The 119,110-nt window shown below is 36.4% G+C and overlaps 1 protein-coding gene across 2 annotated transcripts; it reads right to left on the minus strand.

Annotated features, from left to right (window-relative positions):
* Positions 1-44,946: 44,946 nt before the first annotated feature.
* Positions 44,947-95,772, minus strand: mdfic (MyoD family inhibitor domain containing). 2 transcript variants are annotated; one of them, XR_007827658.1, is made up of 8 exons: positions 95,528-95,772; positions 95,103-95,262; positions 93,048-93,179; positions 82,497-82,790; positions 56,496-56,531; positions 53,834-53,949; positions 51,085-51,242; positions 44,947-45,344 (listed from the first exon to the last, which is right to left on the minus strand). XR_007827658.1 is itself a non-coding variant. In XM_051108459.1 (5 exons), the coding sequence occupies exons 2-5, from the start codon at positions 95,194-95,196 to the stop codon at positions 76,493-76,495; spliced, it is 771 nt and encodes a 256-aa protein (XP_050964416.1). In that variant the 5' UTR covers positions 95,197-95,262; positions 95,528-95,772; the 3' UTR covers positions 74,663-76,492. The 2 variants fall into 2 exon arrangements, 1 of the variants encoding a protein (XP_050964416.1); XM_051108459.1 differs by lacking the exons at positions 44,947-45,344; positions 51,085-51,242; positions 53,834-53,949; positions 56,496-56,531 and adding an exon at positions 74,663-76,743.
* Between the last annotated feature and the right edge of the window lie 23,338 nt (positions 95,773-119,110).

The following is a 119,110-nucleotide window of genomic DNA, read 5'->3' on the forward strand; positions in this document are numbered from 1 at the left end:
GCTCATTATCATTTAAAGAGACATGCACCAAAACAGGTCGCTGTGAACAGAGCTGTTTTTGACAAGGTAAAAAGGGTGTTGTTTTACATGACCATTGAGGAAATTTAAGTACGTTGCAGACATTTCATGAAGACCCTATAGAATCATACCAACTTCTGGAAAATGTGCATCTGATGTCCCTTTTAAATAAAAAGAAACTCCCACAAACACTCTGTCTTAAAAGTATAAAGGTGCAGTCACATTTAGGCCCGGTTTCACAGACAGGGCTTAGACTAAGCCAGGATTAGGCCATAGCTCAGTTAGGACATTTAAGTAATTTTTATAAATGTGCTTAGGAAAAAACAGACAAAACATAGGCACTGATATATTTTGAGATCAGTCATTACAAGTCTCTTTCAGCTGAAACAGCTCAGACTTGTCTGTGAAATCAAGGGTTAGTGTTGTTTGATGAATTTCCAGTCATAGACAAAATCCAGTAATTTCAATGGGAATCAATAGTGAATTTCTCATGAGAGCTAAAGATTTCCGCATGTAGATTTCGCAATGGGTTTAGTTTGGACATGCAGATTCACTGCTTGGTTTGCAAGTGATTTCTGGATGAGCTTTGTTTTATGTTCTGTGGAACATATTTAAAGATCGTTGGTAACCAAACACAATGGTTCCAAATTCCAAGTCAATGGGAACCAAAAATTGGTTCTTCACAATTCTCTTTTTTGTGCGTGTTTGTTCCTAAGAAAGTAATGCATACAAGACTGGAACAACATGAGGGTGAGTAAACGACGGCAGAATTGTCATTTTTATGTGGCTGATTGAAAATATAACAAACATCAGCTTTAAATAAAGAGAGACTCCCACTAGTTACTGCACGTATGAGCGAATACACTAGCTTAAAACTCTGTAGTTATGTGAGGACGAGCCAAAAGAGAGGGAATCGATTTCATCCCTCTTGACCCGGCGACCCCGTTTGCCGGAGCTGCCTCTGAGGGTGGCGTGGTGGTGTGTCGCGGTGGTCCCCGCCACCGACTTTGATGTTGGGGGTGGAGTAGGTGGGTAAATGGCGAGAACGCGGTGTCCTCACATAAAACGGAGACAGTTGCCGGCACTTGGCATTTCCAGTGCTGACAGGCTGGCTTGTTTGTTCACTCTAACGAGCACTCGGACTCCATTAATGAGCGGACTGAATCCATTATCATCATCATTTCAAAAGGCAGCCCTGCACTAAACAGCTCCCCGCATTAGCTGCCGTTGCCCTTGTTGTTTCATTTGATCAGCGGTGGCAGCAGGGACTCGCCCCTCTCTAGCCTTCTCCGCAAACACACACATACACACGCGCTCCTTTTATTGCCCCCTTGCAATGGCTGTGAATTTATGGGGAGAGAATTAAGCACGGAGTGGAAGTTACAGATGCTACGACCCTGACAGGAGTTAAAATGCGAGCTAACGGCGTAATGACTTTGGAAGTAGAGATGTGGAAAAACTACATTAACTACGGCTAGTCGATGGGTTGCATGAAGCAGTCTACTGGTCAGTCTTAAGGAAACACTGCATAATTATGCAGATTCAGAGTCCATTATGCAGATCTGACATGTTTTTGGGACATATACATTGTGCAAAAACACTGCTTTAATGTATTTACCAACGCAACTGGAGCATGAAAATCCCCTTTCTGAGAAGTTGTTTCTCAATAGTATTCCCAAATAATGTTTGTTAGAAAATATAACAACAACAACAACAAAAATATTATTATTAAGGATGTTTTAGCAAATAATAATAAGAACAATAATAATATCTTTATTATTAATATTTAATATCAATATATAATATATATTAAAGCTACAAATATGAAGTAGCGTTTTGATAAAAAATGCAACAATAATAATAATAATAATAATAATAATAATGATAACAACAATTATTATCTGTTGTAGCATTTAAATATATAATGTCTATTTAATATTTCAACTATTATTGTTTTTGTTAAATTTAGGAATAATGTTTTAATTAAAATATTAAGGGATGAAATAGCATTTTTACAAAAATATAATAACAACAACAATAATAATAATAATAATAATAATAATATTTCTTGTAAAAACTGAAAAAAATTATATATATTTAATTTTATATTTAATATATAATTAATCATTTTATATATAATTAATATTTTATCTAAAAATATTAAGGGATGAAATAGTGCTTTGATAAAAAGAACTAATAATAATAATTATTATTATAATTATTATTATTACAATTTATTATGAATATATAATATATTATTAACATTTTAGCGAAACAAAGGGATAAAACAGCATTTTTACAAAAATGTAATAATAATAATAAATATAAAACAATAACAAATATATCTTGTAACATTTAAAAATATAGTATTTATTATTATAATCTTTGATATATTCAGCAATAACGTTTTAGCTAAAAAAAATAAAAAATAAGAAAAATATATTTTTTAAAAATAAATATAAAAAAATAATATCATAATAATAATAAATGATCTCTCGTAACATTTAAAGAATCTTACATCTACTTATTATTTTGACTATTATTATTATTATTATTATTATTATTACAAATGATATCTCTTGTATATTTCTATAAATGTAAAAATATAATAACTATGTATTGTGATTACTACTGTTGTTATATTTAGCAATCATGTTTTACTTTAAAATATAGCGCTGCTTCTAACACAAAGGGAGTAAAAACAGCTAAACTCACTTGTTGACCTCACTAATCGACCACCCTGACCCATCCCTATTACAAAGACAGAAAGAGGTGGAAGAAAAAAGACAGCGAGCAGGAGAATCACATCTTTTGTAAATCATAAACAATCTAAGCTGGTAGGCAGTATGAAAGTGGGCGACGATAACATTTCCATCTCTCTGCCACCTTTCTAAGGGACATCAAAGACCCAATTAAGGCCCTCTGAGCAAATGGCGTATGTGGTAGCTGCTCTGGAGAGCTGTCACAGAGTCTGTGTGTGGCTGTCGACGCCCCAACTCACTGACAGCCTCCTTTACAATCCGAGCCCAGCTCGATGTGCCCCTCTCTTTCTCTCTCTGTTAAAGGATTTTAATTAGGCCTTGCCTGCTCAGGCTCACACAGCCCTTTTGTATGTGCTGAATGGTACAAGGACTGTGATTTGGAAGCCCTTCACAGGCAGTCACTGATGTGAGAGAGAGAGAATGAGAGAGCGATTGAGAGGGAGAGAGAGAGAAAGAGAAAGGGCTCTTTCATTTTGATATGTGCTACTTCACTACACCGAGCCCTTTCCCCCCCACCCTATTGTACGATCTCCCCTTATGAAGAACTGGAAAATATTCAAATGTTAACGTGCCCGTGTTGGCTTTGATATTTAAGACAAAAGGGTACAGCGTGAGACTTACAGTGACACTTCACAAACTGGAAACGGGACATTTCATCTGACGTGTCATGATCCACCAATACGCTTTCAGAGCGCGTGTTTGAGCGGCTCATTTCTTCACTGTGTATGTGCATGTCAGAATCTCTTCCAAAAACAGCTATTTTATTGTGATTCTCTTCTATAATAACACATTTGTCACAAGGTTTCGCCAGAACATTATAAATGTGCACACCAATATGCTTAATAACGTGTCTGTGTCACATTCTGTTTCGAATAAATGCAATCTCTGTAATATTTTGTTTTTTCTACATTTAAAAACATTTGGTGCAGAAAACAATTTTCAGAAATTTCAAGTACACTCTAAAAAATGCTGGGTTAAAAACAAATTTGGAAAAAACCCAGTGACTGGGTTGTTTTGACCCAGCAGTTGGGTTAAATGTATTTTTTTAAATGATTATATGGCTAGCTTAAAATGAAGCCAAACTATACTGTAAATTTAAAATCAGATGCATAATTACTAGGGCCATCAGCAATTATCAAAAGGTGAACATTTATTAATAATAAAAAAATCTATATATTATTTAATTTTTATTTATTTTATTTATTCAACTTTAATAGATGTTCATTTATTGAACATATTAATAAATGTTAATTTTCAACCTATTGTGGGTTTTTTTTAAGCACAAAATATAGTAATATTTAAGCAATAGTTGAGTTAAATAAAACTACCCAGAAGGCTGGGTTAAACATTGAATCCATTGGGTCTGTCCAAGTAAAATTTTTTAAAGCGTAAAATAAAATAAAATAAAATAAAATAAAATAAAATAACAAATAAAATGTAAAATAAAATTAAATATTAAAATAAAATTATTTACTTGTGAAACTCCAATTATGTTTTACTAACAACTTAAAAAAAAAAAAAAAATAATAATAATGTAAAAATAAATCAAATAAAGTAAAATAAGATAAAAATAAATCAAATAAAGTAAAATAAAAAAAAATAAAAAAATATTTTCAATATTATTTACTTGTGAAACTCCACTTATGTTTTATTGACAACTTTTATAAAACATTTTTTAAAGTTTATTCAGCAATGAGATAAGTTACCACTGAGTCCCTCCTGCCACTTTTTTTCCCTCTTGAGAACAGAAACCCCAGTAATTTTATAATTAATGACATATTTTGTTATTTTTACATTTTTATTTATTTGCTAAAATAAATAAATAAATATTTGTACAAATATTTAAACTTTTTAAAAAATAAATCCTAAAGAGTATCAAACAAAATCTGAGCTGTACCATCCAAATACATTTTTTTCAGCTATTAATTTTACTGTATGTCAATAACTGTGTCAAGTTATATTTCTCTTGATGATAGTGTGAAAAAAAATCTCCCAGAGCTTAAGAATAAGTTGAATTGAACTTCCAGTTAATTTCCCTCTCTCTGACTAGACAGTATACAGCAATTTTTAATCAAACATTTGCCAAAAGAACACTATTTTGCATGGGATTGCATACTAAACATCTATTAACAGTAACAGGATGAAGAAAATCATAACCTAGTGTGTGTTTCCTGTGCCACAAGCAGCAAGTGCATCTATACGGAGTGCTCAATATCGCCAACTCTCAGATCTCACATGCCGATGGCACGCTGCCAGCCGCCCTCCTCCTCTTCCATCACCCCGCCATCCTCCCCTTTGTATCCTTCCAGCGCAGAGGCCTCCGTTTACCAAGCGTGCCCGAAGCATGGAGTTAGGCAGCCAGGCATCGTAACCCTCCCCAGCCAAGACGCGCCGTGCAGGGACGGTGTCCCCCCTCTCACTCCCTGACATTCCTCTCTGACAGCCCTTTACATCTGCCTGCGCCGCACTCCGTCGGCAGACAAAGAAATTAATACCCCAAGTGACTGTGTTTTAATTAAGCAATTTCATGCAAATTACACATTTTAGATTGTCAAATAATATACTGCGCAAAATGGAAGGCTGGCTGATCTGATATGCATGGAGCGTTTTTCTTCCAGGGCACTGTGCATACATGGAAAATGAACAAAAATGCTAATTTCTAATCTATTATGCAAACAGTATGATACTTACATAGATTTGCACGCCTTTCTCGGTATGGCTGAGCAATGCCTTTGTATTGTGTATTTAAGGTGCTCGAGTGTTTAAAAGTCTTGCTTTTGTAACCTTTTGGATGCTTCGGTTTGATGACGAGTTTTTTTTTTTTGTTTGTTTGTGTTGGTCTGTTACATCGAACACAAATTAGCATAATGAATCACATGCATAATGAACAAATTATACACAAAGTAAACATACTGTAAATAAAGAAATATAGCCATAATTTTAATGCTAATTATACTGAGGGAAAAAGAAATAAGCAAAATAAAATAACTAAAAAATAAAAAAAATAAGTAAAACTAAATAACATAAAATCAAATCAAATCATGTAAAATAAAATAAAATACAACAAAATAAAATAAAATAAAATAAATGATATGCATGGAGAGTTTTTCTTTCAGGGCACTGTGCATACATGGAAAATGAACAAAAATGCTCATTTCTAATCTATTATGCAAACAGTATGATACATAGATTTGCATGCCTTTCTTGGTATGGCTGAGTAATGCTTTTGCATTGTGTATTTACGGTGCTCGAGCGTTTAAAATCTTGTTTTTGTAACCTTTTGGATGCTTCGGTTTGACGACATCAACCGAAAAAATCAAGTTTGTTTTTGTTTGTTTGTGTTGGTCCGTTATATCGAACACAAATTAGCATAATGAATCACATGCATAATGAACAAATTATACACAAAGTAAACATACTGTAAATAAAGAAATACAGCCATACTTTTAATGCTAATTATACTGAGGGAAAAAGAAATAAACAAAATAAAATAACTAAAAATAAAAATAAAATTAAATAAAATAACATCAAATCAAATCAAATCAAATCAAATCAAATCAAATCAAAGACATGCATGGAGCGTTTTTCTTTCAGGGCACTGTGCATACATGGAAAATGAACAAAAATGCTCATTTCTAATCTTTTATGCAAACAGTATGCAAACAGTGGATTTGCATGCCTTTCTTGGTATGGCTGAGCAATGCTTTTGTATTGTGCATTTAAGGTGCTCGAGTGCTTAAAAGTCTTGTTTTCATAACCTTTCAGACGCTTCAGTTTGGCAACACGTACAAATCAAATTTGTTTTTGTTTGTTTGTGTTGGTCTGTTTAAATTACATCGAACACAAATTAGCATAATGAATCACATGCATAATGAACAAATTATACACAAAGTAAACATACTGTAAATAAAAAAATATAGCCATAATTTTATGCTAATTATACTGAGGGGGAAAAAAAATAAACAAAATAAAATAACTAAAAATAAAAATAAAATAAAATAAAATAAAATAAAATAAAATAAAATAAAATAAAATAAAATAAAATAAAATAAAATAAATGATATGCATGGAGCGTTTTTCTTTCAGGGCACTGTGCATACATGGAAAATTAACAAAAATGCTCATTTCTAATCTATTATGTAAACAGTATGATACATAGATCTGCATGTCTTTCTTGGTATGGCTGAGCAACGCTTTTGTATTGCACATTTAAGGTGCTCGAGTGTTTAAAAGTCTTGTTTTCGCAACCTTTCGGACGCTTCGCTTCGGCAACGTACGTAAAAATCAAGTTTGTTTTTGTTTGTTTGTGTTGGTGTGTTTAAATTACATCGAACACAAATTAGCATAATGAATCACATGAATAATGAACAAATTATACACAAAGTAAACATATTGTAAATAAAAAATATAGCCATAATCTTAATGCTAATTATACTGAGGGAAAAACAACGTCCTTTCCTGCCTTACACTGTTACGAGATCAGCCAATATAACTAACAATATGTACAAATTATTCAAATGTGAACAAAAGGCTTTTTTTCTCTCCCCAAGTTGATTTGATTTAATATTAGAGTAGAAGTGCGAAAAAAAGGCCTCTTGAAACCACAGGCACAAAAGTCGGTGAGCACAGGTAGCACAATGAGGCCCTCATTAACAAAGGCAAGGGAGGATTCTTGCTGTTTCTTTGTGATTCAAATACATTTAATCAAAGGTTTGTTTCAATATACTGGTACTTAATAGTGTACATTACCACATACAATACGTCTGAATGAATTGCAGTCCTTCTAGTAGGCTTTTTTAATGGGAACAAATAGCAGGATAGGAGTAGGGAACCGAAGCGGTAATGGCAGGGTACGACATGGCTGTTGACGCGGTTTCTTCATCTTCAGCGCCGAGTTGTTCTTTAAATGGACCCTCATACCGTAATCGTGCCCCATGCGCATTAAAATCAGGAAACAATAAAGGAACGGGGCTCCGCACCAGCTCTAAAAGATCCTTTCCCAATTACGCAGCTTTGAAATCAGACTTATGAGCCCCTCCTGTGTTTGCGTGCAAGTGCGTGTGTGCGTCAAGGTTTTGAAGCGATCCCACTCACCTTAATCAAGTCAACAAGGGGGTGGAGGTGGGTGCCTGGATGGTGCTCGTGTGTGATTGAATTTTGATGTGCGTCGTTGAGGCGTGATTTCCAAGAACCGAACCGGCGGCCGCGCGGCGTGACTTCTCCTCAGGTGGCAAACGCACTTAATGGGAAGGTCACGTGCATCTGCGGGGTCCGGTACGCTGAGGTCAGAGCTGTTTGATGTGAAGTAATGTTTGAGTCAGTAACAAACAGGTGAGAAACTAATCGTCAATTTATCAGGAGATACGCTTTGGAAACATGGTTCTAAAACAACCCAGAACAGCAGACAACAAATGCAAAATAATGCTAAATCCAATAATAAAATGCATCTTTCCATCTAACCATTTACTTCTGCTGCTTTGCCTGCATTTTTGCATATTGTTGGGCTTTTACTGCTCAAACAGCACTTTACAATAAGGTTTCATGTGTTAACATTAGAAATTACAAGGAATCTTAGTTCATTTCATGAACAAGCAATGAACAATTATATTTTTGCTAACTAATATGCTTTAAAAATAGCTCATTATTACTTGATGCATTAACTAAGGTTAACTAATTGATTAATGTAATTTTGTCAAATTTAAAACAACTTCTTTATGTATTTCTATTTTAGGTGTTTATTATTATTTTGGATAAAAACATGCTGTGCAAAAAAAGTAAAAAAAAAATTAGTGCTGTCAAACGATTAATCATGATTAATTGTATCCAAAATATTTTTGTTTGCATAATATATGTGTGTGTGCTGTATATATTTATTATGTATATATAAATACACACACATGCATTTATATATTTAAGAAAAATATGTTGTTTATACATTAAATATAAATATACAATATAAATTATATAAGTATAAATATATATGTAAATACATGAAAATATATTTTCAAAATATACACTGTACATAGTATTTTTTTTTTTAATGGGATTAATTGCAATTAATCATTTGACAGGACTTAAAAATCCATTTCAATTTACTTCAGGTTCTGTACCTTCATTTTATTTTATTTTTTATTTTTATTATTTCATTGTTTTACACACATATACATATATATACATATACATATACATATACATATATGTATATATATATATATATATATATATATATATATATATATATATATATATATATATATATATATATATATACACACACACACACACACACACACATATATATATATATATATATATATATATAATTATTTATTTATTTATCTATTTTTTAACTGCTGAAGAGTCCTTTCTTCTCCTGTGTTCTACTGTACAGATGTGAATTTACTTTTCCTTTAGCCTGAGGCTTATTCATTTCACTTTTGGTGTGAAGGGTTTTCATGCTTGCTAAAAACAGAACTCATCATATTAAAAAACAAACAACCAAGGCCTGCCCAGATTTAAAACGTAACGCAAAAGTAATGCATTACGTAATTATGTAACAGGTGAGAAACTAATGGTCAACTTAATAGGAGATTTGATTTGTAAACATGAATCCAAAACAATCCAGAAAAGCAGATAGCAAAGGAAAAATAATGCTAAATGCCAATAATAAAATCCAGCTAACCATCTAACCATTTCATATTTACTTTTGCTGTTGTTTATGCATGTAAAATATTGTTAGTTTTCCATGTACTTTAGCATATTGTTGGGCTTTCACAGCTCAAACAGCACTTTACAGTACAAAAAAGTAACATAATTTGATACTTTTGAAGTAACTTTCCCCACATAAACATACAACATGTGCACACAATTTTGGTGGTTTGTGCCCAAAAGAGGGGTGCAATTCAAGGGATTAATACAGTTTAATGTTTGTTTTTAAGGACATTCAAGTTTATTTTGAATACCAACCAATCAGGTACTACTGCGTAGCCATATACTTAAAAATAAAGGTTCTTTATTGGTGTTAACATTCATGGTTAACATCCAAGGTTCTTTATAATGAATATTTCTTATATCACTGTTACCATCATAGTATATGTTCAAAAAATTCTGATATTATCTACCTTTAAAACCCTTCCAAAGAAGCAAATTAATCTTCGCTTTAAGACGTGCACTTCCACTAGGCCTCGTTTCGCTACGCTTCCCTCCTTACACTCTTTCGTTCCATCTAAACGTTCCCAAATTTCCCTCTATGATCTAAACAAGGAATCTGATCTAAATTTGAGGGCCACTCCGTGTCCAACTTGAAGACATCGGCTGTCGAGTGAACCGGTGGCGTCAGGCGGCCCGTGGGAGTGCCTGCCATCCTGCGGTCAGCCTCACAGATATAAACACCGCTCCAATGACAGAGTGGGGAATCATGAGCTGGCAGACAAGCGTTCTCCCTCTGTTCACTGTAACAGGATATTAAACAGTAATTATATGATCCTGAGGCAATCTGATTAGCACAGAGAAAAAGCCTTATTGATCCCAGGTGCGGATCAGCAGCCGAGGATAAATATTTATCCTGCATCTCTCTGTGATGGTATAGAGCCACTCAAAACATGCTTGTCAAACAGAGAGTTTATGCCAGTATCAAGATGAACCCAGTCTGTGAGAGTTGACAGCTAAACGAGCTAGAAATGGAAAGCTGGCAGAGAAACGAAAAATGGGATAATGACGTACGAGGCTGGGCATTACATCACTTACAAAATTAACTCTAAGTATAAATATAGATCAGTTTAACTCACTGCAGACCTGGCACAGAACCGGAGAAGTTCACTTACAAGATTATACCAAGGCATGGTGATGTATCAGATATTGAAGGTTACACGGTACTTTTATAGATACTATTGTACTGAATGATTACTGTATTTCTTACACCACGGTATTTACAATGTACACTTGCAAAAAAGTACCAAACAAACAAAAAACACACATGGTACAATGTTTTATGGATATATGGAAACAAAGTACCAACCGATACCACCAATGTACCATGGTATTACCACTATACTTTTTTGGAAGCTCCAAAATATACCAACAAATACCATGGTAGTCCCACATCGCAGAAGCCAAGGCATTTCAGAGAACACCATGGTATATGTCCAAAAAAATTTACTCTTAAGTATTTCAAAGAATACTATGGTAATACCATGTTACATGTCCCAAAAATGTGTAACAGCCATTGTACTCAAAGGATTTTTAATTAATACCGTGGTAGTACTATGGAACATGTCCAAAAAAATATTCAATTACAAATGCAACTTGGAAGTTTTTTTAAAGAATACTATAGTAACACTATGCTGCATCTCCAAAAAACATGAAATAACCATAATACTCCAAAGTATTTCAATAAATACTATGGTACGTGTTGAATAACCATAAGTATGGTAATTCTCCAATTACACTCCAATGCATTTACAGTAATAGAATACCATAGTAACACTATGGTACATGTCTGAAAACCATGGCATTATTATCGCACCCTGTTAAAGAACGTAATGTGGTACTCCAAAGTATATCATAGAATACCATAGTATTTTTTCTCAGGTTTCAAAGTCTTTCACAAAGTTTGCGCTATTGTTATGACCGCCGCTCAAGACGTCATTTGCTAGAAAGCGTTCCCAGAGAATGACGAGTCTCTCTTGCTGAGATGACGGGGGGCACAAACATCCTTTGCGGTGTGCAGCTCATTAAATCTGCCTCTGGGTAATCCAATTGATCTGCAATTCGTTTTAAGTAGCATTAAATCAATGCGCACAGACATGAAAAGCCGGGCTCCTCGTTGACTTCAGTGGAGCTACCTGCAACACTTTGTAATATTGATAATACGCCACTCTCTCCATTTGAGCTTCCTTTTTTTCTCATGCAAATGATAGCTGTTTGTAACCGGGCCTGATCAGCGGGGTAAGAAAAGGGAGTTGAATGCCGCGGGGAATTGATTTAACTCTAGAACAATGCCAGGAAACGCAACGCTTTTCTCTAAGACTGCCTGTGTGCAGAGATAGTGTTTATCTTGAGTGTAATCCCAGCTTCTCTGCGTCTTTAGTGGAGACCGTAGACCTAAAGCAAGACAGACGCTGTAAATAAGGCTTTCCACCTGGCGTTTTACACAGCGCACATGCTAAGTGAAGGACTTTACTGTCTAAACACAAGGGGAGAGGGATGAGATGTGTCAATGCAATGCAAAAACTGTTATTCTTAATGAGAATTATCTGATTTTGCATTTAAAAATACCTAAAAATTCTTGAAAAATCGCATGAAAAGCAACACTGTTTATTATGCATTTTTAATAAAAAGTGTAAATTGTCTTTTTTTATGTTCAGTAAGACAAATATTTGAAATATTATCTATGAAAACAAGTCTTAATATATTATCCAGTGTTGCTTCTTAAGTACATGCATCTTGTTTTTAGACGTTTAGATATTTTTACTGGAAAACAAACAAAAGAAAGTAAAAAGTCATTAATAAATCATTTTTTGGTCAACTAAGCATCCTTCCCAAAATAAGATGCATGGGTTAAAGTGTGTCAGATGCTTTGGGGTAAGCTGTGCCACTCAAATGCAGAAAATACCATCACAAATACTATTAATATTACATACACAATTTCAAAATTCTGACAACTGTTGCACTCAGGGATAATACAGTAAAATGAAATAAAATAAAATAAATAAAACCTTTTAAATTAAACTTGATGTACTAAAGCAACTAAAATCGGAAATTAATTAATTAATTAATTAATTTAAAAAACAAATCAAAAACTAATAAAAATGACAAGACACAAACCTACTGAAATTTTTACAAAAATTAAAATACAAAAAGAAACGATTATTATTCACGAAAACATGAAAAATTACTCAACAAAACAAGTCTTTAAGACTTTAAGACTGCATTAGTAAATTGTTGAATAATCATAGCATTCCAAAGTATTTCAATAAATACTATGGTAGTACCATAGTACATGTCCAACAAGTGCTGAATAATCATAGTATTCCAAAGTATTTCAATAAATACTCTGGCAGTACCATGGTACATGTCCAAAAAGCATTAAATAATTACAATACTCTTAAGTATTTTAAAGAATACTATAGCAACACCATGGTACATGTCCATGAAACATGAAATAACCATAGTACTCCAAAGTATTTCAATTAATACTATGGTAGTACCATAGTATATGTCCAAACATATCAAATAACCATAGTACCCTGAATGTTTACCCTGATGTTTATATTTTTAGCTCATAACTGAACTTATTTCAGCTTATAGCAGATGTCTTGAAATATAATTAGGCATATTAGTGTCCTCTTAGTGAACAACTTGAGAAAAAGTGGCACAGTTTACCCCGCTCTTCACGGATAAATCACAATAACAGCATAAACGATGACCTGGGGAAAAGCATTTGCATATTAATAGTATATAGTACAGAGGTGAAGGAATGAACAAACAATGTAATTCCGCAATTAAAGCACTGCATCGCGTCAGGCATTACAATTCCTGCTATTGACGAATCAAACTAAATAAAATTAGAAATGGATTCCAAAAGCAAGCTCCCGGTGTGATGTGCAGCCCTTCATCTGAATATTACAGCGTAATTAGGTCAGGCTGTTGAATTTTTAATGCTCTCTGAAATCATATTCGTGCTCGCTGTGTGTCAGGTAGAGCCCGGCTCCGACGATACATCATCATGCAGTGACACCAACATAATGGCCATCCCTTCAAATGTGTGACCTTTTCCAAGCGTGCACAGCCCAGCGCGACATATCCAGCCACCGCGTTTGGCAGGAACCCCCTCACGTGTCATACACACCGGAGGGAATGAATGCTCAATACTAAACTACGAAATCAGCCTTTGATTCATAAATATTACACACAATTCAAGACAAGTGTGGTGTACAGTACTGTACCAAACAGGAAACTTACTTCTGTTACTAATCAAGCAATATTTATGATATGAATGATACCTCAAATCCTAGGATCTGAGGAAAGGTGTGCAACAGCTTTTTTTGACTGCAGACTTACAATTCATAACTGATTAAAAAAGGCAGTAATATCTAAGACCAAAATACCATTTTGATAAGAGTCATTCTTAAATTGGACCAGTAAGAAACCATCAAGTAACCACATATTAAAACCACCTTGAACACCTTAATTGCACAGCAATTCACAGCAATGCTCTTGAATCTCAACACTTGGTTTTGAGATTTTATTAAAACACATTTTAATTTGTATTAAAATGATTTTAGGTATAAATTGCATTGTTTTACCTTTAAACCACTATATAAAAAAAAATCAAATGCCACTCAAATGCAAGAAACATTATCACAAACTGCATTTTGAATTTAAAATATTACCTAAATATTAAAATGATTTAAATAATTTTTAGTAATAATTTTATTTTATTTATTTTTTTACTGTATTTTTGCTAGCTTTCCAGTTGTTTTTATGTATAATGTAGCATGGTTTTACCATTAAAACACTATTTTAAAAAATCCAGTACTACTTTGGGGTAAGCTGTGCCACTTAAATACAAGAAATATGATCACAAACTGCATTTTACATTGAAAAATATTACCTTGTCCTGGCTTATTTATGAAAATGTGAAAATTATGCACCAAAACAAGACTTTTAAATGGCAATTGTCTAAAATATATTTTAAAAATCTTAACATTTTTGTTAAAATGGTTTAAATGAAGTAAAAAATGTTGCCATTTTTCACTATATTTTTGCTACTTTTCCAATGGCTATTAGGTATAAATTGCATCGTTTTACATGTACTTTGTCCTTCCTTATTAATAAAAATGTGAAAACTGTGCAGCAAAATAAGACTTCTAAAGGGCATTTGTGCATTAATAAATAGTTTATTATATATATGAAATATAACATTTTGTTATTACAATGATTTAAATAATAAAGTAACAGATTTAAAAATATCTTTTTTATACTTTTCCAGTGGCTTTTAGTTACAAATTTCATTGTTTTACCTCGTCCTGGCTTATTTATAAAAATGTGAAAATTGTGCAGCAAAATAAGACTTTTAAATAGCAATTGTGCATTAATAATTAATTTAGTAAAATATATTTTTTAATATTTGCATATTTGTTGATTGAATGATTTAAATAAAGTAAAAGATTTCGTCATTTTTTCCACTATATGTTTGCTACTTTTCCAGTGGCTATAAAGTATAAATTGCACTAGTTTACCTTTTAACCACTATAAAGTACAGATTGCAACATTTTACCCTTAAACTATACCATTTTTAGGCACCATTTTATTTTAACATGACATGTAATTACTATAGTAAGAGCAGTAAATTATACATAATTACAACCCTAAATCAAACCCTAAGCCTAACCTTAACCCTATATTAAGTGCATAATTAATATTACTCAATACTTTTGTGTGATTACACTGTAACAACATAATTTTAAATTTTCATATGAATGAATACATTTAAAATTGATGATTTAAACAAAATAAGCCTTTGGAGAGCATTCAAGACCATTTTGCTTTGCATTGGGGTCCTGATCATCCTGCTGGAGTTTATTTGTTGTGAACATTGTCAATGAACTACAAAGAACACCTAGATGTAAAAACACAAACCACATGCATTTGCAAAAACCATTCATTTTCATTGCCTCCTAACAATTATTAATTTATGCTCTCTTCATTAAAATCTCACTAAAAATTAACCATCTACTCCATGGATGCCCTAACCTCCCTCTGTTGTACATGAGGAGAGCGGATACTCCAGTCTGGAGTGGAGGTGGCCACCGTAAGGCCGTAACAAAGAGCCCTTTCTCATGACGGGGTCTTTAATATGAACAGCTCTGTGAAAAAGGTTAAAGGTCAATGGTACCCACTTTCCTGACACTTTTAACCCCCTAATAGACAAGAAGAGACAAAGCATACAATTATCACTGCTCTCCGCCGGGTCAGACAGACCCGTTGCTATTAAAACAGATGGAGGAAGAAAGGTGCGGATCAGGAGAGAACTCTAGCTGACACTTTGCTCACCCTCAGTGTGTAAAATCCTTCATTAAAGAGTGATAGCTCATCCCACGCCAGCTTTTCAACCCAAACCTCACTCCTGATCCCATAATTATCCCAAGATGGAAATGATTGCATCTGGAGTTTCCAAACTGACAACTCTATTCGCACCAAAATAATCCTCTTTTTTGGCTCCTGATACCTGAGAATAATCTACCCAGCAGAGCGGGAAGGAATCGCATCCCTCTGCTCGCGCTCTGACGCAGCCGCTCGGTAATTTAGCCATCCAGCGTGGGTTTTTTGAAGCATGCCGTATTCTAAGTGGAGCTTTTAGCTTAGCCTGTTATGCTGTAATTTAGACCGGGCTCGGAGGCTGACAGCTTACATATGTGCTGGGTGTGTTGTGGGGATCCAAAGATTACAGCACCTGCCAATAAAATGCATGACGGAGCGCTGAGACGCTAGTAAGGAACAAGGTTGCGAGCTCTGCATAGATACGGTGTGAAACTGACCCTACAATCCTCCATGGTATCCGCGTTAACACCCTCAACTATAACTGGGTAAAAGGTGAAAAGCTTGGGCCTGAAGGCAGAGCTAAGGTTTGACTCACACATTTGTGTAGCCCTATTAAAATTATTCAAAGAAATAACAAGGACAAACAAGGTAAAAAAAACAAAAGATATAAAAAGCACACATTCAGTTGCAAAATTGAGTGGTGCTCATGTGGGTGATAAGGGTTTGAGTCTGGCTTGCATAACTTACAATTCTTGTTATGCCATCTTTTAATAATTTCCTGTCCAAAAAGGCTAAAAATGAAATATAAAAATATGAAAAAACTCCAATGTTTAAAAAATGAATTAAAATATAAATAAATATAAAAATATAAAAAAAATAAATATAAAATGCAATTAGTTAAAAATAAACTAAAAAGGTAAAATAAAAAGCTAATGATTAAAATATAAAAATATGACAATATTTACTTTTAAAATTAAAATCTTTCCTAATCATACAAATGTCCAAAAGTGTGTGCGCATGTGTACATAATACAAACTGCAAAAGAAGAAGAAGAAAAAAAAAAAAAAGTGTTGAATAAGAGAAAATGTGAGTCACGCTGGCTAGAAAATTAATAGAAATTGCACCTTAAAACAGCATTAACAACTTATGAGGCCCATTCATTAACCGGCCGGGTGTTAATCCATCACTGAGAGAGAACCATGAAGGACGTCCTCTTACAGGGCCCTGGCAGGAATAATCACACATTTCTGAAATTAAAATTCAGAGGAGGGTCCATGTATCACCGGCTACTGAGAAGCAATGAGATAATAAAGGCAACGTAGGTAATAATAAATAGAAGACAGAGAATGAGAGTCATAAATACCCTAGCGAGCGCTACAGAGGCATGTTTGACAGTATCGTGGCGATGGGTAAATACACGCTGTTTATCCATTTGACCTGACACTTTCGATGAAGACAAGGAAGAAAAAGTGTGTGTGGGATAAAGAAAGACTCCCATCACAGATAAAGATTAAAAGCAACTATAACAACTATTACAAACGATTTGTTTTTCTATGTGACTGACTTAAAAGGTCAATTCAAGTTCAGTTCGTTCATTTCCAAGTATAGACTTTAGTCAAAGCAGACGCCATATTCAATTAGACACAAATGAAAATGAAAGTTTCCAGGACAGAATTCTGTCTCAATGATCAAACAAGCAGGTTTTCACTTCACAAGAAGTCAACTGATGCACTGGAGTGTGGATTACTTGTGGATTATTGTGATTGTTTAATCAGACACTCATTCTAACGGCACCCATTCACTGCAAAAGATTCATTGGCGAGCAAGTGATATAATGCTAAATTTCTCCAAATCTGTTCAGATGAAGAAACAACCTCATCTACATTTTCAGCAAATTGTAATTTTTGGGTAAACTTTTCCTTTAAGACAGTCGTAAAAAATCTCTCTTGGCCTTGTTTTCATTTGCTTAAATGTAGGACCATGAGCCATGTTAAAATGTTACACTGAATGTCTATACACTTTCAAAACATGGTATATTTTCATAAAGCAGCACCGTAACCAAATAGCATGACACCACACTATTGAGGCAACCGTTATAACAATGTTAATTGGGATCGGTTTCACAGACATGATGTTTCTTTCATGATGTTAACGTCTTTAGCCACTGAATAATAATTACTAGAGCCGTTCTTCTCTGGCTTCAGAGGTTAAGTATAAATCAATAAACATATAACCACAGATCAGCATGTTTCAATACTTCTTGTAAAACTGATTCTGATCTGTCAATATACGGTTTCAGTCATGCTTAATACTTGATATAGCAAGAGTTATAAAACAAAATATACACTGGCTTTCAAAGGTTTGAGGTCAGAATGATTTTGCGAAGTTTATGATGCATTTATTTGCATATTATTATTACAATTTTAAAATAACTGTTTTCTATTTGAATATATACTAAAATGTAATTTATTCCTGTGATGCAATGCCAAATTTTCAATATCATTAACTCAGTCGTTAGTGTCACATGACCCTTCAGAAATCATTTTAATATGCTGATTTGGTGCTCAAACATTTCTCATTATTATAAATGTTGCTTTTTAATTTTGTGGAAACTGATACATTTTTAAGGATTCTTAGATGAACAGAAAGTTAAAAAGAATATAATTTGAAAACAGAACTCTTTCGTAACATTCTAAATGTCTTTACTGTCACATTTTATGTGTCCTTTCTGAATAAAAACTATTTATTTCTGTCCCAAAACAAAAAAAGGGACTCCAAACCTTTCACTTACTGCCGTTCAAAGGTTTGGGATCAGTACGATTTTTAATGTTTTTTTTGTCTCTTATGCTCATCAAGGTTGCATTTATTTGATCAAAATCACCAAAAAAATTAGTAATAATGTGAAGTATTATTCCAATTTAAAATAACAGTTTTGCAATGTAATATAATTTGAAATATAATTTAATCCTGTGATGCAATGCTACATTTTTATCAGCCATTATTCCAGTCTTTAGTGTCACATGATCCTTCAGAAATCATTCTAATATGCTGATTAATTATCAATGTTGGTTTTTTGTCATGACTATATTCACAACACTGCACAAACTCTCTGACCTTATTGCTTAATTGTTCACAGATATAATTCACCTGTAGACACCGGAAGACACATCTATAGAGGTTATGATGGTGAAGACTGACCTCTGACATCTGAGCTCTCAGCAGGGCATGGATGAGCCAAAGCGGAGGCTGGTGAGAGTCGTTGTGACTGCGTGTGTGTGGCTGCAGAATCTCCCTGGGCATCTAGGGTCACTAATAAGGAGATGTTTATGCAGAGTGTGTCAGAATCTTGGTGTCTTTTCCCCCCTTTCCTTCCCTTCCCTTCTCTTGTTTTCAATTATTTACAATTTTTGAGAAGGAGAGAGGAAGAGGGGAAAAAAATAAGGAGAAATAAGTAGTCAAGCTTTTGGACGTTTCTCGATGCCGAACTGCACTTTTCTCAGAAACATCATGCATATTTAAAGTTAATAAAGCCTATTCCTTACCTTTTATCCAGACTTTTTAATGTTGTGTGAGAGAGGAAGAACTGGGAACATCAGAGTGCTACTCAGAGGCATCGGCTGTGTCCTCAGGTTCAGTGTGACGAACCAGACCACATCCCTGAGGAACCATACACATTCATTATTACACTAATGACACAAAAACAGCACCAAATAATACAGCATTGCTACTCTACAGATGCTTTTTGCCTCAGAGTAGTAGCTGATAACAGGCATCATTGTCTGAGCTTTGGTGTCAATTAAGTTTTTGTGCTGCTTTTTGGTTTTCATACAGTATTCATGGAAGAGCAGATTGACAAAGAAGAAAAACATGAACAGTTTTTTCATGTTCAAACTTTAAGATTTAAGAAAGTTCTGTCAAAGCTGTGGTGCAATCACAATTTTTTGTCACTCTCCGCTATCTGTCTAAAAAAAAGCATACCAATAATTACCAGCAAAATCATTTATTTGAAAATGTATCATTGAAAATGTATTTAAGGGCCTTAATGTATTTTTTCGTAAAATAAAATAAAATAAAATAAAATAATCTGCTAGGAAATTTAGTACATAGCTTTAAAATTATACATTACTTTATTAATTTATCAAAATCAATAAATTAATTCACCCATGGCAAGGGTTTATCTTTTAGTTATACTGAAGCAGAAATATTCCTGAAGATAAAATTGACAGTGTTACCAGTCCTGTGAACAATTTGTCTTTACTTTGTGTGTATGTGAACTTCAGTTGTACTATCGGCTCAAACATGGGCATCTCCACTGAGCAAAAAAGATAGCAGGTGGATTTGGTAGGGAGCCTGACTGAGATGGCCATAAATCAAGGCCGGCATGGCAGGATTCCGACAGGCTGCTATGGCTTTATCTGCTGAACAGCTTTCATCCTCCTCAACCCGTTTATGCATATCCACTGGATATCCCACCTCCACGGTGTCCAAAGCTCGGGCTCAAGGCCTCTCCAAACCTGCAGTCTTCCCAGAGATCCCTTCTCTTCCCTGCTTAATTGATTCTGCTGGGGTGTCAAAAAAAGAGAAATATATATCTCATCATTTATTTAGGAAAGCTTTGATATTGGTGATATTTAAAAAGGGTTAATACATACAGTATAAGGCTTAATCTCGTGAGTGGGTTTAAAATTTCATGAACAACTATCCGAAAAATAAAAAGAAACAGTTGCAAGTTTTGAAAAATGCTGCTCTTTAGATTCTTAACTTGATTATGAACTGACAGTAGGAATTCAGATTACTATAGAGAGCACTGCTCTACAAAAGAAAACAAGAATTTAAAGTAACATTTTAATTTAAATTTAAATGTAACGCTTTGCAACTCATTTGATCTTTATTCATTCAACTGAAAAGGAAAATTGTTTATGACATGGAGCAAGTAAGGTTTTGACCACCCATCCATCTTTCTACCGACCCACCTACTTCTATCCATCTATTTATCCCTCTACCAACCTATGTACTTCTATCTATGCATCTGTCTGTCCATCTATCCCTCTACCAACACATCAACTTCTCTCCATCCTTTTACCAACCCATCTTCTATCCATCCTTCCACCCCTTTGCCAACCCATCTACTTCTATCCATCCATCTATCCTTCTATCAACCCATCTACTATCTATCATCCATCCATCCCTCTACCAACCCATTTACTTCTATCCATCCATCCAATCCCTTTACCAACCCATCTTCTGTCTATCCATCCATCCTCCTACCCATCTACTTCCATCCATCAATCCACCAACCCATCTTCTATCCATCCATCCACCAACCCATCTAATTCTATCCATCCATCCACCAACCCATCTACTTCTATCCATCCATCCAATCCCTCTACCAACCCATCTTCTATCATCCATCCACCTACCCATCTACTTCCATCCATCCCTCCTACAACCCATCTTCTATCCATCCATCCCTCTACCAACCCATCTACTTCTATCCCATTCATCAATCCATCCATCCACCAACCCATCTACTTACATCCATCCCTCTACCAACCCATCTAATTCTATCCATCCATCCCTCTACCAGCCCATCTACTTGCATCCCATCTATCCATCCATATACCCACCAACCTATCTTCTATCTGCTGTATCCATCCATCCCTCTACTTCTATCCCATCCATCCATCAACCCATCTACTTACATCCATCCCTCTACCAACCCATCTTAATTCTATCCATCCATCCCTCTAACAACCTATCCACTTCTATCCAACATCCATCCCTCTACCAACCCATCTACATCTATACCATCCATCCATCAACCCATCTATTTCTATCCATCCCTCTACTAAACCATCTACTTCTATCCATCAATCCATCCCTCTACCAAACCATCTGCTTCCATTCATCAATCCATCCAAGCCTGTATCAACCCATCTACTTCTAATCATCCATATTAAGGAATCTATCTATCTATCTATCTATCTATCTATCTATCTATCTATCTATCTATCTACTTCAACTCATTCATCCATCTCTACTGATGATACATCTACCTACTTATCTACTTCTATTCATATATCTATCCATCCATCCATTAATAAATCCATCTCTACCCTTTAACACTATTTACCTACTCATCTACTTCTATTCATATATGTATCCATCTCTTCACCCATCTATCCATATATTTATCCATCCATCCATTCTATGTATGGTTTTCTTTTTCATCTAAACACAAATAGAGGAAATGTGTTTATTTTTTGGTCTCAACGGACAACTGCCACTGATTTCAGATCTCAGACTCTCAGATCGGCCTAGAGTCTCCTGACGTAACACGCCTGTAATCACTAGCACAGAAAGGGGAAAAGGAGAGGAGAGGAAGGTGTAAGCGCAGGGACGGTGGCGGCCCAGGATGCCGGCGGAGCAGTGGAGAGCGAGCAGGGAAAGGCAGCAGGCTTCAGCCCCCAGCATATTCATAAATCAGCTCTTTCAGGAGCTGTCAGCCACTCCATAATGAGGGTTATTATTCAGCTCGGGTGTCAAAGTTACTATCAAAGGACCGTCTCTGGAAGGCCCTCTCACTCTGCTCCTTGTTAAATAAACAGCGGCGTACACAAAATGGCAAACAAGACGTGGGTCAACCTGATACAGAGCAGGGCCACGCGGGCCTCTGGAGTAATTTACCCTTCGGGAATAGCCGACTGGGGAGATGGATGATATCAGGCCTTTCAGAAAGATTAATGGAGAGAGAGGACAACAGAAAAGAAGAAGTGAAAGGAACTGAGATGTTGGAGAGGTAGAAGGAATGATGGCATCACATCTATCTAGAGTTTGTGTTCAATACAGTACATTTTGACCTAGTATGCATCCTTAATGCATCTGTTTATCCATTTAAACAGTGCAAACTCTTCACAAATTGGTGGTAAAGATAACTACCAACCATAAAAAAGCTCATTGCAAAAAAGACAGCTCACCTATACTCCTTATATTAAGGCACATAAAATAAAGTTAAATGAATAACGACTAAGCTATCAAAATTGCAGAGCTCCTACAACTGACAGCAAAATTCCCCACATCACTTGACCTCTCATTGATAACAGTCTAATATTAACCCTCTAAGAATATATGCTTTAAAAAATTCATTCTCTTTATTACTTTGTTAATATCAGACAGTGGCCTCGGAGCTGAGGGTAGTATTAATTTTGAATACTTGAAGGGGGCAGAGGAGACGAGGGGGCGAGAACTGAGCTGTATGGCAAATGAAAGGGCTAATCTCTGTTTAACATTAACAAGGGCTCCACACATCCAGAGAGGCGCAAGATTATAGCTCTCAACGTGGGACTCTGGGTTATGGCTGCACTGAAATACTTGACTGAATATTAAAAAACGAACTGCGTCTTCATACACAGCAGGTTATGAAGTAACTTACCATGAAATACTTTGGTAACACTTTAGAATATTATTTAATAGCTTTTGATTAGTCAATTATATCATTTTGTGGCCAAATACATTTGCAAAAATATCACAAAACTGTGTAACTAACTAGTTCTAGTTGTATGTCTCTCATATCATTTATTGATTCTTTTTAGATTAAATAATTTCAGAAATAAATAAACAATAAAATACTTCTCAATAAAGTGTATACATTAAAAAAAATGATACTTACGATATTGAACTGCAAATATATACTCTATATAATAATAATAACAATAATAAGATGTCACAATACTGAAAACAGTAAAAACATTAAAGACAAAGAAAAACAACAACAAAAAACAATTAATAATTATACGAAAAATATGATTATTATTCTTATTACTCAAATTTAATAAGCTTTATATTCTATAATTAGGATTTAAATTTTCATTGGAAGAAATAAGTTTCTTATTTATAATCTCAACAAATCAATTTGACATTAATTACATAAGGTTTAATTTAATCATTAATAAATTGTTTACTTAAAGTGTCACAATACTAAAAACAGCAAAATCATTAAAAACAAACAAAAAACAACAAAAACAATTAACCATAATACATAAAAAATGATTATTACTATTATTACTCAAATTCAATAAGCTTTGTATTCTATAATTAGTATTTAAATATTAATTGGAAGAAAAAAGATTCATATTTTTATGAAGCAGATCTGACACTAATTACATAATATTGAATTACTTATCAATAAATTATTTATTTGATAAAAGTGTAACAATACTAAAAACAGCTAGTCAGATTTAATAAGCTTTAAATTCTATAATTAGCATTTAAATATGAACGTTAAGACTTTTCCCAAAGATTCATATTTAAAATCTCATGAAACACAGATCTGACACTAATTACATAATATTGAATTACTTAATAAAATTATTTACTTGAAAAAACAACAACAATTAATAGTTTTAGAGCAGCAAAATGCAAGTCAATGTAGTGGTGCACAAAAACCTCTTTCTGCACAGAGAAAGAGTTTATAATATGATTATATTTAGTTGGCTTCTTGGGTGGTAAAATCAATTAAATCCCACGTTGAGTAAATGAGAGGAAAGCACTGATAGTTGCAGGCCATTCCTCAAATTGTCATAATTACCACAGCCAGAGGGGTCACCATCACAGAGACCATTCAAGGACAAAAAAAGAGACTTCCCCAGGAGGAAGAGGAAGTGCTTTCCTGTTTAAAGAGGAGAGCAACTCCAAACAGTCAGGAGTCGTCATCACGGGCATTGATTTTCATCTCACCTACCTGAAGGCAACAGATTAATCTTTTACATCTGCGAGTTTCAGACAGGCCTTCACGCTGTGCGAAAAATCACCAACGTACCCGATACCAATTAATGATTTTGTCATTTCGGTGCCGGGACACCGCGTGTTTGTCAAAGTATCTCTGCGACAGTAATTTGCGCCATCTGTTCTCGTAGTAGCGAAGAAAGCTGAAATATGTGATGCGTTTAAGCCCAATAATGTGTCATGTGACTGGTGGGGCCATGTCTGGTGGACATGAAGAGAACATATGTTGTCTTCCAGCCCGCAGGCTGACATTGAAGATGAGAAAAGACAGTACTTCAAGGCAAATGCCGTCCCTGTAGAAAGCCTGCCAGAACCTATATGGCTCAGTGTATTGACAAATCTCTTGTGGACGCCACAGACATGGAGGTTTACGCTGCTAGTCTCTTTCACTCCCCGTCGCTGTGATGGGAAGGACTGAAGTCTTCAAAACAGGACACCGTCCCGGGGCGGCTCGGGGGGAAAGCCCGATGACACGTTGACGGACACCTTATGGGGCCAAAGGTAAAAAGCACATGGAGGCTCATCTTTGAATTGAATTAAACAGCTGAAGATGTGATTGCACTTGATCCGGTTTAACATGGCCTACTTGTTTATTACGCACAAGAGGTTGAGGTTTAATTGCAGTGCTGAGGTGAGACTTTGGCCTGAAGATGGATGAGATGGAGATAGACTCCTGCCATTGGAGACTGCAAAACAGACCAGAACCAACGGTGATGAATGACGAGTCAGAAGCTCTCTTTTCCCAAAGGAAACCATCCCGTATAAAAGGTAGAAAAGATGACAGCCAACCTCTATAGCTTCCTAACTCCTCATCTACACTCTCAAAAATCTTCTAAAACGGGAACTGTTTTTGATGAGAACCATTTTGGGCTCCCCGAAGAACCTTTCAAACAGCAGTTCTTAAAAGAACCATTGATTTTCAAAGATTCCAAGGACGTTCTTCAAAGTTCTTCATGGAACCACAGATTCCAAAAAAGAACCTTTATTTTTAAACAGTGGAAGATACAATTCACTCATTAATACTTTAACGGTGGCACAGGATAAGTCAACGTTTAGTGTCAAAACATCTCGGCGGACAGACAAGAAAAGGAATGGGGTATCGGGGGAAGTAAGACAAAAAATAACAAGTGGCACGTCTGCAAATTAGCTTTGACTGCTCAACAAGGAGCTTGTGTTGACAAGGGAGCGAGCTGATCTGATTTGCTGACACCAGCAAAGAAAAAAAAAAAAGAGAGACAAAACAAATCTAATCATCCCTTCCCATCAAGAGGAAATCGCTGCCTTCTTCTTTCCACAAAGACCCCCCTGGCTTAAATCAATTTCTAACAAACTTGATTTTGAGGCGGTAACGGGGGGAATCAACAGTACCTTTCAATTTAATTCAGTGCCGCGCTCTGGGAGAGAGCAACTTTCATCCATCACCATCATGTGCCGGGAGCACAGCTGTAACTCTAAACACACGCGCTCATACACAACACAAGACCCGGCGGAGGGAAAACCCCTGTAAATACATCTCAACATCAGTTTACATGCCCAAACCACTCAATATCGGCAGGCTGTGGTGGGAATCACCAGCTATTACTAGAATTCCTAGAGTTTTTGAATTACATAGTAAACTATACTGTATTTACAATTAATTAAAATGTAAAAAAGAAAAGAAAAAAAAGAAAAAAAATCAAGAATGTTTGACCGCTTTAGAGCCTGTTATTTTATAAAAGATGAACAAAGTTATTTTAATGAATCAAACAAGTCAAACTCCAGAGCTTTCAATTTGCTAATGAACTGTTCAGTGAATTTGAGTGTCTGGACCTATTTGAAAACATCTAAAGATATCAAAATTTACAAAGAGAGTTAGTTGGCAGAGTCAAGTTATTCAAGTAGAAATATATGTGTTAATGTATTTATTGTCTTTTTATTAAAGTATTTTGTGGAAATCAGAGGCAAAACCATGATTCAGAAAGATTCAGAAACATTCATACCTCCCTAAAAAGTCACCTCCTGAGATTATAAAGCTGATGTGGTGAAGTTTGCACTTGGTAAAAAGCAAGATGAATTTAAAGAGATGAGAAAGAGACAAGAATATGCATTTCATAAACATTTTGAAATTCCAGAATGATAAGTCTGAACAAAAAAAAAAAGCAATAATGTGTGACTGCTTTATAGCCTGTGTTATTTTAATTAATTGGCCAAAAAGATTAACAATGTTACGAGTTTGCAAATGAGTTCAGAACAAATGACTCTGAGTCAGTTATTTTAATGAATCAAAAGATTCAAACGCCAGTTTGCTAACAAACTGGTCGCTGGATTTGTCAGAGCAGTTACTGAATTAACATCTGATTAACTGACTGTCTGGATATATTTGAAAACATGTAAAGATGTCAACATTTACAAAGCAGAGTCAATTTAGTAGAAATATGTGTTATATGTGTTCATGTACTTATTGCATTATGACAGTATTTTGTGGTAATCACTAGCAAAACCATGATTCAGAAACACTCATATCTCCCTAAAAAGTCACCTGCTCCTCCTGAGATTACAAAGCTCAGTCAAAAGCAAGTTGAATCTAAAGAGACAAAAAAAGAGAAAGAATCAAGAACATGCATTTCATAAACAAGAATGTGTAACTATTTTATAGCCAGTGTTATTTTAATTAATCGGTCAAAAAGATTAACAAAGTTCAGAACAAATGAATTTGAGTCAATGAATCGAAGATTCAATCTCCAGAGCTATCATTTTGCTAATGAACTGTTCACTGAATTTGTCAGAGCAGCTACTGAATCTGACTGACTGTCTGGATATATTTGAAAACATGTCAACATTCACAATGAGATTTTGTTGGCAATTCAGTAGAAATGTGTGTTAATGTATTTATTGTCTATTAATTACAGTATTTTGTAGCAATCAGTGGCTAAACCATAACCTCTCAAACATTCAAAAAGGATGCATTTTTTTAGCAACCTTTCTGCATTTATGGTGATTCAGAAACATTTGTCACCGTCACCTGAAACAAGTCACCAGTTTCTCCCGAGATTATAAAGCTGATGCGGGGAAGTTTGCACTCGGTGATGCAAGATGAATCTAAAGAAACGGGCAAGAGACAAAAAGTCAAAAACGTGCTTCATAATCATTTCGTTGTTGTATTTAATTTGCTTGCAACAAATGTGTCAATGTGTAAAAATGTTTCTTTACCAGTTGACCTGACAGGGAAAATGGACTATAGAAGGACAGATTAAGCTAACGCACGCTCCAGCGCCCCTAGTGGTGCACTGAGAATGCAATGCATTCTTGCTTGCGTAGCTATAAGCGCCTGCGTCCGCTTACTCACATAGAGAGTGCGTTTCGGCCCAAGACTGGCAGCTTGCACAGGTGAACATGCCTCGATGATTTGCGGATGGAAGCGAAGACCCTTCTGAATCGTTTCCCTTCTTACTTCACTCTGGCCACATCCTCCGTTCCCTCCACCCCCCGCCACTTCCTGTCATTAAGCCTCTCACTGCCTGTCCCTAAAATAATCCCAGCAGTTTTTTGTCAATCCACTAATAATTCAATTTAGCAGGCCCGGCACAGAGCTCCGCCATTAGTTTTGAGGACGTGATTTAAGATTGATGACTTGTGCCCCTTGGGAGTCTGTTTCATGAGGTGCTGGGGGGTGGCGGGGGGCGCCGCGGCCAAGGTGCGGAGGGAGAACAGGCATGGGAGTCGAGCGAATTAAACTTTGGAATTGATTTTCTTAAAATTTGAGTTGACTAATGTGACAAGTCGCAGCTGTGAACGGCGGAGCGCCGGGTTAAAAAACCCGCGGCCTGTCTCCTCCAGGCTTCTCACAATGACACGGCAGCGAGAGAGAGAAAATGTGTGTTAGGAGGCCTCGTGCACACACACACAAACATATGCTGCCGCTCAGTCGTCAACCTGCTGTCACCGACACAAATTACAGCCAGGAGAGAGAGAGAGAGAGAGAGAGAGAGAAAGCAAAGAAGAGAGACAGACCTCACATCACCACAGCCTCAGAGTTGCAGGTACTGCAGGTAGTGCTGACAAGGGACAGGTCACTGCTGTGACATTGTTGAATAATTCAAGAAAAGAAAGAAGGAATGAGGGGGGGAAAGAGAGAGGGAGTAGATAAGTCAATGACAAAAAGTATAGAACATGTATGGGTGGATACTCTCGGCTTGTCGTAACACTCTGCTGTGCCATCAAAAGCAACATATTGCAGTGTCTACAAGTTACATCACCGCAATACAATACTTCTGGTCTGGGAGGCCACATCTGCTAACATTTGCATCCGTCTGCTCGTCTGAGTGCAAATCACGGCTTCTCAATCCCGCCGAAATTAAAGTTGACCCTAAAATTACGATTCTTAAAGGTATATCTGCTAATTTTTTCCTTATGATGAAATGTTTACGAAAAATTCTACTTTGAAAAATGTGGTGAATGTGGAAAGAATTGAGTGTCAGTAGCTCAATAAAAGCAGTTATAAGATCACATGATCAATCACTCCCATATTTAACATTTTTACTCAAAAAAATAAATGAATCATGGCCGAATAGTGCATTTCTACAATGACACTGGAAAAATTACACACATTTATATACACTGCCAGTCAAAAGTTTTTGAATAGTAAGATTTTAAATGTTTTTAAAGACCTTTCTGCTTACCAAGCCTGCATATATTTGGTCCAAAATACAGCAAAAGCAGTAAAATTTTGAAATATTTTTACCATTTAAAAAAAACTGTTTTCTATTTGAATATATTTTAAAATGTAATTTATTCCTGTGATTTCAAAGCAGAATTTTTTGCATCATTACTCCAGTCACATGATCCTTAAACAATTGTTTTTATATTCTGATTTGCTGCTTAAAAAAACACATATTATTATTATTACTATTAACATCATCATCATATTAAAAATAGCTGAACTTTCTACAATTTCTATAATGAAGACTGAAGTAATGATGCTGAAAATGTAGGTTTGTTCAAAGGAATTCAAATAGAAAGAAGTTATTTTAAATAGTAAAAATATTTCACAATAATACTGCTTTTCCTGTATTTTGGATCAAATAAATGCAGGCTTGTTAAGCAGAAGAGAACTTTTCAAAAAAAAAATTAAATTAAATTAAAACTACTGCAACATTTTAGAAAATGTTTTTGGCTTTCATCAACATATAATTGAAAACTACTTTTACTTTTTGATTGATGTTTGACTGACAGCAAGTGTATTTTTTTCACTGATTCCTTCCAACTAACTGGCTCCATTTAGATGTTTCACACCCCCTTTTTATGTCTCTCCCAACATTGTTTCCTCACTGAAATCACAAATACATCACACTGACACAGTAAAATAGGTTGTGAATGCTGTTTTGTTGAATTGTGGTCTAGATATTAGGCCCTTTCAACCCTCACAATAAAACATAGCACGTTTGCGCTCAAAATTACCACCTACTAGACCACCAAACAGACTGAATTATTTTCTTCATTAACAGCAGCGTGGTTGCAATTCCCCGGCCAATGCGAGTCACAAAGCGGTCCCGTTTGATCCAATGGTGCAATTCAGAAACGACTTAAAGAAGCGGTAAGCAAACAGAGCCGAGCGACGTGGCCCCTGATGAGTGAACGCTGGAATTGGTTTCACGCTCGAGCGCAGCCTTTAAGACAAAGTACCTCAGGAGATAATTATAGTGTCAAGCATCCGCCAGGCCGGCCGTTGACGATTGGCCAATATTTAGCTTTAATTAAATCAAAGCAGAAATGTAATTTCTCCTGAGTGATCTTTACACAGAAAGTCGACTTTAGAAAAACACAACATAAGTCTTAACGTGTCTCCTTCCGTCCCCTTTGTCGCCGCTGAAGTTTATTTTACCACTAAACACATCGGCCAGCATATGTGAATCCTCAAAACTAATGAAATAATGAACTTTGAGAAGTGTTCATTCACCTGAGAGGCAGATTTAAAGGGACAGTTCACCCAAAAATGTAAATTCTGTCATTAATTACGCATTCTCATGTTGTTCCAAACCTGTAAGACCTTCAGAACACAAATTAAGATATTTCTGACCTTGCATACACAGCAATGCAACTGATACATTCAAGGCCCAGAAAGGTAGTAAAGACATTATTAAAATAGTCCAATTTTCGTTTTCTTTGCACACAAAAATATTCTCGTAGCTTCATAAAATGATGGTTGAACCACTGATGTCACATGGACTATTTTAATGATGTCCTTACTACCTAATTCATAAAAAAATCTTAATTTGTTTCCCGAAGATGAATGGTCTTACTGGTTTGGAACAACATAAGGGTGAGTAAATAATGACAGAATGTTCATTTTTGGGTGAACTACATTATAATATGTTGATTTCAGACTTTCTCAACTTTGACGGTCAACTTTAGTCAAACTTTTCTGTGATTAATTGTGATTTCTTATACATGATTTGTAATCAAATAAACATTATTTACACAATGAACCCTTCCAAAATAAAGAAAGTGTCCATCTCAAGGTTGGACGAATTGCATTAGCATGAATAATCATGCATGACAAGGCAAACTTAAAAATATAACAGAGATGCTGAAGAGTTTAGGTAATACTTTTATATGGGTTGCAAAAATTTTGGAGCCTCAAAAATTAGTAACGGACCAAAAAAAGTGTTGAGATTCCCTACTGTAGAAATATATGTATGATGCTACAGTAAAATGACCCATTGGACCATAAAAAGCTAAGAAACACACATCAACCACAGGCTTTCTGAATATTGCTGAGAATGGCATAAATACAGCGAATTGTGCACATATCTGCAGTAAAAGTATCCTAAAATAGACATCCTCCACAAAACGCTCACCAGAGAATCACAAATATTTAAAACCTATTACTTTCAGTGTCTGAGCTTAAAGTCGTGCTATTGATTTCATTTGCTGGCATCCAACAGAAAGGGCTGTGCTCTTCCCTGCCTGCTGTTTGGGAATATGGGAATGTTTGGCTATAATCATAGAGTGGACTATTGATCTTGCTATTTTAATATGTTGTGTGAGCAGCTCTGTTTGACTGCCTTTTTTCATTAGCCGAAGGCTCTCTGCCTTCAAGCCGGGGAATTAAAACTGCCTCTTTCTCTGTTTGGACTGCCGGATGAGACCGGCCAGGAAAGGTCAATACAAAATTAATATGGGCATTAATATTCTTAATGCAAACCTGACGCGTGCAAAGTCTTAGTTTTGACTGAGGTCCGCACAAAGTTAGATATGATTCTCCCGAGGCGGCCTGAGGCGCAGAACACCTGCGAGCGCGGGGCGCGCATTAATTGCGACTGTCTTGCGCACATCATAAACTCGCAGCTGATGCTGATCAGAGCGCTTCGGCGATGACTGCGAATCTCCTTCATTTTAATTGATTGTAAAACAGCGGGGGAAAAAGTGCTTCAGCAGCGAAAACATTCAGAGGTTGCCTCTGTGTTAAGAGATTTAATTACATTTATAATACGAGAAGGGATTTGACTATGCAAATTCCTTTAAACTGAAGAGTGTTGTATGTAAACACGCCAGTTGATCGGCGCCCGGGAGGGGAGCGAAGGGATGATCTGTCTGAAGCCGAGACCCTACACAGATGCCGAAGAAATAACGAAGAAAACGTACCGGGGGCTTCCCACTGGCGTCTATTGTTCTTAAATTAAGCGAATTATAATTACTACAGACTAACTAAACCAAAGCTCAACTCCACTCCTAAGTTTTGGTATTTTTAGATGTGGAAAGGCATTTAGCTCCATTATGAAGCTTGTGATTTTACTCATTTCTTTACATGGACATCTGGAAACATCTGGAGACATTCAGTCCTCATAAAGAAAGGAAAACCTGACAAAAGTACACACATTGTCCTTGAAATCCAATCAGAAGAGGCCACAGGAGACACTTTAAGACTTTAAGACGTCTGCATTACATACTAAGTGTAAACAGTGATTTGTCTCAGCTGACCACTTGTGATCAGATCACCAGAGACAAATATTAATACCAGGATAAATAGGCTCAGGCTATGGGTAAACAACCAGAAAGTATTACGATTCTAGGCCAAAGACTCTGTCTTACCTAACAAGAAGTACAGCGGTAGCATGTTTTCCATGTAAACTGAGGACTGCGCTGGAGAATTCCCATCTGTGTAGATGTACCTGCTGTTATTTATGAGGGCTCTTGTTTAGGCATGCACACCACAGATGCTTGTAATTAATCCAGCATGCAATTAGATATTGTTTCAATTCACAGCTGAGTGTAATTAACTTCTGGGGTCCTTCCTCTCCGAGCGAGCTGGCACTGGTTTGAATTAGATAGTATAAGCACGATTTCTAATCTCTAACCTAAGGCAAGAAGTGCAGGACTAATTTCATGTTTTCTTTCAGAAATAATCAATTTCCTTTGAAAGTGTTTCTGAGGCTGATTAGTTCAGAGACCATTTAATTGGCATGTTGTTCAGATCATACGAGGACAGAGGTCACACTTGCGAACGATCTTGAAACTTTGGATGCCACATCCAGGTAGTGATGGGATGTGCTTGTTTCCCCAGTCTGGGCCAGATTTCTATTTTTTTTTAAATTAAATAATTATATGTTAATACAGCCAAACTGTTCAAGGCTTTAGGTTTGAATCCTCTTCTCTGGTTGAAAGAAATTCTGGTTCTCCCAAGTCTTTATCCTCTGACTTTCAGCTTTTGAGTAACTCTATGGCTGCCTTCCATAAGACCTCCCTTTGGTTTGTGTTAATGTGGGCCGTTAAGGTCTTTCCAGAGTGTAGACGAGTGGAGCAAAGCTCCATTTATGTTGCTTATGAGGCTTTGGGCGAGCTGGGAAGCGGACCACCTTTCTCTCTGGCTCTGCTGGGCCGTTCTGCCATATCCTTCACCGGGGTGACGCTTCACGGGTTCGCCTTGACCTCCCCACCATTTCCAGCCATCAATCTGAGGCCAAGCTGCCTTCTGCCTTTGTAGATGGGCACATCTTTTTATTCTAAATCCGCTCTCATTACGGTTCCTCTCAGCCGGTCCGTAAGAAGACCTCAGCTGAAAGTTGGGGAGGTAATTGAGCGGATCTTTCAGACCCGAAGCGAAGGCTGCCTGCCTGGCTCCTATTTGCCTAGATTCAGGATGTAGTGGCCATGGCTGGGCTGTCGGCCGGACCTCATCTGAGCGTTCACGTCTGGGCAGCGGGTTCGTCGCCTCATTATCAGCCGGTAGAACTGTCAGAAGTGGGGAAAAACAAGGTTGTAATGTAATCTGGTCACTGGACTTTTTCCTCTTCTTAATGACGGCCTTTCTCGCTCTCTCTGCCCTTCTGCTCTTCCTAGTCACGTCTGATAGACTCGCACGGTAAGGAGAACAGGCCGATTGCATAATATGATATTGATCTTCGCCCGCGGGTGAGCGCCATTATCGCTGTTAAGCACGTAGATGAGACAAACAATCTAAAATTAGGAAAAAAATAGAAGGAGAGAACGCATTAATTCGCCGTGCAAACCTCCGAACATCTGTTAACTAGTTAGGCTTGGTTAATAAGCAAAATAATTAGGGTTTCATCTTGTTTGATTCCCTCAGCTTCTTCTTCTGTATTCATATCTGGAGAGCAACGAGCGCTGCTACCCTCAGGCAGAGGAAGCAATAATATGAGCCCAGGAGAGCCATTCACTGGCAGGGAGAGAGGAGGCATCCAGAGGAGGCTCCCCGGCTCTCCACCTGGGCGTCTGGGAGGCTAAACGGCGCAGATATCGCTTATTAAACCATCTGCCTCATGCTAATTAGATTATCGCAGATAAAGAGAAGGAGTTTTCTTTGTACATTTTAATGAGATAATGTGTCAACCAATTGCACTGGGAAGATGGATGCAATTCGGGGACTCCGACTTGCAGGATTTCAGGTGAAGGTGTGCAGAGGAACAGATGCGGGTTTGAGGGTGATTAATCGCGTGTATCCGAAAAAAACAGCTAAGGGGAATGAAAATAAAAACAGAGTGCAGAACCTCAAGGATAGAACTTTTTATCCGAAAGCTCTTGGATCGACTTCATGGATCGAGGACAGCCGAATCGGCAATTCACAAGCATTACTGGCTGATTCTCCAACTCATAATCTATCATAGAAATATTATTTTAAATGATTAAATATGATTAACTTATTTTCTGTCAAATTAAAAATCCATTTAAATATTTGTGTGAAAAAAGTAAACTACAACTGACGTGCAAGCATCAAGTCAACCACAACAAACTATTTTACAATTATTACTTTTTTCATCAAAGGAAAAATGAGTGAGACAAAAGCCTCAGCAAAGGACATGCATGAGATAAAACGAGAAAAAGTAAATACAATTTTATTACTACTATTACTGTGTCATTTCCAGTCTAGATGTAATTTTGTCAAATGATGCATGTATGATTTAATATGTGTTTATGATATAAGAAATGCTATAAATCATGTTAAATAAATAAAATAAAATAATATATTTTCATCAGTGTAATTTGTAGTAGAAATTAATGGATCAATAAAAATTTGAATAAAATAGATATGGTAGAAATAAAATTAGTTTAAAAAAAAAAAAGGTGTACTTTAAGATATTTTCTAAAAATAAATGTGTGACCCTGGACCACAAAACCAGTCATAAGGGTATTTTTTTTAAATTGAGATATATACATAATCTGAAAGCTAAATAAATGTAAAAAATCTGGAATGTGAGGGTGCAAAAAAATCTAAATATTGAGAAAATCACCTTTAAAGTTGTCCAAATAAAGTTCTTAGCAATGCATATTACTAATCAAAAATTAAGTTTTGATATATTTATGGTAGGAAATTTACAAAATATAAAAATCGATAATTTTGATCTATACAGTGTATTGTTGGCTATCGCTACAAATATACCTGTGCTACTTAAGACTGGTTTTGTGATCCAGGGTCACATATAGTCCAAAAAAGCCCCAAGTTTTAGAAACACCTTATTATTATTCATACTAAATATAATCATAAATCTAATGCCAAACAAGACCAGTATTGATTTAGTATTGTACGCCGGTAACAGGACCGACATAAAACACCTGGTCTAACAAGCACCTGGTTTCCCTTTTCGCCATACGTAGATAAATTTCAGCTTTGAAGGAAGGAAAACTGAGAGCTCTGCTAACTAATGAAGCAAAGGGTATCGATTAGGCCCGTCACAAGAGGAAGGCATAAAAGTACACATTCAATAAGGGACTTCATATCCCGTCCAGCTAGTGTAAAGGTTAAGTGCTAAGGAATATTACCAGGATCAATACCCGACTGCAACTTCACATATAGCACGGCATGTCTCCTCACCCTCTCACAGGACAACTTGACGTACACAGAACGGAAAGGAAGTCCCATTTCCGTGAAAAAGCTAGGAATCTGGCATCACGTGGTTAAAAACCCCAGTTCATTGCTCGCCGGTGGTTAGCGGCATCCCGTAATAAAGCCTTCGCTGTCATCAACAACTCAGCAGTGTAAACTGGAGCTTATTAAAATTTAATAACCGTCACTTTGTCTCTGTTCACAATAAATAACAAACTCAATTTCCTCGCCGTTACGGCAAGAGAGGCTCCTTAAGCAAGACAAATGAATGGTTTGCAGCACAGACTAACAACATTAACTGGCTAATTAAACAACAATAGAGGATGCTGGGGCTTCTTGCGATAATTATGCAATGGAGTTTAATGAAAAGGTTAACTGTGCATGAGGAATACGATGTCTTTGTCTCAGTGCCAGACCAGTTAGGGAGCAGAAAAACACATTTCTGGATTTTCCTCACTAAACAAGGCAAATCAAATGTGTTGCACGGCTTCTACTTGGTGTTTTCCGCAGACGCCAGCCATTTGTGTCCCAGGCAGCACCAACCTTAAATGAGGTGTAAGCATATCCTTCGATGGCTCTGTGATGATCTATTCTTGACTCTGCTCAGTGGGGCCATGGCCTTATGGTTAGCACATAGAGCACGTAGTGCTCATGTGGGAGATGCAGGTTCAAATCAGGTTTTTGCATCAGTTCCCAACTCCATCAATTCCTGTCAAATATACATTTTCACCAAATAAAAGCTTTTTTTATTGATCAAGCATTTTTTAAAAATAAAGTAATCATTTTATTTAATAAAGATGCATTAAACTGAAATAAAAAGTGGCAGTAACGACATATGTTAAAAGATTTCTATATAAACACTGTTTGTATTCATTTTGAATTAAAGGATTAGTTCACTTCCAGAATAAAAATTTCCTGGTATCTCACCCCATGCCATCCAAGATGTTAATGTCTTTAGAAAGAAATTAGTTTTTTGAAGAAAACATTCCAGGACTTTTCTCCATATAGTGGACTTTAATGGAAACCAATCGTTTGAAGATCCAAATTGCAGTTTCACTGCAGTTACAAATTACTCTACATGATCCCAGCCGAGGAAAAAGGGTCTTATGTAGCAAAATGCCTGGTCATTATCTGAAAAAATAAAAATGTACATTCTTTTTGATTTTGAAGTTGGAAAAGTAAATGAGTTTTTCTCAGTACACAGATGAAGAACTAACAGTGTGTGACTTTTCCAATGCCTGAAGTTGCGGACATGCATTGCAGAGCTAGTGCAAGATGACCATTTGTGGTTAAAAAGTATATCAGTTGTGATAGAAAATGACATTGTTTTGCATCGTTTTACACAAGACCCCCAAGATCTTATTCCTCGGCTGGGATCGTGTAGAGACCTTTGAAACTGCAATTTGCACCTTCAACCCGTTGATCCCCATTGAAATCCACTATATGGAGAAAACCCCTGGAATGTTCTCCTCAAAAATCTTAATTTGTTAAGATTTAACTCATTTACCATTGGTTTTATCAAAAAAATTAATGCAATAGTTTTTCATAATGTCTATTTCCACAAAGATCTAAAAGATTCACCACACCACAATCTAAGAACAGCTTTAAGATCAGGATCATCTGATATCATCACACAAAGGCCGACTCGCTGTGCAGCATATACCTGTATGCCTTTAGAAGCTGGTGACGGCCGTATTATACAGTTGTGAGCTCCAGTGTGGCTTCCTGGGGTTAGTCAGGTGATGTACCGAGAGCTCTCCTCCACTGGCCTCCTCTCACTGAAACGCTCTGAAAATGTAATTACAGCCCCTGCTGAGAGGTATGGATAGCCATTTCAGTCAGCCACATTTCCATAAGCTAAGCCTTTAAATATTCCATTAATTGATAATGTAAATGCCCTTGAGACGCAGACTTTAAGCTGGTAAATCACTAGTGAGGCCTCCTTTCCATTGCAACACCACCGTCTCAGCGACAAAAGCTCTTCTAAAACCTTCCAACGGAGACCTAACGACCCTACTGTTTCTACATTTACACAACAAGCTGCTTTTTACATCTGTATCCCAGAACAAGTTTACTAGTGTGAAGATTTTAGGTGTGTTGGTGGCTCAGCTTAAACAGGTGGGACTCTCCTTGAATATTCCTGGTTCCACTATGAGCTAAACACAAGTAGTCCCTTGGCCTTGTTTGATACTCTTCAGATGATATTGTTGAATGTCACGCTAGTTTTGTGTGGATTTGAAATATAGTAAAAAAATTACAGGAAGTTAGAGATCATGAATGCGATTAGAAGAACTCAAACCTGTATCATCACATGCCTGGAAAATGCACCAAGGCTCCTCCTAATGCTCTGAGCCATTCTACAAAAATGAAAGAAAAAGTAAAGTTGATTAAAAAATGAATATATATGCATGCACAGTATTATTTAAAACCTAGCAAACCATGCTGCTTAGAAATGTGTGCTTATTCCAACCACAGAGTGTTTATTAATTGAAATAAAAACCCTCTAGAGGAGTCAAAAACAACCAAGGTATCAATAATGTATGGCTGCGCATTGTGCACGCGATGCGGCTGTTAATTATTCAGTAAACGAACTGACATACAAGTCCATTAGTGGTTTTTTAAATGCAAAATTACTGTGCAGAAGAGCAGCTAGCTTTCATTTTTTCATGGCTTACGAGCTTAAAGAATTTATGATAGAAAAATATTTATCTCGTTTTGAAAGCGTAGGATGCAAATCTCCAACGATGAACCATAATGGATGATGTCTTTTCAAAAATAAATGCGCTGTACGGAGCATTCCCACTGCAGGCATTTGAGAGGCTTTTGTCATGAATTTGTGATGAACTGTTGGTTGACAAATAGAAAAACATGAATATTGTAAGCATTTACACCGTTTTACTTACAAGTTGACACATTTAATATGCTCACTAAAAGCTAACAGGTTTAAATGACTTTTTCTCTTGCTGAGTGCAGAAATGCATTTTGCATGCAGGAGTGATTCTGAAAACAGTCTCGTTAAAGAGATGCATGCATGTTCTTGTATAACATGGCACCTGTGCATAACGTTTATATAAAAAAAGGCAGAATATTTCCTTGTTCAGCACATGGTCACGCACTAAAAGAAGCATGCAAAATCATGCACATACAGCGACATAAATGCCACTGTTAACAAAAATCATTTTACCATGATTTTATATTCAGACTGTTTAAAAAAAAAGAAGTTTAAAAATAAAAAATAAAATAAAATAAAATCACATAATATGCTGATTAGCTGATCATAATATTTATAACAAATACACATATGCAAACTAACATGCCATGCCATGAAGCCGCTGTAAAATACTTCAACGTGCAATGTTATTACATTGTATATGTGTTTTATAATATACATTACAAATGTTTGTCTGAATTGCAAATCTAAGGGTCTTACTATAGGGCCCAAAAGATATCCATCACATCCGTTTGCTACTAGTAAACGCCACTGCCTTTGATCACTGGTTAGCTGTGTATACATTAATGATTTATTTTTCATACACCCCTGGAGGTATGCTTAAAGTATTTTCGAACCCTTTCTTTCCAGCGCCTCATCTACCCCACAAACATGTCACCTCGTTACACAAACTGACAGGAGTCAAAAAAAAAAGCAGAGACGGTAAACAGCTACACGACTGCGGGACCGAGCATTGCTTTCAGAAGATCACAGAGCTGAAATTGCACCTGACATTTCAAAAGACAAAAAAGTTACGCGTGCACACGCTCCGCTGACAGAGTTTCTCCCCCCGTTGCCCTCTCTGGGGTGTTTCTTTATTAATGAGCAGCACACATAAAAAGCAACAGTATGACTGAGGGTGTCACTCATCAAAAAAACTCCATTCACAGCCGTCTCCTCGCATGGAGAGGAACCATTCTTTTTTATAAGGACCAGAGACAATCGCTGATTGCCCGGTCTTTCAGATGACCAGACCTTCAAGCCTCATTTTTCAGACACGGTATGAATATTGTATGCAAAGTGAAGCTAGTTTCTGGCAGCACAGGGAGGCTAGGAAGGAGCCGTGGATATATAGAGGAAGGCTTTTCCTCAAAGACGGCTTTACACTGTGGAGATGTGTGTGCGTTTGTGTGTTTTTTTTAGTGTGAAGGAAAAAGTGAAACCAAGAAAATGCTTGAGTGAGTGACACTTTTTTTTTTTTTTTTTACCCAAGCAAGAACTGTTATTTTATTCTTCTAACGCAACACGCCAACCTCTGGATGTTGTTTTTTTGTTTTTTCTCTTCAAGATGCGAAGCAATAATGCGCTAATTTCTTTTCCTAGTGAGAAAACAAGACCAAAACATTCCCAAAATAGGATCAAGTCTGCGTTTAATTGTCTGTATAATCAAAGAAGCTGAGCACAACAGAAGTTTTGGTGTGCACAGCAGAGGCGGCCGCTGTAACTCATAGCTGTGGGGCTAATAGGGTGGGGGGGGGGGGGGGGAGTCTGGCAGGGACAGGTTTGATGTGGAGCTGTCACTGATGGAGAAGGTAGCTGAGCATGTCCAAAACACCAAACACAGACCTCTGCTCCTCCTCTGCTCCAAAAAACAGAATACAGGAACACAGTTGTTTGAATAATAAATACTTGTGGCACTCGAGTGGCAGGGTGCCTGCAGAGACGCGCGCCCAGAAAACGATGTTGATGTGTGGGGAAAGCCGGGCCCGACATATGTTGCCATGAATAAGGTATATGGGAGACATCAATGCAGCTTCCGGATTTCCAGGTGCAGGAGTTTCTCTCTGGCGTAAATTGACACATCCTGAGAGGGAATAAACTTTTGGAGGAAAAGCAGCGTCCTTCGCAAAAATTTGCCACAATTCATTTCCCGAGTTGCTGACCAAGTCTGTGGAAGTTTCTCTACTGGATTTCTTGGGAGATGCTATCTTATTACCGGCATAAAACCCCACCGGAGAGAGAGAAAAAAAATTGTCTCTAGCTGGTCATTAGCTGGACTGCTAGCTGATATGGCCGAGGTGACCTGGTAGAGCTAGTTGCAGTTGACAACTGAACAATAGATATTAAAATTCTATACTGTTTTCTCCAAATAAAAGACTAAGTTAAAATTAACAGTTTCCTAGTCTAGCTTTATAATAAAATGAATATTGTGGGCTGTGATAAATTCTAAGTCGTTTTGAATAAAAGCATCTGTTAAGTACATGAATGCAAATGTAAATGTTTCAAAGTCTACACGTGAATTTAAAAATTCAAATTTAATATTTGTACATGATGTGTTATTACATTATTATAATTTAAACATTTAAAAATTAACTTTGCAAAGGTGATCTAAATGTAAAAACTGAGGAAATTAATACATATTGTTATTTACTGACATTAATAAAATTGAATTAATTTATAACTGGTCTTATAATAGACCCATTCCATATGTGTCCCTGGACCACAAAACCAGGCATAAGTAGCACGGGTATATCTGTAGCAATAGCCAACATTTTATATGAAACATGATATACGAATCTCAAATTTAAAAAATGTAAGTTATGACTGGTTTTGTGGTCCAGTTTTATTAAGTTTTATTAATTGCCATCATGTCTGTTGTCTAGTAGTTGTCTGTTGATGTATTACTATTGCATTTTGTGTGTGTTTGTTTTGTGTGATTGTGGTGCATGAAATGATATATAAAAACGAGATGATGCATATCAATGGGTTTATAAATTCAAATAAATTCAAATAAATTCAAAATCTGGAATCTGAGGGTGCAAAAAAAAAAATCTAAATATTGAGAAAAACACCTTTAAAGTTGTTCAAATGAAGTTCATAGCAATGCATGTTACTACGCAAAAATTAAGTTTTGATATATTTATGGTAGGAAATTTACAAAATATCTTAATGTCCTAATGATTTTTGGCATAAAAGAAAAATTGATCATTTTGACCCATACAGTGTATTTTTGGCTATTGCTGCAAATATACCCATGCTACTTAAGACTGGTTTTGTGGTCCAGGGTCACATATACTATGCATCCTTAATCTTGGTCAACATGGTTAGAGCTAGAAGAGGCAAACTTACATTCAGTAACTCTGTTCACAAAACTCTGTTCACATTGGAAACTGTCAATCTGGTTAGTGCTGGCTAGTTAACATGACAGCAAATGGCCACACTTACTTTCTAAAAACACATTCACACCTGGTCTGTCCAACTCATCGGTGTACGGAGAAATATATGGCTTTTGACCTTCCTTTCTGGAATATGTCACTAAGGCTGCAAAGATGGAACAAATAAAGTTAGCTAATAGTCAAATAGTTATTGTTTTAGGCTACTATTGTATGCAATGCAGCATTTCTTGCCTGTAGTTAAAGCAGTAGAGCAAACACAAATTAAACAAGAATTATCATAGTTGAGATGCTCATGAGGGCAAACTTTACCTTCAGCCTCCACATCCCAGACAAAAAAAGGTGGCATCCGGTGGCACTTCAGAATGGGACATTGTGAACTCACATTCAGGTCTGGCTCCATTCTGGCATGGAACGCTTTTCACATCGAATATTCTGTTTTACTCTGAAATATGACACATGACGGAAGCAAAATGGGTGGCAAATGTCATTTCTGACTTTAACTATGTTCCAACACACAGTTTGACCACCTTAACTTAGTATAACTTAGTTTTTCCACCAGGGAGTCCACTTTTCATGTGAAAACAGGTTTAAAAGTTTAAAAAAGCTCTTCGCTCATGCTTTGAAAAAAAGCTCACAGGGCAGGTGACTAATAAAAATCAAACCGTACGCACACAGGTACTAGCAGCAGAATATTTCATCCACTTTGGGACAGCTGTGTCTTTTGATGGCCCTGGGAATGGAGCCATTTTAGTAGTTGATGTGTCCATCCGTCGCCGATATCTAATACGCGCTTACGCCGCGTGCCGAACATGACAGAAAATCATTAGCCACCATTGGCTGCTAACTGTCACATGAATGATTGAAGAAGCAGTGAAGCGTTCAGTTTTGCGTGGCAGTTAAACGTCCGCCTGAAAGAGCGAGAGCCCGGCGAGACCCATGATGAAGCATCTTGGGGGAAAGCCACCGTCACCCTCCTGCAGGAGGCGAGCGGGAGGGGAAAGAGCACCTGTGTTACAAGCAGCTAAGATCTGACACCGGGTCAGTCGAGCCATATGGTGTCTGTTCTATACCAAAGCACTCTAAATGCCAGCTGATAGTGCAGTGAGTGGCTTTGCACAGCTAGTCGGACACAAAGAGGGAGTCAACACTTGGAGGGCACAAAGGGGAATGGTACCTTCTCAAAATCTCAGTAATCCTGGTCCCAAGGTGGTTTGAAGGGAGAGGATTTGCCTAGCAGACCAGTGGACGGGTGTGATGCCTGCAGACTGGAGGAAAGAGTCATTCTGACATCGCTCCCCCATGTGTGAGCCTCTATACTGTAATGAAAGGCCGTTTCCTGTCTTCTCCCCATACTGGGCCGTGTAGAGATTCTCCACAGAGTTCCCCTGAGCCCTATCAGCTCCTCCTGAGAGAGAAAGAGAGAGAAAGACACACACACATACGCACACTGAGACGGAGACTCCTCAAGGGATTGACCAGTCTGTCTGTGTTCACTGACTGTTATTCCGGCTCCCTCTCGTCTCAGCAGTCCGTGTTCATTAAGGTCATTACTGTAAAATGTTTTTTCTTGGTTTCAAAGTGGGAAACACGTGAATTAAAAAGGTAGAAAATCGTCAAATTACAAATTGAGCCAGCACCTCAATTATTTGCTTCATTTGATAATAACGTGTGGTTAATTATTCAAAGAGGTTAATTAAAACGAGGTTGATGAAACCGGAATAATGCGAGGGCTGCTAATATTTCCCCGTTTGTCCAACTTGCATGTCTGAGCTAAATATTTTTGACAATTAAACCCTAATTAATATAAACATCAAGAAATATTAAATCAACACTCATATGTTCACTCAATCATACGTCTCGGCGCTTAATGGGTTTACCATAAAATGTATAGGAATATTGTGTTACTCTCATTCATTTTACCATACAAGTCAAAACCATGAATAGCTTAAGACCTTGTTCTTTCGTTAAAATTTGGATATTTTAACAAAATGTAACGACTGTGCTCACAAACTAAGACTCAAATCCCCAAAACCCCATATTTAATAAATAATTACATTTCATTATTATTATTATCATTATACATTCTCACAAATATTTGTGAATTTTAATACAACGACTGTGCTCACAGACTATTATCTAGTAAAGAAATAAGCAAAAACAGGCAGAACATTACGGTAATTTTACCACAGTTAACTGATGCAGTTATGCACCATGAAGCAGAGAGCCTAAAACTCTCTTAACCTGGTAAAATCACTGTTATAAATATGACAAAATACCTAATGCCAAGTACTAGTAAATACCCAAAACTACTACTAATAAACTAATTTTGTTTGTTAAACATGAGGTCATTTGGGTTCTATTATTATTATTATTATCATCATCAATAATATTAAAACCCCCAAAACCCCATGTTTAATAAATAATTACATTTCATTATTTTATTATTATTATCCATTCTTACAGATTTTTGTGAATTTTAATACGACTACGCTCACAAACTATCCTCTAGTAAAGAAATAAGCAAAAACAGGCAGAACATTACAGTGATTTTACCACAGTTAACAGGCGTATGCCCAGTACTACTAAATACCCAAAACTACTACTGATCTATTATTATTATTATTGTTATCAATAATATTAAGACCCCATGTTTAATAAATAATTTAATTTCATTATTTATTATTATTAAACATTTTAGACAATTTTATTGGTTTATTAACTGCACTGAATTTAATTAATTGAACTGATAGGCAATCAATGATCCAGTTATATTGAAAAGCATATATTCAAAAACGTCTCAATTTTTTTAATCTAGATTTAAATTATCCATTTTATAAATGTGTCTCATACAAGCAAGCAGTACTATAAAAAAAAGCAAATGTTGTGTTTTTATTGGTGTGTCAGTGTGAATACTAGCTTAAGTTGGTAAGCGACAAACAGGGAGGTGAAAGCACTTGCTCAGTCCCACTGGAGAGTCTTGACGTGAGCCCTACGGGGCATTATTATGGGACCCGGAGCGATGTTTCAGCTCCCAGCCTAAGCGCCCCGCCAGTCAGCTTGTTTTATTTACTCTGAACGCTGTGTCCGTCTCACTGATGTGTCTGCAAGGGCTGGGGAAATAAAGCTGTTCGTCTTTTTATGGCTGCCGGTACTGTTTACGGCTGATGTGTCCTAACCGCCAGCCGATGCTATTTATCTGCCTCCAGACGTCCAGCTCACTCGCTACGATTCCCCCGTGCAATATTTCACCTCGAAGTCCATTCCTCAACTGAAGTGTGTTCACATGTGTTTGGGGTTCGCGGGGTGAATATCTACACAGTCAAATAGACATTAACAGTTGGTTAACAGCTTAAAGATGGTTAATAAAAAGGTTCAAAATCTTTCTAGCAGTGCTTGTGTTAACCTTAAAAGGATAGTTCACCCAAAAATAAACAAGTAAAATTATTTCGTTTACACACCCTCAAGTTATTTCAAACTTGTATAAACTTCTTTCAGCTGAGGAGATATTATAAAGAATGTTTGTAATCAAACAGTTGACGGTAGCCACTGGCTTCCAAAGTATGGAACAAAAATACTACAGAAGTCAACGGCTACCGTCAGCTGCTTGGTTACCAACATTCTTCAAAATTAAATATTTGTGTTTAGCAGAAGAAACAAACTCTGTTTGGAACAAGTGGAGGGTGAGTAAATGATGACAGTCATTAAAGATAAAAATCTAAAATAATAAATTTAAAAATAACTTTTTCTTAATAAAGCTTTCTCACTATATGAAAATAAATTTGTTTCCACCAAAAGCATCATGAAAGAGTCTGCTGTTTTTCCATTTCCCCTCCCGTCTCCAGTCAGTAGGAACTGACCGGGCTTTTTGACTAAAATATTTTCATCATGGGCTGGCAGCACCCTTTCATGCTTTCTCCTGCGGAGTTCATATAGACATGCTTGGTTTAAACCACCTTATTAAAGAAAAGAAAAAAAATAAAAAGCGGATTGCAGGAGGAGGGTGTGCGTGCGGGGGAGAGAAAGAGAGAAAACGAGAAAGGGAAAAAAAAAAAAAAAAAAAAAAAAAAAAAAGATGCCGGGGCCTGTAGTAAATCCTGACACTTCCACGCACACTTGAATTTCGTTTCAAACACTTGTCTTTCCGTACCATAATAGATGTCAGCTCCTCTGATGTCGCACTAGCAGGAGGCTGAATAAGGTCTCACTCTTGTGCGTTTTGAAGCTATCAGTCGACGCGACTCTGTGTTGTGCCACATCAAAAAGGGGAGACACCGCGTCACCTGCCGTGCTCTGAGCGAAGTATCTTCAAATCAGTTGTCCAAGACATTTCCCCCTATTAGTGCTCCACTCCCACACAGGCTTAAAGACGCAGACGGGCCCCTTTTGGATGTGCTAAGCGGGCCTCTGTGTTACAGCTGATAGATCATACAGCCTAGCTGCTTTTATTACGCCGCGTGGTGACATGTCCGTCAAAAGCTCTGCGTGAAGAAGCGAGAAAAGAGGCTGGGGATGTAACGCAGCGATGGAGACGCAAGCTGGTACACAACTAATAAACAAAAGCGCAGTTGTGTTCACCCAGCCGCTGCTGAGTGTCTGAAAATGCCATGTTTACCACAGAGCTGCTAAAAGGGCTGAACAAGTACACAGCAGAACGCATTACCATTACAGCTAATAAGCAGGCGGCTGGTCGGAAATTCAATATATTTTTTTAATTCCCATTTTTGTGGGAAACTAAATCAGATAAAGGAGTTTCAGATAGACAATACATACATATTATAAATACAGCACAACCTATTGTAACCTAACGCTTAATTATGATGTTTAACATCTATTCAAATACGGTCAATTTACAGTTTCACTGTTCTGAAAGACAAAATGTGTCCGGTCACATGCATGCTTTCAAAATGTTGTAGCTCTGGTAGTCACATGGGCGACACAGGTTTGAGTCAGGCATGTGATGTTTCCTCATCTATTTTCTCTATTAGAGAAGAGTCTCCTCTACATGGTATCTCTCTAAATGTGTACCTTAAAAGCCCTAAAAAAGAGAGAGAGAGAAATTGATCAAATGTAATTAAAAGTAAAATTAAATATTAAAAAAAAAAAAAAAAATTATAAAATAAAGCAAAATAAATTATATTTAAAAATATTAAATATTATTTACAAACTTAAAATTAAAAACTGAAGACAAAATAGAATAAATAAAATAAAATAAAATCTAAAAATAAAATAAAATAAAAAAAAAAAGACGGTTTGATGTGATGTTCTTGATTTCAGGAAAGCCTGAAATACATGAATACATAAATGTGACCCTGGACCACAAAACCAGTCTTAAGTAGCCTGGGAATATTTGTAGCAACAGCCAAGAATATGGGTCAAAATTATTGATTTTTATTTTATGCCAAAAATCATTAGGATGTTAAAGTAAAGAAGATATTTAGCAAATTTCCTACCGTAAATATATCAAATCTTAATTTCTGATTAGTAATATGCATTGCTAAGAACTTCATTTGGACAACTTTAAAGGCGATTTTCTCAATATTTTGATTTTTTTGCACTCTCAGATTCCAGATTTTCAAATAGTTCTCAGCCAAATGTTGTCCTATTACAACAACCAATACATCAATAGATTATACATCAATGTAAAGCTTATTTATTCAGCTTTCAGATGATGTATAAATCTTAATTTTGAAGAATGGACCCCCCTGATGGACCCCCTGTTTTTTTGGTCCAGGGCCCAAATAAAATAGGCAAAATATATACATAAATAACTATTATTATTATTATAACTATTGAGTATGTGATTGACCGCAGTGGAAGTGGTGTTTGGCGACTTTGAAATACACTATAGATACATATATACTATAGGTATGTACACAGATGCAAGGCCCAGGGGTGTATGTTTGCCTCTGTGTGTGTGTGTGTGTGTGTGTGTATTTCCTGAAAGCACGTGGGTACTGGAGGTGTGTGTTTTGGGGGTGAGTGTAATCTGAGTAGATCATGTTTTCCAGACCTCAGATGAAGAAAAACAGCTCTGGCAGTCTGCCGTTTCATCTCCTGCACTGGGGTCCAAAACAAAGAGAAGATGATTGATTGGATGATGAATAATTTAGAGGCGGAGAGCTGTGGGACGAGCAGCACAAGCGTGAGGCTGCCCCGCTCCTGGTCTCTCCTTAAAGATCGCATTACAAGAAAAAGTTGCCCCTGATTATACTAATGCGTGTCACTGTTCATTTGCCAAACTGATGTATGGAAAACGAAAGAAGCCAAAACAGAGTGTCACTTTGGGAGGAAAGAAAACGGAGGATCCCTTTGCAGTCCAACATGAACTTCTACAGCGGACTGGATACCTGCTCGTACTCAAACAGAATCCGTTCCTACAGATCTTTAGGCTGAGGTGGGCTCCTCATTACACGTCTCTGTAATGTTTGAACATATTTAATGAACATGCGATACAGCACACAGAATGAGCGTAAATGTAAATGAGCACTTCCTTAAAATACAGCACCTCTCCTCTCGGTTAAAAACAGTTACAGAGATGCTGGTTCAACACCATCCCCCCGCTGCAGTTACAGGACTGACCACAGGGGGCGCTGATGTGATGCATTTGCAGCCGCACGAAATGAAGAGGAGATACACACAGGGCTTTTTTCCAATATCAACTCTCATGAAATTTCATTTGGATTGTAAATGTACAGTAATTTACTGTCATAAATGTGTAATGGGCCCCTGAATCCACCGACATTGTGCTGGCTAATCAACTCATTTGAAAATGAATAGAGATCTATTAAGAAAGAACTCAGCATTTCGCATGGTTAAAAATTGACTTTTCCGTCAAAAGCCAGGAACTTTTTGGGGGAGCGTTTTCGTGCGGGTCTCATTTTGTATAATTTCCTCTAACATCCTAAACTTGGTTCAAATTTATCATAGCCATTTCAAAACAAATAGTTTCAAAAATCCCATTTCTGATGTGCTTTGAATTAGATTCTCACACATGAAAACAAAACAGCATTAGCAATGATATATGAAAATGTAGAAAAAAAAAGTTAATTTTTACATTTTTTAAGTACATATTTAATGCAATATATCATGAAATATATTTATATAAAAAAAACGATTACGAATTAAAATAAAAAAAACTATATATAGATACAGATATATATTATTTGCATTTACTTCAGTTATTGAATAAAAGACAAGTCTAAGAAAAAAAAAAGAAAGGAAAAAAAAAAAAAAACAAGGAAAACGATATAACTTCACAACACATTGATGAAAAACCACTATGCTAATATCCCAAGAGGCAATCCACTGTAAAAACATGTAATCAAATTGAATTTCAATTTTGTGACCAAGTGGTGTGTAATGGAAAGATTGCTGGATGCAAATCACCTGCGCTCCTAGTCAGAAATCAAGTGGCGTATGCACGCGTGAGTGTGTGAGAGCGAGAGTATAATTCACCCCCCCGGTAAGAGTAAATTCAGAACGGTGAGGGTGAATCAGTGTCGAGGCGAATGATTGAGCCCTCTTCCTCAGATCCCGCCATCAACGTACAAATGAACAGCTTGGAGGTGAGATACCCGGTGAGGAAGAGGCGCTATCACACCAGTCGTCATTATTCGTCTCCTCTAGTCCCTGAGAATACTGACGGCGAGGGTCCGGGAGGGGGTGGGCCGAGATGGTGTCCTGTTCGAGGCTTATAATGGCCTCCAGGACAGAGAGAGATGGAGGACTGACAGACTGAGGCGGTGTGACAGGGCGCTGCTGCACTCTTTTAATTCTTGCACTGTCTCTAGCCCGTCGCTCCTGCGGTACGGCGGACGGCGCTGGGAGGGCAACGGTGTGTGATATGAAGCGGATGAGCATCCACACACCCACATGTGCTAGAAAAAAATGACTGAAGGCTCATCTATCACTGGAAAAGTGCTGCTGTGTTTTTGGTTGTGGGGCGGTGAGATTTGTAAGGTCATAGTAATTAAGAAAGACCTGCCTTTAAGGTTAGGATATCACTGGCCACCTTTAAAAGTCCTTTCAAACTACATTTACAGTGCATTTTGTGCTTAAAGCAAGCTTGGGTTTATCATTGAAATGTTTAGATTCTGTTTAACTTTGAAGCTTCTGCAGTGAAAAAAAATCAAAATAGTTACCTGTAAATGAAAACTATGAACATTTACGCACTCGCCTATGACCTTTTTTCTTCCGTTAAATACAAAACTGATTGCTTAGAGTTTCTCAAAATCATTAAAAAGCCTCTAAACAACAAAATGTGTCTTGAGAAACCTTTATTTGAGGAAAGAAAAAAAAATTCAAATTATTTGCTAAAATGAACATCGAATTTTGGTACAGTTAGATGATTATAGCAATAGAAAAAAAATAGGCAAAAATTTGTGTTTGTAGCAGTAGCCAAAAATACATTGTATGGGTCAAAATGATCAATTTTCATTTATGCCAAAAATCATTAGGATATTAAGTAAAGATCATGTTCCATGAAGATATTTTGTAAATTTGCTACCGTAAATATATCGAAACTTAATTTTTGTATACTAATATGCATTACTAAAAACTTTATTTGGACAACTTTAGAGGCGATGTTCTCAGTATTTTGATTTTTTTGCACTCTCAGATTCCAGATTTTCAAATAGTTGTATCACAGCCAAATATTGTCCTCTCACTGAAAAGCTTATTTATTCAGATTTATAAATCTCAATTTTCAAAAAAAATTGACCCTTATGACTGGTTTCGTGTTCCAGGGTCACAATTGTGTTTGTAATCATTTACAGCAAACTTGCTATAATGTGTCTCCATTCACTATATTTGAATTTCCACAAACAAATGAGATTTAAATAGAAGTTTTTAGGCAAATAATGCCTTAAATGTTGGCCTACTGCTCATAACTATCCAATGGGCCACTTTCATGCTAAATGCACACTTGGAAAGACATGAAGGCGAGTAAATAGTGACAGAACTTTTATTTTTGGATGATGTAACCCAAAAAAGCTGTTGTTTCTTATCATACAATACTGTGCCTTTACAAAAACACAGTGATTTGAACCTTACCGTTACAATGAAGCGCTGTTCATGACACAAAATGAAGTTTCCAGCGCAGCCGACTCTCTGAACAATCCCAGCTGCTGCTCTGTGTCACTGAACTCTCAGGTAATTTTGAGGTGAGGTCATTTTAACCTCTGAACACACACAGGTTACAGCTGAAGTCTCTGGAAAAGAAATGGAGGATGATGGGTAAGCAGTAAATACCAGCACCTGTGAGGTACAGTGTTATTTCCTTCTGAAAGCAAAGATTAAAAAAAAAACAAAAAAAAAAAACACACACCTGCTGACAACAATCTGATTAATGACACATACAACTTTTGCCCATTTAAATCGCAAATGAGCATTCTAAAGTTTTAACTAATTTAAATTAGTTTAGCTATATTACCGTATCTTGTTTCTTTGAAATAAGGCTGTCTGTTGAATTAAGTGCTTAATTTTGTGCTAAATGATTGACAACTGTTTGTAGTAATTGATTCCATAATGAGATGTATTTTACAAAAGAAGTGTCTGCATTTGATTATACATATTGCATTATTGTATCTTCATGCAGCTAGTGAGTTTACTTTAAATAGCACAAGAAAAAGCAATTATCTCTAAACCATTTCACACTAGTCTTGTTAATTTACCACAATTATATTTTCAAAACAGTGTTTTTTAAAATGTTCCTATTTTTTTATATTTTTTTGTTGTTTATTTTTTAAAGCTAGATTACTCAAAATCATTTTCAAATGGTAAATGACAGCAGGCTTCAGAATTAAAAACAACGTCTTCTTATATCTTTCATATGCCACTTCAAGTAAAAAGTGCCTAAAATGTGTTTACCCAAATTATCCTGCTTAGATGCTTATCCTTTGTTCCTGATATTGTGTCTTTCACAAGCATTAATTGTTATTTGTAGCCTGCTGTGACAGTTGTACTCAATTCTCTCAGTCATTCTGAGTGGCAAAGCCTGATTTCAACTTCATTGAGCCGATGAGGGAAGAAACTCATATGTGCAGAGCATGCTGGGAAACCGAAGAGCGTTTGGGATCCAGATGATTTTTAAGAATCGCATGAGGCTTTACTGTTACAAAACAGTCACTGATTCTCAAAGAGGCCATGCACACTACCATGTATCATCAATACATAACATTTAGGATAGTTTGTGTAAATTCAGTGTAAATTCATCAGGACGTATTGTAGATCTTGTAAGGTTTATGATCTTGATGTGATTAATTTTGAACAAAATAATGCAATATTAGGAAACTCGAATACCTACTTCAGATGACTTTGTGCGCAACACACCCAGCGACTCCAAACGCCATCAGAGCAGTACTTTAACCGTCTTCTCCTCAGTACTTTACTGGTCAAAGAGAATGCAAATGACATGCCAGTCAAATCACCTCAGAGGCATGGGATGCGTTTGGAGCCTGTTTAAAAGGCCAGACACATAACTATGGTTTACAACAATGTATGAGTAGACAGAGAGAGAGAAGGAGACAAAAACACTGCCGATATTTTTGAAGCCGGCAGACGCTCCACATGGGGATTGCGAGCGCTCATCATCTTGTTTAGAGTGCATTAGCAGGCAGCGCCTCAGCCTCCTTTGCTCTAGTTTTCTTGTTGTCGGGGTGGAGTGTCCTGAGGCGATAACAGGAGCTATCCCTCCCTCTCTTTTCATTCGCCAATACGCAGGGGCCTAATTTTCCATCAGCAAAGCATGAAATCAACTGAGAATGCCACACAACAAGAGTCGCTGCGGTTTTGCCACGTGAATTTTGGCCTCTAAATAAAGTTAAACTCCTGGGTGGAAGTAAAGTGGCCGTGCCTGCGGACTGTAGACTTGGTTCGGGTGAGTGAAAACAACACATGCCAAGTATCCAGAAGCAGAATTAATTTATAATACTAGGATTAGGGAATTGAACAAACCTCAAGTTACAAATGTGACTGGCACCTCAAATCAAGTTATTACTTTTCTAAGTGATCAGACTTGCAATTTTTACCCGGCAGATAATACAATTGGTGAAAAAAGCCATATCTAGGTACTGGAACATCAAAAAGACTTGGATGTAATCATCTATAACATCCCCAAAGCATCACAGCAAACCACTCCAAGCAACTCATTCACTTTTTTTTTTTTTATGCCAACCAAGGCTGCCTTTATGTGTTTAAAATTACAATAATCAAAATAAGTGTTTTCCATTTTAATATACTTTAAAATGTAATTTATTCCTGTGATGCAAAGCTGAATTTTTAGCATTATTATGTCAGTCTTCAATGTCACATGATCCTTCAGAAATCATTTTAATAAGCTGATTTAATGCTCAAGACAATTGTGACTGCTTAATTTTTTTTGCATTCTTTAATGTATAGAAAGTGCAAAATAACAGTATTTATTTGAAAAGGCAATATTTTTATAAACTTTTAAACGTCTTTAAAAGTCACTCTAAATTTAATGCATCCTCAAGAATAATAAAAAAGTAGTGCTGTCAAATGATTAATCTCGATTAATCGCAGCCAAAATAAGTTTTTGTTTACATTTTTGTTTACACACACGTGCATGTATACATTTAAGAAAAATATGTTGTGTTTATATATGATATATATACGTAAGCAAAGACTTTTATTTTGGATGCGATTATTTGTTTGACATCTCTAATAAAAAAACTATTTTACAATAAACATTTGCCCATAGAATGTGAGGAACGTTTAAGTTTTGAAGTTGTTCAGAAAGTGCAAACTTTTAGAGAACAAATATGAGTCAAACTGAACTCACAGATGTGGTACTTTGCACTCCAGCAGCTCAGACTCCAATGGCAACTTCTTTCTCTCGTTGCACTACACAAAACAACTTCCTTCATCAGAGGACGGTTACTCCAACAAACACGCACCCTAAGAGAGCAGAAACACTAGAGCTATTTCTCTGTACTGATTGACAAAAAACCATGCAAAATAGATGACAAGAACACAAAAAAGGGCACATAACAAACCGGAGCTCAGTTACGATGGTTTTCCCTCTCAATAATGAATCGCCATCAGCGTAGCATCAACATGCAGAGAAGAGCAAAATAAGCTTGGCTCTCTCCGAGAACAAAACTTCTATATTTAATCTGCGCAGAGAGCGTCTTGTGTGCAAAGTACAAAAAAACAAAATGGATCACAAGTTCTGTGGCATGCAAATTGCATCCCGGATACACTCTGAGCTTATCTGGCCTTGTCTTTGTGATTGACAGGATTTTTTTTTTAAATGTGCAGATTATAAATATTTATAATTGGGTTGATATCAGCGCCGCTGAGTTGCCAACTGCATCTATTGAACTAAGGGAGGCAAGGAGACAGCGCTGTAAATCTTAGAGCACAATATGGCATGCAGATGGCATGGCACGCTGATAAATAAGCCTAGCTTTTGAGCGCTGCCACTTTTTTCCCCGAGTTAATGAGTGGAGCTATTTCAGTTTGGAGCTGTCAGCGCTGACGTGCGGTGCGGTCCTCTGCGGACTGCGCACGGCTCCTTGGGTTCAGGGCGAAGTCAACGGGAGCTCGCCGGTTCTCGCGTAATGGGAGGTGACAGTGAAACGAAGGGGGGAGATGGCGGGGAAAATTTGGAACCGGATATCCAAGCGCAAAAGAACCTGATCCAGAACCCGGGAACGTCACCCAAAAGCGTTTGAGAGCGCAGGAAGCGGCACCGCATCCGCTTCTGCACGCCTGTCGTGCACGTTTTACCCCAGACTGCATCTGTCTTACATAAGACGTATGCTATATATTGCTTGACAGGGGAGACTCCCTCGTTCTTCCCCACCGTACAACCTCGACAGAGCCATCCAACATCAACATCTCCTCTCCAAATAGGAGCTCCGAGCCTCCTCCGGTCCTCGGAGTATTGCGGCTGAGTAAATCTCCACACAGTGGGCACTATTCTTCTAGAAAGGGCTTCAGGGTGAGGAATTTGGACACAGCCACAATGGCTTCATTATTCTTCTGTTGCCTGGCCCGCTGAGAGTCTAAAACAGCTCTCTCTGGACCGCTGTCAGCCTTCCCTGTTTGCCCCGACAGACACGGAGCGAGCAAGAGAGAAAAAAGGGAGGGAAAGAGAGCAAGCAGACTGATATGACGGCATGTTTTTTCCAAGGCACAAACATTTTGCCTTGGAAAAAAAAGAGAATCAAATCGGGAAATCTCAGCAGAGGGCTAGTGTTTGACAACTAGGTCACCTAAAGGTTCGCTTGCACATCTCCGCTTAGTGTTTTCCATTAATAAAAGCACAGAATATTAAAGCTTGGACTGAAAACTACAGCAAGAACCATCTTGGAGTTTTTCGGCTCTGTGGGAATTGCTTCGGTTGAGGAGCTACGGTTGTGATTTCAGCGATACGGTCATGTGTGGCCACGGTGGTTGTATTGAATTCGAATCTACTGAACCTCGCCGAATCTGAAATAGCCGCCCGTCTTTGATTGCTTTGCGGCGCGTGGGCTCATATCTCAAAGTATCGTGAGCTCCTTCAGCCTCGGATCAAATGGGAAACACCAGGCTAGGCCACAAACTGAGTACTGCATAAACTCCAATCGTCAGCATCGAGGGCAGGCTTGCACACTTTTCTCAGTGAAAAAAAACGGCATGACTTTGGGTCCAACTTTGACAATCAGCCAGTGATTTGATAAATGCATGTTAATGTGCGGCAACAATTTGCAAACAAACAAAACGAATCACATTTCTTCCCTTCGTCCTCTCATTCTATGCTATATTAAATCCCAAGGGGTGTTTGAATTTAAAGCAAGCATGAAATCCAAACCCTTCAAGCAGATTAAACTCAAAATCAAGCAGCCCATGTAAATGCTGTGACAACAGGGGGCCCTGTGCAATTAGCATGCTGGCTACTGCTAGTGCAATTAGGCAAACCAGACAGCAAGAGCTGGGAGCCGGGGACATTGAGGAAGGGCCCGTATTTCCATTTTTTCCAGAGGACAAAAGTGTGCGTATCAGAATGAAAGAAATAAATGTTCTGAATTTAACATTCTTAACTTCATACATGGTAAAAAAAACAAACAAAAAAAAAAAACAAGAAAATGAAATTTACTGTTGCTATGGGGACATTTGTCAGTAAACAAGCCCAGAGCAAAGAGGCTGTTAAAAAAAAAGACCTATTTAGAAGAATCTCTCAGGTGGATTCATCAAAGTGGCAAGCTGAGGAACACAATAGAGGACCACCTAGAGGAATAAAACGCTCTCATTTGAGGGTACATTACATAAACAAGCATGACAGGCAAATTCTCTCTGAGCGTCCCACTGGAAATGCATGCAAACACTTTAGACTTAAACAAAAGGTAAAATTAACATCAGTAAACAAAACCTGAATCCAGTGGGATACAGAGTGTAAGATGAAAATCATTTAGAGCACTTGAACTACTAAAAGAAAATGAAATTCATCATTTACTCACCCTCATGTTGTTCCAAACCCGAAGAGCTTTCTTCTTCTGTGGAAACAAAAAAAAAAAAGATTAGGGTTTATTCAGCACGGGAGAGTAAATACACTATCAGTCTTTTTTTTAAGAAATCACTTCTGCTCACCAAGCCTGCATTTATTTGACCTAGAGTACAGAAAAAACAGTATAATTTTGAAATATTTTTATCATTTAAAATAACTGTTTTCTATTTTAATATATTTTAAAATGTAATTTTTTCCTTTTTGATTTTTTAGCAAATTTACTCCAGTCACATGATCCTTCAGAAATTATACTTTATCCTTGCTAAATAAAAGTATTTATTTCTATAAAATAAAAAATAAAAACAATTATACTGACTCCAAGCTTTTGAATGGTATAGTGTTTAATGTTACAAAAGCTTTTTATTTCAGATAAATGTTGATCTTTGGATCTTTCTATTCAAAGTTCATTCATTCATCGTCAACTGTTTTAAATACTGATAATAACAATATACAAATGTTTCTTAAGCAACAAATCAGAATATCAGAATGACACTGAAGCCTAAAGTAATTATACTAAAAAAAAGCTTTGAAATAAGAATAAATTACATTTAAAAATATATTCAAATAGAAAAAAAGTTATTTTAAATAGTAAAAATATTTCAAAATGTTACTGTTTTTGCTGTACTTTGGATCAAATAAATGCAGGCTTGGTGAGCAGAAGAGACTTCTTTAAAGAAAAACATTGAAAATCTTACTGTTCGAAAACTTTTAACTGGTAGTGTACATTTATAAGGTCATAAACATTTCTATTTCAAATAAATGCTGATATTTTAAACTTTCTATTCATCTCACATTTCTCTCACATAGAGATCACAACTTCAGAAAGCTTGAAATATAGTGTGTTTCACTAAACATCTCCAAAATAATAATAAAAAACAGTCAAACTTTGGCATGAGAGTGTGTGAAGGCAATTTTAATTTTAAGGGTGAACTCATCCTTTGAAAACATACTGTCAACAGACAAAGAATGAGACTTTTTTTCCCAGTTTGTTGGCTGATGGATCCCTGATAGGTCAAAACTCTTGGCTCCATTTTGTTATCACATTCATGCATCTTTCCAGTGTGTTTACGTGTCATATTGATGTGGACAGCTGCCACGAGCGATAGTTCCAGTGCGATATGCCATTCCCAGACTGCTGATTTTGGAGAGCCCTGTGATCTCCCATTGGGTTGAGTGTCTTTAGCCCAAGGGCTTAAACTCATCTCACACTCCCAAAGCCCAACTCTGGACACATGACTACCTGTCAGGGGAGAGGCAATTGGGCTGCTCGACTGCAGCTGGGGTCCAGTACACACACACACATACACACAGTCATTTAATGGAGCATGCCAAGGTGATGGCAGACTTCTCCTGCATGTCTAACCCTTGCTGCTCATTTTTCCCCCCAGTCAGTCTGGTGGGTCTTATTTGACATCTATTATAATGTGGTATAGACTCCATAGCACTCACAGCACGGTGAGACCGGAGATTCAAACACTGTGGTGAATATTACGCTTTACTTATGTAGACTTACTCAGACCAGATGCCATATTCAATTCGACAAACGAAAACGAGGCTTTGGGATAAAAGCACAGCCTGTTCAATATGCCGTCCCTTTCAGCCAAAAAACACTGAAAACGTCTTTTCACAAATTTCCAGTAGTCATAAACTCTGGAAAATGAGTTGTGGAAATTAAACAGGACCTAAGACCTTAAGGCAGTATGACATAATGAACAGATCATACATCTGACCATCACAACCTCGTTTTCTATTGTAAATTGAATATGGCATCTATTGGAGCAGAATCAAATATTACACATACAGTTTGGAATTTATTTTATTTCATTTTATTTTATTTTATTTTATTTATTATATTATATTATATTATATTTCAGACCAATTCTTAAAAGAACTAAGATGGTTTAATGAGATGTATCTTATTTTTAGCTCTCTTAGTTAAATAAATGTGGGAATTCAAGTCTCTCCTTTAGTGCAAATATAAACTGTGCATATATATTTTACAAAACTAATTTTTCATATTACTTTTAATTTTTAATATTAATATTTTTAATAATTTTATTTTTTATATTTATTTTATTTTATTTTATTTTATTTTAAATTGAATTTTATTTAATTTTATTTTATTGACATGCTGGGTCCAATTGGGAAGGAAAAATAATCAAGAAATGTTGAGCATGCATGGTAACACCTTCAGTAGTACTCAGAAGCATCCCAGCATAATGAGAGTTTTGGTTTGTCTAATATTTTTTGCTGCTTCATAATTTGTATTCAACCATTTACTTTACTATTACGTAATATAAACTGCAAATATAAACTCTTACTGCAAATATAAACTGTGCATATCTATTTTACAATACTATTTATTTTTTAATATTAATTTCAATGTATATATTTTTATAATTAATTAATATTTTTATTGGTAATATATTTATATATATATATATATATATATATATATATATATATATATATATATATATATATATATATATATATATATATTTTTTTTTTTTTTTTTTTTTTTTCCATTCTATAAATCAATTATTTATTTATTTATTTATTTTCCCTGGACAAGTTGGGTCAAAATGGGAAGGAAAATAATTAAGAAATGGTGAGCATGCATAGGAGCTCCTTCAATAGCACTTAGAAAGCATCTCACGATGATGAGTTTTGTCTAATATTTTTGGTTACTTCATAATTTGTATTCGACCATTCAGTTTACTATTATGTAATATAAACTGCAGATATAAACCTTTTAATGCAAATATAAACTGTGCATATCTATTTTACAAAATTTATATTAATTTCAATTATATTTTTATATATTTTTTAATTAACATTTTTATTTGTAATATATTTTGCTAATTCATACAATTTTTCACTCTTTAAATCATTTATTTATGTATTTATTTATACAGATAAGGAAATTTATACATTTATACAACATTTAAAAAGCATCCCAGGATGATGACTTTTTAAGAAACTAAAACAAGTTTTGATGTGTCTAATATTTTTGGTTATTTCATAATTTCTATTCTACCATTTACTTTACTACTATTTAAAAATATGAACAATAGCAATAGTGTGTGGATGTGGTCATTTAAAAAAAAAATGTTGCTTGACTAAATTGAAATATTTCTCCTTGTAAAGCGCAAGCACATCCACAGTTCCTCTATAAAAAGCCGTTGCAGGAAGCAAAAGAAAAGCAGGCACTATGTCAGAGATGCACAGAAAGAGGATGAGCGTGGTTCTCTCTTCCCCTTTAGGCTAGCAGCACTTCCTCTAGCTTAAGAAGACTTTAGCTGACCTGAGCAACCACAAAACACAACTTCTTGTGCAGCAAACCACAAAAACGGCATTTATGATCTAGAAGCATTTATATCAAATGCTGGTACAAAAGACATCTTATTAACAGTAACGGCATCAGAAAACACTTCTGGTATCACTATGGTGCTTTTTAAACAAGGTAGTACAGTACACACATCTACAATCATTTCTCTGTAAAAACAGTGCTATGTTAACAGATGCTCAATGACTCATGTGGCTCATAATCATGTTTTTCTTGGCAGTTATTCTAGGTTACTCCAAATGTACTGATCACAAATTGGAAAAATACTGGAAGCACTGGAACGGGTTCAATTTGCACACATGTGACTGCAAAGAGTGAGTCGGTCTACAGAAATCTTAGGGTGAAGGAGTCTGACCTTAAACAGGACAAACGTCTGATCCCTGATCATACAGACGTAAAAAGACATTTAATACAGCATGTGTCCTTATGAGCTGGGTGATGCTATTATTCTCAGACGGTGGTTTGACAAAGATGGGACTTCAAGACTGTATAATAATGCTTCACTTAAGAACAAGTGACGTTAAAGACATGATTATTGTGAAGTGACTCATTCTATAGCAGCACAGATGAGAGCCACCACTCTTCAAGACACATTGCAATTTAGAAATACTTCAGAAAAATAGTTGGGAATGAATTATGCTTTTAAACTGAAAATCGACAGATTTGTGTGAAAAATATATTAATAAATTGCAAATTATATAAATGACTAGGTTATATTTCACTCCAAAATCATTTTGATTTAAGTATGCTTTTATTAATTGTTTTTTATTATATTTATTTTTATTTTATTTATTGAGAATTGTGAGAACTCATTTTTCTTTACTGTAATAAAAAATACAATAAAGACAATGCTACAAATTGTATTATTATAAATAGAAAACAATATATATATATATATATATATATATATATATATATATATTTTACTTTACTTTGTAATACTTTTACTTTATTGTTTTTTTTTTTTTTTTTTTTTTTTTTTTATTATTATTTTATTGATTACTTAATAGTCAGTATGGTAATAAAATATACAAATACAAATTTTATTTTATTTTTCATGTAATTTTATTTGAGAATTTTGAGAACTCAATTTTCATTACTGTAATAAAATATACAAACAAGACTGCTACAATTTTTATTAAAAATATTACTATTACTATTATTAGAACTGTGTTTTTAAATTTGATATATAAAATTAAAATCATTAATTTATTGAATTGAATATATATATATATATATATATATATATATATATATATATATATATATTTTACCATTTACTTCAGCATCACACTAATTATAAAGGTTTCACCTTATGAAAAAGGAAGAAAGAATTTATTCCTTTGTTTTGTATGAGGTGAAATATGACTGGGTCATTTGTTCAGTACCATGGAGCTAAATATAATAATACATTATTATGATATTCCATTATCTGATACAATCCATGATGCTTCCTTGACATTTTTCTCAACTGCAAATCATTCAAAGTTTCACAAGAGATACACAACAGATATAGAAGAAGAAAATAAAACAGATGAATGAACACAGAAAGAAAGAGAGGTAGATATCGGGCTTGTGCCATGAAACTCTCCTGTGGGTACATAAACATTAAGGCAGAGGAATGGAAAAGAGCATATTTGAGTGTAAGCTGATGATCATATTAAAGCGCTGTGGGTTCGCTCTGTGGCCTGTTACTGCTTTAAAACACGGACTTCCACTTTTTACAGAAGGGGGTTTTCTACTCAAGGTTTGGCTGCACGGAGTGGTCTTTGGACAACGGCCCCTCGTTGGCACGGACAGCCACTCGGCACAGACCAGGATGTTTCAATTACGGTCCACGTGAGCGAGGGAATTCAAAAGCGCTGCCAAAAATGACAGAACAGATGCAAAAGCGAAGCAAAGCACGCAGCAAACTGCAAAACCGGTAGGCATATTGCTCGAAAGCAACGAGGCGAAAGCCATTTTCATCTGCAAAATCACAGAAAGCAGTGAAACAAAAGGTTTCACTAACAAAGCTTTCCACAGAGACTTGACACTGGTGTTAGTATCTATTTACATACCGAGAATGCGCTCGCAGCAATTTGCATAATGTTTTTCTGTAGCCGCGTGCTCTGGGGAGCTGCATTGTAACATATTGGTGCTTAATGAACTCTGAAAAAATTGATTTTCCACAGAGTAAATTAAGAAATGCATTATAGCTGTTAAAGCAATCTTGGGGGAAATCTGAGACTTCCACGGCGAAAGTATGCTTAGAAAGTAATAAATTACACGTTACACTTATTTGCTTTAATTCATGCTAATTTCACCCAATTAATGTATCACAGAAGCTTTGTGCGCTGTCACAAGAGATTTAATTATTTATCCAGGGATTTTGTTTTTCCTCTTGTATGTTTGCCGCATACGTGCGATAGCGTCTACCTCAAAGCACGTATATTGGTTGAAGTGTTTATGCTAATAAACGTCTGATGTATTTGCACTGCTGTCTTAATGACTCTGTGTGTTTACTTTATACACTGATTCTCTGTTACATTTATTGCAGCTAATGAGCGTGGCTGTGTTCCAAATCACACTAATAGTATGTACAACGCTGATGATGAAGTACATACTTTTGAATATGTCATAAGACAATGAACCAGTCTCCCTCAACAAATGCAAGCATAATGCAGCTAATCCAAGTCATTTAACCTGTAGCTTTATATATTTTAAGTCAGCACTAAAGCAGCTTCCACTTTGCAACCATAATCTCACATTTCAGATACAAAACAGGGCGCTCAAAGAGAAAGAATCAGTCAAAACAAAGCAATTATACCACAACTTCCTCTTTTAGGGCACAAAGACAGAATGCACTCTTTAAAAATGTACCAGAAAAACTACACAATCTGTTTATCTTTAACATACTATGGTTTGAGATGCACTAACTCTTACTTCACATAACGGATAGTAGGTCAACTGGCTAGGGCTATATGCTATATGGCCTAAAATATGATGAAAAAGTGGGCATCACGTGTGTTTTGACAAAACTGTGCCATTTATTCACACAGAGACATATAGTACATTCAGACTTATTAGAGACATGCACTGACTGGCTATTGTCGCGTTTATTTCTGATAGCCTTAGATTAGTCCACATCGAGTAACAAAGTCCAGAGCTTATCATTGTTAAACATTATTATATCAAGACTGCAACAAAATGTATCACCCAGCTCTAATGCATCACATGCACTGCAAAAAAGTATCTTTGTCCTGAAAAAGAGAGAAAGAGACGTGTAGGAAAACCCCTTCTGTGTATTACACGGCATTGCCGGCCTATGGGCGGATTGAATCTCTGATTTGCAAGACTAAAACAGAGGCCTGATTGTGTCTGTGTCTAGGCCGCAATGTTCTTCCTGTGAGCAACAAGGACAGGAGATCTGCCTTCCTTCCTTTTCGCTCTGGCACATGGCGATGAGTCATTGTTTACAGTCTTTGCAGATCTGCTGCCCTCAAAGCAACGTTCCTGACAGGACTTTTCCATTCACTCAGAATCCACGCATGTCGAAGCCTGACACTGTGAAGCCCAACAAACCCATTTTTTTTACGATCTAAGGTTAAACATGTTGCCATGAAATCAAAGCTAGTTGTCCAAAAACACGGTCTCTCACACGCACATAAGCTGTTGCATCTCACCAGAAGTCTAACGTAAGGCATCTGTAGACCGTTTCAAACATTTGCACTCTGTGCAACAGTTACATTGAGAATACAAGCCAGTTTTGATGTCTGAAAGGCATTGATACACCATTAAATCCCACAGATTCTGTCGTACATGCTGGAATCATTTCTCTTGAATTAGAGCTTTGTTTACCAGCTATAGTGAACAAAAACCTTTAGCTACCACCCAGCACTTTTTACAGCCTGTATTTATGCTATTTAGGAGTCCTGCGTGTGTTTGATTTTGGCTGTATTTTTGACTCTGAGTTAAGAAATATTTGAACTATTAAGTACTGAATCTTTTTGTTGTTGTTGTTTTCCCTCAAACACAAGGGATATAAATGCTTCACAGTTTTTGCAATAGTTAATTAAAAATATATATTTGGAACTTTTTTTCTAAACACATAATATGGAAAAGCTGCTTTATTCAAAAATAGTTTAAAATTACTTTTTGAACATGGGATTTTTATATTTAATTTTTTAAATTTTATTTTATTTTGCTATTTTTTCCAATTACAAACACAATCAAAATTGAGCTTTATTTATTTGATAATATTATCATATTTTGCATGAAATACCTTGTGGAAATAGTTTTTTTTTTTATATCATTTTTATTTATTTTTTTTTTTTTTTTACTCAAAGTATTTATTTTATATGTTTTTTTTATATTTTGCATTAAAATACCTTTTGGAAATGGGGATATATGGTGTTATATGGGATAGAAATGCTGCTTTATTCAGAAATTGTTTTTATGGCATTTAGATTTTTTTTTTTTTTATTTATTTTTTTTTTTATAAATGACCTTTTAAATATGGGAATGTTTTTTGTTTGTGTTTTGACAATGAGAGTTTTGTTTTCTTGAACACATGGTTCTTTATTCAGAAATAGCTTTATTAATATTTAGATTTTATTATATTTTAGGTTATGTGACCCTGGACCACAAAACAAGTCATTGCGGTACATTTTTGTGAAATTGAGATTTTTACATCTTCTGAAAGCTGATTAAACTTTCAAAGTTTCCACTGATGTATGGTTTGTTAGAATAAGACAACATTTGGCCGGGATGCAACTTTTTTAAAATCTGGAATGAGGGTGCCAAAAAAAAAAAAAATCTAAATACTAAGAAAAAAATTACCTTTAAAGTTGTCCAAATGAAGTTCTTAGCAATGCATATTACTAATCAAAAATTAAGTTTTGATACATATTTACGGTAGGAAATGTACGAAATATTTTCATAGAACATGATCTTTACTTAACATCCTAACAATTTGTGGCATAATTTTGATGTATGAAATGTATTTTTGGCTATTTCTACAAATATAGCCGTGCTACTTAAGACGGTTAAGTTTTGTGGTCCAGGGTCACATATTCTAAATTATATCTAGAACATGGAAACAAAGCTAACTTCTGATGGATAAAATCAAGTATGTTCCTACTTTTTTTGTCATGGCATATTTTCGCTCTGAATTGTCACATTATAGAAGTAAAATGGCTTACGAAGGCAGTTTCATGACAAACAAAGAAATCTGCCCACAACTGACACACTGTAGCGCTGTCAAAGAGTTTTAGTTGCATACTAAACCAAAGATAAAAAGACGCCCTGCCCAACATCCCCCTTCCCTAGCGACACCTTCAATTTCTGCGGCAGCTGTGACTGTCCCATTCTGTTGATATTAAAAAGCTTATGTGCTGCTGGTTTTTCCAGTAAATTAGAGAAAACAAAATCTCCTGATTAGTCAATTAAGTTCCACATTAGTCTGGGACTTAATTAAAAGATAGGGCAGCCTCTTTAAGGATATGCTACGATGTGTACGGAATGTTTAAACAGGAGATTGAACAAATGGAGCTTGTTAAAACTCGCTGTGAGTCACTTGACATCTTACACGACTGCAACTAGGGCTTCACAAATAGAATGTCAGGCTGCGGCGCTCCACAGATCTTGCTATGCTAATCTGGGACGGGGCGAGAGAAAGTGCTACGCAACACCAGCTGGCACAACAGGATGTAAACACTCACAAAATCCAAGCTAAGCGGTCCAAAGAGCTGATGCAAACACGCTCATGCACGGTCAGACGCGTAGGTAACCCTGCTTAGATTGCATTTTGGAAAATGGAGGATACCTGAAGGGACAATACAGAGAAGAAAAATCATAAATGAGATCGCTTTAAAAATTCATCTTTTTTTCTCATAGACAGCAATGGAGAGCAAATGGTAAGTTTTGTCTCTCAAAGTTCCTGTTTCTCAGATGTTTCTCCTCTCACCAATGTATCAAATTGTGCTGACAAGTAAATCAAAAGTCAACGATCTCAATTTAAACTCAAATATCTTCAAAATAAATGCTATAGGCATTCACTCCTTACTGTATGTTAATAACTGTCTCATATATTTCTGTTTTAATATTTTTAGGAGAAACATCTGAGGAGACTTACAGTAACAAAGTCTCAATTTGCTCTTTATTTACTCTTAGTGCTTTCTAGGAGAAATAAGTAACATTAAAGTTGTTGCTGCAAAGAAAACGGACAACTTTGGTAGTTTGGAGCTACACACTGCCGTTCATAAGTGTGGGATCAGCAAAAAAAAATTTTGTTTTAAAAAGTGCTCAAAGTTCCATTTATTTGATTTAAAATACAGAAAAACAGTAATATTATGAAATATTATTGCAATTTAAAATAACGGTTTTCTATTTTAATATAATTTAAAATATAATTAATTTCTGTGATGCAAAACAGAACTTTCCTCAGCCATTACTTCGGTGTCACACAATCCTTTAGAAATAATTCTAATATGCTGATTTATTATCAATGTTGGAAACAGTTGTGCTGACTATTTATGTATGTATGTATGTATGTATTTATTTATTTATATATTTATATATTTATTTATTTATTGGAACCATGATGCTTTTTCAGGATCCTCTGATGAACGTTTATTCAAAACAGAAATCTTTTCTAACAATGTAAGTCTTTACTATGCCCTTTTATCAATTTAACACATCCTTGCTGAACAAAAGTATTAATTTCTTTCAAACACGGAAAGAAAGAAAAAAAATTACTGACCCCAAACTTTGAACTTTGTATTGTATATTGTTACAAAAGGTTTCCATTTAAAATAAATACTGTTCTTTTTAAAGTTTTATTCAAAGAATCTTTCAAAAAATTATCACAGGTTCCAATTATTTAAAATTATTAAGCAGCACAACTGCTTCCAACATTGATAATTAATCTGCATACTATAATCATTTCTAAAGGATCATGTGACACTGAAGACTGGAGTAATGACACTGAAAATTCAGCTTTATATCACAGGAATAAATTCTGTTTTAAAGTATATTAAAATAGAAAAACAATATTTTAAATTGCAGTATTTTTCATAATAATTAATCATATATTAATAATTTTAATCAAATAAACATAACATTGGTGAGCAGAAAATACTTCTTTAAAAACATTAAAATTCCTACTGATCCCAAACTTTTGAACGGCAGTGTATAAAACAGCAATCTGTAAGCAATAACACTTGAGCTTTTAATTCCTACCATAGGTTAATAATTACATAATTATATTGCTTTAAAAGCAACCTCAGGAGAAATATCTAAGACAAAGTTGATATTAAAACATAACTAAAATCCTATGACAAAGCAACCTCTGAATAATAAAACTTCCCTCTGGGTAGATGTATAACTGCTCATTGACTTCCTCAGTAGTTGCGAAAATAATAATAGTGATCAGGTATATCGCATCATTTTCAGGAAATGGCGACTGTAAATTCACAGAAGACAGTCCAGACACGGCGCTAGCGAATTCATATCCGTAATTTAAGAGATGAGAAAAAGGCGGATATTTCCTTTTGAGGCGGAATAAATTATGCATCATTTCATTCCAAAGAGAGGTAATATTATACTGGCTTTGTCTGTCCTACTTCATAAATCCTGAGCTTTAAAACACTCGCGAATGCACGCACACCAACACGATCCCTTTCACGCCAACACACACACAAAAGACACGATTTTTGCCAGTGCCCTGAGATTTAGGAGCCGGTACACTAAAACATCACAGTTCACTGGCTGTGTTGCCGTCTCAGCGTCACATTCTATCCAGAACAATGCGACAGCTGACAGCTTGCACAGAGATTCATCCCGCTAAGCGGAATTATTTCTGCCACGTGCTAATTTATTAACAACCTGTGCATGCTCTAATGTAGTAAATTTGCATATACATTTTTAACCTGGAAGCCAGATCATGAATATTCCTCAGGCAGTGAGAGAGTATTTCTCTTTGTTAGTCACTTTTGATTCTTAGAAGAAGGGACTGAGATGAGAAAGAGAAGCCACAATCGCTCCAGTCTTCCACGAGGCACGTATTCTTCCAGGGTCCTTCCTTAACCCCTTGCTCAGAACGCAGCAGAATCAGACATTAAACCTTTTATGTTGCAATTTACCGCATCCACATGCGTTTGACCTGAAATAACGTAATAATGCAGGAATATATCATATTTAGCAATGCAGAAGCGCAGTGGAATGTGGAAGGAGATGAATGAATGAACAAGTCCAAGAAGTTGGGGTGGCGAATCTCCATGAAAGACCACAGGACGTGCAGCTTTTACGAGGGTGGTGTCAGGACACAAGTGGTTATCCCAGCGAGAGCAGGCTGCAGGTGCGCGTTTCACACACCTGTGAAGTTATCCCTGTATTCCCTTGCGTCGCCCAGCGATGCAACCCCATCAGATGCAGGAACAAACACTACGCCACTGTGGCAATGCAACAAATCGTACCTGTCAGCCTGACAGGTTGCCTCTGTATGGTGAATAAACAAGTAAAACAGAGACATAAACAGGTGTAGCTATTGTCTGAGGAGCTTGACAAACAAATCAAGAGCATCTGCAATGGTGTAATTACAGAGGAAAACTGATTTAATCTTTTCTAACGTTGTTCTGACTGATGATCTCTGGTGCAACCAAGGAAAGAAAGAAAAAAAAAAAAAAAAAAAGATAATTTTTGGTGCTTTGGGTGGTAGATTTTTTTTGTTTGTGTACCGTTGAGCTGATCATTATGATCTATCTATCATTTGGGATCAGTAAGATTTTTTTAATGTTTTCTTTTTTTAAGTAAGTTTCTGATGCTCATCAAGGGTGCATTTATCTATTAACAAAAAAATGAAAAAACACAGTAAAATTGTGAAAGTTTATTGCAATTTAAAATAATATTTTTCTATTTTAACATACTTTAAAATATAATTTGTACCTGTGATGAAAAGCTGAATTTTCATCTGAAATTATTCCAATTTTGAGTGTCACATGATCCATTAGAAATTATTCTAATATGCTGATTTATTATCAATGTTGGATCCAGTTGTGATGCTTTCTATTATTTGGAACCCGTGATTCTTTTTTTAGGATTCTTTGATGAATAAAAAGTTAAAATGAACAGCATTTATTCAAAATAGAAAATCTTTTGTAACAATATACACTTCTGTTCAAAATTTTGGGATCAGTATTTTTTATTTATTTTTTTTTAAGAAACTAACACTTTAAAATTGATACAAAGACTTTGTAATGTAGTAATGATGATGAAAATTCAGCTTTGCATCACATGAATAAATTCTATTTTAAAGTACATTATAATAATATTTTACAATATTACAGTGACTGTATTTTTGATCAAGTAAATCCAGACTTGATGAGCAGAAACAGTTCTCTAAAAAGCAACAAAAGTCTTACTGATCTCAAACTTTTTGGCAATGTGTACAGACAGACATATTTTGGAAAATATATTTAATATGTATAACATTTTTGGAAATATGGCCTAGGACGTGGGCATAGATAACTGCATATGATAAACTAAAATTGAGTAACCTTGTGTGACGTATATGTATATGTAATGCAATGTATATAAAATAGATATCTATTACAGAAATTACAACCTTGGAGGAAGTTGTCACGAAAATAAATGTCAGATAGCAAAAATCATACTGACAGAAATCATAATAATGATCCTAAAATAGGCTTCATTTCCTTTAAACCAAATATACATTACTTAATTTCTCAGCTGATTTGAGGGTAAAATATGGGTTCTGTGATATTCATACTTGCACACCCTATCATAATGTTTTGATGTCGGTGCAAAGACAGCATCAGATCTTCACACTGATTTGAGTAAATATGCTAGCCAGATTTGACAAGCCACTGACTTCACCACAAGATATCAGACTGAAAAAACAAAATGATTAAAGTGTTTATCTTTTATAAACCATGCATTCCACTGCTGATTGACAAAACCATAAATAGCAAAATGTGCTGCACGTTCAGATGCGTATTTAAAGGGCAGAAGAAAACTGATATCATGTTTTTTTTCCTCTCTCTCTTTACATAATTACTGTCAAATCTAGTGTGTGGATTGCGATACACAAGCTCAAAGCGTTACGGCAAACAAAACTGCCAATCATTGAGAATGACTACAGGCTATTGAGGCCTTTCATTTAAGTGATGTTAAGAGCAAATAATCAACCGCCCTGCTTTGGTACGCACAACACATCCATATCAAAGAATGACAAGTAGCAAAGGTGACAACCAATTTATAGCTCAAGGACTGCGAACAAGCAAATAAACAGGCATTTCCGAACCACATGTCCAATTCAATTTGTCTCTCCCATGGTTGAATGCATTTAGGGGGCGCAGAAAAAAAAAAAAAAAAAAAAAAAAAAAAAAAGTTGAAGGTGCAGAACTTTAATGTCCTGCTAATAGACTAGACAAGCCTTCACAGCCAACTCTTGATAAGCAGCTGGGAAAGTGCATATGAAAAGTTAAGACATATGTTCAAAATACGTCTCAATGTGTCTCTTTCATTTTAAAACCCAAAGCCGGTGTTGTCAGCGCTCGACTTCAAAAAGGCGAACCGTAGAAACTTTGAACCGCTCCGTGCCCCGTCTGTGGCTGTGGGCTTGTTTTCCTGATCTCGCTAACTACCGCTTGCTGTCGTTACATTGCTGTTGCTTCGCCTGCAGGTAAAGAGAGATTAAACAGCATGCGGTGCCCTTGTAAAGCAGCAAAGGTTTTATGGAGGGGGTCTTTAAATATTTAAGGTGTGAGTACAATGAGGCAGAGCTGAAATACAAAATACAAACCTGAGAATCATTTACATTTCATTCGCCGTGTCTATTTTACACTTAATTCAATTTTTAGGAACAAAATTCTAAAAAGGAAGATAAATGCACAGTATGACAAGCTGTTTGTCGTGAGGTGATTGTCACAGGTTAGAAACAGAAGCTATTTTTCCTAATTCCCAAAAATAACGCACAAAAGAATTCACATAAAACATCTTGTGCTATACAAAAGTTTGTCACGCTATCATTTTTTGCCTGTGAGCAAATAACTAGAAATACAAGAAAACACAAATATTGAATGCAAAACATCCCCGGCCCTTGTCACAGTCAATTAGGCTGGCTAGGTAATGAGGCCATTTGCATTGTAAAGCATCCCCCATGTGTGAGGGTTTTAATGGGGACAAGACCTGAGGAGATTAATTGAGAGTGACATTTCTTGAACTCTATTTTTCCCCCTTCCATGTCCTCCACGTCTTGCCGTCGCTTACCTGACTGACAGATCTCCCTTTCAAACTCTAATATCTGAAAGACTGTCCACTCAAACCCCTCATTGACTCTGATGTTTAAAAAGGGCAGGATGGTACATTATGCATATGGCGACGAACAAAAGCACTTGACTTCAAGAAAAGGAATGGGTTTGGTTCACAAGGAAACATTTTTGAAATGAACTGATGAGTTATTTTATAATAATTTTACTCAAATAGATTGGATAACACTTATTAGACATTATCTAAGAAATATTTCGGAACAAAAAATTATGCATTATGCATTATGCATTGCAAATGATGTTGGTATATACCTCATGTTGGGTTCTGGAGAGGATTTTGGTTTTCCCAAATATAATGTTAATGTTATTATAGTGGACTATAACTTAACGACTTTGCTCATACAAGGTATAACAACTTCCAAAAAAAAAAAAAAAAGATCTTTTTTTTTTTTTTTAGTTTTGGGAATTTTTTCCCCCTACCTTGTTACACTTGTGTCCAGTTTCTCATTGTTCTTACCCAAATATTCATTTCTTTTATCAACTTGCTTTCTTTCAACAGGTTTTGTACTTCTTTTTGGAAATTCAGTTCGGTTGTAGGTCTCGTTGATCATTGATCATTTTTTTCCCCACTCAAAAACATAACCTCAGATCAAGCTCAAAGGTGCATAAGCTCAGATCAACCAGGCCTATGAATAATAAAATAAATAAATAAATAAATAAATGAAAGGTAATTGCGACTTCTCACAATTCTGACTTTTATTCTCGCAACTGCAAGTTTACATCTCACAATTGCGAATTATGAAGTCAAAATTGTGAGATTTAAATTGTGAGTCTTTTTTCCCAGAATTGCATGATATAAACTTGCAAAGTGTCTCTTTAATCCTTCTTTATTCCCAGAGTTTTTATAGCTCGCACTTCTGAGAAAAACAGTTATAACTGCATGTTATGAACTCGAAATTGTGATTTAAAAAAAAAAAAAAAAAAAAAAACAAAGTCTGAATTGCGAGGTACAAACAATTCTGAGAAAAAAAGTTTATCACGCAAATCTGACGTTTTTCTTGCAATTGGAAGTTTACATCTCGCAATTCTGAGTTTTTTTTCAGAATTTCAAGATATATCGTCAGAATTGAGTGATATAAATTGATATATGCAATTGATAGAAATATGCAATTACAAAATATAAAATTGCAATTTCTCAGAATTGTGTGATATAAACTCACAATTGACAGAAAAAAAAAAAATCTGATATAAACTTACAATTCTGAAAAAACATCAGTCTTTTTTCCCCCTCAGAGAATCTGTAACTTGCAGTTGCGAGTTTATAGCTCAAAATTCTGAGAAAAATCAGAATTGCAAGCTATAACCCTTAAACTAAATTGTGAGACATAAACAATACTGAGAAATAAAAAAGAACTCCAAGTTTATATCTCACAATTCTGTGGAAATGTCAGATTTGCAAGACACAAACACAATTGCAGGAAGAAAAGTCAGAATTGTGAGATAAAAGTTGCAGTTACCTTTTTTATTTTTTAATCAGTTGCTCAAAAAAAAAAAAAAAAAAAAAAAAAAAAGAAAAGAAATACAAAACATTTTCGAATTTTAAAGAAAACAAGTTGACAAAAAGATTGGATCTGAGATTTGGTTATAATACAGTATAATGAGAGTTTTACAAGAAATTTTTAAAAAGCTGGCTTTGATTAAGAACACTAAATTAGGTAAATGATTGTCAGCACACCATTAAAGTTAGCCTATTATATAACAAAAAAAAAAAAATCTAATTCACAAAGCACCTCTGAATGTTAACAATTTAACTGTACAGAAAATATAACCTTTGAAGGCCACAAATCCATGTACTTGTACATATTTCAGAAGAATGAGGGATTGCTTTGGATCTACAGTGGATCTAAAGCAGCCATAATGTTGGGTTATATGCTGGTAGTCATCATCTCCAAGTTCTTTATCATTCAATATCACTTGCACAAATCAAACTGCATATTTGCGTGTCCCCTTATGATGCAAGAACGGTGCAACCACAACTCTGAATATGCAATTTTAGAGCACTACAAAAGGTGTCGGGCAACAGCAGATAGTCATTTCCGCCATACGGGGTGGGGGTGGTGGTCACGGGTCTCTAATGACTTATTTAATATTGTAAGAGAAATGACCCTGGTACCAAGGAACGCTATGTCTCTTCAGGCTGAAAACAGAAACAATGGAGCCACCTTAATTGTGACATTACAAGCAGTGGCACAGAGAGGAACAGAGGGGGTTTGATTAAAAGGAGAAGAGGTGGGTGACTTTGTGAAAAGGTCACTGCACACTTACCTGGACTTCTCAACTCCCCCTCTTTCTGAATATGAAAAAAGTGGAAGAATATGGAGAAAAAAAGAACAAAAAAAAAAAAAAAAAAAAAAAAAACTCTCCCATGTGATTAGAGACGACTTCCAATATTTTCAGCAATGCCATTAGTGAAATAAGATGGTAATTTTCTGGCAGGCGGTATCTGGGCAGAAAATGACAGAAGAAAGTGAGGGGGGTGGCAGCAGGTTGTCGGTGGGAACATAAGGCAGCACAGGTGGGGTTGTGTCGAGGTTAATTGAGAGGTTAACAGGCACAAAGGTTTGTCAAAGGTCAGGGAAGACCACCAGCCAGTGGGAAAGGCTCTGGTTTCTCCTGACTTATGCAATGCGGGAGGCCATGTTCCTGATGAAGCGGCACAATCCCTATTTTTTTAGTAAATGAGTTTTATTAAAAGGTAGATTTTAGTCATTAGAAGCCAAGGTGGCTAATAGGCAATATAATACAATGTTGAATAGATACACTACTGTATAATATATATATATATATATATATATATATATATATATATATATATATATATATATATAACAAATGGTAGAAAACGGAAAATACTCAACATTTTTTACATTAAAGGACTAGTTCACCCCAGAAAATAATGTTGAAAAAAAAATGCATTCAACTGTAATGCATTCTCATTAAAGCTTTAAAATTAACCAAAAAATATTTACAAATAAAATATACGCATTGCAAAGGATGTTACGTATATTACAGTACGTAATAGACAAAAAAGGAAACAATTCTGTTAATTGTCAAAGAGGCAAAATCATGTCTTCTCAAACTGTCATCAACCAGCTTCAAAACACCTCAGCCAATTTAATAGACTGTACAACTCCTCTAACCTTTAATTCAGCGTGACGTACCATCCTGAATCTATCACAAACCTTTAAAATCTCTCTGGAGACATTACAATTTGATACGCTGACTACGATGCTAACGATATACATTATATCCATCTCTGAACCTTGCACAGGTGAGTCAATTACCGCATGCCTGAATGCGATGGGAAACAGCCCAGCTGCACTGATGCATGACATGCACCTGATAAACATTCAGACCACGGGCGGCTTCCTGAAAAAAAGCGTGTAGCCGTTTTTCAGCGAATAATCACACAATTCTGCACCACAAGCAGACATCTTAGTGTCCAGTTTAACATTTTTATTTTTAGAAAATTGTTGATGGTCCATTAACAAAACAACGCTTGGTACATACTGAAAACATTTTAAAAGGGAATCGAGGACAAAGAGGAAACATCAAAATGGGCTAATACAGTATGAATACAGATACAAAAGGCTAAGCTCTATTCACATTCTTTTTAACAAGGAAAAAAAAAAAAAAAAAAGTATGGCACCTGAATTTTTATATGTGGGGGTTAGACAAGCAATAGACTAACACTTTTGTCTGGTCGTCTGAAATACCAATTAGCTACAAATGAGCATTAGAAGACATTTGTGTTGCAATTAAATTTAAATAATTGCCTATTTTCATTTTTATCTTAATGGTTTTTTAATTAAATAGTTGTTTTGCTCTGAGAAAGGGAGATTTTACATCAATGTATATACTTATGTGCATTTTTCAAGCTCTCTGCAATATATATATATATATATATATAATTTATTTTGAAATTAAAATCTCAAGAATATGACATGAGTTTAGTTTTCTTACTATTAAAATGCATTTCATTCATTTGAAAAGCCTTTCCAGTAACACCAAACTATTATAGTATCTTAAGTCAGCTATACTTTTCAGTGTCAAAGAGCCAGTCTACGTCAGTTTGGTTGAAAATGAAATCTAGTCAAAAGATACTCAAGAACTAGTCTGAATCTGGAGAGGTAAAGTCTGTAGAGGTAAAGTTGTTTGTTTTGAACTGGGTTCAGTTGAATGTTTCAGGTCAGTTCAGTCACACTGTGTTCTGAAGCTCAGTTTGGCAAGTCTGTCGTAAGCAGTTTTGACGAGATGAGTCAGACGAATCACAAACGCACGGCGTACCGAAGGCATTACGCACTATGAACAAAAAACCAACTGTGTTAACGTTACGATGCTAACATTAGCTTACATAATGCCGACAAATGCCAGCTTTGTACAATTCACAAGAAGGCCTCAGGCAATGCAATCTGAACTACATGTATGATTTAACAGTAAAGGAAAATAACACTTTGCAATAGTGTATTCAGTATTCACTTAAGTACTAAAGCAAAAAAGGTGCTTTGAAAGTGTATCTTGAGCAGAGGCTTATTAAAGAAAAACAAAAAGTCAAGTAGTTACTAAAAAAAAATCTTGCCTAAAGTGGATTTCGGTGTGTCCAGTTCATTTGTGTCTTTAAAGCGTCAGCAAGCTAACTACTAATGTCATTTCAAGAACTTAGGGACATTTAATTAAACGAGCTACAGTAGACGCAGTTTAAATAAAGACTTCCAAAATTGGCTATCATTTAAACAGCCCTCTCTGTTTTTCAGAAACAGTTCAAAATAAGAATCCCACTTAACACCCACAAAGGCTTGACCTCTGACAGTGTGAAAGCGCCGTGTTTCCACTCAAATTACAGTGATGTGCAGAGCGACCTCAAGTTGTGTGACGTCTACCGTTTTAATTTCAACATCTGCAAGTTTTTAAAATGATAAAGTGTGAAGTGTCTTTAAAAACAAAAACAAAGGAAATATGTTAAAAACCTCTGAGAAGAGATGTAAAAACAGTAAATAGAACAAGCTCTGATACAGTAAAGCATTGAATATAAAGCACTGAATATCTATATGTCTTTATGCACTTTTTTAGTCTACAAGGATATGTGAAGTATGTAATGTATTTTAGTCCTTTCGTATGACCTTTATGGTCAATCTTAAGCTCAGGAACAGATTTTTCACACCTGTGAAAAGAACACACTCCGTAGCTCTCACTCACACACACACTCACAGACACACACAGTCTCTCTCGCTCAGCATCTGTCCTGGCTGTGGCCTGCATGTATCAGGGCTTTTATGTTGGGAAACAGATTCCACAGCACTCCATGCAGATCTCCAGGCAGTCCGAGGACTCACAGCACGCATCCATAATGCCACAGTCCATGTCACAGGGGCAGTTGCAGTCGTCTCCCAGGTCGTCTGCGCAGCAGCAGCAGCAACAGGCTTCTGAAGTGCAGGTGCCGCACGACGCCTGAGCCACCACCATATTGCACAGTGTGAGAAATTCACAAAACAGGCAGGCCAGGATGCAGTGGACACAGCAGTCTGCTCTCAGAGCATCGCAGTGGGCAGAACAAAACAAAAACATTGAATAAACAATTATTTTTTGAAGCATTTAAAGCAGTGTCATTTTTTACATTCCGTGTGATGATTTTTACCATTTTGTCAGTTGTGCAAAAACGACGCACTTCACCTTTAAGATCAAATTACCAAAATTAGTCTTAAAATTTATTTAAAAACAAAATTTTATTTAGGTTTTGGCTTACAAAAAAGCTTTCTACAGTATATGTGTCGTGTGTGTGTGTGTGTGTAGGAGGTGAAGACGGCGGTTCAGCAGCGGTGAGAGCAAAAGAGGAATCAGAGAAATTCAAAAGGAACAAATTCCACTTTTGGGTTGATTAGTAGCTTTGTGAATAATGGGGTTATTATCATGCAAAAGCACAGGGTTGGTCACGTAAAGCTGATTAACAGCGTCCAACATTTTCGCCAGCAAATTGGTGCGTTAATGCTGCCGTTTCTCTCATCTCTGATTAACATTTAACCTTCCTCTCGCAGGGCCGCCACATCCGATGCCAAATTACTGTTGTTTAAGATGACATGGATACACAGTTTTGCAGGGGCGCTGGCCGATCATCTGTTGGGAAATTTAGTAGAAAATACTAAAATAAAAAAAAGAAAAAAAAAAAAAGAAATGCATTTACTTAGAGTAACCAAAAAGCTAAATAGCCTTCTTGAGAATATATATTTTAATTTTTAAATTACTATGTGTCCATCTGATGTGATCCTAAAAAATTAAATAAATAAATATTTGCATTACAAAATTAAAAGTATCTGTTTGTATCATAAATAAATAAATAGATATATATACAAAAATCAGCTGTAAATTGACTACTGTGGTATGTTTTATTTAAAAAAAAAAAAAAAAAAAGTCTTTCAGCCTTTTTACTGTTTTCATGTATAAATTAATGATACCTGCTATTGCTGTGTAATTAACTGTGTAATTTACTAGCATTTCCTGCACTCTTAAAAATAAAAGTTCTTTTTCGGCATCAATGGTTTCATGAAGAACCTTGAACATCTACGGAACCTTTCAAATGGGTCAAAAGGTTCTTTATGGTGGGAAAAAGGTTCTTTAGATTTTTTAAAATGTTCTTCAAAGTGGTTCTTTTAAGAAGTTTCACTGAGGAACCAAAAATGGTTCTTCTATGGCATTACCAATAAACACCTCTGTAGAGCATTTATTTTTAAGAGAGTGTTTGAAAATTGTTTCTACATTTTTTTCAGTGTAGATAACTGACTTATCAAGAGCTAAATCCTTACATCTCTTAGTAGAGTGCTGACAAAATGATAAATACTCATATTTAATTTACAAATCACACTGCAGTGTGGTAATATTGACAGGACACACAAAGTTAACGTACATTACATAAAGCAAAACGGCAATGTGAAAGGAGCACTAGGATTACAGCTTCAATAAGCAGCGAGACGCACACATTGCGTTTCCGCATAAACAGTGCCGTAGAGAATAACAGCGATCCCCTACCAGCCCGGACGTGCCGCTCGGACCTCTAATCAACTGTAGAACCCAAACCGCGGTGCATTGGAGAAATCACAGCGATGTGGTGTGTATCGTTATCAGTCTAAAAACCTGAATTTGCATGGCTTTCATCAGTCCGTGGTGAGCTGTCAGAGCGATCGCTGGGTTTGATTGGGCTCTGGTGAGGAGGGGGGAGAGAGCGAGAGAGAGCAAGGACGGGGCCTGAAGACCACTGGATGTTCATGTTTGTTTGATCAAAGTGATTTTTTTGTAGGCGGTGGAGCTGACCAGCGGTGGTGCTGTGCAGCCTGGACAGTGTTTGAACATGAAACAAGTTTGCATGCAGACCCACCAAAGGCTTAAAACACCAGCTTTCTGAAAGGTCAAACAAGCGTACTTTTAGATTTTGTCCGTGTCGACTTATATGACGGCTACGTCAACTGTTTACTGTGTAGTACTTGTATACGATACATATTAAACAAAAATGGCATGCGTATTATTTGTTTAGCAACTATTCAATAGTGATTCGATTTGCACCATCCAATATTTTTAAAGAATATTTTAAATAAGTTATAATTTTTGTTTTTTTTAAGTTAAAGTTTTAGCAATTTTGTCATGCTTTGGTCATTTTGTTTTTTTATGCCTATAGTTTTTAATTTAATTTATTTCATTTTTAGTTTTAGCTATTTTAGTAAATAATTTGATTAGCACCATCCCAGTGTTATTTTAGTATGAGATACTACTCTAATTTTTATTCAAATTTGTTTTTTTGTGTATATTTTAAGTTAAAGTTTTAGTAATTTTGTTGTGCTTTTGTCAGTTATTTTTTGTCTATAGTTTTTAAATTTATTTCATTTTTAGTTATTTCAGTAGATTCGATTTGCACCATCCCAGTGTTATTTTAGTATGAGCTACTATTCCAGTTTTTATTAATATTTTGAGTTAGTTTTTATATTTTTTGTTTTAATTTTAAGTTAAAGTTTTAGCAATTTTGTCGTGATTTTGTCATTTTTATTTTTTAATGTCTACAATTTTTATTAATTTTAGTTATTTTAATAAATTAAGTTAGACTATTAGTTTTATTTAAATTTTAATTCATCTCAAGTAATGAAAACATTTTTATTGTTTTGGTTTTAGTTAACTATAATAACTCTGTGCCATCCTATTAAACAAGTATGAAAAATTACACGTGTCCACATCGATTCTTTCGCTCTATTTTTCTTGTTCTTTTTTTAACTAACAATTTCTTTCTAGAAACGGATTTAAAAGCTACAGTACATAATGAATTCCCTTGGATGTATAATTTATCAGCACCGATTAGTGTGAATCTTAAGGAATGAGAGTCTGTGTAATGTACACAGGAGACGGGCTGCCTTATCTCAGCTGCAAAACCGACACCGGCCCAATGAGAGGGTTCATGTTTAATGTCAGCCCGAGCGGAGGATGCCCAGATTCCACCAGGCCAAAAACAGCCCCAGCGCCTCGGAGGAAATAGTTCAAGACATCTGGAAAACTCCAAAGGCTAACATCAAAAAGAAAGGCAGAGTGACATAAAACAAGCTGGAAGAGTCGCAGACTGGAGAGCGGTGCGGGAACGTTCAAATGAAGAGACTGACTGGCGCATGGGTCGTACATGGCGGCTTTAGAGACCAAATGAGAGGGGGATAAAATAAAATAAAAAAGCAGTTAATTTGCAGTCAATACAGAAGTGAGCGCAGTCAACTTTTTGAAAGAGCGATCCGGATACGCTGGGGAAGCAGCAAAGATGGGAAAAACATGGCATTACGATGCGCCGCTAATGACCGCGCTAGCTTTCTGCGTACATCCCGCAGCCTTAATTGAATTTGTCAGAGGGATTTTAGACGACTGTGTGCTTACAACACAACACAATCACAAACACGCCATCACTCAAGGTCCTAACCCACCCGCAACGGAACAAAAGATCTCTCAATTAGTTGATTTTCTGCTGGGGTTGCTGTTATCGCAGCCGGCGACGGCAGCCAAGAACACGAGAAATCGCAATCCCCTGAGCAGAGATCTTGTAAAGCTTTATTCTTCAGCTTCCCAGGCTGTTTAGAGGCTAATTTCACAGGCAAACAGATTATGGTAATCCGTGTAAACATTAAAACACAACAGCTTGCTGTTTTCCAGGGGGAAATTACTACTTGAGAGAGAACATATTGATTCAAAACACAGTTCTACAAATAACGCACGCACGCACGTGAGTTGTAATGAGACAGACTTATTGAACTGTTCACCCACCCCCCCTCCAATTAAGATGTGAAAACTATGACGCCTTTTAAGATACACATTTCTGTTGAATCCGTGGGGAGATGATAGCGTTTGTTACACGCACCTCGCACTAGGCTTCTACTCGTGAAACATGAGTGATATATCCGTTTTAAAACTTTCCGGTCTTGGGAAATGTTCAGATACTTTCCTGCCTGTTCACACACAGGATCAAGTGTTTACTTTTGTGCAAATAAATCCTAATTAATAAAAATTATATGACTCAAGTTACACGCAACACTGTATTATTCAAATTCAAATTATTTTTATACATTTAGATAATGTACTGTCCTATAAATATAGCACAAGAATGTCTTCTCTTACTAAAACCAACTACTGTAGCAACAGCAAACAACAACAACATACTATGCATAGAGCATATAATTATGGTTAGTGGCTATGAACCAAAGGCTATACTACCAGCTTTTTTTTATGTTTTTTTAAATTTTTTTATTTAGTCTCTTCTGCTCACCAAGCCTGTAATTATTCAGCAAAAATTTTGAAAAAGTTTCACAATTTAAAATAACTGTTTTCTATCTGAATATATTTTAAAATGTAATTTATTCCTGTGATCAAAGCTACATTTTCAGCATCATTACTCTAGTCTTCAGTGTCACATGATCCTTCAGAAATCATTCTAATATGCTGATTTGCTGTTCGAGAAATATTTTTTCTTATTGTTATTATTAATAATATTTAAAACAGTTAAGTACATTTTTAGGACTCTTTGATGAATAGAAAGATCCAAAGATCAGCATTTATCTGAAATAAAAAGCTTTTGTAACATTATACACTACATCATTTAAAAGCTTGGAATCAACATAAGAAAAGAAATTATAGAAATTGTTACTTTTATTTAGCAAGGATGGATTAAATTGATCAAAAAATTGTTGATAAAGACATTTGATAATGTTACAAAAGATTACCATTTCAGATAAATGCAGTTCTTCTGAACTTTCTATTCATCAAAGAAACCTGAAAAAAAAAAAAAAAAAAATTCTACTCAGCTTTTTTCATAATAATAATAAATGCTTTTTTTGAGTAGCAAATCAGAATATTAGAATGATTTCTGAAAGATCAAACGACTGGAGTAATGATGCTAAAAATTCAGCTTTGAAATTACACAAATAAATTACATTTTAAAATGTATTCAAATAGAAAAAAAGTTATTTTAGTCCAACTTCTTGTTTCCAAATTTGAGCATGAGAAAGTCACACTCGTCAAGCTATTTCATAGTATTTTTTTTAAACGCATTTTGGGCCAAGTACTGTCACTACTGGAATCCCGAGCCGATGAGAATGATGATTCCTAAATTACTGCTTCTAATTCAGCTGAATGCCAGGTCACGTCAAATGAAACCTATGAAACATACAAACTGCTTTACAGAGAATCTGAAGTGCTCAGCAGGTGCAAGACTTTGCTTGATTTAAATGGGTTATGGTATCAGACAAGCATGATTGAACATCACGCAGTAAAGAAACCGCAATACATGAGCCAGGAAAGCAGCGCTGGTACACAGGAGCAAGGCAGAGAGCCGGTCTTAATGAGAGGACACTGTGAGAGAGGGTAGCGATCGCCCCTGCTGAGGTGGGGTTGACACATGGCAGACCCCCGCTCTCCACAGTCTTGTTAAAAGGTCACACCTTGGTGACCATTACTAATGCACCAGCGATCTCCTTCATTACTGGCCTCTCCTTACCATCACACCTGACAATGTGCAAGCTGCTTTTTTCAGCTCGGCCTTCTGTTTTTCCTTCCCATTTGCGAGACAATACAACACCACAAAAAATAAAGAGATCAATCTGGTTGGAGTTATGAAAGATGAAATAAAGCAGTGCGTTTATGGGAAACAGAACAGAAAAGTCACATATTAGTTGCGGTTAGACGAAGGGAGGGGAAGACCAGGAGAGGAAATCTGCAAGCACATACGAGTTTGAGTGCGAGGATCACGTTTGCGCGTGATGTCACATACCCTCTGGAGTCGAGCCGGGTTTATGGGAACCTGTCGAGCTGATTTTGCTCCTTCTGCTGCTGTCGCTGTTGACCGACAGACTAGAGCGAAGTTTTCTCTGCACGCGGTGCGAGACGGGCGATGGGTGCTTCCTGGACTCGGAGGTGGGGCTGGTGGAGGGTGGTTGCGTGACCCCATGGGGCGTGCCATGGCCGTTACTTAGCACCGTGTGCAGGCCGTTCTGCTGTCTGGCAGCCTCTCCGTCGATGCCATGCTGCAGGGATGTTGCTGGCTGGGGCAGAGGCTGAGGTTGAGCTACAGAGAGAAAGACAGAATTTTTTGTAATCATTGGTTTGGACCAGACAAACTTCACAGCTGGATTGGTAATATGGTGTTCTGGCTGAATTACTGGCCATTTATAGCATTTACTTTAATATGAAATTTAAAACAGGAAAAGAACGCACTTAATGGTCAAACATAAATGACAAATATACTTTAGTAAATTTCAAGTAAAAAAAAACAAACCAAAAAATATGCATTTAGCAAATAATCACTAAAATGTAAATCACAAAGCTTACACAAACATACATAAGGGATTCATATGTTCCATCATGCCCTATAAAAACTGAAGGACTCTGGCTCCTATTCCAGTTCCACTTAACAATTCCAGTTCATTAATAAGCTAATTATCAATATATTTTTAGTCATTTCAAAGGGGAAAATAGAAAACACAGATTCATATATTCAAAAATACATATTACATATTCACACAACAGCATTTGATTGATTTGTTTAATTTTATTTATATAAAGTTTTTCAAAAGATATTGTTTTTTTTTTTAAGAAATCTCTTCTGCTCACCCAGCCTTCATTTATTTGATCCCAAGTACAGCAAAAAAGTAAAATTTAAAAAATTAAAAAAATTTACTATTTAAAAAAAAAGGTTTTCTATTTGAATATATTTTAAAATGTAATTTATTCCAGTGATCACAGCCAAATTTTCAGCATCATTACTCCAGTCTTCAGTGTCACGATCATTCAGAAATCATTCTAATATGCTGATTTGCTGTTCAAGAAACATTTCTTATTATTATTATCAATATTTAAAATCAGTTGAGTACATTTTGTCAGGATTCTTAGATGAATAGAAAGATCCAAAGATCAGCATTTATCTGTAGCCTTGGAGTCAGTACTTTTTTGGGGTGCTTTAAATTTATCAAAAGTGATGATGATGATGACATTTCTATTAGTGAAAAAGATTTCCATTTTATATAAATGCTGTTCTTCTGAACTTTGAAATCACAGGAATTAATTACGATTTAAAATATATTCAAATAGAAAAGAGTTATTTTAAAAAGTAAAGAATATTTCAAAATTTTACTGTTTTTGCTGTACTTTGAATCAAATAAATGCAGGCTTGGTGAGCAGATAAGTCTTCTTTAAAAAACATAATCTTACGGTTTAAAAACTTTTGACTGGTGGTGTATGTGATTTTTTTTTTTTTTTTTTTTTAAATAGAACTGGTTTTAAATAAAAACTAGTTCTCAATTCTCACTCCTAACACTGTGTGCTTCCTAACCTGAATACACTCATCCATAAAACCATCTTCAGTCTTCGTACATGTGACACACATGACAAGGTCGCAGCCTGAACCGAGAGGCTTTATCTGATGCAACAGTAGTCATGGCAAAGTGAGTACTGTAAGTGACACTAGTATGCATTCAGCTCTGCTGGGAGTCTTATGTACTCTCCTTCAGGATACACACATCATGTATATTGGGCTCCTTTGAATTATTCATCATTTTCCTGCATTTGTTACTTTATTCTGGCTTTCATGCAATATTCTTCACATTTTGTCGTGTGTGTTTTAAGGCAGCAACACCTGAATTTCTCAGAGAGCATGTGAAATGAGTTTTTTCTCTTAATTACTTTCTTCTTTTGGTGGGAGGTCCACACTTACTGTGCTATTATTGTTAACAAGAGAAGAAATCCAGCCCACCTCTTTATAACAACATATCACCCTGGGAAGACGCTGAGGGGAATGTAAAATAACACAATTAAAAACAGGCCATGGCGGCCTCATCAGCCAGCTGTCCATCTGCATGTACACTACAGCTAGCAAACAGGAGCAAACCCACTGTCAAACACATGTAGGGAGTCAACAGCATACTCTATTGGCTACCAAGATGCTTTATTTGTTTAATAATCATCTAATTTATTTGAGCATATTTTTTTAAATTAGTATACAAAGTGTGGGGTAGTGGTCACAAAAACTCAGGGCTAGAAGGGTGCTTTAAATCATTTTAAAATTATTTCAAGATGTTTTTATTAACTGAAATAAAGCTAATAAAAATGCAATATAAATATTTGATTCAATATTTCTGGATCTTTAAAAATAAAAACTTTATAACAAGGTTTTAAAAAAATATTTATAATATTTAAATTTATTCAAATTTAAAATAAGTTACATTTCAGTTAGCCGCCTAGTAAGTTGCTTTTTGTTACTAAACTTTAAAAAAAATGAATCTAAATAGAAATATAAATAATATATAAAAAAAAAAAAAAAAAAAAAAAAAAAAAAAAAAAACAAAACCAAAAAAAAAAAAAAAAAATGGACTAAAACCAACTAAAATTAAAATGAAACCTGAAAATATAAAATGTTGGTTCAATGACGTGTAAGTTCAAAACAAGTTGTTTTTGCAGCTCAGTTTGAATAAATAATCTTCTTACCACGAAAATTACAACAGCTGTTAAAAAAAAAAAAAAAAAAAAAAAAAAAAACAACAACAACAAGGTAATATTAAACTGCTCCAAGAGGGCTCTGCATACAATAAAATTTACTGTAAGTTTTTTAAGTATTTAAACTTAAAAATCGATTACTGACTTGCTACTTAAAAATCAGGCACATTTTACTTTTTTTTTTTCCGCACATCAACAGCCTGTAAGGTCTCAAAACCCTCAATACAGAAGCTCTCCATTGTCACTGCATGCTTGGTAGCTATCTTACTTACAAGAAAAATATAGAGTTTTGAAAACATATAGAAACAACAGCAGTTATTAAAAAGCAATAATTTATCAACCTGATATTTGTCCATCAGGACAGTCCACCCGGAGCGGCCTGGTGTTAAGTGTCCTACCCTAGGGCACAACAGTGATGGTTTATGGATTCTCTCTTGCAGTATTTGAACCACAACACTATATACCTTCTTCTTCGCCAGACAGCCTCAAAAGCGGCCCAGTCAAGGAATACGTTGCACATGCATCTTGCAATACGTTGCCAGAACAACAGAACAGAGAATGCTGTGGGCATCTGGTGCACACTGATAGGATCGCATGGGCCCGGCAAAGCCCAAAAGCCAATGCAACCCAAAAGAAAAGTTCCCCCTCGATAAAATATAAATGTTGCTTTCAACCCAAGGTATGATAGGTGATAAAAATTGAATACCCGCACTAAGCGTAAAAAACAAGCGTTGTATTGCAAACGGTGATTGTACACAAGCTGACAGGTCGCATTAAAACACCATGTTATGGTGCGGAAGGGAGAAGGGGGGAAAAGAAAACAGTCTAAATTGGTCTTCTAACCGCTCTGCTTCCAACATATCAACAACTGTTGAGAGTGTACATTTGTAGTTGAATAATACATGGTATTCCTCTACACACTCTGTCAAACACATCACAGGCAAACAGGGGGTGAGTGCTTCTTGACTGTCTAAGCAGCATCCCAATTTGGTCCCCTGGATCTGACAGCCTCAAATATCCTGGGAGCATTTTTAAAAGGCCAGTGTTTGATGGATTCATGAAGAACACACAAATATAATTGCCATTTGTCACCGCGCGTTTGGCGCACGCCCCACGTGGGGACGGCGAGCCGGGACGCCCAGGAGAGACGCCGCGCCACCGTGGCGTCGCTCTCTATGTAAAACTGTGGATAAACACCCCTTTGCCTTGGTGTCACAGAAAATAGCTCCGCTGGAAGAATTCGAAATTGTACCCCAAAGACGTGGAAGCAGAGCATGGCGGACCTCCCAAGAACGAATATGTATGAACGTCATTGGCGTGGAGCGGCATAAACAAGACGGTGAAAATTCGGTCAAGCAGGAGGGATGTCGGAAAGGAGGTGAGACGGGGCAGGATGTTCTCTCATTTGCGCTGCTCTCTATGGAGACTGAAAGGTAAAGAGAGAGAGAGAGAGAGACAGGAAGGAAGGAGGAAAAAAAAAAAAAAAAAAAAAAAAGTAGGTCCCTGTATTTTTGCGGCTCGAGGCCTTTTAATATTTCATCCTAAGAGTGGAGCTGTTTGCTGTGCCCCATTAGGACGCCCATCAAACGGAACATACATTAATTCACTTGTCAACTCATGTCATCCAGCTAAACAGCCCCCATCCATTTCTTATCATCATCTGCTAATGGCTAACAATCATTACCTGTACAAAAGAGTTGGCCGGTGAAAAAACACAAAGTACCGGTCGACAATGAGATGAGGGTGAAAAACATCTGAAGTTGAAATGGTCAAGTTAGTGGACATTTCAGTTTAAATGGCTTGATCTTTTGTAGGCTGAAGGTATAACTTATAACAAGAATAATATGTGATTCTTACCGTTTTAATGTCATGTAAATGTTGATAATCAGCAGACAGCCAATATTGAACCTAAAGCTCTGTTTTTTAGAAATAAATTTTCAAAATGAAAGAAATATCGATATTTTTAAAATGTTAAAAACTAAAACTTTAAAATGGTAATTCATTAGAAATAATGATTTATTTTATATAAAACATAAATACAGAATATTTTGAATTTAAACTTTAATTTATATGAAAAGACCAATTCTCAAATATCAAGCCAAAAAAAAAAAAAAAAAAAAAAAAAAACACAATCTTTGAAAAATTCTAATAAAAAAGATTGAAAAATAATCCTTCAGCCTAGGATGTCTGTTTTGGAATTTGTTTAGCTCTGTGTATATAATATGAATGCAACACAAATAACTGTTTAATGCTCCATGGGCCCGTCTCTGATTGAAATGCTAATTTGTAAATGTGCACTGACCTACCAGGAGACTTCCCACCATCACCCAAAACAGCCTGGGGTGGCATTTCTCCTAACAAACACCTATGGCAAGCTTACACCTTTCAATCCAAAGCAATATACTCTCTCAGTTGAAATGATGTCCCCGTATTTATAGAAACAAAACCATGGGAATTTGGTTGGAGGGAAGGAAAGCAGAATGAATATTATTAAAAAGGGCTGCGAAAGAAATAAAAAAAAAAACCTTCTGCATATTAAAAATCGTTTACGGCTTGACCTTCCGACTCTGTGGCAAGGTCTTACTTCCCGACAAGAGAAGTAAAAGAATTTAAATTTTCACTTAGGTGACCTACTGCCCAAGCTCGATGCATTTTGTACACAAGGTGTTTCTAAACCTACCAAATAAAGTGTAAGGTGCCTGTTTCACCCAGAACTCACCCAGCACAACAGCTATGGGTATTTTTTAGTTGAGTTATTTAAGCTTTTGTCCAATTTGTGTCTTTAATACATTTATTTGAGACTACTATGTGTCTTGATCACAGTAATTGCCCTGTTCTTTGAAGCCGCCCCAAATGTCACATGCCAGAACTACTTTAACTCTATTACGGCACCTCCTCCGGTTTGCTGGCACCCTACAATATCTAATTTCTGAGAGACACCGTAGCTCACATCTTATTTTATACTCATTTCTAGCAGAAGATGAATAGGTAGTCACTATTACTCAGCTTTTTTGTGCTACAGCACACTTTTAATTCTTTCTGACAATCATTTAAATTTGGCTGTTCGAATGAAACCTGCTGTAGAGATGTGACACCTGAGAAGGCGTTTAATATTCCAGGGCCACCCTTTTTCACAGTCATTCACTGTCTGTCCCGCTCTCGCTCGCCTGTTCTTTCACTCCATCTCTCCGTAACAATGACAAGCCGAGCCAGGCGTCTGGGATTTACTAATTTCAAATTTAGTAATTTGGCTGCTGATTGAGTGGAAAAAAATAACCCCTTCGGACCTTGTTCTACTTAATTACATTTTATAAGGCAGCCGGCAACTCCAAAGACAAGGAGAGAGATTGCGAAGGCTTGAGCTTTTCATCATTTATACTTCTATTTCAAATCTGCATTTGCACTATGTGGCATGCTAGCCATCAAAATCATTAAAACCCTCCAGAAAACCATACGATCGTGTGGAACAGGCTCAACCTGTCAGAAACGGGGATATATTTGAAACTACATTTTCAAATACTAATGGACTGATCTTATGGAAGTCCTGCATTAAGCTGGTTTTGGATTGGATGCATCTTTGATGCATTTCACCATACACATCAAAATCTGAGCTATTTTTTAAGAGGGCTTTAACTGAACAAACGGACACAATTCTAGAATGAAAATGCAGAATGAAGATTTTATCCAAGACTGTATTCAGCAGGGTACATTTCTATCAGTTCATGCAATCGAACTGAACCCATGATGCTGATGTTGCTATCGCCATGCTCTTCTGATTGCACTACAAGAGCTGGTTGTTATTTCTAAAGTAGGCCAAAACCACAGTTTTCCTACTTTCACCTGGTTTCGAAAACCTAAATAACAATCACGCAATCCATATCCTTCCAAAGTCCTTCCCTTCTATCCGTTTCCATCACGGTAGAATGGAAGAATGCCATAAATGCAGAATTTCTTCACAAACGCGGTTATAAAACGCACATCTTGCACAGATTTAGCCGTTTTACACAGCTACCACATTTTCTCGAAAGATCAATTATGACGTGACTCAGACCGAGCCTGAGGGAGCTGCCAGACTTCATACATTGAAGAGTGCTCCACCCTCCCTCCCGACGACTGCAAACAAAAAAACTCCAGCAACACAGATGTGAGGAGGCTGGGGGTGTATTTTCAGTTTCAGTTACATCGGTGACTCAAAGATTCCACCCCAAAAAAAAAAAAAAAAAAAAAGTACTTGCATAAAGATCCAGATGCATGCATCTCTTGGAGGCTGTACAGGACGAGGCCAGGCACCAAGCGATCCTTACAGAGGCACTCCTGGGGCAACCAAAGCCAGCCAGGAGAGTTTATTAAAAATATATATCTATCTATGGACAAGGTTCCTTTATTTGCTCCGTTTCAATCTCAGCATTAACTGCACTAATGTGACAGCTGTGGGTCACTGGACTCCGTCTTCGGGGTGCCAATCAAGACCTTAAGCCCGGGAATCAGGCTAAAGGACAGGGGTGCATTTCTGAGAGGCTTTTTAACGGGAGATGGCCATATCGATTTTAGCAGTAGTGGGAACGCTGTCTGAATGGAGTCAGTCGGTGGCTCCCCGGTCACCCCCGAGTGATCAGAGGCCTGACGGAATGACCTAGCAGAGGTGCGGTGAACCTGCAAACATGCAGGGCAGGAGGGGAGCACATCACGAGAGATCACTGTAATAGAAAAGGGGTTTAACCTTAATGTTGAAGCCAAAACCCTGTTAGAGGGCCAGTAATCCCTCCCGCTCAACTCTCATTTCAAGTGCTTTTCTGGCTGGAAAAGGCAGCGTTGTGTTCAGGTTGCGTTCGCGCTCTCCAAGATGCATCGGCGTGCCGTTAATCAAAGCGTGGGCCTCAAATCTACATCTTATTAACAGACAGACGCCACTTTCCAATCTATTATTCTTTGCATAGTTCAAACCCCAGCAGCATGTCCCATAATGCCCACCTTGCGAATGAAATAACACCGAGCTGATGGTCAACGAGAACAATCAGAAATGCTAATGGCGTGTTAAACCTATAGCTCACAGATGTGTAGATCACCTCTTATCTGAAGTAATTTAAATAAATTTTACACACATAAATCTGTAGAGCTCCGAAAGGGCTTCGGCACTTGCGAGGATGCTAATTGAAAGGCTGAGAATTTTTCCATATGAAATATGTCTACACCAAGACAATGAGGAAATAATTAGCACAGAGGTAGAATCACAATGGCCATTTTAATCAACCCCTGCGCTAGCATTTCACCCTATTTATTCCAGTTTTGATTCCATGACCCACGGCTAAGTAATCACTTGAAAATTACTCCTCTGTTCTAATGGGCTCTTGCGTTTGAGGAACACGTGGTCTGAAAAATTAGCATCTTGAATCAATCAACTCTTTCCACCCAGAATGATCGAAATAAAGGCACTCTTCAAAAGCGAATGCAGGTGAAATGCATGTGCACTCTATTAGAAATATTAAGGAATTAATAGCAAAGCCTAATCATGAAAGTCAACAATAAATACCTGATTCTGGACCTAACATAACCCTTGAGTGAGATCATAAAATTCCAGGCATAACGGAGAGGCGTTGTCTTTGCACAAAATGATACACACGCTAAAAATGACAGACAATCATGTGAATTATTCAGTGATTAAACACCTCTTGGTCATTACATCATTCCCTTGAAATTCACTCAGGACTGAACAAGCTTTTCTGTCAAAGCTAGGAGGCTGCCACATCCCACAAATTAGACTCTGTGAGAATTTGGATGTGTAATGCATTTGTTCTGTGTGACTGTACTGTACTGTCTTTATTGCAGGCTAATAGATCAGTGTGCAATTAAAGACAACACTGATAGCTCAAGCTGAGGATGTTCCACCATCGTCCATTTCTGTTTGCCCACATAAGTCAACGGGCAATGCTGAATAAGCGCGATTCATCTTCAGTGAATTCTGCTAGCTAATTAAACTGAAAATATGATAAAATTAGATAAAATGTTGTAAAGTGGCCAGTCAAGTTGATATCCTATCGATTTCCTGCTCTTGGTTCTAAATATCACATCATACTTCCCAATCCAATTAGTGTACTGCCTCAGGGGCCTACTATATCCATAATAGGCCAGACAACCTCATATACACAGTATAGCTTCGCATATATTCTAGAGCCTTGTACAGATATCTGTTACTTAGAATTATTTAATAATAATAATGTTTTACTGCAATTTAAAAACTATGGAAGCCCATTAAGTTTAATCTCAAAATTCTTTCCCAGTTTTCCCAAACTTTTTTCCCAGAATTGCTCAACATAAACTTGAAATTGTGAGACAAAAAACTCAGGATTGCAAGATTTAAACTTGCAACTGTTACTTTTTTCTCAGAATTGCAAGTTTATATCTTACAATTCTTACTTTCAAACAAAAAAAAAAAAAAATCTTACTGACCCCAAACATTTGACAGTGTGTGCATTTCACTAGTACAAGCTCATCTCAGGAGAGAAAATTAGGACAAAGTCAGCATACTGCAAGAGAGACAGATAGGAAAAGGAAGAGCAAGAAAGAAAGAGAAAGGGAGGAAGCAAGGTTGATAGATGAGAAATAGGCTATTTTTGTGTCAAACGTGCATCTTGCAGGGAACAGGTTTCTAGCACGGTCCACCAGATTTCCACACAACTTGACTGTGGGAAGTGGGTGTGTCAGGACTTTTTCCCCTCCAAAAACAAGTGGTGAGAATTTTCCAATCACATCCTTTGTTTTAAACCTTTGTTTCCCTAATTATTTCCAACCGACTCAGTGATGAGTGAGATTTTCCATCACTCCATGTCCATCTGACCTAATCTGCACAAAACAATGCCTTGACTTAGTCAGTTCAACAACTGAGCTGATCCACCTTCAATCTTACATGCGGAACAACAACCTCCAAGATGTTATCGAGCTTAACATTTTTAAAGTACACAAACCCATCATAGGGACAAGAAAAGTCCCTATGATGCAACCCCATGCTTTACCAGGTAAGAGAGCTCCTTTTTCAGTACATTCAAGTTCTCAGCCGTTATTTCCAGATCCAGGCCAACCAAGGCCAAACCACAATGGGATATCCTTACTCACTAGGCTTTCGAGACTTTGGCAGGAGAGCAACTGAACGTAACAACTTCACTGCAATAGAAAGACGCTAGTTCAATTTCAGTACATTTTCTTTTAATCAACACACACTCAAACTAATGCTAAGACTCAATGATACTGCACCTATAGCATTATCTTACAAAACCAAAAGATGCAAGCAAAGCGCTTACATATAGATTACTCATTATCATAATCTCAAATCAAAGCTACTCCCAAAGGCAAAGAATATCAGCGCAGCGGTAAATACTGAAATCAATTATCATCACAGTAAACGTTTTAAAATCACATCAGTGTTTTTAGATGTAAGCTTCCGTTTTCAGTGAAGCAGAACTGTGGAAAATGCTGACAAAGGTTGATGCCGGTTGATAATATAAATGAGATTGGATCACAAACTCTTTGAAGTTTATGACAAAGTACTGGTAACAAATGAAATGCTTTACATGGAATCAGATCAGTTTCATATGCATCAAATAAAGTTCTAAACTAGATATTGTCGATTCAATAAAACCGATAGGGGAACTGTAGACATGGCATCTGTTACACTGCCTTCGTTGTAGAAAAAGAAAGCTATGATTCATTCTCAGTCAAGCAAAGATGAAACCTACGAGCAACATTCGCCAAAAATATGCGTAAACAAGAGTTCTTGGAGTTTGGCCAATGATGTCAAGCGTGTTTGGATTACATGACTCGCACATTTGTTAACACTTACTTCTAACAAGATCATCATGGGTGTGGTTCTCAGTCATGTGATTCGGTCCGTCTGAAGTGGCGTCTCCTGGTATCGGAGTTCTGGATGTTTCCATAGCATTTGAGGATTCATCAGTGCAGCCATTGCATTTATCTGGACAAAAAAAAAAAAAAAAAAAAAAAGACATTTTTATTTAGGAGTTTTGCTCTACTTCAGAGCGGCCAGGAAGCCAAGCATGCAAAAGGCCAACACTGAGGTTCATACTGGCTCGCCTCAGCATCAAGAATAGAAAGACGAGCTCTAATTTGCCAGATAAAACAGATTCCTTCGGTGAACGGTTGCAAAAGTGTGTGGGCGGATCAGGTAGGCCCGGGCCAGAACTCTGGATCTCATTTTCTCGATTCTGCTCATGGGTACACGATACCTGCCAAGGTTTTTACAGCTATAAAGAGCGCATTCATCTAAATTGGAAAATGGATGTGAGCAAAACCTGCCTGATAGGCACACAAAGAGATAGGCAACCTTTAAACGCAGCACTTAAACTTATTCGGCTCCGAGTCCATAGAGTAAACGAGGTGGTGCGCTTCTCCAATTCGTTCTATTTGTGGCGGCCTTCGATGTGGCCGCGCTTGTACGGAGGCAGTAGGCAACCGCTCATTTATTTAGTACTGTCAAAGCAGTCATGTTACACAAACCTGTGTTTTTCCATCACTCAACTGCATGCTGGGAATAAAGCATGTGACTCAGCAAACATAAGTGTGTTTTCACTTTTGGCAAGTGGAGTGTTTCGTTTTGGGTTTTTTCCCTTCTACAGCCCTCGTTACAGCGCATTATGGGACAAGATCAATACGATACAGTAGCTCTAGATACAGAGATTGATATCACTTCATCTGAGCTTGAGGCTGATGAATGGAAACCCTTTATTCCAGCCATGACTCCTCAAATGCACATACAGTACCGGGAGCCTTGTGATGCATCGCTGTATTTAGTGATTACAGTTTGAAATAAATTGCTCTATTCTCCAAGCATACACAGTCCCCGGGGGAGGGAAATCCAGTCTTAACGGAGAGACTTTGAAGGCCCTACAAAAATCCATTTGTCACCGGAGCCTGTGATTGCTTACTTTGTCCTACTTTGCCATTTTTTGACAGTGCTATAATGATGCTTGGTATAAATAGGATGGTTAACGGTTCAGTGCCTAAGAAAAAAAAAAAGAAGAAGAGGGGGGCCAAGCTTATTTTACATGTGATAATCTCACAAGCAACTAGAAAGTTAATTAAAAACTATAATTGGCAGTGGTTCCTGCTAATAGTTACCAAGGCGCTCCTTCAATCTTTATTGGAAAATAATGAAAACATTATCATGCCTACTGGCGCAACATACATATGGGGAATCTGTTTGCTAGTTGCTATTTATGCAAGTCAGCTACTGGTGGTTCAGCAAGAATGGTACAATAGGGAAAGTGGGACAAATAAGTTTCATGACCGATTATCTTTAAAAATGAGGCAAATGTGATCATTATTACTAACTATCAAAGAGCAAATGTGAGGTTATTAGAGTGGACACTGTCAAAACGCTCTTTTAAATTACAAACACATACATAAAAAGTAAATGAAAAAAGAAACAAAAACAAATTAAATTGCAGCTACGAATTCAGTTCAAATTTAAACACATTTGCTATAAATTTAAAATAACTTAGACTTGCTGATGAGGTCACATCTTAGCTTAAAAACAGTTGCAAGTCAAATATAGTGACTTGCTGTGTTAAAAAACCGTAATGATCACACTGAAGCTATATTAAGAAATGTTTGGAAATTTTCATTGCATCACTCTAAAAAAAAAAAAAACCCTCATGGCTTTGATCAGTGCTTTATGATGCATATGTATTTGTAAACTGCACTTAACATTCACAATGCTAGCATTGTGAAGTACAGTTTACAAATACGTATGCATCATATTTGTAATACAAATACACATGCTTCAGAATATTCAACACAATAAAAACAATCCGTGCATCCATGACATAACGTTACACATGAATCAGAATGTCAAAAATGGAAAGACCACGTCTCTCACCTGTTGATTTAGACAGAAGTGGGTTTGTCTCCTCTTGTAGCTGCTTTTTTGGCCCTTCAGGCCCCTCCGGAGGTAAAATAGTCTCCGAGGACATGAGCCAGATGTTTAGATACTAAACACACCCAAAAACAACAATCCCCCACACAATCAGCCCTCAAACCTGTAGGAAAACAACAAACTATTGTAATATAAATCGCCGATACGCCGCCTCAGAGTAAACAAACTCAACTCCAATATCTTTCCTATGGAGTGACGTCATACGGCGAAATGTCGTTAAAGTTAGTGGAAAGTTTTGCTTGGGTTTTCACTCCATAAACGAAACTCAAAATGTCACAGACACTCTCCTGTACATCGTATCAACTTGTTAAGTCAATATTATTTGTTTGCCAAACGTGTAACAAATAATCTCGGGGTTTGCTGGTTACCTTTCAAACATGTCAACTCCCAAACGTCTTTATTCGCATCCTTTCTTCAGCCAAAACAAGGTCCCGTTAGAAAAAGTTTCCTTAATAGGCTGTTTAGGAGCAAAACTCTGTGAGAACTATCAGATTCCTCCGCAAAATAGTACGAAAATCCCTGTCAAGCGGACGCTGAATAATGAGTTTGTGCGCGAGACTCCCGCGCGCTCGAGCTGCTGCTGCTGGAGAAACTTTGAGCTGAAACATTTTCATCACATCCGGATTCCGATGATCACAACCAGCTGCATTCAGATGTTCAAACTGAGACTGTTTGTTAAACGACTTCGTCTGTCTTACAGACACGCAGGTATGTTTACCTAGAGGTCTGGAGGAGGACTTCACATACCTGACTAAAAGTATAGCTTACTTTTGAGCCTGAAGCGTCTACAAAGTTATGTAATTATAAATAATAGTCTGATTTCATGAGAACATTTTTACCTTGCTATGTTACTAGCCTTGACAGCTGCCTGAAAATAAATACATATTTATATTATTATTTTTATTTATTTATTTTTATATTAAAATTGTTACCAGCTTTGATAATTGGCAAATAAATAAATGTTTCTTTATTGTAAGTTTTATTTTTATTTTTTTTACTGAGAAATGTCTGACCATTTACAGCAAAAATGTACTATTGAGTTTTTCTAATGGCTGCTGCTTTAATTATAAATAATAGTTCTAAGTTCTTGATTTCATATAAAAATTTTTACTTTTCTATTAAAATTGTCACCAGTTTTGCCAATTGGCAGATAATGGATGAATGAATGAATGAATGAATGTTTCTTTATTGTACGTTTTTTATTGACTGAGCAATGTCTGACCGTTTACAGCAAAAATGTACTTTTGAGTTTTTAAGCTTCTAAAAAGTTGTTGCTGTAGTTATAAATAATATTTCTGACTTTTTGATTCACGCTTTTCTATTAAAATTGTTACCTGTCTTGACAATTGGCAGATAATAAATAAATAAATAAATAAATTTATTGTAAGCTTTCTATTAGGTCTTATTGACTTGTTGACATTATAGGACTTAATTTCTCACCATTTACAAATATGAAAAGGATTAACGATACTTATTAATGATACATATTATGGTCAATATTACACTGTCTCTTTAATAAACCTATAAAGTACACTGCCATTTAAAAGTTTGGGATCAGTGCAATTTAAAATATAAATATGTATATATATATTTTTAAATGCCTTTTCTGCTCATCAATGCAGTTTATTTGATTAAAATTACAGAAAAAAACTGTAATATTGTGAAATATTATTGCCATTTAAAATAGTGTTTTTCTACTTGAATATACTTTAAAATTTAATTTATTCCTGTGATGCGTAGCTGAATTTTCAGCACCATTACTTCAGTCTACAGGGACACACAATCCTTCAGAAATCCTTCTAATATGCTGACTTATTATCAATGTTAAAAATACTTTTTTTTGCAACCTGTAACACTTTTTTTAAAGATTCTTTGATGAATAAAATGCTAAAAAGAATAGAATTTATTTAAAATAGAAATATTTTGTAACAGTATACACTACCAGTGGGGTCAGTAATTTTTGTTAATTTTCTTTCTTTCTTTGAAAGACAGAAATACTTTTATTCAGCAAGGATGTGTTAAATTGATAAAAAGTGATAGCAAAGACTTGAATAAATGCTGTTCTTTTAAACATTTTATTCATCAAAGAATTCTGAAAAAAGTATTACAGGTTCCAAAAAAAATATTAGGCAGCACAACTGTTTCCAACATTGATAATAAATCAGCATATTAAAATGATTTCTGAAAGATCATGTGATACTGAAGACTGGAATAATGGCTATTGAAAACTGTATTTTTGATCAAATAAATGGAGTTTTGATCTATCTATCTATCTATCTATCTATCTATCTAGGCTGGTGGCTAAGCAAGGCAGTTAACCTCAGGTTAGGAGTTTTCCATAATGGTGAGAACAACAGATTTCTATTGCGATAACATCAATGCTTACTCAGTGTCTTTAAAACCTTTAAATTCTCAGCTGTCTGAAATCTGCACGCATACATACACAAAGAGCCCTCAACTGATTCAGTCCATTTTGGAGGTGGCCTTGCTGGTGGATAAAGCGTATGAGCATGGAAGTGATTGATGTGAAATATGCCCTCCTCATTGACTGGGTGAACTCCATTTTCTGCTCCTAATACAGAAATCACTCCAGGTCTGTGGCATAATGATTTACGATGAATCTGTGTCAATGTTGAACTCACAAACCCTACCTAATCCATCTTGCAGAGACCCTCCTCGCTGCGGAGAAATGCTGCATTCTCCATTTATAAGTGTTGAATCTATTACCCCACTGATTGGTAATAACTTTCGGCCTTTGCGCCCCTTAGACAGTAATTACTCGGATACTGATGCTCTTTGAGACCCGGCACCAAAGGTAAAACTCAGCATCAGCAGGGCTTAGCTGACCCACCTTGCTTTCAAAGTTATCACTTTTAAAGTTACAAGTATATCTGAGGAATAGCTCACCAGAAAATGAAAACTCTGACATGTTTAAACTATATAAGCCATATCACTGCATTGTGTGAGGAACAGAAGAAAATTAAATCATTATTCCCTAACAATAATCTCCAAAGCCAAGTTATATGGACTACTTTTACGTATTGAAAAGAGCATCTTGCTGACATGAGGGTGAGTAAATAATGACTTTTTTGGTCAACTATTGCTATAATACATAGAACACACTTTATTTACACTGCAAAAGTCCTTCTAAAGTGGCATTTTATTGTCTTTGCAAAAGTGGTTTAATGCTGCTAAGAGGTGGCATGAATGCATTTACAAGTATTTTTTTAATGTGGCATTATGTCTTGAATTTTAAGGAGGCACAGAGCAGCCTTAACCTGGCTGCGTAAAGATGCCTTAGTTTCCTAAAAGCCAAAATCAGACATTTCCGTTTGAATATTTCATTGTGTTTCCGTTCACGCGGGACAGCAGTTGTATGATTTCCTGTGTATTCCGTGGTGACGCCACTGACAAACATTTATCTTGTGTTAAATCATGCGCTTCTGAGCCCGAATAAGGAACTGAAGTCACAGAGAGTGCGTGAAGCCGTCATGTCGTGTCACTGTTGTGTCAGCAAAGCATCTGTCAGAGTCACATTTCAGAGAAAAGGGGAAACGTCTCTATTGACTTCATCTGTTTGTGTGGCAGCATGCCTGATTGCTGAAACGCTGCCAAATCACCCTGGGTAATCCCACTAGATGGAGTCCCTGCGAACGCTGGGGTTCACAGTGCATGCATGCAGGAAAACCGCCTGTCACCACAACAACATCGCTGACAAAAAGCCACCTACCGTGATTTAGTAAATATTTGAGCTATCACGGCAGGCGTAGATGCAGACTTGGCAACACGGAAACAGTCGGCGAAGAAAAAAGGAAGCTACGCTGACCCGATAGCCACTTAAAACTGAGCAACTCTCGTGCTGCTGAGTAATTAGCATATGAATAACAGCATACGCAAAGATCCTACGAGTACAAGAAGTGATACGCACACGCTCAGAGATCCGCCTACCGAAGTAGCTGCGGTGTTTTGTGCGAGCTCGATGTAAGGAACCCACTTTGAAGTTGGCGATTTCCTCAACTTCTAGATTGGCTTTCCTGAGAAAACTGTGCCACTCAATTATACCTGTTATTCATCAAGGAGAACAAATTGCTCCAAGCAGGCAGGCAGGCAGGGAGGGTTACCTGTAGCTAACAAAAAGGCGCAGGAGGCCCCTTGCGGAGCGCCGCGACTCGGCTCTCTGTGTTCTTACCATTTGGTTTTTGTTATGGAATTAAAATTTCACACCAAATGGGTAGAAGGAAATGTGGTGGAATAGGAAACCTGTAATTAGCACTAATGAGCTTATTCTTGGGCTCTGTGATTGGAATAAAAATGCGAGACTTACCGATTCTTTTCCCATCTCGACTTTAATGGCCAGCAAAAGAAAGGTGTCACTTTGAACCGAGGCGCAGGCACAATGCACATCAGTAACTGATCAAATCTTCAAAGAAACCTCGCAGAAATCTCAGCTGAATGAAAAGAAGTTAATAAGTCCCGCTTTGAAGCCAACAGAAAGCCCCCCTACTTCTCAAGCGGACCGTGAAAACTGGACGAACCCTGGCGACCTGGATGATTAATGGCGTTAGGGTTATTTTTGACCGTTTTTTCATATTCGTACTCTTTAGGTCACTCTCTGATCAACGTGCTAACGGCGCTCGCCGTCCATTTTATCAGGAGGGAAATGTTGTTTCAGTCTCGCTAGGTCAAGGGACATTATCAGGGCAGCGCTGAGGTGGCACGGATAAATAAACTCATTAAAACAACAGGCCTCGTGATTAACGATGTGTAATTGCTTTGATAGAAACGAAAACAAACATCATTTGTACCACGGCGAGAGAGAGAGAGTCAGAGGCCGAGAACAGTGGGGTAGCTTGTATACGCTGAATGCACATCTGGAAGGAGCTGTTCAACCGCTGAAATATGCAGGTATAATCAGTAGCAAATGTCCGTGCCGACATGTTTTAAGTTCATAAATATGTATCTCTCAAATAAAAGGAATTTTGTTTGTTCTGGGCCTGGGAGTTGTTAGGTACTGTAACTAATAACATACTTTAAAGGAAAAGGCCACGCTGCGAAATGCAGACAGCAGGCTGGAGCGTGCAGTTGCGCAGACTTGCACGTGAACAGCTGCAAAATCGCTTGTGATCAAAGTACTGAGACATATGCAGCCAATCTGACCTGGTTGACATTTCACTAACAACCTAAAATATATGTCAAATTATCCAGTCTGTCGCAATACCCCAGGTTTGCTTTTAAGGACGTGGGTGTTCATGTATATTGAAAGAGAGATCTTGGAAAGGAACACGGAGTGGAGAGAACTGCTTTCTGAAAAGTCAACAAGATATCAAAAACCATATTAATAACTTTCTTAGTGCACATTTCTAGTCTTACTTTCCTAGATTTATCAGTACACATTACCCCATTTAACATTTGGCAGATGCTTTATTCAAAAGCATGCTTTTTTTTGCATGGAAGTCATTTATTTTAGCAAGTTCATGCATTCCCTGTGAATTGAACTAATGACTTTGATCTTATTAGTGTAATACAAACGTATTAGTTAAATAACAAAATGTTCATCAAAAAGTCCCTCTAAAACAATTTGCACACATGCAGCTTTATCGTTCATAATGACTTCACAGTGGTATTTTATATATCGAAAAAGATTCAAAATGCATTTTTGTACTGCTTTTCCATTGGTTTTCTATGTAAGCACGTGATAGATGGATGTGTTTAAATGTTGTGCTCGCGAATCCCATCTTATACACCATCTCACATGACACTGCGTTCTAAAAAGTGATGCACAAGTCAAAATATGTTAAACTTTTTATTCCACGTCCCTACATCTTAACTGACAGGAAGCGAATGGGAAAGGTCCTCGAGTTGGGATTTGAACTCGGGACGCCCATAGCGCAACGCCGCTGTATATCAGAACACTACCCACAAGGCTATCGGTGCCAACCACATCTTTCTTTTTTAAATGCAAAAGCACATTTGCCTTTTACTTTGTTTTTCTTCACCAAATGTTCCAAAAGAACCCACAAGCAGATGTATTTTGCAGCTCAATAAACAAAAAAAATTGCAAATTGCAACATACAGTATGTGGTGTTTCGTCATGAATAAATCACGTTTTTGAACGAAATGACTGAGTGACTAATTCAATGACTCGTAAAAAAGTCACTTGTTTGTTACTGAATGAATCAGCATTTTTGAAGGAATTGGTTAAATGTTTTTTTCGAAATACTCACACATAAAGACGGCCACTTGTCGCCACCTACTGGTGTAACAATGTAACCTGCTGAAAGCATAATCAGGTTCAATCAGGTTGGTGTGTGTGCAAGCGAATATTTGCATTGCATTACTCGCTCTAGTTTACGTGTAGGATGTTTTTCACATCACGCGTTGTGTGAATAAAAACAATTTAAAAACAAACATTTTATGATACAACCAGACTTGTCAATAAGCTCTTGCTGATTGGTGTGCGTGACAATGCATCATGCAAATTTTAAGCATGAGTTGAAGTTTTTGAATTTGCGTGGAAGACGAGTTTGAGGCATATATTGCGTTTTTGCAACAATCGCATCGCGTTGCGTCATTTGAATTGCCCAGCACGAATCTGCATCTATTTGCATCTTTGTGTTGAATTTGGGTGTAATCTACTCGCACAAATGCATTAGAGTATGTTTCTGGCCTTATTGAGCAGAATGACTTACATTTCCAGGTATACAGTTATCAGTTTAAAGATTCACTAGGAATCAAACTCATGACCTTACCATTGCTAGTGCAATCTGCTACAATATGAGCTATGGAAATGCTAATGGAAATGCCTTAAATGTGTTCTGATCCACACTAATATCTCTGTACATTATTATGATAATCTATAAGGAACTTGTTTATTGATGTGATAATATTGTCGTTCTAATCTCAGCTGTTTATTGTGACTCACAGACGTGGACTTAACATAAACATTACTAGGTAACAGGGGTCACGCTCAGGCAGGGAGTGGGCGGCATTTTTTCCAGGCATACGTGACGTCCCATATTCACAATGTCCTGCAGTAAGCCACCTCACGCTGAGCATACATACCCCTGAGTCCTGTTAACCCACCCCGGGTACCCGTGGATCAGTCGGGAGACACACACACACACACACACTTCGGCGAGAAGCCGCCATGCATTATTGAAACACGGCGAGAGAACACTAGCATTTCCACCCACTCTGATTAATTTAATGCTCTCTCTAAGTCCAAGATTAGGCTCTGGCATAGGTCGTAATTAAATATTGAAAATACGAAAGTGCAGGAATATTCAATTCTTTTTAAAGAAATCAGAGTTTTAATTTACCTCATGCGGTGGCGGCCTCGGTCACCTGCCGAGAGAGAATCCACACCGCATCACCAGATGCATGAAGCCCGGCTCGGCAAGGCCGTGCCTTTAAATTGAGCCCCCCGTTCCAATTTATAGAACGGGAGTCAAATATTTATCCAGTTGATGAGGCAAACGCAGCGTGCCGCACTGACAATAATTAAAATCCGGCCCAGACAAAGGTGAACACCTGATCATTTTTAATAGTTTGTATTCGTGTGGTCAGGCCTGGCGCTGTTGATTTCACTAGCTGCCTACTAAAAGTGTGAAGAAGGCTGAAGTGTATTTACAATACGGTAAACACAGCATGTTGGGCCCGACATTTGTCAGAGCCAATGTTTCCGTATGGTACGCTCATATTAAACTGTTTAAACCACATCGTACAGGCTATTTAACAAACTCAAGTCACCCACTTAAGAGCAGAGCTTTGGAGAGTAAGAGGAGGATGTGTCTTTCATCTTATTGCTCTTTTAATTTCCTCTCCTCTTCAGAATATGAAGAACAGCTTTGACTTCAGTGCACCTGACTGGCGCTTACAATACGCGTGCCCAGAGAAAACCTAGATTTTTATAGTAAATTCATAATCTCACAGTTGTCTAACAAAACAGAACAGGATATTACGTTAGCCACTTTCTCTGCTTATGTGTTGTTCACGATGTTCCCTTAAAAGGAATGTCCTCAGATTCAGTAAACATTTGCTCCATGTAAACAGATCCTTTCATCTATCTATTTATCTACAGTTAAAGTCAAAAGTTTACATACACCTTGCAGATTCTGCAAAATGTTTTTTTACCTAAATTATTTTTCAGCATTTTTGTGCATTTGAACCCTTTCCAACAATAACTGTATGACTTTGAGATCTATCTATTGAGGGACTCGTATGCAACCATTACAGAAGGTTCAAACGCTTTAAGAACTTTTTGAATTTGAAGATCAGGGTAAATGTAACTTATTTTGTCTTCTGGGAAACATGTATGTAGCTTCTGAAGGGCAGTACTAAATAAAAGAAATATGATACTTAGGCAAAATAAGTAAAATGTACACATCTTCATTCTGTTCAAAAGTTTTCACCCTTCGCTCTTAACGCATGGTTTTTCCTTCTGGAGATTCAGTGTGCATTTGAACCTTCTGTAATAGTTGCATATGAGTCCCTCAGTTGTCCTCAGTGTGAAAAGATGGATGTCAAAATCATACAGTCATTGCTGCAAAGGGTTCAAATACACAAAAATGCTGAAAAAAATGAAGAATTTGTGGGACCTGAAGGATCTTTCTGTTGAACCGTGGGCAGTTTAACTGTTTAGGACAAATGAGGGACTTATCAAACAAGGGAAATATCTTATTCAGGTCAGTAGTAAATAAAAAATAACATGCTAAAAAATAACATTTTGTATGATCTTATTTTGGTAAAACGATTAACATTTTGCAGATTCTGTAAACTTTTGACTTAAACTGTATCTATCTATATATGCTGTATACAGTATGAAGCACGTCACCTGAGGTTCCTGCTGTGTTTCTGTATGTGTGTGGTACTTACCCAAGTCCTGCTGAGAGATCCCGCTCTCTTTGAAACAGAATCACAGTCTGACGCTTGTGTCTGCCACTTAAAACCTCTGAGAGAACGAAAAGAAAGATCAATGAGACACCACATTGCTCTTTTGCTTTCTTTGGGGTATCTCTATATGCTCAAAACACATCCTTAAAAAAAGAGTCACATTTGTATCTATATATAATATAAAGATTTATTTTTTTGATTTTTGGTATATACACGTTTGTTAATGTGAGATATCATCTACTAATTCTTTGTTCTGGATGAATAATTAAGAGTGATTTCTTTTCAAATAAACATTAGAAACATCAGGCTGTGTGTGTCTTCAATATATTTCTGAACTTTTTGGCGGCGTACAGTTAAACATGTCCTTCTAAATGTCATGTCTAAGCCAGGGACTAGCCGCATCATGGCTTGGCACGAAAGATGCGTGTTAAAACGAGGATTCCGCAAATCACAGATCAAAGTTGTCTAATTATGTAAATCATGAATTCTCCAAATGTCAGCATTAGGAAAGAGGATTAGGATTTGCCATGGTAAATGATAAATTACCTATCAAGCCGACGAATCAACAAAAATGCAGCTAATGTAACACATATTTGGCCTCTAACAGTTTGAGGGAGGTGGGTATGTTATCAAATAAACAGTGAAATGGATTTAATTACAGTTTAATGGTGAAAAAGCAAATACCGTCAATCATTTTAAAATGGTACTTCTGTTAGTCTTTGAGAATGTTACTGTGAAATCTTATCTAAGACCACGAAAGGTTCCCAGGAATAGATGCTCTACCTCTACAGACACTAAACATGACAAAACAGCTGTTGAGATGTTATCGGATTGTGTGTGTGTGCGCGTTATCTGGCATTTATCTCCCGGTCATGGTGACAGCGGAATGTAAATTTGGCAAAGCATGCTCTACAGATGGCAACGGCAGCCAAGAATCTGACCCATTTTCTCAGTTTCTTTGAAAGACAGGCCACCCTGCTGCAGACACGGAGCGCTGGGCTTATGGGACCAGCATGTTCATTGATTTCTTGTATTGATGTCCGGCCAACAACAAATAAAAAGCAAACTAATAACACAATCATGACTGCTAACCCATGACATTAAGGGTCTGTCAAATTTATGAGGGCATATGAAATAATCCTTTTAGGATGTGTGTGTGTTATTGAGTCAAGTCATCATATTATGAAATATGTTAAGAAGGAAGCTGATGTCACTGATGTCTACTACAGATATACTGGTGCTTGCTATTGTTTTGAAACATACTTAAAAGAATAATAATAATAAAAAAAAAAAACTTGTTAGAGCTGTATTTTTATTCACAAATGCTTGCGGGTTTTGGATGTATGAATAATTAGGGTTACAGTATCAAAGTTAAACAGGTAAAACTGTACTAAATACAGTAACTAATTTACATTAATGCCTCAAAACAAGACTCAAATGAGTTAATCATTTTTGTGATTCAGTTCATTTACGTGTACCGTCTGAACGAAATGATTCTGAATCAATCGGACTTTGCATTTAAGACTGAAAGCATCCTTTAGGACGAAGTTGATTCACTTGACTGAATCAAATGTGAAATATGAGAAAGAACCGATTTGGATTGAAACATGAGAGAGGCGACCGTTTTAAACCATTTATTTTTTAACACAAAGTATGAGTGGGAAGACCATTTATGACAAATTGATTCAAGCTAAACAGAAGAAGAAAGACTGAGAGAGGACCATTTGGGTAAGTGTGTTTGATTACTCCTCCTTCTCAGTTATTAAAAACACGTATTATTAAGAATGAGTTAACAAATTAATGAATAAATAAATAAATAAGGAATAAAAGACACCACTTAAAATACTTTATGTAAGTAAAATAATTTTTGTTTAGCCAACAAACTCGGCTAGCTTTATGTAGCCTACTACATGATGCCACCATACAAAATCCTACCCATCAGTCTATAAATATGGTCTACAGAAGCCTGTATTTTAGTGTTAATAAGAAACTCTGGCCTGTGTGATTGCACCTGGCCTGTCTGTTCTAAAATTCCTGAAATCCACTGTAGCATCATGAATAAAAAATCATCCCCTCTTGCCTGCAGGTCTGTGGTGTTACTCACCTCCACGCAAAACACACCGGAATAAACTTGAGACAGAACAAAACATTCGATATTACACCCCATTTGCATATCATTAGCAGAGCAGGGACCACCACCCCCTATGGGTTACTCGCTTATAAATATATTTAAATATATAAATATCATGAATACATTAATTGATATTGCCTTCACGTCCTCAAAAACGCATTGTATAGCTATTTCTCTTGGGAATGAAATGACATATTTGCAGGATCTCAGTCAGACACATACACATTTACACACACAAAAAGCACTGAACGAGAAGTTGTCGGTGTGTTTTTCAACTTTTATCATCCTCATGCTGGAATCTGACTTAAACCACACTTTTCCTTGTTCTGTTTTTGCGGTTCACAGGACAGAGCGATTACATCAGTGTCTTCAAGCCTGAAGACGCTAGTATGGCTCGGGGCGAACACCTGGCTGTGGTTACAGTGGTGGTTGAAGGGCAAAGCGTGTGTGTATGTGTGTGTTGCAGAGAGATACACAGCCACTCTGATCGGCTCCCTTACAACCTCAGAGAAGCCCTCAGAAACTCTTATCACATGCGATTAATATTACAACCCTTCAGTTATGAGACAAGAGGCCACCCAAGTTTCCCATAAGGCCTCTAGTTTAGCGCTGCTGGCCCGTGTCTCAGTCTTCTGAAGAAGTCTCTGTTTTTCTGTAAAGCAAAAGTGAAATAGGTCACCCTTCCTGTCTCAGACTCAACCGCCTGGTGTGTAATATCCTGGAGATGTAACGTCTAGTCAACAAACAATCACCCTTTTAGCTATTTTGTTAGTATGTAATTCATCGGTGCACATTATTATTGCAAAAAGTGCAAAATTATTTTTAAAAACAATTAAATATTACATATTTTTCAGGTAAATAAAAATTGTATTGCTTCTATATCTTTAATTGCTTACCAAAACATAATGACTTGCTCCTCCCCGATACAACTTTCGTTTTCAATTGACAAATCCATCTTATAAAAAACACTTTTCACAATCCAGTCAATTTCTGGTGAATAAAATCAGGGCTTTTTTGTAACATTATGAAACTAAAATTAAAACAAAAACATTTAAACACACATGCAAGAAAGTCCCCCTGAAGAAATCTGTATATAAGTAAATGATGAGTTTTTATTTTTAAGTGAACTTCTCCTTTATGCACAGCTTATGAAGAACACTGTCTTTTATGTGACAAGTCTGTTGACCCCTGCATGACCTTGCTATCTCAGCTTGTCATGTGACCATGATTCATCCAATCCTTTGCCAGCTTTCGTTACTTGTTGCTAGCACATTGCTGCCGTGCTCCACTTAGCCAATTAACAGTAAAATAAAGCCAAACAGATTTGAGCTGATAAATCTTTAATGGTACGAGGGATTTTACACAAATGCACACTTGACAGTGCTAATTTAAAATAAATACTGAGCTTGATTAAAAATTCCCCTGGCTGATGGAAGATAAATGTTTAAATAATTTATCAGATTTAATTGACATGACTGTGATGTTGTAAACAGAAATGTTTTGATGTTCTTAATGTATTTTGACACCATGGCTTCTTGGGCTCCGTCCAAGAGAGAAAGGCAGCAAAAAAAAGTGAGACAGCTGCGAAAGCGGTAAAGGGACGTGTGTGTATGTATGCATGCAAATGTGTGTGTGTGTAGCTGTCTGATTCGTACGCTAGCTATGCACTGTGTAAATGAACTTTTGCTCATCTGTATTTACACATTACAGAGTTTGAGCGTAAGCTGTACCGCCATTGGGCATTTTATAATGAGTAATTATGAGAAAAAGATGAAAGGATAGGGAGAAAAGGAACAAGGGAAGGAGGGTAAATCAGATCAAATGAGAAGAGAAAAGCACTGCATTCCTGAAGTTTAAACAATAAAGCATGGTGCTAGTAACTTCAAGGTTATGGGTTCGATTCCCAAAGAATGTGTGAACTTAAAATGTACAATTTAAATGCAATATAAGTTAAGTTGCTTTGAATAAAAGCACTTTGTAAATGCATAAAATGGTGAGAATGAGAGGTTAACCCAAGGTTATGGGTTTGATTCTCAGTGAATGTGATAAAATGTATACTTTAAATGGAACATGTTTTGGATCAAAGCAACTGCTAAATGCACACAGTAAATGTAAAAGAATAGTGAGAGAATGAGAGGAGAAACTGCATAAAGGAACTCTCTTTAAGTACAACTAGCAATCCTAAGGTTTTGGGTTCGATTCCCAGGATATGTGTGAAGTGAAAAATGTATTTTTTAAATTCAATACAAGTTGTTTTGGACAAAATTGGACTAAATGCATGAAGGCAAAAAATAATTAAGTGAGAATGAGAGGAGAAACAGAACTAGCAATGCTAAAGTTATAGTTTCGATTCCCAGGGAGTATGTAAAATTTTAAATGCAATTACTTGCCCTGCCTGTTAAATACATAAATGTAAAAAATATATATATAGAGAGAGGAGAAAAATGAGTATGAGAATTCTCTTTAAACACAACTAGCAACCTCAAGGTTATGGGTTTGATTCCCAAAGAATGCATAAATGAATACAAACTGTATACTATAAATCAGTATAAGTTGCTTTGGATAAAAGTGCTTGCTAAATGCATGGATGTAAAAAAAAAAAAATAGTGAGGCAAGAATGAGAGGAGAAACAGATGAGCATAAAGGAATTCTGTTTAACACAACTAGCAATGCCAAAGTTATAGGTTTGATTCCCAGGGAATGCATGAATTAATAGAAAGTAAACTTTAAATGCAATCATTTGCTTTGGATAAAAGTTCTTACTAAATGCATAAAACTAAAAAAAAGAGGAGAGGAGAAACAGATGAGCATGAGAATTCTCTTTAAATACAACTAGCAATGCCAAGGTTATGGGTTCGATTCCCAGGGAATGCAGGAGTTTATAAAAAGTAATCTTTACATGCAATTATTTGCTTTGGATAAAAGCATCTACTAAATGCATGAATGTAATACAGATAAGATGGGAAACATATGAGTATGAGAATTCTATGGGTTTGATTCCCAAAGAATACATAAATTAATAAAATGTATACTGTAAATCAGTTTAAGTTGCTTTGGATAAAAGTGCCTGCTAGATGCATGGATGTCAAAAAAACAAAAAAAAAACAAAAAGTGTCGCTAGAATGGGAGGAGAAACAGATGAGCAAAAAGGAATTCAGCCTCACCCTGGAAAACAAACATGTAAATACAGCAAGACATTCATTGTCACCATGAGCACATCTACTCCATCATGCAGCAGGGCAGGCCGCAGGGGACGATGTGACATGAAACTTCCTGAGACACAGATCTCAAACCCACGAGTGGCATGTCAACCAGCTCCCATCCCAGATAAGACTCATCGGAATGCCGGTAGAACGGCTTCAGAATGTCCGCCAAGCAAACATCTCATCTATAAACAAACACTCTCACTCACCACCATAAATGAATACATCAAAATTTGATGGAGCGGCCATGTTGCAGATCCACGACCCACAGCGAGACACGCCATGATACAATGTATACCAGCATACATGAATAGCAAACAAGAGGTTGCGTTTGCCAGACGCTGTTGACTGAATTTTTAAAGATGTTTTTGGGATTTGACACTGGGAAACACAAAGGCATACGTGCTAACCCAAGCATTCTGACCCAGTAAACAGAGAAGATTTAAGAGGTGGCGTACACAATCTTAGTTTCAAAGCTGTACAAATTGCATCGAGTTTACTGAAAACGCAGCGTTTTTCGTTCTCGTAACACGCGGCAACTGCGCGAAAGAGGGTCTGCTTTGTGCTGACATTACAACGCAAGATAGTTTATTGTGCCCCGTCGCCCCGCACATCAAAGGCAGACGTCGCCTTTAAATGAAGTCGCCCAAGTGGCGGAGCTTTTTATTAACTTCCAATCAATAAACATGCAGTCGGGGCGAGAGGTAATCAGGAAACACTGCCAAATAAGCTGACAATGAATCAAAGCCGCTGCTCGGAGGCAACAGCAAAATCCTAACAAGCAGTTTATTACCGGTAGCTGTTACTGACATTAGTCAAAACCAAGAAAGATAAAATAGAATAAGGAATGTGATGCTGGGAAAGCGCCCACGGGCTGCGTGTTCCTCGCATGCTTTTGATAACTGCACGCCTCCTCTTTGATATGATAACAAATATAAATTGTTTAAAAACATCAAATGCGTGGGAAGTCGGGGCCCACACTTCTATGGAACAGATGCAGCGGCGAACAAAAAACTTAAGGTGCTGAAAGTTAGTTTATATGGGTTGATTAGCTGCTTTTCTGCAAAAGTTTCCTTTGGTTTTTAATAGAACCTCCTTAACCGGTCCAGAATTGCTTTCTCAAACCAGTCAACATTTGCTAAATGCATAAATGTTAAATAATGGTGAGGTGAGAATGTGAGGAAAAACAGATGAGAAATAAAGAAATTCTTTTTAAACACAACTAGTAACTCCATAGTTATAGGTTTGAGTGAACTAATAAGCTCTAAACTTTAAAAGCAACAATTTTCTTTGTATAAAAGTGCCTACTAAATGCATCAATGTAAAAAAAGATAAGAGAAGAACAGATGAGCATAATAAAATTCTCTTTAAAACTAGCAACCTCAAGGTTATGGATTCAATTCCCATGGAATACAAGAACTAATAAGCTCTAAACTTTAAATGCAATAATTTGCGCCGGATAAAAGCGCTTATGCATAAACGTAAAAATGATGAGAGGAGAAGCATGATGAAATTCTCTTTAAACACAACTAGCAACCTCAAGGTTGTGGGTTCGATTCCCAAGGAATGTGTGAACTAATAAACCAGAAACTTTAAATGCAATAATTTGCTTTGGATAAAAGCGCCTACTAAATGCATAAATGTAAAAAAAAAAAAAAAAAAAAAAAAATAGCAACCTCAAGGTTATGGGTTCAATTTCCAAGGAATGTGTGAACTAATAAAATCTAAACTTTAGATGCAATCATTTTCTTTGTATAAAAGTGCCTACTAAATGCATAAATGAAAAAAAAGAGAAGAACAGATGAGCATAATAAAATTCTCTTTAAAACTAGCAACCTCAAGGTTATGGATTCAATTCCCATGGAATACAAGAACTAGTAAACTCTAAACTTTAAACGCAATAATTTGCTTTGAATAAAAATGCGTACTAAATTCATCATTGTAAAAAAAAAAAGATGAGAGGAGAAACATATGAGCATTAAGGAATTCTCTTTAAACACAACTCGCAACCCCAAGTTTATGGGTTCGATTCCCAAAAAGTGTGAACTAATAAACTATAAGCAATAATTTGCATAGGATAAAAGCACCTACTAAATGCATGAATGTAAAAAAAGATGATAGGAGAAACAGATGAGCATAAAGTAATTCTCTTTAAACACAACTAGTAACTCCAAGGTTATAGGTTCAGCTCCAAGGGAATGTGTGAATTAATAAACTGGAAACTTTAATTGCAATAATTTTGCTACTAAATGCATACAGTAAATGTGAAATGGATAAGAGAAGAACAGATGAGCATAATGCAATTCTCTTTAAACACAACTAGCAATCCGAAGGTTATGTGTTTGTTTTTCAGAGAATGCATGAACTAATAAACTAAATTTTAAATGCAATTATTCGCTTTGGATAAAAGCACCTACTAAGTGGATAAATGTAAAAAAAAGATGAGAGAGCATAAAGTAAATCTTTTTAAACACAACTCACAATGAAGTCAAAAGTTTAAACATTAAGTGCACACAAATTTAAATCGTCAGCCGTACACTGTAAAATTAGGAGGTTTTAGGAGACATCAGTTCAACAAGTCTAAAAGTTCTTTGTACATTCTGGCATAATGTATCTCTGCTGGTGTGTCAGACAGCGTAAAAAGCTTGTAAAACTTACTCCAGGTTTAACGTCAGGTGAAAGGGCAGCTTGAAATCAAGCCTGCTCTTGTTCAGGGGTTTGTTGTTTCATTCCTGGGCTAAACTGAAACAGCAGTTATTAAAGGGTTGTATGGTGGATAGTGTGTGTGTGTGTGTGTGTGATCCATATGCCTCTGGTATACTAAGAAGATGCTACTGAGAAGAAAAAAATCTCATCCAAATAATTTTCTTGCCCTACAGGCAGTTACATGCAAATAAGAGATCAAAAGCGTGTTGGATGAAAAAAAAGGCAGATTGGTGTGAATATCATCAGGCAGTGGACTACATGCACTGGAGAAAAATGATGCTGATGCTCACTGACCAGGTACAGAGAGAGAGAGAGAGAGGGAGAGAGAGAGAGATGCAGGAGAGCTCTTCACATGAAACTACAGCATCTTTGATCAGCACATACCACCACATACACACACACACACACACACACACACACACCACATTTCCTCGATGTAGGTTCAGCATCCCAAAGTAAGGATGTGAGACTTTTGAAAACACGCTCACACTCATATATATACGCTTAACTAACTATATAAATGAGGATATATGTGACCCTGGACCAATCATAAGTAGCACAGGTATATTTGTAGCAATAGCCAAAAATACATTGTGGGTCAAAATTATCCATTTTTCTTTTATGCCAAAAATCATTAGAATATTAAGTAAAGATCATGTTTCATGAAGATATTTTGTGAATTTCCTACTGTAAATATATTAAAACATAATTTTTGATTAGTAATATGCATTGCTAAGAACTTCATTTGGACAACTTTAAAGGTGATTTTCTCAATATTTTGATTTTTTTGCACCCCTCAGATTCCAGATATTCAAATAGTTGTATCTTGGCAAAATATTGTACTATCCTAACAAAGCATACATCAATGGAAAGTTTATTTATTCAGCTTTCGGATGACGTATAAATCTTAATTTTAAAAAATTGACCCTTGTGATTGGTTTTGTGGTCCAAGGTCACATATTAAAGATTTCTATTGCTTTCATTTAAAGCTAACAGCTAACAAGGCTGTAAAGCACAGAAGTACAGTTCATTCAGTTGAATATAATAATGTAATATATAAAAAGCTACACAAAATTAGACCAAAAAAAAATTAAATTCTTAAATAAATAAATAAATGAATATTTTGAAAATTAACTAAATGTTTCATTTAATTTAATTAATTTATTTGTATTTATATTAAATCAAATGTAAATCAGTAAAAATTAAAAAATTAAATAAAGTTTTCTGATTATACTTTTGGTAAATTTTAAATCACAATCATATAATTTTATTTTATTTTTATTGTTTAGTGTTAGAGAATTTTTCAGCACAACTGATGAGCAGATGAGAATTGGCCCCAAACACTGTGTTGCTGTGACTACTGGTCCATGTTAATGGTCCATAAAACATGGCCTTGACCAGAGGTCACTATAAATTCCATTACAGCATCTTTAAGCAAGCCTAGCTGAGTTTCTAATATTTGCATATTTAATGTCTGTTAAATATTTACACATTTAAATAGCCAAATATACATGAAAACTACACCTGATAAAAACTATTCAGCTCCAAATCATGTGATTAATTGTGCTCTAAGAGTATTTTTTAATTGAAAGATTTCTGCATGTATAATTTAATAAGATGTACATTTGAAATCTTATTAATGTGATGTTCTAGGGCACAGGCAAAACCAGCGTACGCATTCAGACACTCAAAAAAGCGAGTTAATTTTACTGGAGAATAGATATTTGCTTTAATCTCTAAGGAGTCGTGCCATTTAAATCCTCCAGTCGTGGCGTGTGAATGCCAGCTATCCAAAGAGAGAGGGTTCATCCGGCTGGATTAGAGACACGGTTGCATTTTTAACACTGGTCAGCAGATGCATTGAAAAAAAAAAAATCCCACCTCGAGCCGCTGGAAGAAAACGGAAGGCGTCTCCATTGAACACGAAGCTTTAATCCATCCTCTCCTGTCTTTTTCACCCTCTCTTTCTCTCTCTCCGCACCTTTCGGTGCCTCATTATTGCCAATCATTTGAATGCGAGTGCCCACTGTCACCTGCTCTGTAATCTGATTACTTCATGCAAGAATTAGTATGTATATTTAATGCAGGATTTTCTTTTTTTATCCCTCTCTTCTCAATCTTGATGAATGCAAGGGGCGAGGAGCGCGCCTGCCAGCGTCATGCTAATAAATGACAGCTGATTTATGCATCTGTATTCTTTTATTTATAAAAAATAGCAAGCCGTCCGATATTCCGATATTAATAATACAAGTGGATCCACTTTGATTAGGCCAGCGCGGCGAGCTGTGCATATTCAGCATTACAATTAAATCTTCTGATGTGAAATAGGAATGACACGCTAATGAAGCGAGCCAGCGAGCCTGAACCAAGACTGTCCAACATCATTATGGGATATCTTAGATGAAGAGTAATTACGCGCGGAACACTGAAATGTCATTAAAAATCTTCAGTAAGTGATTTAACCCACTATTCCTCACTAATGCCAGACTGTTTTTTCTCCTCCACTCCAGGCCGAGGCCGAACAGAAAGTTCATCTTCAGAAGTTCTGGATGAAGGAAGGAAAAGAAAAAAAAATATACGCAGGGACTTAAGAGAGTGATACAATCGAGTGTCCTAATTTAATTTTAATTCGGTGCGTCGGTACTCTATACTGGTGGTACGTAATTGAAATCATTCTTTAATAAATTCTGATGAATTGGCAATTAGGTCGTGGTCTGTTTCCTGGGGTCGGCCTGAAATTGATAGCGCTGGTCCGTGAGCGATATTACTCAGGACTCTTTTTCTCATATTTTGATATAGATAGATGTGGGGAAAGTGTTTGATAGACGTTCATTTGTTTGATTAGACGCTTCATAAAAATGTACAATTTCATTTTAGTGTTATTAAAGAACATTTTTGCAAAAAAAATAAATCTGATCAGTATATGAACATAATTATGCATCTGATGATCAGTGTCAGCAAGTGTTTATGACTTTCATTATTTTTTTCTTTACTTGCAATCTTTTTGTATAAAAATAATATAAATTCTCCTCACTTTTAATTATCGTTGTGTATTTTTGTGCTTTATAAATAAACTCTGCTTTCTTTTTTATTATACACTTCCCTTAATTTCATCAATGCTTGTTGTTAACTTCTGCATTAAATTACATTTCACCATTTCACAAACGCCCATCATGCAAACAATTTTATCCTATTTATTTTTAGCCTGCACAATAATTCTCGCGCTTGAATCCGAATGCCGGTCCGCATCTTTAAGTGGCTCAGTGATCTGTGATATAATGTGTCGGGGGTTTTGTGGCGATGCAGAAAAGCAAATCAGTAATGGGGCCATCGTCAGCTGAGAGCAGGAGACGGGGTGAACACCAGCAACCCTGAGGAGGAGAGACAGAGAGAGACAGATAGACAGAGAGGGAGCCGTCCAACCCAAACGTGCCTTGCAGCCATGCAATTATTTTCTGCAGCGTGTTCCAATATCAACTCGAGAGCAATGCAAATTATTTAAGACACACTTTTTTAGGAGCTGCAATTATAATAATGATGATCTCAATTAGCGTTGCCATCGCCTCGGACTATTTAGCAGGCGATTCTGCAGCCGCGGGCGAGTCCCCACTGGAGAGCAGGAACACAATGTCAGGGCTGAGCGGAGAGGGACTCTTTTGGCCTCCGAATCTCTAAACCCAATTTTGATATTTTTTTCACAACACCACATCATTTTTGACGCCTTTTGCTAAGAGACAACTAAATTAGGCTGTTGTATGTGCATATTAAAGATGCAGTCGACTGTCATACACAATCATTACAACAGGCCTCTCAGTTTATACAAACATACACAATCATGTGTAGAGTAATGCATTTAAAATGCAAGTATAGCATGACACTAATTTGATAAAATCGCTTACCTTTGCATGTCTAAAGTTAAATCACATTTAAGTTGGCTAACACTTACTTTGTGTGCATGAAGTGCACAAGGAAACCAAAAACGGACTTTTTACATTCACTTGCATGTTCATCCGCCAAGAAAAATAGTACCACTGAAAGGCAGTATAATAAACATTTGTGCGTATAATACTTAATATAAGCTTTACATTTTAAAAAATAAAGTTCTAAAAGAGGGTTTTCGCAGTAGAAGAAACATTTTTGTGTGAAGAACAGAATAATAAAAAAGATCATTTAACACCCACATGCACCCTGTGACAACAAAACCGGTCATAAGGGCCTGTTTTTTTTTTAAATGAGCTGAATAAATAAGCTTTCCATTGATGTATGGTTTGTTAGGATAGGACAATATTTGGTCGAGATACAACTATTTGGAATCTGAGGGGTGCAAATCAAAATGCTGAGAAGATTATGAGGAAAAACTACGTTTTGATTTATTTACTGTAGAAAATTTACAAAATATCTTTATGGAACATGATCTTTACTTAATATCATAATGATGGCATAAAAGAAAAATCAATCATTTTGACTCATACAATGTATTTTTGGCTATTGCTACAAAAGCTACTTATGACTGGTTTTGTGGTCCAGGGTCACATTTGTCTTAAAGGTACGGTGCAAATTTTTTTGTTAATATTAAAGGAATAGTAAATTCATCCAAAAATGAAGATTTATTTAAACTTTACTCACCCTCAGGCCATCCTAGATGTAGATGAGTTTATTTTCTTCATCCTGAAAGATTTGGAGAAATTTAGCATTGCACTTGCTCACCAGTGGATCCTCTGCAGTAAATGGGTGCCGTCAGAATGAGAGTCCAAACTGCTGATAAAAACATTACAATAATCCACAACATGACTCCAGCCTATCATTTAACATCTTGCAGCATGAAAAGTTGTGTGAAACCAAAAAGAGACTTTTCACATTCATTTACGTTCATCCACCTAGAAAAATAGTACCACTTCTAAATGATTTTTAGTTCCCTAAAGAACCTTTCAGGTAATACTCTAAAAATAAATGTTCTTTACTGGCATCTATGAAGAACCTTAAACATCCATACAACCAGAAATGCAGAAAAGGTTCTTAAGAGTCAAGAAAGGTTCTGGAGATTTTTAAAAGGTTCTTCAAAATGGTTCTTTTAGGAACTGTTCACTGAAAGGTTCTTTGGGGAACCAAAAATGGTTCTTCTATGGCATCGTTGCAAAAACGTCCTTTTGGAACCTTTATTTTTAAGAGTTTTTAATTTTTAGCATGAAGAACATTTTAAAAATCTAAAGAACCCTGTTTTGCCGATAGAGAACGAGTGTACTGTAAGCACAATTTTTGCTTGTTTTTATGAACTAAAGAACAATTTATGTTACCTGAACATTCCTTTAAATCAACAAGAAGTACACTCTATTTTTATTAGTAGACTAGGACATTAGTGAATGTGAGACCTCTACCTAAAGAACAAAATGTATGCTGACCTATTTCAGCTCTCTCAGTTCATGTGGAAAAGGCTTGCACCGCTATCCCATTCTTTTATTCATTGCTCTGTAAATAACTCCACTTTATGAAAAGCAGCGAATGTGACTCACGGATACCTCTAACCACAAGCCATTATTATTTCATGGCTTTTGAAAGAGGGGTCTGTAATGTGGCTCACACTTTAATGTCTGCGCTCGCTCTGATGTTGTGTGGTACACAGCGGCCCTTGTTGCACGTCGTATGCCATCCCTCACTTGAATTCACAAACACTTCCAAGTGCATAAAAAGCACGGAAGAATAGTGTCCTGAGAGGTAGCGTGCCGCGGAAACTGCCGGAGTAACTGCAGCAAACCGGGACCAGGGGGGCGTTTTGATTGGGCGAAACCTAAAAAATCCAAATTTTTCTCCATGACCAGTGGAGGACCTGCTAAAAGATGGATTCTCAGGGGCCTGTTAGCTCAGTCTTTGTGGTGAAGTCGAATCCCTTCAGAGTAAAAGGCCACTGACGGAGCGGCCCATCAGTCAAGATAAAACTGTTATGCATGAAAATGAGCGCCGGGTCACACCAGGGACTTGGGTTCAATCACGGCCTGCCCGAGCACCTGCTCGTGACTTTGACAAGTTTGCTTTTACTATTTTACACGCCTTTTACAATTTTCTTGCAAATTTGTGGTCAACGCATTTCAATTTCAAAGGCAGAAATGAGGTTAAATCACATCTGTCTGAGCTGACCCCGAGTAAAACGTGCCGTTTCCTTGGGAAAAGGGTTCATTTGTTTGATCAGAGTAAAACCAGGATAAGAAATAAGATCATTTAACACCCACATGCATATTTGTCTTAAAGGTACAGTGCAGTTTTTTTCAATTTTAAATGAATAGTTCTCCCCAAAATGAAAGTTTGCTTAAAATGTACTCAACCTCAGACTATCCAAGATTTAGACAAGTTTGTTTCTTCATCAGAATGGATTTGGAGAAATTTAGCATTACATCACTTGCTCACCAATTGATCCTCTGCAGTGAATGGGTACCGTCAGAATGAGTCCAAACAGCTGAAAAATCCACAACATGACTCGAATCCATCAATTAACATCTTGTAATGTGAAAATCTGTTTGTTGGTATTAAACAAAATCTGCAATTAAAATTTTTTTAAATTCAAACCATTGCTTTCAGCCAACATATGAGTTGTTTATTTCTAAAATTGCTTTCTCCAGTTAAAAAGCCATTTAGTCTGAATCAGGAGATAAATATGCACAGATCAAGCACTTTTTACAAGTGTAAACAGTCCAAAATTGTCCTAAACATTTATAGTGGTGCATTTTAATGTGAGAGGATAACAATGAATGGATTTTTTCACTGGAGGAAGCGTTATTATGAATTATGTATTATGATTTTTGCCAAAAGTGACGGTTTAAAGTTAAAACGACTTAATGATAGATTTGTTTCTTACGAACATGCAGCTTTTTGCTTCACAAGACATTGTGTTGTGGATTATTGTGATGTTTTTATCAGCTGTTTGGACTGGCATTCTGATGGCACCCATTCACTCATTTATATCTTGGATGGCTTGAGGGTGAGTAAGCTTTGAGCAAATTTTCATGTTTTGGTGAACCATTCCTAGA

The sequence above is a fragment of the Labeo rohita genome, chromosome 4 (genome assembly GCF_022985175.1).
Source record: "Labeo rohita strain BAU-BD-2019 chromosome 4, IGBB_LRoh.1.0, whole genome shotgun sequence".
In the NCBI taxonomy this organism is placed as follows: Eukaryota; Metazoa; Chordata; class Actinopteri; order Cypriniformes; family Cyprinidae; genus Labeo; species Labeo rohita.

Coding starts and splice junctions, on each gene's coding strand:
- mdfic (XM_051108459.1), bottom strand. CDS start 95,196: ATGTCCTCGGAGACTATTTTACCTCCGGAGGGGCCTGAAGGGCCAAAA. Junction 82,791..93,047: donor CCATGATGATCTTGTTAGAA/GTAAGTGTTAAC, acceptor TTCTCTCTGTAG/CTCAACCTCAGCCTCTGCCC. Junction 76,744..82,496: donor ACCCGGCTCGACTCCAGAGG/GTATGTGACATC, acceptor CTCTGAGAGCAG/ACTGCTGTGTCCACTGCATC.